The 144,179-nt window shown below is 35.5% G+C and overlaps 6 protein-coding genes across 12 annotated transcripts in view; 5 read left to right on the top strand and 1 right to left on the bottom strand.

The window, feature by feature from the left end:
* The window catches only part of LOC121410342 (coatomer subunit zeta-1-like), a 21,610-nt gene extending 19,853 nt beyond the window's left edge, over positions 1–1,757 (top strand). Inside the window, exon 4 of the mRNA XM_041602362.1 lies at positions 1,569–1,757. Within this exon, the coding sequence (XP_041458296.1) occupies positions 1,569–1,726 (158 nt within the window). The 3' untranslated portion in view covers positions 1,727–1,757. The remainder of the gene's footprint in view (positions 1–1,568) is intronic.
* Positions 1,758–34,475: 32,718 nt separating this feature from the next.
* LOC121411972 (coatomer subunit zeta-1-like) lies at positions 34,476–44,667 on the top strand (the record flags this gene model as incomplete). The annotated part of the gene is made up of 4 exons (XM_041604883.1): positions 34,476–34,657; positions 37,599–37,689; positions 39,854–39,874; positions 42,795–44,667. Coding segments are annotated over 4 exons (342 nt in total), but the record flags the coding sequence as incomplete, so codon positions are not given.
* Positions 44,668–46,601: 1,934 nt separating this feature from the next.
* LOC121410341 (metaxin-2-like) lies at positions 46,602–59,783 on the top strand. The gene is made up of 7 exons (XM_041602361.1): positions 46,602–46,746; positions 51,226–51,288; positions 51,666–51,785; positions 52,197–52,273; positions 55,727–55,987; positions 56,647–56,723; positions 58,448–59,783. Exons 1-7 carry the CDS (start codon positions 46,698–46,700, stop codon positions 58,611–58,613), a joined length of 813 nt encoding a protein of 270 aa, XP_041458295.1. The 5' UTR covers positions 46,602–46,697; the 3' UTR covers positions 58,614–59,783.
* A 542-nt stretch (positions 59,784–60,325) lies between these two features.
* On the bottom strand, positions 60,326–76,813 carry LOC121410340 (39S ribosomal protein L9, mitochondrial-like). Of its 3 annotated transcripts, none has more exons than XM_041602357.1 (8): positions 76,652–76,813; positions 74,535–74,637; positions 72,557–72,716; positions 67,856–67,980; positions 67,412–67,465; positions 66,819–66,923; positions 65,707–65,790; positions 60,326–63,016 (listed from the first exon to the last, which is right to left on the bottom strand). In XM_041602357.1, the coding sequence occupies exons 2-8, from the start codon at positions 74,631–74,633 to the stop codon at positions 62,915–62,917; spliced, it is 729 nt and encodes a 242-aa protein (XP_041458291.1). In that variant the 5' UTR covers positions 74,634–74,637; positions 76,652–76,813; the 3' UTR covers positions 60,326–62,914. The 3 variants fall into 3 exon arrangements, with proteins under 3 accessions (XP_041458291.1, XP_041458292.1, XP_041458294.1); XM_041602358.1 differs by lacking the exon at positions 76,652–76,813 and adding an exon at positions 76,511–76,587; XM_041602360.1 differs by lacking the exon at positions 76,652–76,813 and adding an exon at positions 76,225–76,246.
* A 4,656-nt stretch (positions 76,814–81,469) lies between these two features.
* On the top strand, positions 81,470–99,412 carry LOC121410339 (COMM domain-containing protein 4-like). Its single transcript, XM_041602356.1, has 8 exons — positions 81,470–81,746; positions 91,919–91,990; positions 92,967–93,032; positions 93,681–93,720; positions 95,807–95,926; positions 97,876–97,956; positions 98,477–98,653; positions 99,046–99,412. Exons 1-8 carry the CDS (start codon positions 81,744–81,746, stop codon positions 99,084–99,086), a joined length of 600 nt encoding a protein of 199 aa, XP_041458290.1. The 5' UTR covers positions 81,470–81,743; the 3' UTR covers positions 99,087–99,412.
* Positions 99,413–106,452: 7,040 nt separating this feature from the next.
* Positions 106,453–143,881, top strand: LOC121410337. 5 transcript variants are annotated; one of them, XM_041602352.1, is made up of 30 exons: positions 106,453–106,767; positions 116,144–116,446; positions 119,191–119,236; positions 120,783–120,864; positions 121,931–122,089; positions 122,692–122,853; positions 123,188–123,325; positions 123,615–123,797; positions 124,404–124,567; positions 125,044–125,181; positions 125,558–125,656; positions 126,414–126,597; positions 127,036–127,219; positions 127,481–127,611; positions 128,220–128,438; positions 128,853–129,052; positions 130,006–130,087; positions 130,412–130,552; positions 130,745–130,931; positions 131,447–131,714; positions 132,090–132,189; positions 132,904–133,092; positions 133,506–133,586; positions 134,171–134,353; positions 136,414–136,536; positions 136,822–136,971; positions 138,138–138,280; positions 138,923–140,693; positions 142,612–142,744; positions 143,292–143,881. In XM_041602352.1, exons 3-30 carry the CDS (start codon positions 119,196–119,198, stop codon positions 143,597–143,599), a joined length of 5,943 nt encoding a protein of 1,980 aa, XP_041458286.1. In that variant the 5' UTR covers positions 106,453–106,767; positions 116,144–116,446; positions 119,191–119,195; the 3' UTR covers positions 143,600–143,881. The 5 variants fall into 5 exon arrangements, with proteins under 5 accessions (XP_041458286.1, XP_041458285.1, XP_041458288.1 ...); XM_041602351.1 differs by having other exon boundaries at positions 115,439–116,446; XM_041602355.1 differs by lacking the exon at positions 106,453–106,767 and having other exon boundaries at positions 115,018–116,446; positions 138,923–140,044; positions 140,291–140,693.
* The last annotated feature ends 298 nt before the right edge of the window (positions 143,882–144,179 follow it).

The following is a 144,179-nucleotide window of genomic DNA, read 5'->3' as shown; positions in this document are numbered from 1 at the left end:
AATAAATATCCTTTGGGCAGAACAGGATGGGAGTTTGTGATAAGAACAAACCATGTAAAAGGTCTCTCAGTCTCTTGGTAGCCTAAGAAAACCCAAGACATTGTTTGAAGATGATTAGTGTCCTCCTGAGTTTAGAAGCAACCTTCTCATGACCATCTACTTGATGAGAATCTAGGGAGTATATTTCATTAAAAAGAAGGAACAGCACAAGAGAATCTTTTTTGGGTTCAAGGTATATTGAATGTTGTTGTCATGGCTGTGTCTGAACCCATTATAAATGAAGAGCTTTATTCACTTAATTTCAGCCATTCTCCAATGAGTTTTCCAGTCTTTGTATAATAGTGTTTAGTGCCTGTTGCACACCACAAAAATGGAGCCAATTCTTCTTGTCTGTGAGCTGACAGGGTTATTTCTTTCAGTAATTTAGCTTATTTAAGGCTCAGCAGCAAAGTTTAGGGGTTGACCAATATTGGCATGGTATTGAAACCTATGCTTCAACCATCATTGTAACTTAAAAAAAAGAAAATAAAAATATGGTTGATTGTTATTATGACAAGTGAAATGTAGGAATTCTGGGAATTCATTAGTCCCGCTGGAGACCTCAATATCTGCCACAGGCTTGATAGTAAATCCATGCCTGTCATGGGCATGGGTAGTGACATTTGTGATTGTTTTGTCACCTGGGCACCGTCGTACAAAGAGTTCCGATTGATCCGATCAATTGCAACTATGGACGGCCAGCATCGTTAACATCTATCGTGCATGTTTGTTAAAAATATTTTCTAGCTGTGATGTATATTCATGCATTCATTGTTTCTTGAAAATTCACCGCACTTCTCTTTGCATACAAAGGACATTGTGCAAATTTTTTGTAGAAAAAAAGTATGACACAGATGGATTTCCATAGAGTTACGATTGATCTTTAAGACGGAGCCTAGATGGGATTTGGGTCTCAATTAGATTATGTACCCTTCTGACATTCAATAACTGGATCAAAGGAATTTACTAACTACTCACTGAGATATACTCTTAATGATATTTGGGTAAATTTCATTCAGGTTATATCAAAGAATCAGTGGACTGTAATTTTCAGGGAATTGATCCTTGTTCTAACCTGTCCGAACCGAACTACTATTCTTTGGCCATTTCTCACATGTTTTTATTCACGCTTATTTTAGAGACCAAGCCAGAGCTAAAAGTAATATTGAGAAATAGAAAACCTACAAAAGCATAACAGTGCAAACTCTTGTTGAAAATAACATTGAGTACTCTCTGTGAAACATTTTTATGCAGAGGGCTCTGATGTAGATGAGTCCTGGTCTAAGAGATAATGCTGTTAATCATGTAGGTTCTTATCTGATACTTTGCCAAGTGTTAGCAGCACACCAATTTATCTTTACCACGTAAGAAATATGATTACAAATTCTTCCAAAGCAATTGAGAGGGAAAAAAATGTAGACTGGAATGACAGAGAATTTTTCTTACAAATACATATAAGTGTAGTGTAATACCCTTGTTAACAGTAAAGAAGTAATTTGCCTTATGATATTCCTTTTTTTCTCTTCCAGCTGAAATCATCATGCTTGAGGGAATGACAATAGTCTACAGGAGTAATGTTGATCTGCTCTTCTATGTGGTTGGAAGTGCCTCTGAAAATGAACTGATTCTTGTCAGTGTATTGAATTGCCTCTATGATTCTGTCAGTCAAATCCTTAGGTATGTATGAGAGGGACAAGCTATGTAAGAAGGCCAAGACATTAAATGGTACAGAGCCTGTGATTGGACAAAGATATCTGTAATCATGTTTTTTTTATTGAACATAGCCAATGAGCAGTGGAAGTTGTGGGATGCTTTAGAATGGACTCTGATTGGTTATTGGCCTGAAATTTAAAATTGCCTATGACCTTTTTGGTTTTGTAGTTATTCTGCCCTTGGGGACATTCAAGTTGACCTTCATGGAATATTGATATAAATTTCACCATTTCTTCAATTTAGACAGGTATACAAATTATTGTTTATATTGTTTTTGTAGTACTTTGCAGGATGGCATCACATAGAACCGGATTGCATCAAACTCTTCTTACCAGAGAGATAAAGGTTTGCTTAACTGTGACAGTTTTTGTCTTGCCTGCATTGCAGAGCGAGATTATAGGTGCCACTTTTCCCGGCTTCGTCAACATTGATATCTTAACCAAGGCTAAATTTTTGGAATGTCATCATAACTTAGAAAGTATATGGACCTAGTTCATGAAACTTGGACATAAGGGTAATCAAGTATTACTGAATATCCTGCCTGAGTTTCAGGTCACACGACGAAGGTCAAAGGTCAATGAGGGTCCATGAACTCAGACCATGTTGGGGACTCAATGTCCAGTTTTTGTCTTGCCTGCATAGCAGAACGAAACTATAGGTGCTGTTTTTCTGACGGCGTCGGCTTCGTCAACATTGAAATCTTAACCAAGGTTAAGTTTTTGAAAAGTCATCATCACTTAAAAAGTATATGGACCTAGTTCATATTACCTAAGGGTAATAGTGTATCACTGAAGATCCTGCCAGAGTTTCAGGTTACATGATTAAGGTCAAAGGTCAGAGTCAACAAACTTTGGCCATCTTGGGGTAATTTGAGGAATTGTCATCATAACTTTCAAAGTTTATGGATCTAGTTCATGAAACTTGGTCATAAGAGCAACCATGTATCCCTGAGTATCATGTACGAGTTTCAGGTCACATGACCGAGGTGAAAGGTCACTTAGAGTCAACAAACTTTGGTAATGTTTGGGGTATTTGTAGAATTGTCATCATACATGTAATCTTTATGAGTTTATGGATCTAATTCATGATCTTGGACAAAAGAGCAGCAACGTATCCTTGAATAACCTGTGCGCGTTTCAGGAACATGGCCAAGATCAATTCTTCTGTGAATAACTATTCATTAGCTGTTTCAAAGGTAGCACTGCTGCTATATCGAATTACGTAATGCAGGCGAGACTGCCAGAGGCGTTCCACTTGTTTTTTATTAATGGACATGAATTATAATTATCCAATCATCTGGTATCCTAGGAACAAGACAAATAAGAAATATAAAGTTAAAAATGGATTAGATTGGATGCTCAAGAGCTTGATTGTATACTCAATTGTCATGGGGTAGTAGTTTTGACTTTCATCTTGCAACCAGAGAGTTGTGCGTTCGAATCCCACCACGGCCTAGCATCCTTTGGTGAGGCATCAATCCACATGTTGCCACTCTCTACCCAGGTGTTAAATGGGTACACAGTTGTATGCCAAGCAATTTGAGTCTTGGAACTATTGGAAAAAATGATCCCCAGGGAGTGGAGAAAGTGCATACATTGTGCGTGGGCATGTCAGGATCAGATGACCAGGGTAATAGTATATTCGTAACGCGCCTATATATGTAGAGGTCGTTCTGATGTATTAAGCGCTGTATTAGATGGGAATAATTATTCTTATTATTATTAATTTTATCATCGTCATCATCAACATCATTATTTCTACTACGACTACTACATTACTTAAATTATTTTGCCTTTGCTTTTTCATGTATGATAAAAACAAATACAAAACTTGTATTTATCTCTTCACTCATTCTTTGCCAAATTCGTACTCGAAGGAAAAGAAATGACTCACTGTTCAAATAACAAAAGAAAAAGAAGCTTAGAATTACTTGATGGTATCTTAGTCCCAGCTCTGCAGCATGCATTCCGTGATTCCTCATTCTTTTCCTGCATCATTTTCCCCACCATTGCCTGACTTGTTCCCAAGTGTTCATAGGACGTTCCCCCTCGTGGGACCTCACTTTCTTTTTATAGGCAGCAGACAGGTAATGAGTGAGAGGTTTGGTTTCACAGGTGAGTTACTACGCACATGGTTCCACTTCCAACCAACATGGCAGTGCTAATTGGGCATCCTTCTTCAACAAGATGAAGATCAACTTTTCAGCCATTTTTATTTTCCTTCCTTATAAAAAGTAGATAACATATGAAGCCCAGGTGTAAGAAGGGGCATCCCCTCACCATTTCTCTTTCTTATCTTCAATCACAATAATTGTTTAGTTTATGATTCATGATAAATATAGCAATAAGAGTAATGATTGTTCTGTATAATATAATCAGTTACTCATTCACTGAACAATTTTTTTTTTATTCAGAAAAAAATTATTCTCTCCCCCTCAACCCCCAAGCCTGCAACCCTTGTAATTCACTTTGTCTCTTAAACTAATCTCACTTATCTCAAATCGAGTTATCCATTGTTCCATTACAGAGGAAATATTGCGGTTCTCTGTTGTCCTGCTATCTCCCTCTTTTTATTGAATGCTTCCCAGGTACTGTAGCTTATTCATCCCTGGGATTGACTCCTCACAAATTCAACTAGAAAAAGTATTCAATATTTTAAGCTTGTCTTACCAAATGCTTCAGTGAAGTTTCGAAGTGCCATCTATTTTTGAATGATTTCTAGCAATGGAGGCTTTATGTAAGATTTTATTGGTTTGCTTCTTGAGAAAGATGTTTCTTCAGATTTTATCTCATCATTCATGAAATCTTGAGCCTTTGGTTTGATCGATGCAATCTTGTTTGCAGAGGTAATGGTTTGCAGATTTTCTAAGGCGATTTAATATTATGTTGACTTTGAAAAGTATAAAGAGATAATGTTGTCAGGTAATCTTATTCATTTTCAGATCATTGGTCACGACTCTTGTCTGTCAATCAAAGGGACGTGGGTTCAAATCCTAGCCATGGGGTGTTTTCTTTCTGCAAGAAATTTACCCACATTTGCTGCACTCGTCCCAGTTGAGATGAATTGGCAGATTAATTCCTTGAATGCACCAAGCACCTTTTTAGCAGCTGGAGCTATGGCTGGGGTAATATACATGTACATATATAGTGCGCCATTGAATAGGTAACTAGATAATCGGCACCTTATCAATGCTATAAATTACATGTATAAACACAAAATTTGGTGATATGACCACTTTTTAACTTGCAGAGTATACTAGTCGAAATCCTATGAAATAGAACTATCGGTATTTTAATGAATTTCAGTTTAGGAGAGCAATCCTTATTTGTTAATAGTACTAGCCAAGTCACCTAAAATTTTCTCTCAAGTAAATTAAAAATTAAAGTTGTTATCCTCTTAGTATACCTGGGATCTAACCAAATGTAGGGTGAAGTTGAACGAATGTTATAACTTACACAGATGTGCACTAATCTATTTTGTATGACCTTGTGTTTGGCAGGTCCCTGAAAATGAGAGTTCATACTGTATAAACTAAGATGTTGCAAACTTCAGTTAAACTAATTTTTTTAACTGACCTTTATATCAAGTGGATAAGGATTATTTCCAACTGTTCAAAGACTTTTTTCCCCCAAGAGATAGAACCTATGATTTCGTAAATAATTTTTTTCTTTATGTTTGCAACTAGATAATACATATGATTTGTGTTTTTTATGAAAATGTATCCAGTTCAAAGTTTCAAGCAGTATTTCTTTATCAACATTACTAAAGTTGGATGCATAAAATTGAGGATAAGAACCTACATGGACATGAAATGTCATCTTAACAAAAAGCTTTGCTTACAGATTATGTTACTCTACTTTCCAATTTGGAAAAAAAAGCCAAGATTTTGTGACATTATGATTGATAGCAACAGGAAAACATTGTGACGTGGAAACAGTATACTGTATGTACCCTCTACATGATATTACCCATAAAGAATGTTTCAAAACATTATGACCAGGGTCTAGTAACACAATGATTAAAATTGATCATAGGTTTAATATGGCAATTGATTGTGTGGATGATTGTTCACGTTCAGACATATGATCAATTGCTATGCATTATGTTTAATAAGAGCCCTTTATTTTCCCTGGATCTTCACTATTTGTATTACATGTAAGCTTAAGTTTGGTTTTTAGGTATACGTTGTCTTTAATGCTGAAATTTTTTTTGTGTAAACACAGCTTCTTTCTAACCTCATTCTTTGCTTGCTGGTTTGCTGGCACAAACTTGACATTGACTTGTGGGATTCCCAGGTAGCTCATTTCCTGCTAGCATGGGCTTGCCAACTCTAGTGTTTACTAAAACCATCAACCACACATGCTCACCATGCTGCTGAAGTATTTCAAACTGAAATGGAATGAATCAGGAAGTCATTTGGAGTGATTTACATTAGCAGATATGTATTCCTCTGATTATACACTGAATGGTGAATGACCAGATTTAAATGGTTTATATTCACATGGTCTACAAACAGTTGGTGTACTTCTTAGATAGTCTAATACCACATGGGCTAAACCCATGTGGTATTATTGCTGTTTTGGATACGCTGTACTTGGTCTAATACCCACTTTGTCTAAAGTCTAATTCTCATGACATTTATTCACATGCCCAATCGGTCTAATTTCTATTTTGTCTACTTATATACTTTTTATTGATATGAACAAAATGGTTTAAAATCAGTACATCTAACCATATAGACTATAAAATACCATAGGGTTATGGATGCAGCCTAATTGGAAATTGAATAAAGTTGTAAAATGGGCTAAAATGCACTTAGATTTAATGTTTAGTAGATGAACTAGGATTAGACCATTTAGTGTGAGACCAGACAGAAACTATACAAAATGGGTGTATACCAGTCATCAATGAACCACTTAAACTGTTAGAGACCAGGAATGAAAAAAGCTGTGGAGAAAGTGGCATTGAAAAAGAACCATTCTTCTTTAGATGTTCTATCTCAGAATAAAAAAAATCTCATAAATATTCATTAATCTAAATAATTAAGTATGGTACTATAAATTGCTGCAGATTGTTACTTGTGAAATGCAACTGAATTCTAGAATATTCCTCTTTGAAGAAGAGCATATTTTCAACCTTTGAATTTTTAAAATTACACTTTAACCTCTTAATTTTGTCAAATGAAATAAATGAATGTAATAAAAAAACTGAAGACAATTTAAGAAATATTATTTGAATGATTAGTATGTGTCATGCTTGGTGTATGGAGCATATCAGCAATCATTCTTCAGCACCCCTTGTTAGAGGAAATTGTTAATTATGTTTCCAAACCAATTGATTCTGAGAGCCAACTATAGCTCCTTCATGTTTCCAATCAAGACTTCTCTTTTGAAGTAGTGAGAAAAAGAGGCAAGACTAATTAAGGCATTTGTCACCAAGGCCTAGATAGTGCTCAGAATGAGGAGGTATAGGTAATATGGAGTTTCGGGTAATTTGGGTTAGGGGAAATGAGTCTATCGTCTTATTTTTAATTTCTTTGGTCCAGAAAGTGAGTCAGCAAGAACTGTCTCAATATATATTTACCCTTATTTGTCCTGGAACTCATAAGGTTTGTATAAATTTCATGTACACAATTGGTGAACAAGAAAATGATGATCATTTAATAGCTTCATTGAAACAAACAGTCCATGTCAAGGTACATTTATGACACTGATCATGTGATCATACACATGTGCTCTATAACAATTCAAATGATAATAATCAAATGTGTATGTGTATACTGCCCTATGAAGATATAAAAAAAAGAAATCACTTTAATGTCCTTTCAAAACTTAATAGAAATTGAATATTTTCTTTATAGTCATTACCATGTCAAGAATCTGCTTATTTAATCTAAATGAAGAATGAAATATATATTACCGGTAGATACTGCATGTTTACACATACTTTCATTTTCTGAAATGTAATGAATGTTGATCCAAAGTTATTTTGTTGATATTCATCCTAATGGATTCATTCTAGTTTGTGAATAGGATTGTCAGAAGACTACAAGTTTAATAGCAGACACACAGTAGTAGCAATCCAAATAGATTGGATAAGTTCAATTTAGAGCTTTCCTTCTACTTTCTATTCTCTCACAGGAAGTACTGTGCAAATTTGCTTTTGTTCTCAGGAAGCAATCGTCAAGATGCCAGGTTCCATAGTCAATCTAGGAGGATTCTGATGAGGAGGAGTTCAGGATACATCAAATCTTTGTTTCGTTCCCCTCCTCTCCCACTATATTCACTCCCTTTAGATGTCTTCTGAATGGGTTGTGGGCGAGAGAAATGGTTAATTTGTCCTAGGAAATTTGGAGAAATTGCTCAGGAACCTCTTCCTCTTGTGTGAGATGGCAGAAGAGAGGGAGAGAGAGTTAGAAGAGAGGGGGTACAATATAGCATCTCTTAGGCTCCTGATTTGAAAACTGTTTGGGGATTTAGTGCTTTAGTGATTTAGGTCTTTCAAACATCTTCATTACTTCAGGTGTTAATATATGCCAAGGCTTGCATAGAAAAGTAATTATTTAAAAAAATAGAAATCATTCTGCTTTAAGTTTCAAATTTTAATATGATGGGGCGAAGAATAGAATATTGAAAGAGAGAATATAAAATAAATACATAGGAGTATGAAGAAAATAAGAAAATTTTGTTATAAAGATGTAAGATATTATAGAAGAGGAGAGAGTGGACAATATATGAATGGGAAAGTTGAAAGCAGTAGACATCGATGAGATATTGGAGACACAGCCTAATTACTTTAAGTGAAATTTAATGGATTTATCTGAATTGAAATGAATAACCAAATTTAAAGTGTCTGATGGTTTGGGTGGAGGTAATGAAGAGGGGGAAGTGGTCAGGATTATTGTGGCGCTCTACCTGCGAAACTAGGATAATGACCAGACTGGACAGGGGGCATTGGAAGTGTCATCTAACCTTAAAATAAATCATTTTCTAGAACAAGGGATTATACATCTATTGACTTGACTCCATTTAGAATGTTCTTATCTCTAAATTGTTGCTGGCAACAAGATATTTCTTTGTTTTTTGTTGATGAAAACCCAGTTTTAATTTTTTTTTAGTGAATGGCACCTGTAACCTGGGATAAAGGATAGAACTAGATTTGTGCAAATATGTCAAGTCAGTGAGAGGAGGCTTGACCTCAGAGTGGAATGAAGATATTTTTGAAATTGAGAGTGGAACTATTTGGGTAGTTTTCATATCTTGTTTATCAGGCTTTAGATTAACATTAGCAGCCTGAATAAATATTGCCCTTTTTACATGTAAATTGTAAATAAATTTGTTTCCAATAATTGAAGAATATGTAGAACGATTAGAGATATGTCAGATTGATTATTACTTTTATAACAATAGTCATGTAACACAATCCATTTATTACCATTGTGAGGCATTTAACTATTTCATCGCCAGAGTCAGAACCACTGGATGCTTTCACAACTATGATGTATGGAGTGGGGGGGGGGGTCAAAACACTTTTTCCATTGAGAAAAATGGACTATGTGATGTAAGCCAGAGAAATGAACTATTTCATGTCAAACGTTTTTTCCTAGTAAACTTCTCATTTTTCTCCTTGTGTACACTCTCAAGGGGTATAGATTACAGGGGCCGCGGAACGGTTTTCAAAGTGGGGGGGGGCTGACCATGCTAAAAATCACAATCGTATGGTCATTTTTGCGTTTTTGTACACGGTTTTGGAAAAAAGTGGGGGGCTGAAGCCCCCCCCCCCCCCCCCCCCGGTTCCGCCGCCCCTGGATTATACTAACCTGACTTGGTTATCAATCTAGTTGGCCTTTTGTGTAGGTTTAAGATAGTGTTAATAGTTGATCTTTGGCTTATAGCAATATTTCAGCTCTTGTGGCTTACTGACAATTGTGTCATTGTCGCACTATACATGTATCTTCCAGTTTTATGATAGTTTGTGTAGAATTGAAATGAATCCAGTTTTATCACAAGTCTGAATATTATACAGATATTGCCTACCTAGAGTTTGAATATAACATTTCCTCTCCCCGACAGAGTTATATTTTTCCCAAGGGATTATATTTTGCCCGAAGCGCGCAGCGCTGAGGGAAAATATTATCCAGAGGGAAAAATATAGCTTCGGAGGGGAGTTGAAATGTTATTTATTAAAACGATAGACCAGGCAATATCTGTTATATTATATAGTATGTGGATTCGCCATCAGAAATTGCATTCATCATCTGGCTCCAACCCGAAATTCTTGATACAGCCTTGATCCATCTACGTCATAATAGATTTTTTTTTAAAGTACATCAAGCACATTGCAATCGATGCGTTAACATTACCTTGTTACGCAACTTTTATGCAGCGAGTGACCTCACATTAGTGAATATAATGCCGCAATTGACAATACAATTCAGTATATTCCCTGAGGTGACGTCAAAACCTAGAATATAACAAATGCGATTTTCGCAGCAATGGTCACGTGATGGCGTATTGACCTATCACTGATTCGAATCTGCATAACCTATGAAATAAATGAATAATATCTTTAAGTTGAGCATCTTCACGACGAATTCAAAATCTTTTCTACTAATTGAATGATTTTTGCCATTTTCCCAAGCGATCAGAAATATCACCAGTTAGTATAATGAAGCAATTATTCATTATGTCTTTACTTTTCAAAGGTCACTCATTTTATTGGTCCTTTGTGCATTAGCTGCAGATTAGTAATGTAGGTCAGATTAGTGATGTCGGTCAGGCATGTTGAGGTGTGGCTGTATTGGTCATGACAAATTGACCACTAATTAAAAGTTTTGATTGCAATAGACTGATTTTAACTTTTATTCATGTCATGACCTTGTGATGGGTGTCATATGGAAGAATTGTGATTTGTTGCTATGCAACTTTCAGAAAATCAAATTATTTCTTATATTTATATGTAACCTTTTTCAATTATCTCTTAATCCTGTAAAAATTGTTGTTCCCAATTCACTTCCTAGTAGAGCAGTGTGTGTCTTTCTCACATTTCCCCCTTTAGCGTCTCTCTCTCTCACTTTTTCTGCTAATATATGAACTCGTGCGTAACCCACTTCCTCTCACTCAATTTTGCACTCATTTCAAAGTTTGGATTCTCATTTCACCGGCTATATTTATTTCCTTTGTGTACCATCTTTTCAATGAAAATGATGAATATTATTTTCTTCGCTCCTCAATCTCTCAATGTCTCCCAGTTTTATCTGTTTAAATATTTATTTAAAAAAAATCCTTGAAATCCATATTTTATTGGTCGAAATAGACACCAGAAATGAAATACTCTGAAAATTTGTTTCACCCAATTGATCGTGGGCCCGGCAGCCGCTGTGCAGCGCCAGATCGATGAGGCTCTATCCCTTTAATTGTTGAAATCCAAACAGGGTAGCAGCAACTCCCATCTTTTAACGTCTTTTGGTCTGACGCGGCCGGGGTTTGAACCCCCAACCTCCCGGTTGTGAGACGGACGCTCTTTTATATGTATTTATATGTTTTTAGTCTTTTTTCACTCTCAATTTTGTTTCTCTATTCTTTATCTTTAAAACTCTCTCTATTTGTTTCTGACTCTATGTCCACTTCTCTTTTTTGTGAAACTCTTATGTGTGTATCTTTCTATCTCTGCTTCTCCATATACTTATTTGGTTTTGTATTGGATTGTTTGTCTCCTAAGGCAATGCTGCATGTTGTATGACACATCAGCAGGCTTAAGTCTTGTCTGATCCCAGTAGCCTGATTTTATCCACTAATATCACCATTCACCCTCATCCTTGATCCTTTCAGCTTTGTGAAACTTTCCTCTCTTTGTCTTACTGCAATTAATCAGTCAAGTTATTGCCCCTCTCTTCACCTCATCATAATTGCTTATTGTCATCCAAATGGATACAGACACAATTGAGAATGACAAGTGTCAGTGTCCGAGGAAGCATTATGCTGACTGCCCTTTCTTGCTGCATGTGTCACACCTCATAAAATCCATGGGGTGCTATTTTCAGTCTTTAAATCTATCTCTCTTGTCTTTGAATTATGACTGGAATCAAAACTACCATTCCATCTTGATTTGATTTTTGATTGAATTTGAAATAATTGATATTCCTGCCCAAATGTGTTAGAATTTATATGCTTTTTAAATCCCCCCAAAATATATAAATTGCCATATATCCTGATGGAGAAAGAAACCTTACATTGTTGTCTTGGAAGAACATTTATATTTTTTGAAGAATTATTACATTGAAAAAGTGCTGTGTTAAATCATTTAGGATATCTTATTCTATTGACTTTTTTAATGAATTATTTATTAACATTATTATTTTATTCTATTTATTCATCTTTTTTTTACTGATTTGATTTTTATTTGTTTTATAGAAATTTCTTAAGTTCTCATTGTTATTCCCTTATTTATTTATGTATTCATTTGTTTAGTTTATTTGATGTCATTTTTTATTCATTCATTAATTCATTCGTAAATTAATTTGTAAATTTCCATTTTAGAATTTATTAATAGTTTTATTTTATTATTATTATTTTTTTTTTTGGGGGGGGGCATCTATTTCGTCTACTGTATTTCAGGGCTGACACTATCACTGTACTATACAGTGCGTCCCAGGAAAAAAGAAAACCGGGATTCCCACATCCTTTTTTCTTCAAAGACAAATCAATTGTGATATTTTATTTACAATATCTTGAAATTCAATTATTCCTCTACATTTTGATACCTAATATGTGATGAACACTTCTCGCATGAATGAGCAAGATGACTTTGAAATTTTAATGTAAAAATCAGGTTGCACAGAAAAATTGAACAAGATTGGCTCTTGATACGACAACCATTCTTATTCAATTATTGGCTCATTAGCATTTATTGTGTCTTCTTTGTTAAATCTCTCTCACTGATCTTTGAAATGAGAGTGGATTCAGATTTACACACGTTTTTCTGTGCAAATCATTCTGATAGGCCTCAATATTTATTGTTTTAATCTGCCATGCCTGAATGATTTGCTAAGCTGTTGGTCTAAAAATAAAAGATGAGATTCCACTCTTATGATAAGTATTGAATTCAGCGTAAAATATTATGAAATATGTGTCTGAAAATGGGTTTCTTTTTTTTGTGGGACACACTGTATGTTTTGACATATGATTATGGACATCAACTTCAGGAAAACTATAGGTTACTTATCTTGCCCTCAGTATATATGCAGAACACTTTAAGAAAATGTAAAACACAAATTAGGCAAACTTTTTTAATTTTCTGGAAGCAAACAACAAACTCTTACACAATTAACAAGTGAGGCAAAGGCTCAACTTGTTTACCATCATACTAGTATTTAGATGGGTCTAAAGTCTGATAATAGATGAGTTTACAAATCCATGAGAGCAAATCTAATGATTTATGTTTTGAAATTAGAAGTAAAGTGTGAAATAAAAAAGTGCATTTGGGGTCCTTGACTGAGTATTGGATGGTTTTAGCTGATAAGACGTCAACAGTATGGCAGAAGTCATTTGGATTTAGTCTAACACTTCTCAAATCCTGAAGACAGAAGCGTTGAAATGACGCCCAGGCGGCTATGGGAAGCCAGGTGAGAATTATGAGTAATACAGGTGTGCAGAGGCAAGGGATGACTAGGGGGGAATGGTGAGGGATGTAGACTGCTCTGAGACGGCAGGTGAGGAAATCAAAAAGGAAAGTTTCAAAGATCTTCTCAACTGATGCAGTGAAAGTATCTGTCAGGTTTATTAGAGATTCAGAAAGGAAAGAGTTTGATAGTGTAATAGAGATAGAGAGGGGGGGGGGGGAGGGTGAGGGAGTAGGGAGGGATGTAGAAAGAATCCCATGAAGAAAAAATTAACAGATGGTAAATGTATGGAGGAGCAATAGATAGAGTGAGCAAAGTAAGCAAAATCTTCAAATGGAGCAGCAGATTGTACATGTTAATAGAAACTTGGAACATTAAATGTTTATTATCGATTAATTATTCACATGGATCTATCACTTTTTGCCGTTTTGTAGCTGAAGGGTGAAACAGACAGAAATTCAGATCCGATAGTGTTTCCATTTTATGCCACCTTTGAATCTAATAAACTCTCAACACACTATCACACGTTGGAGAGTCAGACATGGGAACAAAATATGGGCAAGCTCCAAGAAAATGTCAGGGGGAAATCGGATAATAGAACTTCTCATGGTTCCAGCACTTGTTAACATGAGGTGAAAATGTGTTATTTGGACTTGAGTTGAATGTTGTGGGAGAAATCAAACCTTGTGACTTTTCATTCATTTGAACGTTTAGTCCCTTGGTGTACCCCAAGCTGTCTACAGTAGCTCACAGGTGTACTGATGAAGACTGTTACCTGAAGAGATGAGATAAGCTTTAACCTCCACACGTTTACTGATATTCTCTATGAAGCAATGTCACTGCCAAGTTATACTGTTTTATGCAGGTGAGAGAAAGGAGAGAAAAACTAGAGAGTATGGTAAGATAGAAAGAAAGATTTAATATTGTAGAATAAGTTAAGGACACAAATAAGGGAGAGACAGTGAGAGAGAAAGAATAGAGGTAAGAGAAACAGTAAAGATAATAAATACCGGTATACATTTATTGGAAATAACATTGAAAAAAAAAATTAATGTAAAACACCATGTTTGCTGACATTAATGTATACTGACTTAAAATCATGAGCAATAGCTTGAGATCTTTTTCCAATTATAAAATTTGTACCTCATGAAGGATGAACAAAATAACCTTTTAATTAATTGTGAATTAGTCTTTTATCCTTTTCAAGTGGATTTTTTATTTTGTGCGTGAATTCAGTGTATCATGGTTCATTCCCTAGCTTGTATTTGATATAAATAGCATAATTTTGAGCAGTTACCCACTCTTACTGCAAATAGATATACGCTCATCCTGAGAATTGGTATCTTGTTAAATCTTTCTTCATTTAAATTGGTGGATTAAGAGATCAGTAAAGCTCTTTGATCATTTTGAAGTAGTGAGCAATCATTAAAGTGACCCTCAAATTAGATTTTGTCCCCCTGGCCCAGAAGCAAGGGTGTGGCATCAAATCCAGGGTCTTAAATCACCTGGACACGTCATGTGACCCACAGACATTTAAGTTGATTGGCTGCGGGCTGCAAGTGTATTGGATGTGGCATGAGGGTAAAGGACAAGGTTTCTTGATTAATGGCCTGTTCCAAATGGGACCAGGGGAGAAACTAGTTAAAAGAAATGAGGTAATGGAAATTTGAAGGCTCAACTATGACTTGGCAAGAAAGGGAACTGAAAAGTACATTTGAAGAGGCAATGAGTATGTGGTTACCTGGTAATCTCTGAGGTTTCCAGATTTTTTGTCAGGTTCATTTAAATTCCAGTGAAGTCGTGTACATTATAAAGCTTCATATATCACTGTATACAGGTATGCCTACAAGTAATGATGTATTGTAAAGCAATTTTCATTTTCCTAATAGAAAACATACAACTAAATTATGTTCAGATTAAAACAAAAAAAGGGAGGCAAAAAACTCCCCAGAAATCTGTGCGGTTGTCATCATCCTATAAAGCAAATATCCAGTAATTCACCTTTCCTCTGTACTATTGTCTAAATACATTGTTCTCTTCATCAGGATAAATAGACAGATTTCAATAATCTTTTTATTTGAGTAATTTGATGTCAGTATGCTCTTCTGTTTCTGCAGTCAGTAGCATTTAATGCTGAGTGACCTCTGCTGATTACTATATTAAACAAATTTCATTTAAATCAAACATTGCTATGATTTACAATTTTTTTCCTGCAACACTGGTGGAATAATTGGTACGAAGGTATTCTGAATGGACAATATGTATACACAGGGAGGGTTAAGAAAAATGACAGTAGATCTTGGGTCGAAGCAGACTGTTCAATTAGCGAATAGCCTTGTTGTCAATTTGAGTGATTAGTCGACCAGACAATCAAAGTTTGATGAGTTGACATCTGGTTGGTTTGATGACTAGGAAAGCCTGCCCCCTACCTGTGCTTGTCTGTACAGGAAGGCATTTGTGGAGGTTTCTCAAAGATTACAGAGGTGATTTAGAAACAGGTTCCTATTAAAGGGTCATTCTTGGTACGGCAGTGGTGTGTGCTTCAGATAATGAGCTGCAATTTGTTACGTCTGTGTAGGAATTTATATATTACCCTGTATTAATTTGTCTTGTTGATGTGAGAATGCCCTTAGTTCTATATATTCAGGTGTTCAAGGTCATTTCTACTTGGATACAATGCATGAAAATGTTGGTCTTGAGCCTTCCTAAACAGATGCAGCAAAATTCCTTCCTGAAGAATAGATCATTAACTGTATTACAGTCAATGTGTTTTTAGTCAAATATTCCTTTATACTAAAATTAATAATTCATTTCATTTTATATCCAAAACAAAGAAGTTCAAGAAGATCATTTAGAAGTATTCATTTGGTAAACCATTTTTTAGAGGAGTCTTGAAAAGATGCACTATTTAAGAAACTTTAATAAACTAATGAATTTCCACCAGTAGGCTATTAAGTCAGCCAGTAAATTTGCCAGTAAACTTATAATAGGGTGCTGAGCGTAGTCATACAATATTAGTTTTGCCAGGTCCATGTTCATCTAGAGATACCTAGAGTTGAAGACCTCTGTCAAGGTCTAACTAATTATGCTGACTCATGTCAGGGCATGCTAGTTAATTACAATAGAAGAGAGAAACAAACATGTTAATGTTTCAATTTAGGTGAGGATCTCACAGAACACAGAAACATCTCCCTAGTGGCTTACAGGTGTTTGGTTATCTTCCAACACATCTGAATTACAGAATAAAAAAAAACAACTGAATATTTTTGCTACTCTTGTTAGATCTGGACATTCAGACTGATGGAGATTAATCTTTAAATATGGAGAAATTTATTTCATTGTGATTTGATGTTTTGTTTTTAGATATTGACTGGCTGACAGGATTGTCAACCATTTTTTCAATTGTGGTAGGTGTCAGAGATGATAAATCCCAGATCTTGATGTAGATGTTACCTTGCCTGAGAGTAATATCCTTTGCCATCTTGTCTCATCTCAAGAGCGATTACTTTCTATGCCTTGCAGATAGAATAGATGTGACAATTGTCACAAGTATATGTTGTTAAGGATAACTCTAGATGAAAGAAAGGAAATATGTCTTCAAGGTTGGCTCTGTAGAGCTGATGAGAAATTTGCCATTAAATATATTCAGCGAGTTCACCATGTGGTGATTGTTAAAATGATTTAATGCAAGTTTTAAGTCCAATTTAAGGTTTCAATGATAACTCAATCATGTGAATAATAAGTATTCTAACTTTCAAATCTTACAAACTTGTAATGATCAAAGGTTATTTTTTCATTGATTGATTTCATGTGGGAATTGAATTTGGTTATATTTTTTAAGCACCTGTTTTCAGCTGTGTTATTAATTTTCTCAACATATGTAGTTATTGTACATTAGAAAGCTTTATACATAGATATTTTACTGAAACTTTAGTACCATTCCATCGTTTTATATTCACCCCAAATAGTTTTAATCACATTTTGATATTATATTTCATTTTATCTGACAATATATTCAAACTTTGAAAATGAATTCTTTCAAAAATTATCAAAACCTTATGTGCTGTTAACTTAAATTGTTATTAATCACCTTATTTTAGGCAAGTCATTTGAGGTCATGATGTTGTATGATTCGTGAGGAAATACATGTCTTGCCCCAAATTAGTATCTTATCAGGAGAAGCTGGCTATTGGAGAGTGTATGACACTATTTAAAATTTGTATGAAAGTCTTTCAGATTGGCAAGTATGTTACAAGATTCATTCATTGCGGCAAAGTTCCCTTGAGGTGTTGTGGGCAGTGTATTTGTCGGAGAAACGATGGGAAATAGAAATTTCCTCTTGCTGTTATGAGGTGATGATGAGGACTATCCCTAATGTTGACAACTAGGTATCATTCATGATGTCACAATGAAGGGGGGGGGGGTGTGGTTCCATTTAGAATGAAGAGAGAGAGAGAGGGAAGAGAAGTTTGAGGATGAAGAGTGTGCATGATACACTCTACATGTAGATGAAGCTGTACAGAATAGACAGGCAGAAAAAAAAACAGGGAAGGCATTATCGGATGGCTTGCTCTTGTATGAATGCTAATATTTCAAAATATCACTCAGATAGTAACTGTGTCAGGGGGAGGGAAATGAATACTGTAAATGGATAAGACATACTGATTTATGAACTTGATTAATGATATTTGTGCATTATGTAGCCCTGAAAGTAACATGAATGGGATGATGCTCAAATACAAATTTAGATTAAATTTTCCTGAAAACTTTCAAATTGATTTTAGATTGATGAAAATTACAGCAGAATCTGAAATCTTTTATCAGCCATTACCTAACTCATTGTCAAACTCAAAGAAACCATTATCATGGAGCGGGAAACTATTCCCACTTTATTGTAACTTATTCCTCAACTCTGAATAGGTCAATATCATTCACAAATTTGTTCATAGACTACATATGTATCAGTATGCTTGATATGACTGGCTGGATCTTGATCTCCATTTCAATTCCATTGACACACTCTTATGAGTAACAAAAAAGGTATTTTTCAATAAAAGTACAGAATCCCATTTGATTTTGTTAGGATTCATTATCAGCTGTTTTTTGCTCACATATCTGGTCTGTGCACTCGCCAGCCAGGGACCCAAGATGTCAGATTGGTCCGTGCGAGGTGTCACGCCTCCTGAAGGAAGTGAAGCACATGTCAGTTCATCAGTGGGAGTTAGTACACGTTTCCATGACGATATGACTCTAATCATCTGATGACTCGAATGATAGCCCAACACTCAGAAGGGAAACGCTGTGTTGATACATGTACATTTTACTCTCTTACAACAGTTCTAGGTCTTATATACAAGTAAGAGGAAGAATGATGGTCTACTTTATTATTAATGCTAAATGGAGGATATTTTTATGTTTGACTCACTGAGTATTGCATTACTGTATGATAATTACTGTAGTGTAATTCTGAATATACAAATAGATTTAAGTATGAAAAAGGAATCCCAATGATAATATCTGTACAATCTTTTAGCACAGAATGGTTGTTAATTTCAATGAGAAATAGTGGGTAACAGACAGTATTTTGAAATGCTCTGTATTTGAAAACAAATAGAATATCAAATTGGCAGTATCACTCTTATTGGGTTGTTTATTCTTTATAGTGCACGTAAATGTAAACATTGGTGTATTTCGGTCCTTTATATTAATGAGAAATTCCTCCAAGATAGCAAAAACTCAAGCACATGGACCCATGTTAATTTTTGCATATTAGGAATATTCAGGTGCTAAAGTATCTACGTGCAAAGTTTGGTGAAAATGACATGTAGATTTCACTTTAACTGTGGAATGCCCTTAAAAAAGAAAAAGAGAAGGAAACTCATGTTCCACCTGTTTTGTTATCGGGGCTTACATATGCCTCCATTAAATGTTGCAAAATGGATGATGCTAACGTCTCTCATAACAAAGATGTGGGAGTGTTGAGGGTGCACGTTGATGAAGAACACTGACAACTTGACATATATCGATCTCATGGAAGGATCAACGCCCACCTGTGCAAAACTTGGATGTAGACACACCTCTTACTAAATTAACCTGTTCTTGCCCAAAGTCATTATCGACAAGGTGGGAGCAAAGCAAAAACAGCCTTTAAAACGATCTCGGCAAATTGCTTCATGTAGGCACCTTTTGGAAACGTGTCAAGATTATTACAGAACATCCCTGATAATGATAACGTGGGCTTTGCTGTAATCACAAGTGTTTATAGACCTATTTTTAAGGTGTGATGCCTGTAACTTCATGAAGTTTGATGTTATTTTTTAATACATGAAGAATATGTTTCATTGTTTCTTAACTATGCGCTATTCTAAAATCAATGAAATATTAGTAATTATGAATTTGTTGTGGTGGAATAATAATCAAGTACATCAATTTATCCTTACAGAATTTTATTTAATTCTGAATTTTGCCAGCTGTGAAATTGTTTTTATTTCTGAAGGATCATTGAGCAATTTGGGTGACTAGTGAAAAAGATTTCAAGAAAGTTGTGTTGAGTCCTTTTGCGAAAAACCTGCTCGAAAATAATGTGTAGCAAATTATTATTTTTTAAATGCAAATAATTTTGGTTTAATGCCTGTTGGAGTTATATTAGAATTATTTATTGATATTTCATGTAGTTTGTAATGAGTGGGAAAAATGAAGTGAACTCTCAGGTTTGGTTGGATTTCAAGGTGTGAAAGCAGGTATTTAGAATGACTTAGCTGAAACACAGACCTTAACTTTTTAAATTTGTAATATATTGTACCTGCAAGATAGGATAAACTAGTTTGTATGAGGCAGGTGAGATTCAAAGGTGAAGATTCTGGACTTAATTGTAATGAAACACCTAGGTCATGTGCAAAGAAATTATCTTTCAGAACTGAAGATTGGTGATAACAGGCAGTCCATCCCACTTTGACGCCTAATGTGCCACAACTATCATTGGGGCGTCACTGATACACTAGAAAAAAAAATACTCCAAAAAGAATAGGTGGGACTGCAACACCTGTTTGGGATTTCTAATCTTTCTTGTAGTCCCATGTTGTTGTGTGCTGTGGGCATTACGACTACCACGTGCTGTCTAGACAACTCGGCCACTGTTGTCACTCCTGCATTTGTTTCTTGGGCAAAATTCTCTAACATGGAAGCCATGGTGTGATTTCACTCAGGCATAATGTATATGACAAAACTTATGAAGACTAACCAAGATATTTCTTTTCAATTTGTTTTCATTCAGATTGATGAACATGGCTGCAGTGGTTGAAATACTGTGGAACACTTCAGGTTCATGTACCAATAGCATGAGATGATGAATGAGAAATAAAGTACCTCTCCAAAAAGTAGAAAAATTAAATTAAAATAAAGTAATCATAGGAAACCTACAAACATTTACACACACAATGAAAATGCAATCAATCTTTATTTTATCTCTTGGGTGTTGTTGAATGTTGTCATTGATTGTCTTTTGAGAATATATATGCTTCAATCTTAATGACACAGAGAAACATTGTTTAATCCACCAATGATGAGCCTATCATTCCCATAGGCGGAACTCTACATCTTTCATCGACGAATAGCATGTTGCAGTATTCTTTACAATGTACCTTGTAGTCATGGAGGTCTTTGATTATTAAATCATCTGTCTCAGAAGAGAATATATTTGCCCTTCAGGACATTAAGAATGAACTTCACATTGTCAAATGTGTCTATAGTGATCAACCAAGTGAATGTATAAAGAGATGGTCATGAAGAGACTTGTCTTCTTAAATGCCTCTCATTTCAACACAATCATTTAAATCAAGTTGACAAGTTAAAATCCTATCAGATGGCCATGATTAGAGTTGGATAAGTGAATGAGATGATACCCAGTACCTTGAGACTAACAAGTAAGATATTGTCATAGATGCTCATTCAATTATGAATTAGCTCTGGAGAAATCTCATCCTAAACTGACCCATCCTAGTTTAGATATTATTTGAATCATTATATTCATATTACAACTTTTTATCCCAATCACATTAATCACTGATTTTATTTGCATCTCTTATGTATCTGTCAGCAATAAACTAGAATACAATAATGTGAAAAACATTTGGCAGACATTTTTCATTTTTTTAGTTCAAGGGAAATTCACATGGTTATCAAATAATTCTTCTATGAAGTGAAAAAAAAATATTCAGTTTCTAAATGGAGTTTTCACTTAAAGAGATCAACTTATTTTCCTTTCTTTTTTTAGAGTTTGAATACATTGCACAGTACTTCTGAAGGGGGTTCTGAATACTTGGAAAAGTAGGTGTTGTGTTGTTGGGTAAGATTATAGCTGAAGATGTCAGAGCATATTTGTATGATTAATAAGGGCCATATGCAAGGCTTGTTAGTTGATGGTGTAATATTACAGGGATTACACTATCATAACTGTAGGCCTACTACTAATCCCATAATTATTTCAATATTCAACCCATTTTCACTTAAGTTCATACAGACAGTAATGGTATGATGGTTCTTGAACTCAAAATTTCCATCTAACACTGTTATAAAGAGTTCAATTGAATGAAAAGAGACAAGGGAAAGGGAGTGGCTTTTTGTTTATCTTGAGAAGACAGTTGTCATGCCTCAAACATTATCAGATGCACCTAGGACATTGCATACAATTTATTGATATGGTATTTCAGTTGACAATGACCTTGGTGACAATGCTAATAGCCAATTAAAATCCATGGAATTTACTGTTTACTGTTTGATGGTAAACTTACCATCGTAACATGCAATAGGGTGCAGGCGTATTTTTATAAGAAGTGATTGTTTCACTTTGTTCTGATTAAAAAAATTCTCATTTTAGTTCTTCAAAATGGGCTAAACATTAAGCTTATAGTGTAAAAATACCATCCCAGAAGTTTCAAAGTATCATATCTAAAGGAAATATTCTAAAACTTTGGAGATGTGAACAAAGGTTTGAAAATGATTTGGGGTTAGTTTCAGTGACTGTGTTTTCAACACACAAACTCTAGATGAAACCATTTGACCTACATACAGTTTGCACAAGATACGCTGAATGTTCAGTGAAGCTTGGGCATAAGTCACGAATACAATGCATTGATGCATTGTATGGTGTGGCGCTGTGAATAAATAATCTTGAGTGTGTCTGCACCTGCGATTTAGCTTTAGCGGGATAATTTGTAAATAGCATGCTATTTCGCAAATAATTCTAAGTTGACTTGGGATTGCAATCTAGAACTATCCCGATTAGGATTGCAATCCAGCGAACTATCCCGATGAGTGCGTCTGCATTACAAATAATCTCGAGATTTTTCAGATTGGGATAATTTGCTGGATCAGAAATAGCGCACTAATTTGAAAACTCAGGCTGGTACAGACAGCCCTATTGCCTTCATCATTTCAGAGGTGTTATTCCCTCACACCTGGGTATGAGTAAGGTGATAGTGAGGTTTACATGACAAATTATCAGCATAAGATTTGGACATATTCAACTTCTACGCACAGTATATTTCTAGGAATGAATGGACCCAAGTCTTAAAAAGGAAGTAACCTTGTTGTCTTTAGTTTGAGCAATCAATTCTATCAAGAAAGTGCAGGCGGACACAGTAGTAATTCAGTCATGTATGTATTGCTTTAGCACATCTAGTTTGGAAATGACCACTAAAACATCTTCTTTATTTTAGTGTTATAGATTGTAATACTGCTTTTGATGTTTAGAACTTCCAGGTTTCAAGAACCTAATGTTTCAAACTCTGTTGTATGTAGTGAGAACCTAGCCATTGACACTTCTTAGTTTCAAGATCCTGAGAGGTTTGTTATCTGACCAGCCCACTAGTTATCTCTCCAGAGAGTAGCTGGTTTACTGGTTACTCAGTAAACACAACGCCTGTCTACCATCCTAGGTATCGGCAAGTGGCCAAAGTGTTTCGCAAGACTTTGGATCAGACGTACGTGTTGCAATATCTCACCTTTATTTCTTGTCAGAATTTGCATTTTTACTACTACAACAAAAAAGATTGCATGAAACAATGATCTAAAGCCAAATTCATTTGCAAAGGTCATAAAATGCAGAGATAAACTAATTTATTATCTATGAATAGTAATCGTCCTAAAGGGATGCTCCATTCTTAAAATATTAATATCTGAATAAATAGAGTAAAATTCATCGAGCCAAATGCCAAAAATTTCATCAAAATCAGATAACAAATAACAAAGTAATTGAATCTTAAATTTTAGCAATATATTGTGATAACACTTATACGCACATTATCATGAATATGCATTAGGTGGACTGATGATGTCACATCCCTACTTTCCTTTTTCTTATGTTATTACATGAAATCATTATCGTTTCATTGTAATAATAATTAACATTATTTGTATAGTGCTTATCACAAAACATGTCTCTAAGTGTAGAAAAAATAGAAAGAGATAAAGAATTTTAGTAAAAAACTAAAGTAATTGTATCATTAACAGTAGACTGTAGACAGTTGAGAGGCTTCACATGCAAAGGGAAAGGCTATTTAAAAAAAAAAAGTAGGTTTTTTATAATGAACTGTATTTGACACAGGCTAGTCTTCATGTACTGATTCTGATGGTAAGAAGGTGGGTATTAACATTTGTGACAGGGTGTTGAGGAAAGAGGTGTTCCTCTTCGTACCAGAGGGGGGCTACTATACCTCTCTAGAGGTGAACTGGTCATAAGAGGCTGATAGATGCACCCTACGGCTACCCACTGGGTTGTTCTCTCCCACATCAATGTAAGCAGTTGGATTGATGGATTGAAAGATGACTTGATTAGCACCAGGTTTCTAAACCAGAGCTGCTGAATGATTAATGTAGCAGTGTGAAATCAAAGGTCTCCCTCTGATCACCATCAGAGGATGTTACCAGTTGTCTCAAATGTAGTTGTAAGAAAGATGGATGATTTCTATTTGTTACTGAAAGCGTATTCAGCATGACTTAGAAAAGATTTCAATTTCCTTTAATATGCAAACTATACACTTAAATAAATTGAATACGATCTCTATTATTTTTTAGTCGCAGGCTCTCTCACTCTTTCTTTTTTCCTAGTCTGTTTAGTATTATAAAATACACAAGAAACCTGTTATAACATAATCTTTCACAATGCCTACCAGACATTGGCTGTTCATAAATTCATTGTGAGTTACAAAATCTTGAATAGAATTGTGTAGTTTTGAAGCCAAAATTTGTATCCCACAAAAGAAATGAATCACCTTTACCAAATTGATAATGAGGTTTATCACAAATGTTAGTGTAGAGATTAGATGAGGTAATGGTGACAAATTGAGAACTGATGACTCTTTAGGGGTTTGGATAATGTGTCTATACAGGGAGTTGAAAATACAGGTGCTGACTTTGACTTTTATTGAAGTGTCTGTAGGTGATGTTGCAGCATGGTTATCTCTCGGGAGAGCGATTGGTCACGTTTTGCTACCTGGCTTTAAGTCATTCCTTCTAATAGTGTCGTTGGAGGAAAACCAATAGGGAGGAGGCAAAGGAGAAGTTTATTTGAGGTCAAGGCATATTCTAAGAGTCATAGTCACTTGTGCAGTGTACTATGGTTTTTAGTGTTCTTAGTATGTTTGTGCCTTAGAGAATGGGTTGATGAACTCATGAGCCATGTAAGATATTGTTCTTCGAAAGATTTATCTAAAATTAGGATAGGCTTATTTACTGGAACTACTATGGTTTCGTTTATGGTACAGCGCTGTAGTTAAGTTTAGCAGAGAGTTTATGGTGACCATTATATACTGCACCAAAATTTGCCTGCCTTATATATGATTAATGGGGCGTTGCAAGAAACTTGTGTTCAATTTCTTTCTAATTAGAAGTCCCCAAATTAAGGGTAAGTCCTTTGATTGAATGCAAGTTGATTTGTATGAAATTGCAACTCCTTCTCGCAACTCCCTATTCTGCTTGATTTTGGATTTACACTCAATTTGAGGTTAAATGTAAGTTTCTTGCAACACCCCAAGTTTAACATAAATATTTCTTGCAATTTCATTGAGTTTCAAAGGCTTCATGTTTTAAATTAGTACATACACTTTCCCATCTGAATGGTACTGCTTCTTTAAAATTTGAGGAAGTATTGTCTTCTGAAGCAGTTTGTGATGTAATTAATTTATTCACAAGGTGCTCCATCTAGTAATTATATTTTAGTGTTATTTTGTGCTTTCATAAATGTACTGTTTGATTCATGCCAGAATTTGAATAAGGGCTCCCTCTGTTGCATTGAAACCATTATTACCTATTGAAGACTAATACCTCGGTCACATTTGCTCTACGGCAAGTTGGAAACAGCTGTTATACCATTTTTTGTACCAGCTACATATAGATGGTTTGAATAAAAATGAATAAATCTAGAGGTATAAGCCTATTTAGCTTGCATATATATGTGGGCTGGAGTTCTATGGAATGTTATAGTAAAATCATTCAGTCTTCAATGTGTTCAACTTCCTTTAATGATTGGTCATTAACTGACCTATCCTATTATAATGCTTATTTAGTACCAGTGTCATTCAATGTATACTATCTCTCCCTTAAATCATGGACCCTACCATGCTTAAATACGTGCCAAGGATTTATCTAAACCAAGGTGCTTCCTTGTCTCAACCTACATTCAGTATCATCTTTCCTATCTGACCATATCATTTAGAAGTCAATAAGGAGACACTAAATGCACCTCTCATTTGACCTCCATGTGGAATTATTGGCATTGGTCATGATCATCCTGATATTGTGTTAAATTTCAATATGTTAATGCCCTTTACAAAGCCACTAGTTACTGTTTATTGTTCTCTTTCATTAAATGTGTATCTTCCTATATCATACAGAATTAACTGAAATCCATTGAAAATAATTCCATCTCCTTTTTTGTTATGTAAGTCCACTGCACTCTTTAAAGAGATATTCCTTTTCTTTCGGTGAATCATACATCAGATTATGCTCTCATCAATGAATTTGTCAGAAAATTTATTTCTTTTTTCCCTTCTTTATTTTCAGTAATTCAGTCATGATGTTTGTGAGTCATTGCCATGTGATCATTGACCTTGTTCAGCAGAGAAGTTCCCCAAAGAGAACATTCGCTCGTAGAAAACCCTTTCTGCTTCTACTGATAACAGATCGGGAAAATTTCACAACAAAAATTGCTAAGGGCAGAAAAGTGTTGGAGACTGATAGCTTTTGATTCTACCGTTGGAAGTTACCAGGTACTTAAAAAAGAAGTTGCAATGCCTGATTAAGTTTATTTAAAATAAAGATGAAAGCAAACCGTTCAATACGCCTTGTTGGAATAATAATTGCCAATTCATGGTCCTACTAATTTGTTTTCATCATTTGAAAAATATAAGGAGTAATGAGATGATGATGGAGAGTAGAAAGGCCTTTCATGAGCTTGAGGCTGACTCTTTTGGACTTGCTTACAGAGCATCATAATCAAAGTTTCCTGGGAAGTTTGTATTGGTATTCCCTTTCCTGTTGGCCAACGTTTCATGATTTTTCTTTCCTTCACTCTTGGGGATCACTTGTGCTCTTCAGGCAAATGATTTGGAGATGGGTGTGTGAACTCATGCAGTGAACCTGAGTGACCCCAGATAGGCTCGTCAGAACCAATTAACAAACTGTTTGAATGATAACTGACTCAAGCGTTCTTTAGGTCTTTACAGGTCGATGCAGCACAAGTTTTCTTCTCTCAACAAGATTTATTTGGGTTTCTAATATAATGGATGATTGACAAAATGAAGTATTAAGCACCCCCCAGTGGAATGAGAGGGAGTTGTGTTTCATATTGGAGTTGTTTCGGTTGTGGTCTGTCGTCAGACTGACACTGGATACTTCCAGGGGAAACAATAAAATACATTATGAAAGAAAACTTTGTTGCAGTTGAGTTGCTGTGTTATTGCAGAAATATTTTATGGTTTGGCTTTATCCTGAATCTAGAAAATGACAACTTTATAGTGAGATACAAAAAAAGAAATTTGTTGTAACATGATCTTTTATGCTTTTCCTGAATCTTGGAAATGGCAACTTTCTTGAATGTGTAATACAAAAACCAAATTTGTTTTGACATGATCTCTCATTTTTTCCTAAAATTAAAATAGTTTCTTTTCAAGACTTTGTAAATAAATTAATAGTCTGAAAATGGAAACTGTACAATGGGTACCTGAAAATAAACATTCTAAATATCATTACATTTTCAGTGTTTACACTTATATTGCCCCCTTCCTTTCACCTCGCAAAACATTCTTTTTCCCAGGATGGGGGATGGGTCAAAATAAACTTAATTATTTAATTGATGTATTTTTTGTCATAGAGTCACTTAGTAAGTGAATATATAAATGTTGTGTTGTTTATGGAATGACTGCTTACAAATTTGAATAGAATCATGCTTACTGGGGAATATTAGTTCACATCTATATTGAGAGAAAGTTGTATAAGATTTCTGATGAAATTTCGTCAGCTATCCTTTTTTCATTTTCATGTTTTGTATTTTGCTTTTGTCTAATTTTGATTCTTAAAATAAAACAAGGAAAATGATTAAGAGAAAGAAATTGAAGCAGTTCTCACAAAACATTATTGGCTAAAATTATATTTGTCTTTATAACAATAAATACATTATTGGCTTATGTTGTTATATATGTTTTTTCTTTGTATTAAAAATGTTAATAAACACATTTTCCCTAGATTGGCCATTGACCTTTGACACCAGATAACCCCTCTCAGCTCCTTTCTATATCCATTGTTTTTATGTTAACCTGGTTGCATGATTCAGCAAACCTCCATCTCATGTCAATCACCCTTTGTGGTGTCATCAGAATAATCTTCTCCCTTCCTTTTATCTTGTCTTACCCTCTCTCCAGGGATTCCCATCCCCCAAACTCACATAAAATAAATCATATCCTCCTCAATCAACCACCGACCCATCAGTTTATAGATTTTTGTCCGGTAGCCATGATGCATGACACTGGGCGACTCTTCTCCTTTCTTAGCCCCTTGAGATGCTACAGGTCACCCATGATGGGTATTTAAAATGGAGGAAATGGATCGTCCTGGATGAAATAGGGTGACCTTTTACTTTTCTAACTCCATGATTGAATATCGAATTATATTGAAGACAAACAAACTGCATTATAGTTACACTCTAGCTTCATCCTAGAGTGTGACTACAATGCAGTTATATCTAATTGTAATTTTTATTTTTCCCCCACATATCCTTGCCAATCTGGCACCTAGCATACAGCTATACCCATCTTGTTTTGTGCTAATGGAATGAGTTAAAGAAAACTTTTATTTCCAAAAGCAAAGATTTGTTGAGACATGGTGTGACATTTCTCAGCTCCTAATTTCAGCAACATTTCTGACTAGAGCAACTAGAATATGAGGGGGGGGGGGGAATGACTTGGATGCAGGAGCAGTTCAAACATCACAGATCAAGCAAAATATGATGTCACAAGTTTGTCCACAAAACTAGGACAAAAGTCTTATTTCATAGTTGATGTTCGTGTGAAGTAAGTGGGAGTGGTCCATTTATGCATATTGGAAATGTTGCTGAACTTTTTTCACATGGGCAATGACTCCATAATAACCTCTCATTCTCCAGTGTACATCAGCCTATATAATTTATTTAACTACATTTTTCTTATACTATTTGGTACCATGTTATAGAGAATGCACATGTGCAGTCTCCACATAGTTACTTTACACAAATGTTGCTGTCATCGTTTGGTTTTCATTTTGGGTGAAATAAAAACGAAATTAAAGATGGGTTAATTGGTATTTGGGTCAGTCGCACCCAGGTTTTAATCCACAGAGATGCTGACAAATAATTTTGACCTTTTTTCTTCTAGCCCAAACAGGATGTACCATATTTGAAATTGTTTGGCATGTCCAACATGAAATGTCATCTATGTATAATATTTGTCACTTTAATATGAATAGCTCTAGAGTTCACCTGTGTAAGGTGTATATTTATCTTGACACATCTCTTAGATCCCTTGATGACGAGGTTTTCACAGGTTGTATCTTTGAAAAAGAACAATAGCTGACCTTTGTCTTAACATCTTATACAGGATATGCTCTGTTTTATGACCAATTATAACAAAGATCTGAGTAAAAGTAAAGAATGTCTTGTCATCCTCCTTCTTTTCTTTCATTGTATCCTTCTGCTGCCCTTTCCTGTTGGTAAATCAGAAGAGATAGTAGATGATGGTCTTTCATTGTGTAACTCTATGACTCACTTGCTTGTGCACAGTTACATCTAGGATGATGATATCCAGGAACATTGACCTCTCACCTTGTACATTCGAGCTGTGATAGATTTTTTTTAAGAAGCATTGGAGTATCCAGGCTGAATTATCTTTTGATTTGTTCATAATTCACAACATTTGGATTTCATTATTCAAACCATGATGATGATTTGCTCCTGTTGTATTAAGTCTTGGATGATGCTGTCCAGGTTTTTGGTTAATTTACCCTTAGATCCATTTTCTGGTGTTCTAGAAGACAATATCTTGTGATGAGTAGCTGGGGAAACATGTAAGAAGGCTGAGAGTCATTTGACACTGTGAAGATTTTGGTCATAATCAGAAGAGCTTGGAAATATTTTAAGGTACATGGCAAGTCATAATGTGGTATAACCCGCATTACTCATTTACTGCCCCTTTACATTATGATTTTCACTTTTTTTAACTAAAAAAGGTTGAGGAGAGCAGCTTTGATTGGCATGATAGTTGTTTTGATATTCAAATTTTCCCTTTCCCATTTCTTATACTTGAAGAAAGAATTAACATTTTATCAGAAGAATTGGATATTTATTTTAATTTTGATTCAGAAATGTGTATGTGATATATATAATGATGGGGAAAGTTTGATGACATGATTTTTCTCTTTGGATATGGTGTATTATCAAGTTTTCTACCTTAAGCTGATCAACCTACCCACACACCCTTGGCTCATCCTTCATCAGTAGATATAGATGCCAACTACCAGTCACATTATGTCACCTTGTCATCACTTAGTATCTCTAGAGACAAACGGGAGGAGGAAAACTTACATCATGCTTCACCTGGATACAACTCCTCTTGGAACCAATCTCCAGCTAGAGGCACCCTTGGTGATATAGTCCTGATCACAGTCTGTTTGGTGTTCTAGTTGCATGGTTACTATAGACATGCAAATCATTAAATGGAAATGGTTAAAGGTGGGCAAATTACAGGAAAATTGAAAACAAAATAGCAGATGCTCTGAATTTTGAGAAAGATGATAGAAAAATTACCAATCATATTTAATCATTTGTTTATTTGATCGTTCGTTCTTTCATTCGTTTGTTCATTCATTCATTCATGATTTTTAGACAGGGTGACTAATCTCCAATGATGGGGGTCTTACAGGAGGCCCTTTTAACCATTGAAAAATATTAATAAATGAATAAAATATATAATGCAGCAAAGAATAATAACATGTATAAACATATTTACAAAGTATATATGCCTCATGTTATAACTGAAATAAAAGAATAATGTCTTCTTTTGCATCTATCCATGCTAATCTTCAAATATTTGCATCTTTGCCAAACTCTAATTATGAACACGTATCTCCCTCCCTTTATTTAAAGATTGACATTTTGATAGTAATCAGCAGATTGAGTTTGTCCCTAGAAAGAATTTTATGTTACTTGAAATCAGCTTTCTTGAATTTAAGTTTGTGAAAAGTGATTGGTCACTGTGAAATATTTTAGAATCAAGTCAAGATGCTGATTTTTTTTTTATCTGGTCCAGGTCTGCTTAATTGTTTCTTGTCCTGTAGGAGTAAGGCCTTGAATTGAGTGATTGATGTGTTCATTGAATAGGGCACAGTTGGTCTTCAAACGAAGGAAGTTGATGTACATGTTCATGAATCCACCGCCTCTCCTGTTTGTTCTCTTCCTTTCTCTGTCTTGATCTCTCTATCCCGTTTTCGCTGCTTTGGTCTGGTCCCAAATCGGATGACGGATGTTGTCATCCTACCCTTCATTTCCAAGGCAGATCTTATTCGCATCTAGTGATAGTGGAATATGAATATCTTCTTCCTTCCCCCTTTCTCCCCCTCCCATCCCCCTTCTCCCTAGGGAATGGACTACCATCCCCTTTTGATTGACTTGTATGTCACTTCCCTTTCTTTCATCACCCTTTCAGAGCAGACTAATATTTCCTAGGTAGTGTTCATATTTCAAAGTTATTTCTTTCATGCTTTAAGATATTTTTTCCAGCTTTAGACAAACTGTTTGATATGTGAGTGCTGACCTAAAAAATGTTTGAATTTTGTGATTTTGATAACCATGGTCTTTGAATCTTCGGGAAAATAATCTGTAGTAAGTTGATCAAATGTCATTTTGAAACATTTGCAGTAAAATGACTCTCAACGTATTTTAACAATAGTCATAGATGATGTTTGATGTTCACAGATTCACACATTTATGTTCATATTTACCTTCATTCTGAGGATTTTACCATAAACATTATTTTGTTTAAAAGTGATTCACCTCAAATAAACTAATAAACTCATATTATGAAGAGCTCTACTTTATTTTTCTGCAGGAACGTACCCTTCAAATTCTATGTCTATGCTTTGATTTGTTTGCCTGTTTATTATGTTACCCAATCACATAGATGATAGCTATGATACATTGAGATGTGTGGAAGCATCTGCACCATGGAAACCTACACCATGCAGTTTGCATGCATCCATCTCCTGCTTCCAATTCCCTTTCCCCCTTAGGATGGTAATATTTAGTCACAAAGTCAATTGCACAGATCCTGTTTTCTGAAGGAAGAGTCGAGATGCCTCACAAATATAATGTGCTGATTGATCAGTCTTATTCTTCTTCATATTGCATCCCTAAGCCAGGGATGATGTCAAGATTTGACAAGGCCCTCTCATGATGCCGTAGTATCATCCAAGCGAAGCACAAGAGAGGCACATTCAGTTGGACCAATGTTTCCTGCCCTAGATTTAACTTGTGTTTGGAATGTAATAAATATGAGCAAATGTTTAATCATTGAGTCTTCACTTCCAGGAGATAAACTTAGTATTCAAAACTTTCTCACCTTTGTTCTTAAACATACTTTATATACTTATATTCTGATCAAGAATAGGTTTACATTTAACCCTAAAAAGACTGGGGGAGGGGGCTGATTCAGCCCCCCCTCGACATTTTTCGCGATAAATCTGCTGTGCAAAATTTTTTGACCGCGTCGCTCGCTGACTTTTTACTTTCAAGTCTCGCGCAACTTTTGAGACAAAAATTGTGACCCCCGGGTACGCGGTTCAGAAATTACGCAACATTTCGTAAGTGCATGCAGACCCAAAATTACTCAAAAACGTGAATTTGTGTACAAATCCAATGCAAATTGTGTTTTTGTCTCACCTGCGAAGCAGAGTGAGACTATAGGCGCCGCTTTTCCGACGGCGGCGGCGGCGGCGTCAACATCAAATCTTAACCTGAGGTTAAGTTTTTGAAATGACGTCATAACTTAGAAAGTATATGGACCTAGTTAATAAAACTTGGCCATAAGGTTAATCAAGTATTACTGAACATCCTATTAGAGTTTCATGTCACATGACCAAGGTCAAAGGTCATTTAGGGTCAATGAACTTAGACCATGTTGGAGGAATCAACATCAAAATCTTAACCTGAGGTTAAGTTTTTGAAATGTCATCATAACTTAGAAAATATATGGACCTAGTTCATGAAACTTGGACATAAGGTTAATCAAGTATCACTGAACATCCTGCACGAGTTTCACGTCACATGACCAAGGTCAAAGGTCATTTAGGGTCAATGAACTTTGGCCGAATTGGGGATATCTGTTGAATTCCCATCATAACTTTGAAAGTTTATGGATCTGATTCATGAAACTTGGACATAATAGTAATCAAGCATCACTGAACATTTTGTGCAAGTTTCAGGTCTCATGATTAAGGTCAAAGGTCATTTAGGGTCAATGAACTTTGGCCGAATCGGGGGTATCTGTTGAATTACCATAATAACTATGAAAGTTTATTGGTCTAGTTCATTAAACTTGGACATTAGAGTAATCAAGTATCACTGAACATCCTGTGCACGTTTCAGGTCACATGACCATGATCAAAGGTCAATGAACTTTGGCCGAATTGGGGATATCTGTTGAATTACCATCATAACTTTGAAAGTTTATGGATCTGATTCATGAAACTTGTACATAAGAGTAATCAAGTATCACTGAACATCCTGTTCGAGTTTCAGGTCACATGATCAAGGTCAAAGGTCATGTAAGGTCAATGAACTTTGGCCATGTTGGGGTTTTTGTTGAATAACCATCATATCTCTGTAAGTTTATTGGTCTAGTTCATAAAAAGTGGACATAAGAGTAACCATGTATCACTGAACATCTTGTGCGAGTTAGAGTAGTATTCAAAGTCAGCACTGCTGCTATATTGAACCGCGTGATGCAGGTGAGACGGCCAGAGGCATTCCACTTGTTAGCCAAAATTCATAAATGTATCATTATTTTTCCTTTTACTGCTTAAAATCTATTAATTTTATCTTTTTATGGTCAAAATGAAGTCCCCGACAATTTCCATTGAAAAAACAGTAAAGAAACAAAAAGTCGAAAAACAAAGAAATATATAAGAAATTTAAAAAACAATAGAATACATAAGAAAATAAATGTGATGTTGAAATTTTTTAAAGATAAATTTGATCAGGTGCCTATCTAGAGTATGTGAAACAAAAATTAGCATTTCAGGGGCATTATTTTATTAATTAGAGCAAACTTATGATTTTACGCATAAATTAGCATAATTAATGAAACATGAGATTTTTTGCAGAATTTGATGTTACAGTTTTGTAGATAATGCCATGGGTAACGCCTGTGCCAATTTTCGCTGCGATCTCGCGATCGACGGCCGAGATCATAAGGGGGGGGGCTGAATCAGCCCCCCCCCCGTCTTCTTAGGCGTCGAAATAGCCCAGTCTATTTAGGGTTAAATGATTTTTTTTTCTTATTTTCAGTTTTCAGGCAGGTAAAATATCTTTTATCTCACTAAGCTTTATGATATTTTTTCAAGCAATATTTGCAATAGCTATTCGCATCATTTGTCTAATCTTGTCTTTTTTCATTTTATTTTCTGCAGGAAAAATGTGGAAAAGAAAGCTCTATTTGATCATCTGGATTCAATTTTTCTTGCTCTAGATGAAATCATTGACGACGGGTAGGTAACTTAGTGTATTGATATTTTATGAAAAAGAACAGTAGGTAACATGGAGTATAAGACATTTTCATTTGGTAGCTATTTTTCATCATTACTTCATCCTGTACTGGCAGCACAGAAACAGCAATATTAGGGAGGATTTGACCGCACAGAAGCATAATATGAGCAGAATCACTAGCTATCACTGTTAGACTAACATTACAAGGGTGCACAGAAGCTAAAATTTGTGCTAATTTTTTTGTCAGCGCTATGTAAATCTTCTCTTCTTATATTGTATCAAGTGCTTTATAATAGACCTAGATCTCTTTAAAAGGGTACTCCAGCCACAGTATAAGAGTAAAATGAGGGAAATTAGACGAATAGAGGACTAAAACAACAATACTGCTCTCTGATTGGTCAAAGAGACCACACACTTAACAGTTCCAGTGCTGGGTTCACGGCAAGGTCACACACACTCCCACAGTGGTAATCTCATCAAAATACCCGCGCTTATTGTTTTGAAGCCTTATCCAGCCAATCAGAACTCTAGATTGAGTGCTATTCCAAAATTTTAGAAATCTTGTCTTGTACCTTGTTTGGAAAAATGTGTGTTTGACCTGATTAAAAAGTGCCATATGTCAATAGTGACATTGTGCGAAAATACAGAAATTCAGCTTTGTGGTGATACAGATATCTTTGAGGCTCAAAATAAGAAGTTTTGCACAATTTGCAAATGAAAACAGAGGAAGAAAATGCACTGAAATTCACTTACTTATCAAAATATTTTATACATAATAAATGACCAATAAGAAAGAGTAACATTTACTCTATCTGATGGTGAAATGATATTTGATTTAACTTGAGAATTTTTAGAGAAAGAAAATTTCATGATTCACAAGATTTTGCAGGGAGGAGGATTCAGCCACGAGATGATTTGGATGAATCTGGCCTTTTTGCTCATTAGCATAGGGACCTGCTGTCGGACTGTACCATTCCCTTTTTACTTGTTTTCCAATGAGCTCGAAAATTTTTCAACATGACATGTATCTATGCAAAGCATGTTGATTGTTGATGAAACTTGGACATAATAAGGTTAATCAAGTATTACTGAGCATCCTGCCTGAGTTTTGGCCACATGACCAAGGTCAAAGATCATTTTGGGTCAATGAAATTAGACCATGTTGGGGGAATCAACATCAAAATCTTAACCGAGGTTAAGTTTGTGATATGTCATCATAACTTTGACTGTTTATGGATTTATTTTATGAAACTTGGACATAAATATAATGGTTAAACACCAATTATCTGGTGTGAGTTTCAAGTCACATTACCAAGATCAAAGGTCATCTGGCCATGCTGGAGAATTTGTTTCATTGCCATCATAACTTTGAAAGTTCATAGATCTTGTTTATGAAACTTGAATATAAGAGCAATGAAGTATCAGCAAACATCCTGTGCAAGTTTCAGGTCACATGACCAAGGTCAAAGTTTATTTTACATGGATAAGTCTATGAATTATCTTGAAATTATCAGAATTCAGTCAATAACACTGGTACAATTTCATCACAAAGTAAGAATCAATGTAGCCGATCCCTGGTTTAATAGGAATAATGCATTGAGCCTATGGGATAAAGGTCCCTCACACTATATCAGTCCAAACATCGATCAGTACAGTATGTCATAGACTTTTCCTAACTCTATGGCTCAAACCCACTAACAACACTTGTGCTTAACAGCACTATCTATGCGGCCATTCTGCTTATGGTGTTAGTGGCTGATTTGTTAGTGACTTGTTAGCGCTAACAACACCGCCACTAAAAGAATTTCTGTGCGGTCGCTACTGGCCTTTTCCTGCCTCTTTCGAGACCAAGGCCAAGGACTTCAGACTCAAAGGCCAAGGACTATATGTCAAAAGCCAAGGACAAGGTCGAGGATACATAAACATCCTTGAGGTCGGCCTTGGAATTGAGGAGCACAACACCATTCTGTACATTCAGCATTGTTTCTTCCTATCCATTTTAACACAATTTGTTTTTTTAGGTTTTTAAGATTATTTTTCCTAAACATGGCCACAATAAGGCCAAAATCAGTTTAAAACAAAATCTGATGAACTATCCAATCAGACATAGAGATATAAAGATAAAAAAGAAGCAAACAGAAAGCTAATGAAATTCAAACCATTGATGGAAATGAGGGGATTGTCTAGGCAGGATGTGATTAAATAAAAGAGTTTCCTTCCATGCAACAAAAAATAAAAGATTTGTTTGGTATTTGTGATATATTTGAGATTGGAATCAATTTGTGTCTGAATGCTGTACAAGTATCGGGTTACAAATTTTGCTGTTCCAATTCTCAGAGACAATTGATGTCAACTCGTCTACATCTGTTTTAGATTACTCCTAAAACAAAGGATATGTGACATTTAATTCCTTTTCCCTTTAATGACAAGGGATGTTGTTACCTTTTATTGTTGGTCTGAAGCTTAAGCTGATTATCTCAAATTCACAAGAAAAACTTAAGAATTTGAGCGTATCTATTTATCTGTATGTGAATGTGCCATTTTTTAAAACTGTGAATAAAGATGATACAACAACAGTTGAATGCCCCCAACCCTTTTAATATAAAATGACAAAATAGCTTCCTAATTATATATTGCAATTAATTCATTTCAATCCACTGTTAAAATAATTTTGTACTGCCTGTATTTCTTTACGTTGACTAGAAACAAATAGTGCAAAAAGATGAAGAGCTCTGGTCAGTAAATAACAGTAAACCTAGATCTTGTACCACGCACTTACATCCAAATATGAAGATATTTAATAACTTTCTGAAAGTGAATCTGAGCTCTCCTGTTCTTAGTTCTAAGGAGTGCAAATAAAAAAGCCTTTTTTTAGGTCTCTACTAAGCACTGTACATAATGTATATGCGCCAATTCTCTTTGCTGATTGTTCTCATTTCTCAGGATTGTTCTTGAAGCAGACCCAAATGCTGTTGCACAAAGAGTTTCACTGAGAGGGGATGATGTACCAATTACTGAACAGACCATGTCACAGGTATTAATAAACATAATAATGAATAATGTAATATGTATCACCCAATCTGTTAAATTTGTCTTTTGTTTCTATATATCAGTCTGTTTGTAATCAGTGCATGTATATGACTTGTGTATCATACTGTATGACATTAATAAAAGTAAGAGATAATACATTTATAATTGGAACACTGTTATCAGCAGTCAGTGTTCCAATTCTTTTAATCACACATCAATAATATATCATCAGACAGGGGATATTTTACTCTTAAGTTATTGTTTATTCCTGGGAGATGTGAAAATGTTTTAGTTATAGATGGTTAAATTATTAATAAATTTCACAATTCAGTGAAAACATCTCTCCTTTAAATGTTTTAACTTTAAATTTAATTATTATTCAATATTGTAATGTGTATGATACTGATTCCAGACACATCTAGAAATATGAAATTGAAACACAATGTGCTTGAATGTAGTAGCTTGATGTACCAATGAAAGTTTTGTTTAGACTTCTATAAAATCTTAAAATCTCAAATTTAGTCAATCACTCGGATTTTATCATTTATAAATCATGAAAATTTTATTCGTTTTCATTGCATGAAGGGGGAAAATAAAAGCCTTAAATCAAATGAAGAAAACTTTATAGCTGCAATATCAATAGAGGATTTGATCATATAGCCTACCTTATTTGACTTATTTGCAATTTATGGATTTTTGCATGGCCCATACCACCAGGGGCAGATCCAGGATTTTCAAAGGAGGGGGGGGGGCACATGTTCCTGATGAAAATTTGACAAGTCCCCCCCCAAAAAAAACCAAGCTTTTCATGTAAAATTTTAGGTCATTTTGTCCATGGAAAATTTGACAAGCAAAAAACATACAAAAAAGGCCTTAACTAAGGGGGGGGGGTCTGACTTGTGTAAAAACAGTACATTTACATTACAAATTTTTATTATGGCTCTCAAAGGGGGGGGGGCACGGTCCAGCTGTGCCCCCCTCCCCCCTGGATCCACCAGTTCATACCACCATGATGTGCATGATATCACTCTATTTTATATGCCCGTCCTAGATGGGACGTACTATGGTATCACGCACAGTGTCCGTCTGTCTGTCCGTCCGTTCACTTTTCCTTGTAAACGTGATAACTTCAGTTTTACTTAACCTAGGCTCATATAATTTGGTGTGTATGATAATAGCATGGATCTCAGGAAGCCTATTGATTTTGAGGTCAAAAGGTCAAATGTCAAGGTCACAATGACATATTTTCATCTTACCCTTCTGCAGTCCTTGTAAACGTGTTAATTTCAGTTAGTTAATTTCAGTTAAACTTAACCCAGGCTAAATATAATGTGGTGTGTATGATAATAGCATGGATCTCAGGAAGCCTATTGATTTTGAGGTCAAAAGGTCAAATGTCAAGGTCACAGTGACATATTTTCATCTTACCCTTCTGCAGTCGTTGTAAACATGATAAGTCCAGTTTAACTTAACCTAAGCTCATATAATTTGGTGCATATGATACTAGTGTGGATCCCATTTAGCCCATTGATTTTGAGGTCAAAATGTTGAAGGTCAAGGTCACACAGACATGTTTTTATCTTACCCATCTGAAGTCCGTGTAAATGCGATAACTTTAGTTTAACTTAACCTAGGCTCATATAATTTGGTGTGTATAATACTAGTATGGATCCCAGGAAGCCTATTGACTTTGAGGTTAAAAGCTCAAAGGTCAAGATCACTGTGACATGTTTTCATCTTACCTTTCTTCAGTCCTTGAAAACGCAATAATTTCAGTTAACTTAAACTAGGCTCATATAATTTGGTGCATGTGATACTAGCATAGATCCCAGCAGTTCTATTGATTTTGAGGTCAGAAGGTCAAAGGTGAAGTCACCACTTTCCACTTTCTTGCTTGACCAACAGCTTCATTTTTTGTGTTACAGACAGGCATATTATGTGCGCGCTTTAGTGACACTCTTGTTTGGGAATATATTCATTATTTTGAAGAAAAGGAAAGAAGTACTCTTTAGATTGAAAATCAGTGCTACTATATTTCTCAAGTCAATAGTATCTTGTGAATTTTATTTTCATGCTGATTTTTTTTCTTGTGCTTTGTCATATCCCTTTGCCTTTATTTCATTTATTTTTGTTTATGTTTTGTGCCTCCCTCTGTTGTGGTATAAAAGGTCATCAGCAGCAAGTTGGATGTAAGTCATTGGTCCATTCTGATTGGTTGCTCGCTATATTTTGCTTGCTGAGATGGTTTCTTGAACTCATGCCGATGTTGCATAATACTTCTAACATGCCAAGAACTTACACTTCTCATACACCATTTCCCCCTTTTTAACATTTTGCATGGTTGCCTTATTTCATTGGGTTTTGCCCTGCTGCTGAGTATAATTTTTTATTTAGATCCATCCTAGTGTAGTTATAAGATCACTTGTATTATTGAATTTGTGAGAGAAAGAGAGAAGAAAAAGAAGAGGAAGAAGAAGAAGGCAAAGAAGAAGGAGAAGAAGGAGGAGGAGGAGGAGAAGAAGAAGAAGGAGGAGGGGAGGAGGAGGAGGAGAAGGAAGAAATGAGGAAGGAAAGAGGAGGGAGGAGATATGACCTTGCTTCTACATGACCAGAAACAATTGAACGGTGTCACAATTGATATGTCAAATGTAGCATGATGATATATAGACAAATGAAATTAACAATACATTTTATTGGGTCCATAGGTTTTTATTGCATTTATTTGTTTTGAATGTTGAAGGAAAAAACAAAGTAGAATAAAAAAAAACTATATTTAATGAAACAAATTCCATCAAAATTGTTTTATTCAATGGAACCAATTACTTGCATTGTTTTCTAGAAATTTAGTGATAGAGCAAGATTGTTGAACACCTAACGACATCCATATATATTTTTTCTTAATATTGTATCTTTGTACAGCATTGCACTTGTAAATAACAGTTGCTAACTAGAATTATTATCTTTGGTCTGTTTGCATTATGAACTAACTTGTTATTGTGAAAATCTTTTATGGATTTTTTTATATTATTGGGATCACAAAGCAAACTCATTTAGCAATTTCTAGCTTCAAAATTCATGTGTGTATTGTGCCAACAGGTTATATTTATTTATTTATTCGACTTATTCATTTATTGATGCATTTATTTATTTTGATTATTAATTGAGGTATGTTTTATTCATTTATATATCTAGTCATTCAGTTGTAAAATTATGCATTCATCTACATTATTTTTTTAGTTATTCATTTATTCACTTGTCTTTTTATGATTTTTTTTTAAATTTCTATTTGGAATGGTTCAAACTATTTAGTCCCACTTGTCTAATGAAAAAAAAAGTAAAAAAAAATAGAAATGTCTCCCGGATGCTATGTAAAAGCATCATATATGTTAGGTTATTTCTAATTGGATTTCAGTAGGCTAATAATTGATTACCTACAATTCAAGATTTAACAAAAACAACTAGAAACTATCCAAAATTGACTAAAATATTCTTTTTATCCTTATTTAGTCTAGGATATAAGCATGGGGTTTCACGGGCCTAATCACTAGTGGCAGGCCATAAATATTCATTCGAGCCAACCCATTGCTATTTTTTTTATTTTGATATGGCTGATAGACAAAGTGTATGCATATGATTGTCCATCTAACACTGATTCTATTTTTGGTAATTACTGAACTTCCTTTTCCCAAATTGGGAAGAAATATCACCAATTTTGGACTATATTTTCACTGGCGGAAGGATTAGGGCTATTTTGCTGTTTGAGGTGATGAATCTGCTCCCCCCGAAGGTGTCTTCAAACACGCCAATTTATTTTAAAATGAGCCGGTCGAGGGACCCTTTTCTGGTCAGATATGGATTGCCAGATATAAATCCTATCCACTGGTAGTAAATATTCAACCCCCGAATTTCATCCTTATTTTTTATGAATTTTTTAAAGTGCCAATTTAACACATGAGTCTAAGGGGAATGAATTAAGCCTGTGAAACCATGGGAAGCTGATACGTGTGGGTTGATTGTATCATTTGACACTAGATGGCGCTCTTACACATGCTATTTTGCATGGTGTTTAAATATTCCTTTCCCATGCTATGCGCATTTATGCTGAGTCAGAAGCCCCATATGCAAGCAGCCGATCTACTTAGAATTTGCATGGAATGTAGTATTAAAAGAAAACCCAATTTCCACTTAATTTCTTTCCCAAACCTTTTGCTTAACTCCTGGAAATTTATCCTAAGTGAAATATTAACTTGATATTATCTATAAAAAAGTATCTATATCGATAATCTATCCTGAAATCTTAAGTTTAATACACAAGCAAAGTGTACTTGTATTTTGTATACTCATTCTAAGAAATAAACCTCTGGTTATAGAAGTACAGTGTTTTTTGTAATTTGTATAAATTTAGTCTGGAAAACAATATTTTTTAGGGGATGTATTAATAAATTTTCTTTTTCAATATGTACATGTAGATAGATGGTTCTTTTCTTTCTTGGCATTGCAACATCCCTTCTTTCGTCACTTTTTTACATTTAATTTTTCTCATCTTTCTAAATGATGGATGACAGAATTATATGTAAATGGCAATCTTACTGCCCTTTGTAAAATCAGATTAATTGAATGATTACCACATTTATCATGATGTATCAATATGCTAACAAAGAGACAGGATGTAAATGGGTGTATATCTTCTTTTGTTAGTTTATAATTCAAGACAATTATCTTATTTTGTGATAAATGATGATAAAAATGCTTCAAATGAGAATATTAAAATAGAAATACCTTAAAAACAGCACCCAAGTCCAATTTGTCTATAACCAGATATAAACGTAAGAAATTTATCATTTAAAAGAAATAATGGAGCAAAAATAAACAATATTGATGATATCTTCTCCATTTTGAAATATCAGTTGACAGTATGTTTTAATTATTATAAAATTATGTGAGCAAAAGTTATGATTTCAAGTTGTGAAACCTTGTAACAGAGTAAATGTATGTGTCCTAATTGTTCAATAGATTTACTTCTTTTTTATTGTTTCACAAATAATTTATTCATGAAGGTACCATATTGTTTTAATTCTGTCCCCTTTCTCTTTGTTTCACTTTTCTCAGGTGCTACAGTCAGCCAAGGATCAACTGAAGTGGTCATTACTAAAGTAACATAAAACCATCTTCTCGCCATCTCTTGTAAAAATGTATCATCATGAGAAATTCATGATGTTAGTCTAATATTCATAATGTAAATATAGATAGGATGATGTTAACCCAAGTCAAGTTTACTCTGACATGATGCTGATTGAACAAAGATATTCAAATATGAACTAGCAGAACAGTATGAATTCCATCATTTTGGCCAAATTTTAGTGTCAAGCATTATTTCATTGAACAGAAATGATATACAGAGCCTACATTAGGCTGTATGGAAATGAGTGAGATGGTGATGTCATATATTCATTTTTTTTCATTAGGTATTTTATAATTTGAAATCCCAAATATTCACTTTCATCAGAGATGTTAACAAAAATTGTTCATTGTTTCATATGAGCACTTAATGCATCCAGCGAGAATTTAAAAGTATGTTTCACATTCTGTGATCAGAGGGTTCAAAATTTGATGGAAAACATAAGGAAAACCAGGTTTGTAACATAGGTTTACGAATTAACATACATCATTTACTGTTGCATGAAAATTGCAAACTTAGAACTCCGTATTTTGTTATTTATTAAATATCATTTTAATGGAATTTGTACTGCTTCGCTTGATGAGTTTTAACCTATTAAAACCGGCATGATATCAGAGTATATTTGGTCTGTAATAATTGATGCATGTATGTAGGTGTGGAATGTTTATACACTCTGCCATCTTTGTATACTGGAGTTAATATTGTATATCAAAGCCTTAGATAAACAAACCAGGATGAATAGTCATTCCATTACCTCTTTAGAATGTAAATTGTCAATATATATTTATCTTCAGTTTGGAGCTGTATACAATGACTGTATGTAGATACAACATTTATTCCAGTTAGTATCCAACAAAAGTAGTAAAAGACAGACACAGTTTTACTTTATTTTCTTTGCCATTTTGTTGTTGAAATCTTCACAAATTTTTATTAATTTAGTATAATTTCATTCTCTCGTTTTAGATATTGTAATATTGTATGTGAGTTATGCTTGTTACCCAAAATTATCTGTGAATATTTGTGTCAAAAGAGATAAAAGAAAACATAGATAAATCATTTGCTAAATTTATGTAACTATGTATGTTTATTTTTTAAATGATTTGTCAAAATAATATCAGATCTTCAACCATATTGGTCTGTTCTGTTTTTAATGTAGTAAAAGCCATTTCCCCACATTTGTTGTTCTTGTAGAAGCTTGGTGATGAGATCCAGCAGTACACCATACTGGCCTTGATGATAGAATATCATAGCCATTGGATTTGCAATATTCGTGGTAATTTCTGTATTGTGAATAGTTCAGATAATTTATTTTCAAGCATCATTATGTGAATGTCTGCACCAGCAGTTGTGTCCGAACAAGCATGAATGTATTTTGTGTATGTTACACAGTGCTGCAGACAGAACAGATTTCAGACATGATTGTAAATGACTGAAGGAGTCATGCTTGCTAGTTAAGCTTAATCAGTTTTGAGAAGTTATCACAATATGTTGTGTCAACATAAAGAGTACTATGGACAAACTTTCTGATCTTATACACATCCTGAAGCCATGGATAAATGAAGTAATTTATTATACTTGAGATCATCTGAGAATTTTGATTTGTTGCTATATGAAACAAATTATGCATGATTTCATGTATTTATTAGTTGATTTAATGTCCATAAAGTGAATATTTGAAGTATTTTTATATAGATTTTTTTGGGTATGATCCATTATGTTATGTTCGTTCTGTCAGAATTATGAAACCATTGATATTTCTCAAAGATATCTCTCATTAAAGTACATGCATTTTGAATGTATAGCATATTAATTGCATTTGCAAGACTTTTTTATGAGAAAAAAAATGTGTTTAAGGATGTGAGGAAATATGTGTGCCATTTAATATGAATCCCTCATAGGATCTTTTACATCAGCATTATGCATTTCCTTTTTTTTAAGTGGAATGAAAGGAATAAAAAGTAAAGGTTGCAAATTAATGAAACTTCATTTTAAAAATCATCAATGCATTAGTACTCTGTGTATCATTGAATTTATTTTTTGTGGGATAAATCACAATAAATTTAGAATTGATTTGATATGAAATTCTCATATGCTGAGGAGCAATAACATACACATCAATAGCATATTTTGTTCTCACAAAGAAAGGTTGCACTAAATATTCTGAGTGAATTTTTTGAAAAAAGAGGCATTTCACTTAATTATCAGAGCATATTGGATCCTATATCATAATGGCATCACAGAGGTTAACAATTCAAAATAACCATGGGCTCAGTGCTATGAACTTTTTTCAACTTTCATATTGTTCAGAAGAATATGTTCAAACTCTTTTCTATCTGCTCCTCTTTTTAAAGAGAATATTTTTATATTTGGGTTGGATTTCTCTGAAAATTAGTGAGGCCTAGGCCAGTTAAGTTTCCCAATGTTTTTGTGGTCACTCATGTGCATATAGATTTTTTTTTTGGGGGGACTCTTGCCCAACCCCACCCCCCCCCTCAAAAAAAAAAGAAAAGGAAAGGGATAAGGGTAAAATATATGAAAATAATATATATATATCAAAATCAATCACAAACTTGGATTTTTGCAATAAAAATCTCAAAATTTTGGCTTGCTCGCTTTACTGGTAACTTTTTAGTAATTTTACGCTATAACGCCATATCGTATATCTCACAATTTTTTCTCATTATGCCACGTGGTCACTTGTCAATGAGTCTCAAAAATTATTCCCCCCCCCTCCAAACAATATTGAAGGCTTAGGGACCACATAACTAAACTCTATGGCCCGTATTCTGATAGCAGGTTTAACTTAAACTCAGGTTTAAAGTTGTGGTTTAAGTATGGGAAGCCAAAAGAATCAAAATTTTTATTATGTTGTATGTTTCTCATGTTTACTGTGCTCCTTCCTGATTCATCGATGGTGAAGGCAATCATCTATTTATACTTCCTAGACAATTATGAATGATTTGAGAGCTAAATTAGCTGAAGTATGACATCTCTACCCCGGGGAGGGGGGGGGCACTCGACCAAAAAGTGGTTGGGGTGTGCTGCGGGCGAGACAAAAAATGGGGGCCTTGGAGCGGGCTAATTGTATAAAGGAGGGTCCTGGAACGGGCTACGGAACTACAAATGTTTGTGAAAACGGGGGTCCTAAGCTTAGCGTGTGAGTGCGTATGCATCCCTATTGAACGGGTATGCGTGTATGATGCAGCTTTTCTTGATAAGAAGAAAATGCTATGCCTTGGAGCGGCATTCTTTGTGTTTTTTCTCAATAAGAAAAAATGCTATTCCCTGGAACGGAAATTTGAGTGTAATGGGGGTCCCCTCCGCGGCACATACCCACTATGCATTATATACTGAGTGCCCCCCCCCCAGATCTCTACTGTTACTGATTTATGTGACAATTGGCTATCCATACTGAAACCACTAAATGCAATTTCCTACCGTCTCCAGCAGAAGGGTAATGTGGTGCTAAAAATGAAAAGGGGCTTGACTTTCCAACTTAATATTTCTAATATCTTCTGTTTTCTCCTCTAGCTCTTACTGGCCTCCTGGAAATTGAACGAAAAACAAAGTACCGGTACTGATTCAAAAGAAATCAGCCTAGTTTTTTAGATTTTTTACTTTTAAGAGAAAAAATATAAAAAAAGGAGCAACCCTGGAAATTAAACACGTCACGGTGGTTTTGTCGCTCGTTGACCCATGATTCATTTGCACTTTTTTAGCTTTGAAGTTATTTGAATAGCTATATCATCAATTGTCGGATACCGATAATCAGGCCGGCTTCGGCCCCGTAATAATAATGCTCCATCGATCGATCTCGCACAAATTCTGGTAAAATGTCCACTCTCGTACAGCAGGCAACCGAAATCCACAACATTGGAAGTGGTAAGTTTTAGGGAAAGTGTATATTACTCTGAGTCTGACAACATTGTGTTTTTTTTTTAATGACTTATTATGTGTCGTGTGTCTTTCGTTCTTCTGTGCTCTGCAGCCTCAGTCCCATTGCTAGGATTTCTCGTCGTGTGAGGCTGTATGGGTGCACGGCCGATATCATAATTCATATGGGAGAGCTCCCATGTATGGTATGATGGGGTGACCATAAGTTGCGCACGTTTTAAAAATTATCATGAAGTTGATTTTCAATAAAATATTTCTCACAATTTACACAAAATTAATCATAAATACCAGACAGAAGGCAAGATCCTGGCTAAAGTCAAATGTGCTTGATCTTGATGGAATCAAGGGTTTTGCTCGTAAAAAGACGTAAGTCGTCATGTTTGTACCGCGGTCCATGGCGATTGACTGCCGATTTCGAAATATCGCATGCGTGACGGTCATGCATGCAATGTTTTGAAATCTATTTTTCCGCAAAACTGCTCAAGTATCCTTCACTTTGGTCTGTTAATGTTATCGATAACGTCTTTATCGATAGTCTTGACTTTTGTCGATAATCGCTTGTTTTTGCCACCTAGCGATAACGATAACGTTTCTCTCGTTGATAATACCTGCTATTATGTTGAGACAGTGATTTTCCGCTATTTCATGGAAACTGCCTTTTGAAAGTGGCTTTTCAAACGGAAAATCATGGAAAACATATTTTTCCTCAAACTGCACTGAACAGCAACAGAAATTGCTCCAAAATCTTCACAAAATATGAATACTCACAAGCCACAAAACACGATCTCGCCTCACTTCGCTATAATCATGACAATCTAAACATGACTGCACTCCACTCGTTGGTACAGTGGCAGATACAAATTTTTGACCAACGCGAGTATGTGACATCGCTTTAATGCATAAAAAAAATGCACATTCTGTTCTTTTGTCGATATGTCAATATTTTAGCGCGATATCAACAATTTTTTTAACGAATACAGCCCTACATTGACTCTTCAACCATGGCTTAGCGTAATACAAAACTCTACCATGGCAGCCAGATTTTTCATCACCACCCTGAGATATCGCTTTTACAGACTGTTTCGGACGAGCCTGGTTGTGCCAGATTCTGTTGATTTCCTAAATGACTTGACAAAGACGGTTACTTCTTCACCGAAAAACCCTTGTTGAGTTTCACAAAATGATGCTGATGATATCTCAGCCAAGTGGACAAGTGCATGGAGACCACTGAAAAAGTTACATAACTTTCCAAAAGACAACTTCTCATTCTCAGAAAGCAAGTCATAATTTTCAACAGTCTGTGGGAGAATTTCCTTGCAATATTCTTCTAACAAATTGAATTTCTGCTGGGTACTTGCTCTGTCTGTCATGGTAGAAGATATATTCAGCAAAATCTTCTTAGTTGTGTCATTTGCACTCAGGGAAACTTCTTCAATATCTTCAAGTATGTCTTTAAATGTATTGAGGACATCTGTTTTAACAACAGATTATCTTGTTTTCGATGTGAATATAGGGTATTGTCTTTGGTAATGTTCTGGACCTTGTCTATATTGTGGGTAACACTACTTCTCTTTGCACTGCTGTTGATGTTGGCACTGCTGGGGATGTTTGCACAGTGTGATCCGTTTGACAGGCTATCATGGGAAGTAAAATATTCCCTTCTTAAAGTTTGTTGACTTGTGCACCTCCATCACATTTCTTGCTCTTTTGAAACTTATATGTTTTCTTAAAGTTCTGTAACTTTTTCTTGTATGCAGTTTTTGAGGGTTTTTGGTGAGCTGGGATAGCATGTGATGCCATTAGTATTTCCAATGATTTAGTTTGACCTTTGGAAGTTATGAGTTCTAGTAATTCTTAAAAATTCTCATTTTGTTTCAAGTTTTCTTCATTCATCTTAATTCATCTAGTTACATACTACTGGTAGGTCAGCATGATGTCTCAAAATGCCTGGTATTCGGGTGTCGCAGGTTGTCAGAGAATCTTTTAAGTAGCATTTTGATTGCAAAAGAATAACCTTTATGTTATAGCCAATCTTCTACTGCCATGTCTTTGTATTCAAATGTTGGATCAGACAATGCTGTGTCTAGTGGGAATAAAAATTATCTCATAATATACCTTTCATCTATTTGTGCAGTCTTTGTGAAGCAACTGCACTGACAAGTGCTGTTTTCCCTTGAGAATCCTTGAAAGATTGTGAAACAACATACCGTACATGTAGTACAGTCTATCCGTTCTGATTTAATGGAATTTTGGATTTATCAAGGATTTAAAAGTGGAACACATGATGGCAGACTCAACACTTATTTGTGTTCCAATAGAAGTTTTATCAAAGCAAAGTTAGGGGTAAAAGGGTAGAGAGAGAATAAGTTTGAAACATAATGGTGAAATCTACAAAAAGCATACTTTGAATTAAAAATCAAGTTGCAGGCAATAAAGATGAAACTAAATACGGCATACAAGCTAAAAGGTGTGACCCCTTTCAAATGTTAGGATAGTATCTCATTTTCATAATGATCATAGTAATACTTCCAATGACAGTAATAACAATAATTATCATAATAATGATAGAATAATAATAATAATCATGATTATAGATGCAATTATTTCTATTAAAGTAACAAAGAAAAAAAAATGGACTCAATAAGCTTGAATAACATTGAAGTGTACGATACGATATAAATAATATATATCTATATATGTATTTGAATATGATTTTTGTATTAATTGCACCCACTCCCAGACACATCACAAATTCACAATAAATGTCAACAATAGCAATATCACAAGGCAACATATTTCCTAAGTAAAAGACAAACTACAAAATCTGTAATTACAGAATGTTATGAGTTAAACGAGATCCAATAATTCTCATCAATGTTGACAAGATTACTAATTTTCCATGTGTTTTTAATTTTCAAGCATATGCGATTCCATGGGATTGCATGAATGCATTAACATTGTATACCATTACATTTAGAAAGCCTCAAACTTTCTGAACATATGGGTTTAACTAGGTTTCTCCTTCATTCTTTATGTTTTTTTTAAGAAAAAAATAAGAAAATGTATGCAAAGATTAAGACATACTTTTCTCTGACTTTGAACACCAGGAAAAATGCTCTAAACCTTGGCAATCTTGGTATCAAATGAAAGCTTAGAATCTCCCGTAGGTTATGTTCATTGTCGTCAATGGCCTTCGGCAAGTTTGATGCCCTGGAAGTAGTATCAGCGTGCAGAGGTCAGTCAAAAATTTGTCAAATTGGCGGCCTCCAGTAAATACACGATAGCGTAAATGTTATATTTTTCCAGAGATTACAGTCAAATAAATGGTATCAAAAGAACAAGAGACTTCTCCTCTACACTCAGATGTATTTAGGAAGGTAAAAGATCAATTTGAAAAAGTTTGATCGATGAGTTTGCAACATTAGTTTTCGTGTACAAACAGATTTAAAATTCATCGAACTCACTATATCTATGCACCCCTACTAACATTGGAAATAAAATCATGGAGAAGGTTCTAAATAATTTAGGGCCTAAATAAAATTAGCCCTTATATAGAACATATATATGATGGGTGAGTGGATTTATACATACATGTAGGCCTACCAAAATATTATTTTATTCCATAAAATTTTCGAGCAGGATCGATTATGTTTGTTAATTGTCCATAGACATCAGTTTATTTAGTCAGTAAAGGGTCTGTGAGTCTAGACTAGTCGGAACTATGGGCTTATATTGCTAGAAAAACCTCTTCCGGTATCAGTGCTTCTTGCTAATCTTGACAGTCTTTTGTTATTTTGGGTAGGGTGCATTTGGAACTCTTTCCAATCAGTCTATTTCGGTTAGGATATATGCTCTGCTGAGTGAGATTTTGTCTGTCTTTGGGGTCAATACATAGAGTCCGTTGATGGCTATAGCCTAACGTTAGGCCTAGTGACCATTGTAAGCTGGTTTGCCCAACACTAATTACAGCAAACTATGGCTATGGGAAAAGGGTGAGCTACCTCAGCCTTCTTGATTACTATTCCCCCTTTCATGCTTTAGATGGGTGAAAAGAGGCGCAATAATAGAAAGAAAATAGATCTTTAGGTCTTATTTACATATATTATCAACTTTAATACGAACACCCCCGAATGATTGATTATTATGCATCCACCGCAATTCAATGGATATTCCTTTTCTCGTTCCGTAGAATAGAATTATAATTTAAGCTGATTTACCCTGAAAAAAAAGATGAATGGATCGGCATTTGATCCCTTCAGTGCATAAAATGGCCAAACAGGTACCAATGAACATGTGTGTTGCTCAGTGGAGCTAAAAAAAGGGGGGGAATTCCCCATCACAACGTCCCACCCCCCCCCCCTCTGCGCAAGCATAATACACAAGCACTTGTGATCCCTGAGCATGCACATTGCATGTCCCTTCATTAGTTTTGCTTAAAATGACATTTTTTATTGTTTATATGTACAGGTACTGGAGCTGGAGGCCAGCCACAGATTCCTGACAGTGTGGAGTTATATCAGCCATATGAAGGTAATCTTCAAAAAGTGTCTTGTCTTTCCCAGGCCCAATATCATGAACTGTCCAACCCTTCTCTATATTCCCATTTATCTATTTATTTTCCCCTTTATCTATTTATCCTTTTATTCAAGTGTCTTTTTTTGCAAGGGTCATTGATCAATATATTAAAAATAAAGTGTACCGTGAATGGAATATACTTTTCAAATATTAGTTTCAAGTTTAATGAAAACAAATTGTTGGAGACTTGTTAACTTAGTGAAATTTAGTGAAGATTAAGTGAAAATTGAACTTGTTAGATTGAACTATGCATCACTCACTTTGGCGAAACAAGAAATAATAATATACTTAACCATTCACTCACTTGTATTGTTCATCTATGATTTTGTCAGGTGACCAAATCACTCTTCCAGAGAGGGCCCAATGCCTTGCAGTAAAAGCATTTCTGAAGATGTGTGATATCCCATTCCGCATCAAGCTCCGAAGCAATGCAGAGCAAATGTCTCCTTCAGGTGAAGATAAACTATGATGGAATATATCATTTCTGTCCTCTTTTGTTCAATAGTTAAACCAGTGTTACATACCTGTGATTCTATCTTATGTGACCATTAATATGTCAAATTTGATAGATTGATTGGACTTTTATTTAGCATGTCATGTACTGGTACATGTAATTATTTTCCCTTGATGAACAAATATGCAGTTTATTCTGAGACTCAATGCTTATGCAGTAAAATATGCATTAAATTGGCACAACGGTATCTTTGCATTCTCTTAAAAAGTGTCTTATGTTCATCTATAGCATTCACAATATATGCATAAATGAAATTGTGACATTATCATGCTACATGTACATTATTTTTTAAATCCCTGGTCATGTTGATGTAATTTTTAAACTTTTTTTGTCCTGTTCATAAACTCAGGTGCTGTTCCTTTCATCAAGGCTGGGGCCGATATTGTATCAGAGTTTGACCCTATTGTGGAATACATTTCAAAAAAGGTAAACAGTAGCTTTATAGGTCAATGAATTATTGACTTCATAAAACATATAAATCAGCCTGAAAGATTATATTTTTATTTTCCTTCAATAGTAAAGTGTATTACTTGGCAGCTCTGCACATGACACCGGTGCCATCAAGTTAGCATGCTGGTAGTACCATGTTTGATATACTACACTGTCAATGTGTTATAATACCTTGGATGTAGGCTTTTAAACTTAATAACTTATTTGCCTCTCGATGACTTCTTATGAAGAATTCAGAACACTTTTCAACGGTGCTGTACAGCAATCGAAAATGGACTGGCAAAACTTTCATAAGGGTCAAATTTGTCTCTTCTGAGTTCCAATATTTCATCAAATTGGATTTGAAGCTGTTTACAGATGGGCTTCCTACTACATTTTTGGGAGGTTGTTCCATTCGTTGATGCATCTCTGTGAAAAAGAGCCATGTCTAAGCCTAGAGGAGACTTGCTTCTTCGCAATTTTGTATTTATGGCAACAAGTTTTACAGCCAGGTAGATGGTCAAAAAAGTGTGAGGTATCAAGGTCATTATGGCCATGCATTATTTTATACACCTGAATCATGTCTGCTCTCTGACGTCTGTAGGCAAGAGATGGCAAGTTTAATTCTTATAACAAAGTCTCTTCTTATAACAAAGATTTTGAATGGAATGTACATGTATTTGACGTTGCTCTATGTTGTACATTTTCTATTTTGGAAATATCCTTTTTTAAAACTGGATGCTACACCGTAGAGCAGTACTCAAGACTAGGTCTTATGAATCCAGCTCTGTCTAAAGTGGAGAAATTATGCTATATGATTCAGGTGGAGAAATTCCGCTTGATAATTCCAAGCTTGCGATTTGCAGTGACACATACACCTTTCACATGTTGCGAAAAAGTTGTCTGCTGGTCAATGGTTACACCTAGAACTGATTCTACTTCAACAGAAGGGTTAGGTTTGCTCATGTCCGACATTTATTATTTGAAGCAAGGATTTTTTTTTACTATAATGAATGACCTTGCACATTCTTTGTTGAATGGTAAATGCCATTTATGAGACCATTCTATAAGTCTTATCAAGTTGGTCTGCAGGTCATTTACATGACTGTTTAAAAATAGATATCATGTAGTAATTGTATCACTAGTTAAATGCACAAGAGTGTTTTTATTTGTTTTTTTATATTAAAATAGTAAATCTAAATGAATGAAATTTGAGGATAGCAAAGTTGTCTATTGTCATTTTATAAACTGCTGGGTGACTATCTATTTTGTAATATTGCAATATTACAGCTTTGGCTTTAGAGATTCATCATGGAAACTAATAATTATTGATGATGATAATGGAAATCAAAAGGAAAGGATATTTGTTACCAGGCATGGCAAAACCAACAAGAAAGTCACACTGGTGTTTAGTTGGAGGACATTAAGAGTTTTTAAACAAGAAGAGTGTGTTGACACTTTAAAATCGTACCCATAAATACTTTGTTGTGATGTTGAAATTTGTTCATCATCCTGAAAAAATCCCTTAATTTTAAACTCCAATAAACTATGAACTCAATAAAACTTATGATAATACTACTTTGTAATCATGAGCAGGATGTGATTAACTAGTATGTCAACTTTGGAGCTTATCAAAGGACTCTAGTAAAACTTAAATGTATTTTAATCCTTTTGTCAGCTTTACACAAAAGTATTAGGGTAAGTGTGCTCCAATACACTTTAATCCATCTTTTCTTAATGGTAGTGTTCTATTGTAGTGAACTTTTCTTCTCTTTGTAATGAGGGTTAAAGGGATTGTCCGGGGATGAAAATATTAATAGCTTAATACATAGAGTAGAATTCACTGAGCAAAATGCTGAAAATTTCATCGAAATCAGATAACAAATAATAAAGTTATTGAAGTTTAAAGTTCAGCAATATTTTGTGAAAGCAGTCGTTATGAATATTCATTAGTGGGTCTGATGATGTCACATCTCCACTTTCCGTTTTCTTATGCTATTAAATAAAATCATAATTTTTTCATTATTTCATACTTGTGTGAATAATATGTCTCCCTTATAATAAAATAATTTGCAGCAATAAATATTAGATATTAAAATACTAAATTGATTGTCAATACAATTTTTCTAGTTCTTGGAGGGAGAAATTTGAATAAACCTAATTTCATATATTAAAATACAAAAGAACAAGTGGAGATGTGACATCATCAGCCCACCTAATGAATATTCATGAAGACTGTTTTCACAAAATATTGCCAAAATTTAAAATTCAATAACTTTGTCATTATGTTATCCGATTTTGACGAAATTTTCAGCATTTTGCTCAGTGAATTCTACTCTATTCATTAAGCTATAAATACTTTCAGCCCGGACCATCCCTTTAAGATACTGCCTTCACACTGGCCTGTAACACTGCTACGGTCTGGGACTGTCCGGAGACAGTAAAAGATAATAAAAAGTAGTTTTGATCGAGGATCTTGTGAGCAGACATCTGGCACTGATCTGTATACCTAGATAATTCCACGGTTTCCAGTCATATTGGGATTGACAGCCTGATGTGAATGGATACATGAATGTAATCCGAGACTGTGTCAGGATAACTCTTCTAATATGAATGCATATATAGTAGGATTATAGTGGTGTTGCCCGTGAGAGCACTGGGATAAATTTGATAATTTTATGTCAGTATAAGAGAGCTGCATACCATTTTAAGTGAGTTATATACCATTTTAATTTAAAGATGAGAACATCCTCTTTCAGTAGGGATATTTAACATAAAATTCATTTCTGGCTATATGAAATGTATAAATGTGGCCATGTCTGGTCACATTTATGAATGACCAATAGAATAATAGGCTTGTTATTCAAAGAAATCATCAGCATTAGCTAGAAACATGGCTAATCACTTTGAGAATGATATTCTATTAATTCATTAGTTAGACAGTAAAGTCTGACTCACGGCCTTTGCGTTTTGGGCAGTCAAACGCAACATAGCGCAATAAAAAGAGCTAATGGGAGGTCAATTTGTAGACTCGGAGGCTTTGCATTTTAGCTTAGCAGTTTTATCTTTTTTTAAACATTGATCTGCAACTGAATGCAATAAAAATCCTTAAAAGCAAACTTAAGATGAGTTGCAGTTAGCAAATGTGAGCAAGGACAAGCAACAGCGAGCAGCTTATGTATAAGCCAATGCACTGTTACTGCTCGATATACATGTAGCTTGATTTACCTCCCTTTAGCTTGAATCACTTAGCCTTACTGCATGCAACTCTATATAAATGCTGATGAGCTTGTAGGCATAATAGCAACTGAATATTATTGCTCAATGCTGCGTACAATGCTGTGTTAGGCTGTGTATTGCCTTTCCAGCAAATTTAGCAATACGCAATAAAACACAGGTTTGTAAATGTTAGCATTATCTGTCATGAAGTTTTTTTTGTTTTTTTTAAAGGGACTGTCTCTTTCAGAGGAATTGAGTGGAGGTCAAAAATCAGAGATGAAGGCATACATGGCTCTTTCTATCAACAGATTGTATCTCGCAGAGATGTACTTGGCCTGGAATGTTAAGAAGACTGCTGATGAGATAACCAAGCAGAGGTATGGGTCTCCATTCCCATGGCCTCTTTCTTTTATTCTACCATTCTTGAAACAGAGAGAAGCTATCTCATATCTCAAGGCACATAACAGCTGGCATGACTTCTTACCGGATCAGGTACATCATCAAAATCATTTACTTCAGATTTCTACTGATACATGTAGTTAAAATTTGCAAACAAAGTTTTATTTCTCACTGAACATGTGGAATTACCATTGTTTTTATGGTTCAAAAAAGAGAGTCATTGATTTTCCAATCGGTAAAATTTGAAGTAGCCTATTGTCTAATTCAAACAATAAAAAACAAAAGAAATAGTGAGTTATATCATCAGCTCTCTCAGTTCCATATCACTGAGCTGTGCATGTAACTGTTTTGTAAAAAAATAAGAAAAACTTTGAAATATCATCTATACTTTCTTGTTTTACATCCACTTTTGATGAAATGTTCAGGGTTGTTTGTTTCTTATTGTTCTTTTTATTAAAATCAACTTTTTGATGGGGTGACTTGCACTTTGATTAACATTGCCTTAGCCTCCCTTGCAGTTTTCCTCCTATTTTACTGGAAGCAAAAAGAAAATTATAAATGCTGATATTACAGATCTAGAATCAAAGCTATTGTCAATGGATGAACCTCTCTCTTTGTACTTAAGAATTGTTTTTCAAAGGTGGATCGTATTGACTGCCTTACAACATTCATGTAGAATGTAACTTTCTTGTCTGGTGTCCAAAATATGAATTGTTTTTGTCAAATTTGATCTTGTCCCTATTGATTCTTAGGTTTATGATGAAGTGAACCTCTGTTGCAAAGCTTTGTCAGACAAACTTGGTGAACAACAATATTTCTTCCTAGACAGGTATGTATAAAGTACCCAACACATTTATCCCTATTCGAGCAGAATTAGATGGAATGGAAAGACTGTTGGTGGTGTAGTCCCCCATTATTCAGCTCACAATGCTTTCAGTATGTTTCAAGTGGGTTAGAATACCTTCAGAATGCATTAAGAATATACTTTGAACAATGTTCAAAATTATTTCCACTTTGAATGCACCTCAGATATGTTGAACATGACCAAAAACCTTTGGGATGGCCATAAACATTTGACCCTAATTACGGTCAGAATTTTTAGGGCCAGCTCGAATATCCATGAAAAAACTCAACTGGGTAAATTTGACCCCCCCCTTTTCCCTGATTTTTAAAATTACTTCCAGCTTATTCTGAATAAGTGTGACAAGCCCTTATGAACCATTTGCTTTTCTTTTATATTTCCATTTTAAAACTTGTTCTTTGTCAGATGTCATTGAAATAGGTGATCTATGTTAAAAAGGAGGAAAGAGAGTGAAAAATCATTTATTTACATCAGGGTTTTCATTTAGTATTGCTGAATTTGCACTTTTTATGAAAGCTATTTACTTCATGAAAATGTTAAATTCAATTTGAAAGTTTAACCAGCAATATATTATATACATATTATTTTCATCAGGTATGAATGTGTTTCATAGTTGGGGAAGAGTTAACAAAGTAATTGTGATCCTTTTTTCGGAACTAGGTCAACAAAAGTCATTATCTGGTGTGAGTCATTTATCACAAGGAGGAATCACCAGTCATGCATAAGTCACTTGAACTTACATAAGCAATCGGGCAGCAGTTTAAGTCTGTGGCAAACTATGTACAGAAACTTACAATCACTAGTAAATAATCATAGTGTATCATGTTCTACTCAGACAAAAAAAAACAATGTCTGGGACGTGGATCATTTCCCTCTCCATTATTCTTAAATAATTGCACTCTGTTAACCCTAAATAGACTGGGCTATTTCGATGCCTAAGAAGACGGGGGGGGGGGCTGATTCGGCCCCCCTTATGATCTCGGCCGTCGATCGCGCGATCGTGAGGAAACTTGGCACGCGTGTTACCCATGGCATAGTCTACAAAACTACTAGATCAAATTCTGTGAAAAATCCCATTGCTAATTAATTTTGCTTATTTATGCGTAAAATCAAAATTTTGCTTTAATCAACTAAATAATGCCCCTAAAATGCTAATTTTTGGTACACAGACACTTTATATGAATCTGATCAAATGTACGAAAAAAAAATCAAAATCACATTTATTTACATGTATTTCGTTGTTTTTCGACTTTCTGTTTTTTATTGTTTTTTCAATGGAAATTGTCGGGGACTTTATTTGGAGCATAAATAAGATGGAATTAATTGATTTCAATCAGTAAAAGGAAAAATAATGATACATTTGTGAATTTTGGCTAAAAACTTTATTTGCATTGGATTTGTACACAAATTCCCGTTATTGTGCAATTTTGGGTCTGCATGCAGTTGCAAAATGTTGCGTAATTTCGGAACCGCGTACCCGGGGGTCGCAAATTTGGTCTCAAAATTTGCGCGAGACTTAAATGTAAAAATTCAGTGAGCGACGCGGTCAAAAAATTTCGCGCGGCGGATTTATCACGAAAAATGTCGAGGGGGGGCTGAATCAGCCCCCCAGTCTTTTTAGGGTTAAGCATAAATTTATACTGCCAATACCATTTGAATTGAGACTTTCATTCCATGTATTTATCCTTTAGACCAACTGAGCTGGATGCATTGGTGTATGGACATCTCAAAACCCTTCAGATAATGGAAGCAGAAGATCAACGTCTAGCAGACATGGTTAACAAGTATCCCACCCTGGTGCGTTTCTGTGATCGTATTAGAGAAAGATACTTCATTGAAAGGGAGAGAAGCAGATGATACAAGCAATGAATGACCTTTGACCCCATCAAGCTACAGTGGTGATTCGATTCATCACTCTATTAGAAGGACTTATTATAAATCAAGAGTTTATTGCATGCTTAACAATTATATGTAATGTATTGCACATTGATCCTCCAAGTCAGTGTTAACTACAAAATATGATTGGAAATTCATGATTTGCAAAGTTTGAAAAGTGTGTTGCTGTGTAACTAAATGTACTCATACTTTTGGGTTTAACATTTCAGAAATATTTTTAACATTAAATTCAAATTATTGTGATTTTTGGAAACTGTCTACATCATTCACCAAAGCATGTCCATTTCATTTTGCTACACAAAGATTTTGATATATAAAAAAAATGGAATCGCAAAACCACTTGGAATGTTGGACATACATCTAGTATTGTATTCCATGCTCATATCATAATTTTTAAACTTGAATACTCTCAAATTATTTTAATTGAACTAAACTGAAGCTTGTCACAAAATGTCATTATCCTCCAGACAGAATCCATATATAACCGCTTATCAGTTCTTGGTTGAATTCATAATCATGAGTGAGGATTGTAACTGTAAAGGATACCATGAAGCGCATTATTTTACCCATTCACATTGTTTCAGAAAAAATGAAATGAATTTTAATTATTTAACCCATGGTGGAGGTATAATAACTGAAGACCTGTTGGAGAGTTCATATTAATCTTGTAGTTTTATTGAGATAGCATGCAGATATAAATCTTTAATCCTATATTCATGTGCAAATGTTACAAAATGTACCACTTGATGCATCTTATAATTCTATAACTAAGCAAGACCAAATTCCCATTTTGACATAGCATACAAGTGTATAGGATTTTTTTTTTGGTTTCTCCTTATTTTGAATTTGGCAATTGAAAAATTGTGCAATAGTTGCTTGTTGAGATTTTCATATTGAGATTACAGATGACTCGGCCTAAGTCAAATCTTTTAGGATAACTGAAATCTGTTCAACTTCAAAGGGCAAATTTGAAATAACACATTCTGTGAAATCTCATCTGAAAAACTACTTTGACTTATGCAGACCTCAGAATCTCAATGCATCACACAGTAGAGGTCTGAAAAATTTTCTATATTCTCTCAATTGAATTTATGACTTGGCTTGAGTGAATAAACTCTTTTGTCATTAAGACTTCTGTCTCATCTAGGCTTGCTGAGTTACAAGAAATTAATACACACTTAAGTTTAAGTCATACATTACAGGTCATTATTCTGTAAACTAGTTATCACTACCTGGGTTTAAGCCATAGTTTTAAGACGTGAATTTGAACCACATAAATAAATCATTAATGTAGAAAATGCAATATGCAAATTGCATGTTTTTATCAAATGACTTGTGCAAAGTTGATTTTTTTTAGATATATACAAAAATTCATTTAATATGAAACTTTGTTGATTGCACTTGTAGTGGAATTCTCCAAGCTAAGAAGAATCAGAGAAAGATAGAGGGATTGGGGGGAGAAGTTGGCTGGCTCAACCTAACCCAATCTGAACTTAATGTGATATTTCCCCATCAACACATTTCTTATGCATCCATCATGTAAAAGACTGACAAGAATGAAGATCCATACCTGGACTAACAATATTGGTCTTATGCCTTTATTATATTCAAAGTAAAATGTGCTTATCTATTTCACACCTTTTTTCACTGAATTTTATATTTTTCCCTCTGAAAAATTATTATTTCTTTCAACGTTGAAAACGTCTGACTCATTCATTATTCTGGGGTGGCTCAACTTAAATCGCCTTCCCCTAATTATAGACCAAGATTTACACATGGCAGGGATCTGGGCAGACCTAGACATTTTGTAATATTTTAAGTGATTTTAAGCATAATTAATTCACATTAAGAAAACCTATACAGCCTTGTAGATTACATCCCACACTACTATCGTGCCAATTTCCACGGCGTTCGCGCCATCGGCAGCCAAGATCTTGGGGGGGGGAGGGTTGATTCATCCCCACTCCCGGACTCTTAAATTTCCCTTCAAACTTCTCTTCAATTTCAAAGAATTACTACTTGCCCATTCACTAATATCATGAACACAAGCCACAAGTTTTTAACAGTATCCCAATTAGATATGAATGAAGTGTACACATAGATATCTTTTGTCTGGTCACTTTTCCTACTCTCAGTCTTCATTCAGTCTCTCATCCAGACCCTTCTGTGTCTGTCTCTCTTGTCTTTTTTTTGTTATAAGGGTGTCTGTCTCACTTGCCTTTCTTTTATTCCCTTTCATTAATTTTTATTAATTTTTTGAAAGAAATTCACATACACTGTACAACTTCAATGAAATAAATGTGCTGCTTTGAAGAATGTATCGATTGAGAGCATCCCAGAAAAATGAACCAAGAAGTTTTGAAGATCTTTGATCAGAACTTAACAGTTAACCAGTTATAATCAATTCATTGCACATATATGAGCAAGAGTGAGGAAGAGAAGGTACAGTGGTATCTTAATTTCAAAGAGAAAAATATAATACCCAGATAGTTCATTCTCTGCCTGAAAGAGTTAAGTAATGCCATAGCATCAAACATTGTCAAAAAATACCTTTTTAAACAAAGGAAGCTATGTTATTCCTCCAGGAATTTTAGTACATGTCGTATTAAATGTCCCGAGAAAAATATCCATCTGATATTTAGGTATCCTCTCTATCATGTAGAAAGTATGCTGCCCTACTTTGACAAAAAGAAAGTGATAAATTAACCTAAATTTTGTTTTAATGTGCTTGTAATATACATTGATTTTTTTTCCTTCCTGGCAAAATTTCATAGATAAAACACTGATAATGTTTCAGTGTCTATTTAAATAAGAGACAATTTTTGCACTTTTCCAGGAAATTACACTTTTGATACTTTTCCTTTGTCCAATTAGGAAGTATCTATATTGTAATTTGAATTTGTATGCAGCCTGTCTTAAGTGTTCCTGTGACAATCGTGCAGTGCTTTCTACGATAGTCCATGGCTACAAACTATTTTTCACCGCCAAACCTCATTCTTAACAAAATCCTAATGGCCACATGTCAAAAGAGAGCGTGTGAAATTATATGATAATCTTACATTCAAAGTTCATCTCCTTAGGGAGAACATGGAAGATACAAAGGCATTAATCTTGTACATAACAATAATCATGTGTAATGCATCATACTCTAATTTCATAAGTGTGATTGTGAGTAAAAATACCAAGACCTGATTTCAATTTCGGTTGATGGAAATCAAAGTGGTTGAGAACTCATCAGTCCTGGTTAAAATTGACAAATTCTAAACAGCTTAATAAAAGACTTCAAGGACCATATGATTACTGCCTCAACTTTCTCCATACATCTTTCAATATTAGGAGACAATACACACATTTTGTAAGTCTTGAATCTCTTTCCACATTTACATGGAAGATGTAATTTATGCCAAGAAGACCATCAATTGAATTCCTGATGCTCTCACAAGTACAGGGGAAACATGATAAATACATCAAATAATGCTTCTATAGAAACCCATGCCATCAAACTCAAATCTCTGTTATAATTATTCCCTATTTAAAAACTTGCGACGTAAGAGAATAAGAAGTCTCAACTTCCTATTGCTGCATGGCCAGCCTCAGGATCAAGCCTAGGGGCCATTTCATAAAGCTGTTCGTAAGTTAAGAGCGACTTTAAGAACGACTGGTGATCCTTTCTTGTGGTAAATGATGTTCACCATTATGTACTCATTAGTGATTATTTAGCACATAAGGTTCACTAGTCATTCTTAAAGTCACTCTTAACTTACGAACAGCTTTATGAAACACCTACCAGAGCTTAATGACAACAATAACTGTTATGTATGGTAAGAGCATGTCACAGATTTCTGGCTGTGCTAGATAATTCTGAGTGAATTCAATTCTAGTTTTAACAAGAATTTAAGAAACATTTGTATTAAGCATTTCAATGCTTACCCGTTTGTAATTTCAAGCAAAAAAGTAATCTACTTTGGAAAAAAGGAAAATAGGGGAATAGAAATGAGAGCATACATGTACAAGCTGGCAGAGGAGCCTCTCTAGTTTCTCATGTGTGGCCCCTAGCTGTGGTTGAGGGTGTGTGTTGCTCAGGGTCATTTAACAGGTATTTTATAGCTTGCTTGAAGGCTATTTGGTCATATCCCTGACCAAGAAAGAAGCAAGGGATATAAAGGATATGGCTTTCCCAAACAAGGATCTTTGTCAGGTATAATGATTGCATATGGTTAACACAGATTTAAGGGCAATGTTTTTTTTTTCTTGATTCAATATCATTCATCTTCTCGACTCCCTTCTGATTCTTGAGTTCTTCTCCTCTTTGGCAAGAAGTTGATAACCTCCATCTCCACATGAACTGTTTCAATGCCATTGATCTGTGAGGAAATGATACATGATAATACAATGTTGTCAGCAGAATAACAGCATCCATTTTAACATCTAATACCCCCATTACACCAGACGAAGTTCCCGCTACGTTCTTGAAGTTCAGAAGAAACCCTGGGACGTGGTGTCAACTTTGTTTGAATTTCTCGATAGATGTGAAATTGTCACGTGCGTGCTACGTCCGCATCACGTTACTGTGACGTTTATGCTGCGTGTGTGGTGTAGGCCCGTTTCGGGTACACGTGTACACGCACGGTCAAGTCAGTGCACGTGTACTAAATTCCATCACCGTGTACACGGTAACATCTGCATAAAGCTTGCGTGGGACTGCAAAGTCAGTGAACAAACTCACAGTCCACATTAATTCTTAGTTCAAAGACACTGCACATGTTTTAATCACTAATATGTCAATATATTTAAATTAACCTAGAGTGAGTTTACTTCCAAAATCGCCGATTTAATCCACATTTATTCTGGAGACTCAAGTTTTTGTACCACACGAAATTGGTATGCTCCGGTCAGTGCAGGGCCCTAGTTAGCGCCGACGTTCGTTGGATGCGCAATTTGCATACTGTACCGTACACTCAGTGTTTACGACGTGTACACGACCGAAAAACACGCCGTGTACACGTGCATCAAAAATGGACTTTCAAACCGGGCCTAGTGTGGTGTGCCCACTAAGTTCATTCTGCGCGCAGAGCCGGTTCAATCGGTTGCGTCAAAACGGTTCCCGCTACGTTCCGACTACATCCAGCAGATTGCGCGACTTTTTGTACCTTCGTTTATTTGGACGTAGAGCCAACCGAGTTTACGTGGTGGCCGCGTAGTGGCAGTACAGTAGACATGGACAGAGTTGTTGCCACTTTCGTGTGGTGTCCGCTACGTCTATAAAGCTGTTGGTAGGTCTTTACTGCGTCATTACTACGCTTGGTTCAGACGGCGCTTCCACTACGCGGACTTTGGACATGTTCAAAGTCCACGTGGTGGAAAATTTGTCTCCGGAGATCATGAAGGCTATGCCACGTCAATAACAGTTCTCGCTACGCTCTCAGTACGCTGCAGCAGTTCCCACTGCGTCATGGTCATTTTTCTTTGACGTAGCGAGAGCTGCATGGACGTAGCGTTGGTGTAATGGGGGTATAAGAGAAGCTAGGCTGTCAAAATTTTCATGTAACATTTCTAGTACTGCTTAAGAATAACATTTCTAGTACTGCTTTCTGATTATCATATTTACCATTTTTTATGTCTACATATATTCCTTAGTTTTGAAAGACATCCATGGTAAATCTTGTGACACTTTATTGTTTTTTTGTTTTCCTTCAGTAAGTACATGTATTGTTTCCATATCTAGCTCTGGAAATGAAACTGAAAACATGTCTTTTCACAATGATATCAAAGATAAAATATTGATTTTGAATAATAACTTGAACTATCACTGAAGGTGATACCTGCGCCCTATGCCATTACAATAAATATGTCTTGCCATCTTTACCCCAAAACCTGTGTGAGCAAACAGAATATCATGAGAATTGGTTGAAAACGGATCAAGTAGTTTGAACCAATAGATTTTCACCTAATGTGGGGCATATGTTGTTACCATGGCAACACTATTTCCGACACACAAAATATGTGTCTCGCACCCTTTACATCAAAATCAACATGAAAATTAGTTGAAAAATGATGATGCAAATAAAACTGAAAGTTTTTTACCCAATTTTTGCAATATCATACATTGTTACAATGTCAACACAATTTCTAGTACACACAAAAAATATGTCTTTACATCAATACCAATGTGTGAGCCAAATTTCATGAGAATTGGTTAAAAACAGAGGAAGTAGTTTTAACTGCAATATTTCTACCTCATTTTTGCCAAAATATACCGTTACCATGGCAAGAAAATTGTCGACACATACAAAAAATGTATCTTACAATATGTGTTCCAAGTAGCATGAGAATTGGTTACAAACTAAGGAAGTGATTCAATGTGCACAATTTGCAACAGATTCCTATATACCCCCTTCAAACTTTGTTTGGCAGGGGCATAAATATTGCTATTAAATCTAGAAGAACGGGGGGGGGGGGTAATTTCACAAAGATTGAGGTATGCCTTAAGCCGAAATTAATTGTTGACACGCACATGATATGCAGGGCACAATCTGACTGATGGAGTGCGCGTCCTGTGCGCATTATCTGACCAATGTGGTGATGTCTGCTAACCGGTACGCAACTGGGAATTTAATTGCGACTCTAAAGCCCGTCTCACACTATGCAATTCGTTGCGATCCGAATTTTAAATTAATCGTGATAACATTTGATATGGATGTTCCAACTAATAAAATATTACAGATCAGAGTTCAGAACTATTGAAATAAAAAATTCAATCCATTAGACACTCCCTGAATGAATAAAAACAAATTCAATTCAAAAGTGTAATGACGTCATCAGCTGCGACTTGAAGCCGGACTTTACTCTGACCATATAGCTTGCAACAAAGTAAAAAATATGATTTTAGTTTTCCTAACAATATGCCAAACTTTAAATGAAATAATTTTACTTCTTGGAACTTTCATACTTGCAAAATGTGATTTATTGAAAAATTGTATCGCATAGTGTGAGAAGGGCCTAATTCACACTTTTGTGAAACACCCTCCAGAACTCATGTGTTTAGAGTACTTACAGTAACTTCCAATGGATATGTGCCACATTTGGTAATGGTTTCATCTGGTAGTTTCAGAGCATGTTCAGCCACAACAACACCAAGCTATAAGGATAACAAGACAATTACATGTTTTCCTAGATAGCTGTAAATGATAAAACCTACAAAGCTCAAATTAAAATCCAAATATAATTTTTTTCTCTTATCTGGCACATTGGCCCAATCCTTAGATCACATAAAAAACATTATCACCCGTATCAGACATCTGAGCTGGTCATTTACAAAACCGTATTGCCCTACATTTTCTGAATATCGGGAAGGGTAGGTATATTGTTTGTATTTTCCTCGGTCTCAATGCGCGTATTTACTTTGCATGCAGAGACGAAGCAAAATATACCTTTGTATTTTCCCTGGTCTCACATCCGGGCATTTGTGGATGCTTCATAATGATCCGCCCACCAACAATATACGTCATAATAAAGACAACGCTGAATCCGAGCGCTTGCAAGTACGTAATAATGGTTAAGTGCAGAACTCTATTTTTAAAAGAAATATCCCCATTATCATGATTTTTGCTCTAGATATCTGATTTGGATGACAATATAAAATATTGACTGGCTCTTCTTTCAGGGAACATCAAATATATTGCTCTTAAATGACCCATATTGCCCTCGTCTAAAGACTCGGGCCAATATGATTCATTTGCTGGCAATATATTTGATGTTCCCCTCAAGGCCAGTCAATATTATATAATTATTTTATATTTTAAATATTTGACATAAGAATATCACTTGTGTATGACCCGTCAACAGCAAATTATCATTAATATTAGGTAATGTTACAAGGAACTGTTCACCGAACTCTTCAAAATCATGTGTGAAATATACATTTTCCTAGTTGGCAAAATCTGGGTATGCTTGCCTAGATGCATCTGCTGTGTCTACCCTCTGGCATGGTATTTTGCTGGTGATAAACACAGTAGGCATATACAAGTTTTTTTTTATCACTTGTCCTGTCAGGCAAGTGAATTTGAGAAATGCTTGCACATCCTTTTCACTGCCCTGGGCAAGTGATTTTGTGAAGCCCTACATGTGTCTGACATGTTTATTCAAGGGAGTAGGATGGATGCTTACTCTATGTCTGAAGGCATGAATCACATGATCCTTAGTAACTTCTGTCCATTCAGAGTCTGCATGCATTCTGACTTCTAACATGTTCTTCTGTAGGTGCTTGATTGTCTTTAAATGAGAAATACACAACACATACAAAAATACATGTACTGAATAAACACAGAATGTCAGTCATCTTTTATGCATTAACCCTTGATATACTAGATTATTTATTGCATGTCAATATGGAATGAATACATTCATTAATTTTGCCAATTTTGTGCATAGTTATCTATTCTTTTCTTTCAAAAACCACTTTGTCTAGTATTTCAAATTATTTGAATCTCCACTCACACCAAAGCAATCACATTTGTAATTGTAAAGTCTTGTACCAACTTGACCAACATGCATCTAGAACATCCAACACCACCTTAGTCCACAAGACAAAGCACTCGTTTTACCTGAATCAATTTTGTGGGAGACTTGCAATGAAGCAAACTAACTGATCACATAAAGGAATTAATTTTTGCTCCATATTGCATCTTCATGTATGAAAGGGTCTGCTTATCTCTAACATTAGCAAATGGGGATATGAATGCTTTATATGTTCTAATTACCTTCATTGCCATTGGAGATAATCTTCCTTCATCTGTTGACTCTTCCTTCTCTTTCTGTATCAAATTTACAATGCAAAAACAAGATTACTTGATGTTATATCAAACTTCATCATTCTCATTTTCACCAAAATAAATGTCCCTGCTTTTATTTCAATACTGCAACAGCTTTGTTACCACTATAAGATGAAAGACAATTCAATGAAGTAACATATAAATTGATAACCTTAAAACCCCACAAGTAACAAAGTTTTTAATCACCCAACTATTACTGCTAATATTGTTTATGTATAAAGTTCTTTAATCTCTTAGTATAACCTATTTCATACATGTAATCCAAACATGTGCTAATACATAATTAGAATATATTACTTGTATCACAACATAACAACAAGAATTGAAAAACATTTATTCCTTGGTGAGGTTTTGTTTTTGTATTCAACTTGCCTTCATTGTCATTGCAAATTCTTGAATGTTTTCTGGGGAAGCATAGACTGCAGCACCTGATGGTATTAGTTTGTTTCTACCTATTCTCTTGTCAACCATTACCACTTCTCCTCGGTTACCTATCTCTGCAATGGGAAGATGGAATTAGAAAGCAATCAGGTTACAACAAAGGGTAGTGAATATCAAAATGAGACAACAGATTTATAAGTTCTTTACTGAAGAAAAACCAATTAAATTTAATCATTAATTTCTCCTTTGTTCATTATAACAGAATTCGGCAACCTCTGAGAGGCACTCTGTAGAAATTTAAACAGAAGCAATTCTGGAAATGTAAACCTGTCTTATCATTCTAGCAACAAGAACAAGAGTGTCGCTAAGGCGAGCACATAATACGCTCACCTGTAACACAGAAAATGGAGTTATTGGTCAAGCAAGAAAATTGGAAGGTGGCAACTTCACCTTTGACCTTCTGACCTCAAAATTAATAGAATTCCTGTGATCTATGCAAGTATCATACACACCAAATTATATGAGCCTAGGTTAAGTTCAACTAAAGTTATCGCAGTGCAATAGGTTTCATGGTACACCATGTACTTGCTCATATGCACGATCACTGGATCCTTTGGGATGAGAGTAGACTGGTCACCCGTGTCCCCTACTGGTATCAGCAGAGAGTCAGAGAAGCGTTGGAGATTGAGGAACATAACACTGTTCCTCAAGACAGCAGCCTCCAACTTAGCAACATCTGGCTTACCGTTCTAGACAAAGAGGCTAATTTGCCTAATTAGCCTACCGAAACTTTCTACACATGTGTGAGCATTGCAGTGCACGACGAAAGTGGTGACTTTTGTCATTCATGCTAATCCTAGCGGGAATGACAACTGACGGCAATTCCGGTCGTCGCTGGTTTTGCGCGCCCAATTTTGTGTGTTGTCACCCACGTCCGCACATGTGGATGTCATGTGACTTTTCTAGCCAATCAGACACATGTACATTGCGAGATACCGTGCAGACGGCACTTCGACAGAGTATATAGATAAGGCCTGCTTTTACAAACTTTGCTTATTCTCCTGAGGACGACAAGAACACACTTGTCGAAACGTTGAGATTGGGTGGTCCTTTTCAGGACCAACACTTGCCCAAGAAAGATACATGGTGTACCGTGAAACCTACTATACTATTCTTCTTCGCCATGGAAACTTTCAGAAGTTATATCGTTCCAGAAGACTACAGCGGAACAAGATCAAAGAAGCCAGATTTGTCAACCACCTCACCTTTCTCAAAAGGTGCAGGTATTCAGGGGTTATCCCCCGCGGATTGGTACTCCATGCACCTGTCCGTTCCAGACGAGCGGAGCAGGTTCGTAGACATGCTTCTGAGATTCTCATCAGAGAGAGGATCAGATACGTCCATAACCAGCTCAGACAACTTCAACCTTGTGTTGAAACATCAGAAGAATACCTTAAGTCAAAGCCCTCGAGCAATGATTGGGGTAAAATCAATCGTCTCATCAAATCTTCTAGCCACTTTGTTTTCTAGACAACTCAGTCCAAACAAGTGAGGAAGTTTGAGAAACTGATCCGTCCTTCCCGTTTCAACAAACACCAGCCGAAACACTACCGCCAGCCGAGACACAACCGCCAGCCTAGACGCAACTTGCATCCTAGCAAAACTGTTGTCAACCTCAGTCAATGTCAGTTGTATGAGAACGAACATAAGGTTAAGCAAGTTCACCGAAAAGAAATCATCCAGAAGATTGAACCTAGCCTCAGAAATCTTACTTGGTCTCAATCAAACACATTTCGTATCCAAATCTCACAAGTACTGACTTCGGTTAACCAACCTCGGCCCAACCTCACCAAAGCCGAGAAGTCAGGCCTTGCTAGTCTCCGAGAAGATAATTCCATTCATATTCTCAAGGCAGACAAGGGTAATGCTACTGTTGTGATGGACAGATTGGATTATGAGACCAAGGTTCAAAGACTACTGGATTCGGGGACCTATAGGAAACTTCCTAGAGACCCCACACCGGCCATCGAACGTAGGGTTAACGATAAGCTCCTCTCTCTCCAGAGGAAGGATGTCTTATCTAGACCCCTTTACCAACAACTCCGGAGCTCGTCTGGTCTATGTCCAATAATCTCTGGGCAACCGAAGATTAATAAACCAGACACTCCACTCAGACCTATTGTGTCTACTAGAGGATCTCCCACGTACGCCCTGGCTCAACATTTGACTAGCATCTTACAGCTTCTTGTTGGTCACGGCGTACATCACGTGAGAAACTCTAAACATTTCGTTGAGCAGATCTGTCAGACGACCATCTCTAACAATGACCTCCTCATCAGAGATCAGCTTTGATGTTGAGCCACTTTTCACAAGTGTACCAGTGTACAAGGATGCTTGCGCCATCATCCTTGAGAGATTGAAATTTGACAGAACTCTCCGACAGGACACAGTTGTCTCCTCTAGAGATCCATGACCTGCTTGAGATGTGCCTCAAATCCACCTCTTTCAGATGGAGAGACACATTCTACAGGCAAACGGAGGGGGCTGCCATGGGGGTCTCCCCTGTCCCCAGTAGTAGCAAACATGTTCATGGAACACTTCGAGGCAACGGCTCTCCAGTCAGCAACCCACAAACCCAAAGTGTGTCTTAGATATGTGGACGACACTTTCATGGTTTGGCAACACGGAGCTGAGGAAACTAGCAATTTCTTACAGCACCTAAACTCTCAACACGAGTGAATCAAGTTCACCATGAAAATGGAGAATGAGGGGTCTATCCCCTTTCTTGATACAAAGATTACGAGGACAGCACAGGGAGATATTTCATATGTTGTTTTATAAGAATAAAATTAAGAAGTGACTGATATAGGTTTATATAATTCGGGCCCCGTCCCCTACGCCACTGGATGTCATGTGACTTTTCTAGCCAATCAGACACATGTACCCTGCGAGATACCATGCAGACGGCACTTCGACAGAGTATACAAGGCCTGATTTTACAAACCTTTGCTCATTCTCCTGAGGACGACAAGAACACACTTGTCGAAATATCGAGATTGGGTGGTCCTTTTCAGGACCAACACTTGCCAAAGAAAGATACATGGTGTACCGTGAAACCTACTATACTATTCTTCTTCGCCACGTAACCCTTCAGAAGTTATATTAAGTTATCGCATTAACAAGGACTTCAGAAAGGTAAGATGAAAACATGTCAGTGTGACCTTGACCTATGGACCTCAAAATCAATACGCCTCCTGGGAACCATGCTGGTATCATACACACCAAATTACATTTGCCGAGGCTAAGTTAAACTGAAGTTATCGCGTTTACAAGGAAAAGTTAACGGACAGACACCAAGCGTGATACCATAATACATCCTTAGGACGGGTGTATAAAAATTCCAACAAATTTTTTTTTGTTAATTCAATAACAATGAAAGATGCCGCAATAACAAAAATACCTGCTACTTGCTATGCAGACCCCACTGTCAAACCTGTGAAATATTCAATTTGGAAATGTTGGTTAGTAAAGGCCTGGTCCCACTGGCCGACGGACACAAAACGTATTCATAATGGATACAGTGGCCAAGCAAAATTTCGTGGTTGCTCCATCCGCTCCAGACAATGGACAAAATGGGTGAACAATTTAATCACAGTGGACGGATGCTCAGTGGATATTATATCTGGAGCGTATGAAACATGTATGCAAAGAGTACACGACGGATACATAACATTTTCAAATGGATGGCAAGATTGTTTTCCCTATTCCATCTTCTCTGCATCCATACGTGCAGTGGGACCTAGCCTTAAGACTTTAATGAAATTCCTCAAAATTTCCTCTGATAGCACAAACCCCATATCACAAGCATACAATGTGGATAGTATGAAGTGTATCTGAGGAAGCACATCAAATCTATTCAATGATACCATTCTCCTTAAAGAAAGAATATTTCATGGCAACTCGGTTTCAAGTGCACAGTAAGAGGTGAAAATGATGCATCCATAATGCACAGCTGGAACATGACTTGCATCACACATACCAGTATTTGCTAATAGATTAGTTGCATCCTTGAACCTGTTTTTATATTTTTCAAAAAACTTCATATTCTTAATGTCAAAATGTATATAACTCCACAACTACAATTTGGGTATTTTCATGTATTTGATTCTAGCTTTGTAAGACACAAAAGCATTCATATTCATGATACATGAATCAGATAAGATTATCAAGTCAATCATGGTCATACCTCCTTTTTAGATCGATTGAAACATGTAGAGGGCCACTTCTCTGAAATAACATACCAGGTAACATTAAAAACAATAGAACTCATTAAACTCTCTTAAATTTATGGAAGTTGAGGACTATTTACTGCTAAACAAAATACAGATACATAATTTTTGTTTTCTTCTTTTCCCAATTCTTTTAAAATCAATCTCTAACCAATTCTAAAAATCTCTGAATGTATTTATTATGTTAAGTCTTATCTTAATGTTAATTGGGATCATGTGAATTATTTTCAAATTTTTTCATGATCTCTTCTCATTTCCATTGTATGTTTTTTTTTATAAAATTGTTTGTTTTCTTGATAATGTTCTTTGTTATGCTTTGTATATTTTTATCTTTGTAATATGTAAACTATTCAATTCAATTGAATATATATATAAAAAAAAATCATTATTTCCTTTAACTTACTTGGTACATCATCTTTGAGAATAAGTTTAAGCTTTTGCCTTGGTCGATGCGTTGTATCCTCTTCTAAGATATAAACCTTATGGCTCTTCTTCGGTCTAGTGTATTTCTTTCCAAGTTTAGGAATAGGTGGTGGAAAAAGACGGCGCACTATAACTACAGTCTGAAAAAAATCCATACAAGTCACATGAATAACATATATACAATAAACCTAGTTGCATTGAACACCCTGGGAGATCAAAATAATGTGTAAATATAACAATTTGGTTAATCAAAAATACAAGCATTTCAACCGCATTAATCCAGACAACTCTATTAATCTCCCAACGAAAATACAGCTATACAGAAAAGGCCATCATTGTTTATTTCACTACATAGAGATATTACAATTATCCAAAATAATCTACAGCTCCAAAGAAATAAATACTTTACATCACTAGACCCCTCTATCCAATAATTTGCCATTGAAATGGCTCCTGCTTCTGTAGGCAGTACATGTAGGTCAAATCATTTACAAGAATCTTATTCTAACAAGATGCGAGCACATAAAATTCCCGCCTTTAACACAGAAAATGACTTATTGGTCAAGCAAGAAAAGTGGAAAGTGGCAACTTTTCCTTTGACCTTCTGACCCCAAAATCAATAGAATACCTGGGGCCCGTTTCTCAACACCTGGACAAGTTAGTCATATCTTTATCCACAAACCACAGAGTTAGTTCCAATCTTACTAAACCTGTTTCACGAAAGGCTTCCTAACTAAAATACCTTGATATTGATATTATCGGTAAAAAGAGCAGACGAGATGTAGCCTTAGTTACAAAATAGCATAATTTTCAAAAATAAAAATTATGACAAAATTACAAATATTGTGATGAATTGGGAATTACATCTTTTAAAAATAATAGCACGGGTAAATTATGCATCATACATACTTAGACCATGAAGACTGGGGCATTCAACTGCTGAAAAATAGAATTATGAATAATTTATTTCATGACTAAAAAATCACATGTGGACGTTGAGATGGGTACCCCGGGATATCCAATTTTAATAGTTTACGAAAGTAAACCATAACGGTTTTATTTGTAAAATTATGATAATCATACCATGTTTTACAATTCCAAACATCATCAAAATATAGTTTAACATTTTTTTTTATAAATCTTTGATACCAATCTTACGATTTGACAAATTCTATGCATAAATTAGAGATTAGAATTTATCCAAATGTCAATAGGGTCTGAAAACTACAAATACAAGTCCAGTTATGGATGGCCTGACATGGTAGAATTTTCATCGATTAAATTATTTTACTATTTCAAAATGAATGGTTTTGTGGCGTTTTACCAACAGTTTTCATAGTTACTTTGTATTACAGTGATCATTGAATGCATTATCCCACTTGTTTTGGGATGTAATTTCAACCTCTATGATTGATTACGTAAGATTATAATTTTCAAATTTATCGGCACTTTTGCATGTCATACATGTAGTCTACCTACGTGATGCCACTACGTCATTAAGAAGTTATGACAGGTTCGGAGGTGTCATAAATATTTAGTGAGGTTGTTGTACCCGATGAAAACATTTCGTGAAACAGTTAGCAGACAAGTAGCCCACTATCTCCGATTTAGTCAAGAAGTTAGACTTATGACGGTGTTGAGAAACGGGCCCCTGGGATCTAAGCTAGTTATGATACACCCAAAATTATATGAGCCTAGGTAAAGTTAAACTAAAGTTATCGCGTTAACAAGGACTTCAGAAGGTAAGATGAAAACATGTCACTGTAATCTTGACCTCTGACCTTTTGACCTCAAAATCAATAGGCTTCCTGGAATCCATGCTAGAATCATACACACCAAATTATATGAGCCTAGGTTGAGTTAAACTGAAGTTATCGCATTTACAAAGTTGACGGACAGACGGACATGGAGTGTGATACCATAATACGTCCCATATAAAATTTATTTAAAAAACTTACTCTTAGTTGCTGCCATTGTATTGCTGCTGTGCCCCTAAAACCAGAAACCATAAACTGACTGGATCGAGTCAATAATGACTGACAGATTGAAGAAAACATGACACTGGGAGGAAGGAAAAGAAAGGCAATATAAAATTATATAAACATTGACAGGTTTTGCTATTTCATTTCAAATACTATTACCGGTACATGTATATCTATTCCAGTTGCTGGCTCTAAACCTGGAATTCCTCTTCTAGTATTATAAGAAACTCTCCCATTCTTATAGGTCATTGAAAATACACCTTTTCTAAAAAAATTTCTTACGCTATTCCTTTGTGTGCAGGGTTGGCGTGTTTTAAACAGTGTGTTAACAAGGACTTCAGAAGGTAAGATGAAAACATGTCACTGTAATCTTGACCTGTGACCTTTTGACCTCAAAATCAATAGGCTTCCTGGAATCCATGCTAGAATCATACACACCAAATTATTAAACAGTGCGTTTTAAAACATGTTTAAACACACGTTTTAAAACACCTGTTTTTTTTTTAAACGTGCTTTAAAAACACAACATAGATTAAGTCTGGTGAATTCACATGGATGCAATTTCAGATGAACATTTTTTTGTATAATTTAGAAGTGTAATATTTTCTTGTAACTAACTAAAACTCTTTCTCAACATCACTCCTGTTCTCCTCTTTATCTTTCCCCCTTTATTCTCTCCTTCTCCATCGCTTCGTCATATTCCTAACCTCCCTTTTCAATAAATGTACATCTACATGTATCCATAGGCATAGGAATATCATTTTAACAAACATATCTAAGTGTTGTGCTCACTTTTCGGAGAGGGAAAGAAACACTAATATTTAAAATATTGTATTTGCATTGCATACATTTGGATCGAGCGATCTACACATTGGTCTGGTAAGGAACAGTTATTTTTTAACATTTTAATTGACTAATTTTTTTAAACCTACCTACGCATTAGGCATAGGAAGGTATAGAGATTAATAAAATCATGACCATTTACGTGATTTTTAATAAAAATGGTGGATTTCCTAGGGAAATCCATCAGTTTTTACATGTGTCTCATATGCATATGGAGGGGATTCAAGACTCCAAATCCAATGAAGTAGGATGGGGGTGTGTGTATTTGAGTTTTGTCAGACGTGTATCAATCAGATATGATTATTTACGTCTGGGACCGACCTCTAACGTCACCATCCGAAAGACGTGACCAGGGCTCGAACCTCTGCATCAATTTGTAACTTCCCAACAGCTTGGATTACAGCAATACAGGTGCACACCACAACGCCCAGTTAGGATGGGGGGTCGGGTGTCCGGACACTTTTATTTTTTAAGCCTTTTTTGTCTTTGGATTACACTAAAAATACGAATTCACTAGTCATTTTGTTCTCTATTATTTCCTAACACATACTAAAAATTGATGAAACTTTGCTTGTAATTTTTTCCAAATGACTTTCTAATAAAACATTGATCGTCCGGACACACAACCTGTCCAGACACAACAACTGGGTATAGGCCCTAGGCCTATGTCAAAGTTTTTTAAAAAAGACATCATCAATCATTCATGGTCATGGAGTCCTCAAGTCCCCTATCATGCCTAGGCTATAGCTATCGACTCCGAGGTCCATACATGTTAATGTTTAGAAATTGGACCTCATTCTTGAAGTAAAAAAATGGTACCTACTTTTTTTAGGAGTGATCTCGACACCCCGGCCTCAGCCCTCTCCTCTCAGTCTCACTAGGCCTAATTTTAATCATAATTCAATTATTATCACTGATCAGTACACTTTTTCTTTCCCCGCCCCCCCCCCCCCCCTCTCTCCCCACATACATGACATAGGTCATAGCTCCTCCTTCTCTCTCTTATCTCGCCTAGCTAGTAATACTAGTACTGGGCCAAGTTTTTGCATAGGGCCTGCCCTAACCTGGGCTTGCCTTATCTGAATACCCAACATCACTCCATTCCTTACGTGCATCGCTATACGTGGGCCTCAGCAAACAATCATGACAATGTGGCCTTTGTGGGTATTTTTATTATGGTAGACAAAAAATAACCAGTTTGGACTGAAATTGTGAACAAAATAAGTGACAAAAATATTCTGAAACCGTACCGTATTATTCCCGATATATCATAAACGGAAAAAACATCCACCGCTGATTAATAGAATCTCTGGGAAAGATTTGACAAAGGTTTTTATCAAAAAATGGTGATCAACGGGAAGAGTGTAATGATCAATGGCGATCGAGCGTTAGCCGCCGTCACAGCGAATATTTTTTCCGTACATGGAAACGCTATGGCACATGAATTATTCATAAGTTGAGCTAAAAACTGGGGGGGGGGGGCTTACATTAACGAGTGGATACCATGCGCGACCAAAAAAAAACCACGTAAAAAGGATGTCTTTTTCACGATAGGGCACGTTACGTACGAAACGTGATTAGGGTATCAAAAACACAAAAATAATGAAAAAAGGGTATCTATATTTCGCTAGGAAAGTTACGTGTTTTGGGTCAAATTTGTGGGGATGATAAAACAATAGAGGATGTCCTTTTTACCCCATAGGCATAGCAACACTACGTGTTTAGAGTCCGATTTGCGCGAGGCTTAAAAGGTGGCGTCGTACTAAACCAAATGGGCAATTCCTTAGGTTGGTGGACATGAGCTTAAAAATTAAAATTCAATATTTTCTTGAATTTTTTAATATTTTAAGTCCTTCATGCATGATAGTTTCAGGAATAAGAAATAAAAAGTTTATTTTCATATGTATACTTTGGAAAAAATGGTCAAAAGCCTTGTCTCTTCCATTCTGTACCAATTAAAATACAAGAAAAATAGTGAAAAAGGAAATATGCCTTATTACTATTTTGTTATTGCAACAACATACCACTTTATATATTTCTGAAGTTTAGAAGAGTCAAATTACTTAAAATACACAACAGCTTTTCAAGTAAATTTGTAGTACTCATTCAAAAATGAATATTGCAACCTGCTCAGGTGATGTAACGTGAGTAACCGAAAAAAAATGACTTTGTTTTCTGAGAGAAAAATTCTTCACAGTTAAATGGTGGGATTTTTAATTCTCTTCCTTCAAACAATGTTTGACACAGTGATGACTTTCAAAATCATTAAAAAGTACAATTTTTGATAAAAATGATGAAGAAAAACTGTAACGTGAGTAACTTTGTAACGTGAGTAACCATCATGTAATGTGAGTAACCAGTAAAAATTATGCAGTTAGGTAACATTTTCTGTGGGATGTCAAGTTTTAAGTCTCATGGTGAGTTGTAAAGTTATTTTTAATTAATTAAAAGCAAAATGAGGGTACACCTCTTTGATGTGACTCTTTGTTCATCAAAATATCCGTGGTCATACAATCACACAAAAAATTGAATATTAGTAGAAGTATTCACAATGCGAGAGTGCATTAGTAAGACTTGGTTTTCATTAACCAAACTTTAAAGAGTGTTCGAACAACACCCTATCTAGGCTGGGGTATTTTGGGAGTTAATATGGCCCGGGGGGGGGGGGGGCTCCCAGGCCCCTCTTGAGATCTCGGCCATTGGCCGCACGATCATGCCGAAAATTTGCACGCAGGTTGTCTTGGACATAATCTACAATACTATACAGTAATTTATTTCATGCAAATTGGTATTAAGCGATTATGCTAATTTATGCATAATTAGTAAGCAAAATCATACTTTTCCCTCTTACTCCCTAATAAAGCTCCAATTGTTCAAATTTTTGGTATAAAATCTCTTTTTGATGTTCCTAGCAATGAATTTTACACACATTATTGAATTTTTGATGACATATGTGTTGTTAACCATACATGGACAAAATGTAACGTGAGTAACCGTAACGTGAGTAACCATATTATCTGCACCCCAACTAAAAACCATGTGTTCTTTATTTTTGTAATTATGTACAAAGTTTGTCTCACTAATGTACTTCTTTGAAATGGATATAATCAACTTTCATAGAAGCCTTGTATGAGGAGACTTTTCACTTATGTCGACTTTTCATTTTATGCATGTCCAAATCATGTAACGTGAGTAACCGAAACATTCCAAAGATTTGCCAGGAGCATAATAAAATTTCCCAAGTTTTGTTTTTATACAAAGGATAGTCAGACTGAGTACTTTGTTGGGATAAGGAGATGTTTAGTTCCTATCAATAATGATGGAGTTACAGCTCCAAGCAGGCGCGTACGCAAGGGGGGGGGGTTGGGGGTTCAAACCCCCCAAGGTGTCTCCAAATGTAACGTGAGTAACAGTGGAATAGCCCAAAAGAAGTTTATATAAAGGTAAAACCGACTACCGAGGCGAAGGACCCATGCCCGGGGTCCCGCCATGACATAATGTAATATTCCTGTACTTGTTTAGGGGTTCATTTCAGTGAATATTTGCCAAGAGCATCGTTTTGTTTCCAATACTTGTTAATTCACACACCAACTTGTTAAGGGGTGCATTTTCAAAATATGGAAATTACGTGCTTTTCGAGACCCCATGATCGCGCATGGTATCCACTCGTCAATGGAAGTGCCCCCCCCCCCCGGGCGAATATTTTTTTTCCGTACATGTGAACGTTATTCATAAGTTGATCTAAAAACTGAAGCGCGCACTCTATCTTGCACTCTCTGAAACATGAATGAACGAACTCGCATGATGTCCTCGCCACCCCCCCCCCCCGGCCCCTCTCCATCTAAATTTCTGTTTCTTTCTCTATGATGACCAAGTTCTTGCCCCCCCCCCCGTCTCTCTCTCCTACCCAGCTTCTCTTGCAACATCTCTGTTTCTTTATAAAACTTAAATAAATGGACTCGCATATTGTCCTCGATCGATCGCCACCCGCCCCCCCCCCTCCATCTCAATCTCTGTTCCTTTCTTTAGTTTCTCGTTCTCTCCCCCTCACTGGCTTTCTCTGTTTATTTATGAAACATGAACGAATGCTCGATCCATTTCAATCTCTGTTTCTTTCTTTAATTCACACTCTCTCTCTCTCTTCCCTGAATCCCCTCTCACTACTCTTATTTCTCACCTCCCTCTCGAGGGGGAGAGCAAAGAGAAAGTTGCAGTGGCGTAGCTACGGGGGGCTGGGATGGGGGGGCACGTGCCCCCCCCCCCCCCAGAAAAAATTGGCAGAGCAAAAAAAAGGGAGAAAGAAGAAAAGAAAAAAGGAAAAAAAGAAAAGAAAAAAGGAAAAGAAGAAAGACAGAAGAAAAAAAGAAGAGGAAAATAAGAGGAAGGAGATGAGTGAATGAAAGAATGTGAGGGGAAGACTTCCAATTAAAAAACAAATCTTTTCATGTTACTTCATAAAATTTTTGCTGGCGCTTCGCGCCAGAATTGCCTGTTCGATAAGATTCATATCTTGCTCGATAAGCTGATATGGAGCAAGTTTTGAAGTCAATATGCAAAACACATTTTAGCTCGAACATCGAGCTTTCATTATTTTTTTTTCATTTACAAATTTAAGCGCTCTGTAAAATGTCCGTTTTATGGTCTACATATCAGCATTTTAAGCTCACGCTTCGTGGTCACATTGTTTGATTTGCCAAGTTCATATTGTCTACGTGTATTCCATAATGTTCCATTAAACAAATGTATTTAGAATGCCCAGATTCTAGGTCTAAATCTAAAACATGCGTGATAGCCTGCATGTTCTTTATTTGAAATAATAATGATAATAATATAATATAATAATATAGGGTATTATATTGCGCACATATCCACCTTATTAGATGCTCAAGGCGCTCCTATAATCCTATATTACCAGGCTAAGCTCAGCGTTCACAGCGCAAATGTACTTAAATTATCCAGTTTCACATGAGAATATCAATAATTGTCTGCCCAGGTTTCATGATCGCATTATTAATGATACCCCAATGACTATATCCTATTTATGATTTACAAATTATGAATAGAGTGTCACGCTTTTAGGTCTAAAATCTCAATTAGTCCTCTCGCGCTCGCATCAATTGTTTAGTTACACACCTATCCCATTTATTAATACAAAAAGTGCTTAGAATGACAATTTTTTAGGTCGGAATGTCAAAAAATTTGCTCGCGCTTCGCGCTCACATTATTAAAATATACCGTCTTCGTGGGTAACTGTACGCAGTCCTTAACAGGTCCCTTTTCGATAATGCTAGAACAGTTGATAAAAAATTCTGTTCGCGCTTGGTGTTCGCAGTAACCATTTAGTTACATACGAATCTTGTTCAGGATCACACATAACATTGCCCAGAAAATTAAATTTTCAGGAAAAATACATGAAAAGTAAAAAAAAAAATCGCTTGCGCTTCGCGCTCGCACTTTGTATAAGGCTATGAGATTATTTCATATTTATGTTGTTTTATAAGAATAAAACTAAGAAGTGACTGATATAGGTAAATATAATTCGGGCCCCGTCTCCTGTTGGCAAAAGTCGGATCCGCCCTTGTGACACATACACACACATCGGAAAAATGGCCGGTGCCCCCCCCCCCTGAAAAAAGCAAGGACCCACCAGTGCCCCCCCCCCGATAAAAAAATCCTCGCTACGCCACTGGAAACTGCATTACAGAAAGAAACACCGAGATTTGGATGGGGGGGGGGTTACGAGGACGTATTACGCGAGTCAAATCATTCATGATTCAGAGGAGTGGTGTGCTAAGGCAGAGAGAGGGGAAGAGAAATCGAAACTTGAGAAAGAGGGGCGAATGGGATTGAGTCCATTCATTCATGTACAAGAGTGTGCTCGTCCATAATACCATGGTCACATTTGCTCTAAGGCGCTCTACGGCGGCCGTACGGCGAGTCGAAAACAGCCGTTTCAACACTTTTTGTACCAACTATATATACGTATACATGTAGGTGGTTTGAATTGTAATAAAGCGGCTGTTGTCGACTCGCCGTACGGCCGCCGCGCCGTAGATCAAATGTGACCAAGGTATAAGCTCCTTGATTCGTTCATGAAGCTATTTTTATGTCCATGCGCCTGCGCATTTCATTTTTTAGCTCAACTTATGAATAATTCATGCACCATAGCGTTCCCATGTACGGAAAAAATATTCGCATCCGGCCGGCCGCGCCGGCCAGCTGTGTAGATTGCCGGGACTGTTAGTTAAAATCGGTTGACTCCAACGTTTCTCACACCATTCACACCGTTTCTCCCATTCTTCAAAGTGATTTTCACCACGATTCCTGGGTCTAACAAGCAACATGGTAAATTGAATCATATTTAAGTAATACTGGAACAGTTTTGTTATTTGATTCGGTATTTTCATTTTGTGTAATGTAACAAAATCTCTTCCAAAAGGGGGCGTTGACCTCGTAGTCTGAATATCTAGACAGTCCCATGCATAGTAATAAATGTTGGTGCTGACCACTCATTTATAAATTATACCCATTTGTTGTTTGTCCGGACAGGTTCTGTATCCGGAAAGTCATTTGGAAAAATTTAGAAGTGAATTTTACTTTAAAGTTTAGGATCTTGACTTTCGTTTGGTATTCATGATTTTGATTAATTTTGTGTGAGCTGTTAGTGTTACTTGTTAGTCAGTGTTACAAAATTTTGATCAGTTAAGACAGTAGAGGCGCACGACCAATATGGGAGACTCTCTCCAATAGGGGAGACAATCTCCCACATTGGAGACTTGCTTTGCAAAAGGACAAAAGAAACAACACCAACAAAAGCATAACTTTTTCCACACAAAATTTTGTCTCGCTGAGGTCAGAAGCCCATTTGTTTTGTGTGTGGATGACAACAAAACTCCTTATCAAAACAAAAGTAGACGGTGAAAAGGTGTAATTTTTCATGAGGAATCTGCTTATCACATTTTATTTGCCGCCAAGGTAATCCTTTTGCCGCAAATGTAAACAAAGGAAATTAGCCTCCAAAACTAGAGACTGTCTCTGAAATTGGATACCCAAATTCTTTACAAAAGTCTCTGATAATTGGAGATAATCTCCCACATTGGAGACAGTCTCCAATATTGGCCGTGCTCCTCTACTGTTGATCAAAAATCAACTTCATGATGATTTTTAAAATGTGCGCAAATTATGGTCACCCCATCATAAGTTTCCGGACACCGAGACTCGACTTTCCATCCTACCACTCATTCAATGAACAAGGTTAGATACATCTCTATCACCCATGGCTGCATCTCTGCCGCCGACTACAGGAAAATTGAGGGCACGGCACATTCAACAAATTTAATAAGAGGACTTACAGAATGAAGTCCTACGAAACTTATTAACCGATAAGAAGCCAATTCCCCTAATATGATGAATATCCCTCAAAAAGCATCATTTGAGCATTGATTTTTCTTCTCGTTGACAAAAAAAAACTGTCTTACACATGAATATTGGTGATGAGGTGTGCTGGTAATCGGGTGGTGCACAACTGAATTAGCGCCAATTTTTTTTTTACACTGTCAGTTTCCATTACAGCTTTTCATTATATAACTTGGCTCTTAAGACTAAGTAAATTTGATGCTTTAAATTATTTTTTCGCTATTAAAATAGAGCTTGAAAAATGGAAATTTTCTTGCCATATTACTTTCCGCCAATAGAGAGCGTACACAAAAATATGCCAAAAATTCAAGTTTTTGAGCGCTCTGGTCAATACAAAAATTATTCTAAGATACTGTAGCGTGGCCGAGTGTTCTAGCATGTCTACCTCACAAAATCAGTCAGAAACAAGCAAACTCATATTAAATTGAACTAAACTCAAAAGCTGCTAGAAATGTCCGTTATTCAAAACGGTTGTGATCCTAATTAGAGAGCTGGCTGAAAAGGAGCAATCTATCGAGATCTATCAATACGTATGCATAGGGACAGTGATTTTCCGTTTCAAAAAATTGCCCTTTCCGTTTCAGAAAATCTCAAATTCCGTTTCAGCATGTCAGAAAACGGAAATTCCGTTTCCCCATAGACTTTGTAGTACACATGGAAAAGTGACAGTTCCGTTTCCACATTGAATAGCAAAATTAGATCTACACTCGCACTGGTCAAAATTGATCTGCTACTGTACCAACAACACAATAGAATCCGTTCTAATCGGATCTATGCGGGTGTATATAATATTTTTACAAAAATATTTAGCATGCATACATCGTCACCTTTCACATTATTAGCATTATTTCATGGTGAAATGATATTTCATCGATAATTTTGTGGGTTTTTTACATTGTTATCATCAGTCAACAGCATTTGCCAATCCGCCATCTTGGATTTTAAGACCACGATATCGTGCTGTTACATCTTCAAACGTAGAGGGCAGCAAAACACGACCGTGTAGTTGGAACGATATGATTGATATGTGTACAGTGCAGTGAAGCCTAACCCGGCCGGCTGGGTACGGGCGGCGGGTACAATCGAGTGTGCTGATGTCGAGTGCAGTCACGATGTGTGAATTATCATGATTGTAGCGAAGTGAGATAGTGTTTTCTGGTGTTTTGTGGCCACTTAATATTCTCATTTTGTTGTGATTTTGAAGTTATTTGTGTTGCTATTCTGTGTATTTTGAGGGAAAATACGTTTTCCGTGATTTTCCGTTTAAAATGCCACTTTCCGTTTCAAAAGGCCCTTTCCGTGAATTCCGTCCGTTTTCCGCGATCGCAGAAAATCACTGTCCCTATATGCATATATATATATATATGCATATATGCATATAGGCCTATATGTGTGTGTGGGTCAGTTTGTTCGTTTTGTGTGATCGAGCGCCTTTGGAACGTTGATTCATGATTTTGCCCCCCCCCTGTCTGAAAAATGGATCAACGCCCTTGGATACTGACTAGCGCATCCAAGATTTTCTAAAGTAAGGGGGTACAATTTCTCATGTAAAATTTGACAACCACCCCACCCCCCCTAAAAAAAAGGGTTCTCACGAAAAAAATGAAGGTAATTTTTTCTGGCATAAAATTTGACGAGTAAAAAAAATAGTCACTGAAGAAAAGAAGGTTATTTTGTCCCGTTTTTGGCAAGCCCCTAATCCCCATAAAAAGGTTGTCACTAAAAATCGATAGTCGTTTTGTTTCCCGTATAATTTTACAGATAAAAAAAAGAAAGATTATCACTGAAAAAAGGTAATTTTTTCCTGCGTAATATTTGGAATGCCACCGACCAAGGGGGCATGGACCGGAAATGTTCACCCCTGGATTCGCCACTGATTCCATCCTAAAATGACTTAATACTGATGCTCTGAAATCAAGATAATACGGAAGATTCATATTCTGTAATATAAATTAGGAACATCTGACAAAAAGATAACCAACTGATCATCTAACCTGTACGCGTATCACTTCGGAGTTGATCAGTCGTCGCAATGTGTGGAATGCTGACCGAAAAATCAACAAAAAGGGCCTGAAATGTAATTTTAACAGTAATCCATTTTAATTTGAAATGTTATTAATATTATTGTTTATTCGACCTTATGAAAGTCATATCTCATGCATCCAACTTGTATTAAGGTGTACAGTTATCAAAGTCCCTTGCAAATCAAAACAGCATTGACCAACCCATAATTTGGGTATTGTCGCTTATGAGTTGCATACATATTAAAGTTTGGACCTCATTGGTACTAGGAGGGGTTCGATCCACCAACACTTGTGAGAGGTTAGTATGCTATTCTTACACCGAACCGTGTTTGGCCCTGGATTTCTATGTAGTCAGCAAACATCGCTTTATTACAGAAGTAATATTTGCCGAAACTCCTTCTTGCTACTCACCGGGGCTTTTTCTGGTGAGTAGCCAACTAGCCATACATGTACAATTGTATTTCTTGAAAATTCATAATAAATCAAAATCATACAAAAAAGAGCAAATCTGCTTGTCTTGGCCTACAAAGTGACTTGCGTGTCTCTTCTACGGAAATAAAAGGAAGCCAGATGGTGGCACTAATAAATTTCACAGCCTTGATTCAGCTCCTCTGTAATTTTAGAACTGTGTTAGTAGATTTAGCTAAATTATTAGAATGCGCAATTCTTTAGTATATTTACTTGATTGAATATGGGCACCAATAAATGAAATAGGCCTACCTTAATAATCATAATTTCAGATTATTATTGGCGATGGTAACAATTTCTTGCAAATAATTTAAAACAATGACTAATTGAAAAAATAGAAAGAAAACTACATACCTTGAATGAAACCAGCAATACAAGCTTTGTTCATTTGTCAATAATACGGTCTACCAAAGTCGATACTATAGTATTAGTAGGTTGGACACTTCACGGACTTCGCACAATTTTTTGCGTCGATTTGCGTTTAAAATAGTTTATGTGCCTAGTCTTTCCCTTGTAGTGTCTTTGATATGAATATAAATCCTGTGCCCTCTCTAGGCCAAAAATTGCTGTTGTGGTTCTACAGGCAGCAACATCAAGAGCAAGAAAAGATGAAGAACAGGGTTCTAAAATAGTCACCAAAGTGAAATGGAACAATTTGATTAGATTTTAGATTTCGTAGAAATAATTTACTTCATGCAATCGCATGGAAGTGTTTCATCTGGACTCCAGGAGTCTCCAAAGAAGTGGAAGGATCAGCTCAGAGAGAGAGTTGCATCTGTCGTGCCTTGATTTTTCCTGTGCATGATGGCATGTAATGAACCCTTGAATTGGTCTAAGCCTTAGGCTTAGATTTATATGATTTTTGGTATTACACTCTATTTGCATTCCACACCTACCATGAAAAAAATAATCTACATTATATGTATGTGGGAATCAACATGCGATCGAGCACTCAATGAAATGAAATACTTAAATAAATGAAATCATTATTTGGTGGCCCTTTGACTTTTGTAAAATAATTGATTTTATTATTGAAATATTACTTTGGTCTACACTTGTAATGTAAATGTAAATGTAAAAAATGAATTAGATCTAGACCTAGAGTCTACCCATTATATTGGTTTTAAATCTTTGTTAAGAACAAAAAGAAGTAGAATATTATCTAGCAACGAAGAAAAATAAGCTCTCCTTTCATTATAAAAATGAAGACTGGATTTGTGACGTCAAGGGCTTACAGTGGCAGTTGGTGCAAATTACATGATATACTCAGTTGTTGTGTGTCCGGAAATCGATTTTAAACAGTCATTTGGAAATAAATAAAAAGCAAAGTTTCATCAGTTTGCATAAAATGTAAAGCAATATTTAGAGAACAAAATAGAAGATGATTATAACTATTGAATTCATATTTTAAGTGTAATCGAACGAAGAAAGGTTTCAAAATTATAAAACGTTTGAACACCCGACCCCCCCCCCTCATCCTACTCTAATCGTGTTTTGGGCCATTGTGATTTAGGGGGCTTTTTTTTCTCATTTTGGGTGTTATCTTTGTCACGGATGCTGTCCACTCCCGGGGGGGGGGGGGCACTCGACCAAAAAAGTGGTAGGGGTGTGCCGCGGGAGAGACAAAAAACGGGGGCTTTGGAGCGGGCTTATTGTAAAAAGGAGGGTCCTCGGAATGGGTTTCGGAACCACAATTTTGTGAAAACGGGGGTCCTTGGAACGGATCACCAGCATGTGAGTACGTGGCGTATGCATCCCTATGGAAAGGGCATCCGTGCATGATGCAACTAGCACGGCCTCCGCCGGGTGCGCTCGCGCAGAGACGATGCACAGTGGGCCAGGAGAGAGCAAAAGTGCGCCAAAACTGGTTTTTGGTCATGAAACAAATTTTGTTTTTTTCATGTTCTAAGCAAAGATAAGAACCTGTAGGATGTCTCCATACAATATTTCTCCATGAAATTGATTATTAGTTGCCCATTTTATTCTATATTATCGGAAAAATGACCCTTTACGGCTACCGCATGTGAAAATGACAAGTTTTATATATTTCACTGTTTTAACAAAACGGATAGCTTAATTTATTTCTAATTCACGGTACTTTTTGATGAATGATTGTTTTAAGTGATCAAAAATTTTCAAGATAAAATGATGATCCCTTCAGAGGTAATTTTGGACGAAACCATTTGACAATGGGGGGTTTTAGCAAATTTTTTATTCATGAGCATTTCTTTTACAAATTGCTGCCGATTGCTGCGCTGTAAGTACCATGACAGTCTTTGTTATAGTCCATGCTTTACAATGATACCAAATTTAGCTGCAGATACGTGCATTTTCTGGAGATATAACCAATTTTCCAACCACATGTTCGCCGTATTTATCACAAAAATCGTTCCAAGTTAGTGTCCCATTATGCGCGTGCCGAACGTTGCGGGTGACATTAAACAAACTCCCCGCTCCGTTCGGAAACTCACCGTCGCGTGGTGGGAGAGGGAGAGAGAGAGAGAGAGAGAGGGGGGGTGGGGTGTCTGGCTCAGGTGTCTGGTTCTTTAGACTGGTATCTTCCTAAAATATTTTCGTTAAACATACGCTAAGACAAGCTTTCATTTCCACTTCCACTAACTATATAGTAATACATGTAAAACAACTTCATTTTGATGTCAAACTGTTCCATCCCGTGTTGCATATATGCTGTCATTCTGAGAAGATTAATTCTTAAGGTAAGATTCCCGGGTAAGATTATTAATTTGTTTTGTTGTTCATAAACCAAGTCCTACTGTATATCGCTATCATAAGGCAAGTCCTACTGTATATCGCTATAACACACATGACTAGGGATGTGATTGGTCTCACTCAGTTTTCTGCCAGAATATGAAAATGACAGATACGTGGGATCTATACATGTATATGTTGCATTATCATTATCAGTATTTATCCCCCCCCCAAAAAAAAAAGAAGAAAGAAATGAAGGGTATGTAACTTCACATACACGTATGAATTCGTTTATCTCTTGGCTCATTCTAAATTTGCTATAAATTATTGTTAAAATCAATCAAGAAGGAAGTGCATATTATCATTTCAAGGATTGATTGGTTTATGAATCTTATTGACTTTATATGTATTCCACAGACTAATGGTAACAAGTGACATTGTGATTAGTAGCAAATTTTTAAGAGTACAACAAGCACAGCCTCTTTCTCCTGATGTTCAAAGTATGCTAAAAGATCCTCTCACCAAAGATATAATTGTTGTTGAGATAACAGAGAGAGAGACTCTGTTTCGGAAAAACTTTGTATACGCTGTTCTTTGTTAAATATATAGGTAGGCCTTGTACCGATTAACCTGCAGAGGACCCGGCCTCTATCATTTATCATTGGGATAATTATTTTAAAGATTTCACTGTCCACTACTGGCATCAATCCATTTTAATTCATGTAGGTGTGGTTAATAATTGTACCCATTGAACGAAAATACTCCTTTGCATTTTTTTTTACAATTTCACTTTGAATTTTACAATTCCGGATTCATGGTAGGGCGCCCTCTTTAACCCTAAATAGACTGGGCTATTTCGACACCTAAGAAGACGGGGGGGGGCTGATTCAGCCCACCCTTATGATCTCGGCCGTCGATCGCGCGATCGCGACGAACATTGGCACACGCATTACCCATGGGATTACCTATAAAACTATAACATCAAATTCTGCAAAAAATCTCATGTCTCATAAATTATGCTAATTTATGCGTAAAACCATAAGTTTGCTCTAATTAATAAAATAATGCCCCTGAATTGCTTATTTTTGTTTCACATACTCTAGATATGCATCTGATAAAATTTATTTTAAAAAATTTCAACATCACATTTATTTTTTTTATGTTTTCTATTGTTTTCTAAATTTCTTATGTATTTCTCTGTTTTTCGAATTTATGTTTTTTTTTATTGTTTTTTTTAATGGAAATTGTCAGGGGCTTTATTTTGACCATTTTAAAGATAATATTAATTGATTTTAAGCAGTAAAAGGAAAAATAATGATACATTTATGAATTTTGACTGAAAACACTATTTGCATTGGATTTGTACACAAATTCACGTTTTTGAGTAATTTGGGGTCTGCATGCACTTACAAAATGTTGCGTAATTTCGGAACCGAGTACCCAGGGGTCACAATTTTGGTCTCAACAGTTGCCCGAGACTTGAAAGTAAAAAGTCAGTGAGCGACGCGGTCAAAAAAATTTGCGCGGCGGATTTAACGCGAAAAATGTCAAGGGGGGGGCTGAATCAGCCCCCAGTCTTTTTAGGGTTAAGCGATACTCAAGTCACAAATTGAATTGTTTGTACCCCGAGCACAGACTTTTTTTGTTTGTTTGCCTGTTTGTGTGTTTGCTGTTTGCTAATATGCTTCCTTATTGCTGAAATTTCTCTAAAACTAGTTTCTGAAAATTTGAAAATTATTGTAGAATTAGAAACATGTAATTTCTTCTCAAATGTTAACAGCCAATCAGAAAACAGTATTTTAACGACGTCATCAATATTTTAAAATACTTTTATTGAATTCTACGGGTGAAATTACCCCTATTTACCAAATTTAATCGTACAAATATGTGAATAAAGGGTTTTGTCGCACTTTGGGTTCATTCTGGCCCACTGTGCGATGGTTGCACAGCGCTCTGCGGCCGCTTTTCACCAAAATTGCAGCTCCTTGTAGCAGATCAATGCGACCGAAATGGCGTAACGAAAAATATGCAAAGCTTTGGAGCGGATTTCTTTCTTCTTTTTTCTCAATAAGAACAAAATGCTATGCCTTGGAGCGGCTTTCTGGCTTTCTTTGTTTTTTTGTCTCACCTGCGAAGCAAAGTGAGACTATAGGCGCCGCTTTTCCGACGGCGGCGTCAACATCAAATCTTAACCTGAGGTTAAGTTTTTGAAATGACGTCATAACTTAGAAAGTATATGGACCTAGTTCATAAAACTTGGCCATAAGGTTAATCAAGTATTACTGAACATCCTATTAGAGTTTCATGTCACATGACCAAGGTCAAAGGTCATTTAGGGTCAATGAACTTAGGCCATGTTGGAGGAATCAACATCGAAATCTTAACCTGAGGTTGAGTTTTTGAAATGTCATCATAACTTAGAAGATATATGGACCTAGTTCATGAAACTTGGACATAAGGTTAATCAAGTATCACTGAACATCCTGCATGAGTTTCACGTCACATGACCAAGGTCAAAGGTCATTTAGGGTCAATGAATTTTGGCCGAATTGGGGATATCTGTTGAATTCCCATCATAACTTTGAAAGTTTATGGATCTGATTCATGAAACTTGGACATAATAGTAATCAAGCATCACTGAACATTTTGTGCAAGTTTCAGGTCTCATGATTAAGGTCAAAGGTCATTTAGGGTCAATGAACTTTGGCCAAATCGGGGGTATCTGTTGAATTACCATCATAACTTTAAAAGTTTATTGGTCTAGTTCATTAAACTTGGACATTAGAGTAATCAAGTATCACTGAACATCCTGTGCGCGTTTCAGGTCACATGACCAAGGTCAAAGGTCAATGAACTTTGCCCGAATTGGGTGTATCTGTTGAATCACCATCATAACTTTGAAAGTTTATGGATCTGATTCATGAAACTTGTATATAAGAGTAATCAAGTATCACTGAACATCCTGTGTGAGTTTCAGGTCACATGATCAAGGTCAAAGGTCATGTAAGGTCAATGAACTTTGGCCATGTTGGGTTTTTTTTGTTGAATAACCATCATATCTCTGTAAGTTTATTGGTCTAGTTCATAAAAAGTGGACATAAGAGTAACCATGTATCACTGAAAATCTTGTGCGAGTTAGAGTAGTATTCAAAGTCAGCACTGCTGCTATATTGAACCGTGTGATGCAGGTGAGACGGCCAGAGGCATTCCACTTGTTTTTCAATAAGACAAAAATGCTATGCCTTGGAACGGAAATTTGGGTGTAAAAATGGGGGTCCCCTCCGCGGCACATACCCATTATTCATTATATACTGAGTGCCCCCCCCCCCCCCCCGGGTCCACTTCCCGGGCAATCCAATAGACTACAGTACTTAAGATGAAAATAATGTCAGACTTATGTGCTTGTTCATCGATTGTAGCACATTCACTCAAAATATAACTGACTAAATTTGTTAATATGTTTAATTTTCACTCATTAATCTACCAGACCAAATGAATATTTAGATTTAGGGCCAGGCCCTAGTCAAGTTTGTTTTTTTGTCAAAATTTGGCACAATGATCTTTGATAGTGCCAAAGACACCCCCTTAATGATGAGTACTCTTTCAAGTACTCACCATTGAGGCAAAGGAAATCACAGAAATTTACACAAAATACACATTTACCTGACATTTTTCATTTGTGATTACGTGGTATCTAACTCTCAGTCAAACTCAAAATCATAAAAATGGCACATGTAAATTATGATTAAGACAAGAAATTTTGTTTGCCATACATGTAGTTCGGAAGAAGATTAAGAAGAGAAAATTTGCAAATTTTGTCATTGATTGAGCTTTTCGTTTTGTTTTTGTTCAACTACATGTATCTAATTATGTCTTTTTCAAAACCATGGCATATAACAGAGATTCAGATTTTGTGGAGATTTGGACTGCCCCGATTGGGTGCTTGCAGAGATCAGCATTCTGAGTAAAATAGTGAGTTTTGCATTAAAGTAGTTATTCTTTTTTATTATTATTTTGGTTCTGGCCTATCATCAATAGGCTACTTTGCTAATGATTTATGGCTTAATCCTTGAAGATGTTAATTACTTTTGTTAGTATTTCATAATTGCTATACTTAGTTCTGATAATCATAATGATATTAATATACTTAGTTCTGATAATCATAATGATATTAATATACTTAGTTCTGATAATCATAATGATATTAATACCAATGATGATGATGATAATGGAAATAATTATATTCAGTTAAGGTAAGGAAAATGTTGTGTCACAGTGAATGTTGCTGATGACAATGATTTCTTTTGCTGTTTAATCATATTAATCAACAATGCATGTAGCAATGACTTGCCATAAAAATGTAATTTATTGGTAGATCAAGTAAGTGCAGTAATAAGGAATTATTTACTAACTTGTATGACCCTTGTAAGGTACCTGAGGACATTTGATAATGACATTGTATTTTAAATGATAGCAATAATAATAATACTAGTATGCTTGAATGAGTACAACTATGACTCTTACCACTTCTAATGGTGATTGTTTTAAAGAGCAATATTGTAATGAATTAGAAGTACACATAGTAGGAGTATTGAAGTATTAGTATGTAGTACTGGTAGTACATGGACATGTAGTAGTAGAGATGAGAGGATAAAGAAGAAAGGTGGAAGTAGGAGGATAAGAAGGATTCAGACTAGTAGATGGAGAATGAGAAGGAAAATGAAAAGAATGAATGGCATTAAGTTGAAATTCTTGATTGACTGATCTACTATCCCTTCCATTTGATTAAGCCTATTGAAATAACTGCGAAGATAATATCAATTCAATTTCTTCTATGTATTTACATATTGGTAAAGTTTGAAGTTGTGTCATTTTCTGCACAATACGTGATTGTAAAATATTCAAGCTGTTTAATGAATCTTGTGATAATTTTTTATTTTCACTACAGACGTCGGTTAAAATGAAGCTTCTATGCATCCAAGTTATCAAAGATCTTCTTGGGGATAGCATTGATGTGAGTAATTTTCATGTTATAAAATGTTATTCATATTTACGTATTTTGATATTGTAATTTGTGTTCAATAGATAATTTGGTCACAGAGAACTTTGCCATATATAATATATGCATAAATTGTAGTGATCATCAACATGGTTGGAGCAGTAAAGTTTAGGTACCTTGTCAAAGGTCTGCATGGCATCTTTTTTTAATAGGAATTCAGCTTTCATGCATCTTTTCATTGTGACTTTTTAACAAGTTACCTTATTTTGAAATGCCTGATTTTCTTTTCATGACATTTTTGTAGTGCAACTGACCAATTCTTATGTTGTCATGTTGTTCAAAGTATAACCTTCCCAAAGAATTAATTTAAAGCTTTGATTGTCAAGTTAAATTCCCATGAGAAACTTTGCAGAAAGACTCATACTTATAAAATTGACAAAACTAAGTAATAGAATGGACACATAAAAGTGTAATGTGACTGAGCTTGGAATTCCCCTATAGATTTTCAAATTCCTCTTGAAAGTATACAAGTACAAACAATTTTTTCATTGTTGACTATTCATGTAATCAAAACATATTGCTTATGATTTTCACATATTTCAGTGTTTAACAAAAATATTGATGATGCTTGCCTCTTTAATTTCATTGAATTTGTTATTGCAGTTTGAAAAAGTTTACAAGTTAACAGCAGATGCAAAGTATGGTAAGTGCTGAGAGACAACATCATTTAGAATGTAGCACGATTTAAATATACATATTTTAAAAATATTTCAAAGCTCAAATTCAGTATGTTTCATTATTTCAATTATAGCCATCAATAAGAAATCCTGAACAAAATAACAATAGACCAAATGGAAATTACCTCATAATCTCCTAGTGTCCTCCCTCAGAGGATATAGAAATATGCATAAACAGAGTTGTCATAGATTGGCCAGCTGAAGATCAGCAATGCATGTCGAATGGACTGATTACCATCAAAGAAATTTGTCATTTGCAACAGTGAACAATAAATCACTGACCCCAGAATCATCAGAAATTTTGGAGACTGTTTTTGTCTCACCTGCATAGCAGTGTGAGACTATAGGCGCCGCTTTTCCGACAGTGGCGGCGGCGGCGGCGTCAATGTCAAATCTTAACTTGAGGTTAAGTTTTTGAAATGACATCATAACTTAGAAAGTATATGGACCTAGTTCATGAAACTTGGCCATAAGGTTAATCAAGTATTACTGAACATCCTATTAGAGTGAGTGTCATGTCACATGACCAATAATAATGATTATACTTGCTTATATAGCGCTTAATACTTACTTTGTCAGAAGTGTCTAAGCGCTCTACAGTATATGCAGCAAGGTCAAAGGTCATTTAGTGTCAATGAACTTAGACCATGTTGGGGGAATCAACATCAAAATCTTAACCTGAGGTTAAGTTTTTGAAATGTCATCATAACTTAGAAAATATATGGACCTAGTTCATTTAACTTGGACATAAGGTTAATCATGTATCACCAAACATCCTGCATGAGTTTCATGTCACATGACCAAGGTCAAAGGTCATTTCGGGTCAATGAACTTTGGCCAATTTTGGGGGTATTTCTTGAATTACAATCAAAACTTTAAAAGTTTTTTTTATCTGATTCATGAAACTTGGACATAATAGTAATCAAGTATCACTGAACATCCTGTGCAAGTTTCAGGTCACATGATCAAGGTCAAAGGTTATTTAGGGTCAATGAACTTTGGCCGAATTGGGGGTATTTGTTGAATTACCATCATAACTTGAAAGTATGTTGGTCTAGTTCATAAAACTTGGACATAAGAGTAATCAAGTATCACTGAACATCCTGTGCGCATTTTAGGTCACATGACCAAGGTCAAAGGTCAATGAACTTTGGCCATAATGGGGGTATCTGTTGAAATACCATCATAACTTTGCAAGTTTATTGATCTGACTTTTGAAACGTGGACATAAGAGTAATCAAGTATCACTGAATATCCTGTGCAAGTTTTAGGTCACATGATCAAGAACAAAGGTCATGTGAGGTCAATGAATTTTGGCCACATTGGGGGTATTCGGTGAATTACCATCCTATCTCTGTAAGTTTTTGGTCTAGTTCATAAAACGTGGAAATAAGAGAAACCAAGTATCACTTAACATCTTGTGCGAGTTACAGTAGTTTTCAAAGTCAGCAATGCTGCTATGTTGAATCGCGTGATGCAAGTGAGACGGCCAGAGGCATTCCACTTGTTTTAGATTTTAAAACACCAGATGTGCAGCACAAACAAATTTTTCTGTAGGCCTATTTTTAGTATTGCATGTATTTTCATTTAGTGGCATCATCAATAGTTGCCTATTTGGGATGGCAATATTTGCTTAATTATTCAAACTGGCTGCAATACCAGCAGAATTTGTACTTTCCAAATTGAAATATTTGAAAGGGCTGAATTAGGTTTTATACAAATATAGAATTGCTAATTGGCCCCTAACATAATCGGGATGAACAAGAAGGATGTCTAGCACTCACCTACACTTGCTTTAGCCATAAACTAGAGGTAAATATTTCTAGGTTGCCTTGTGCATCATTTTTTTTTTAATTACAAGAAAATTGACTCCTTTGAATGCGATATATTGTTCTGTGAGAATTCACATGTAAAAGAATTGAAAATTTATTATAAAGATTTTTATCTGTGGGTCACATATGATTCCAAGCAAGATTAAATGTACCGTACCTTGGACATGAAATGGATTAAAGATTATTGTTTCTTTCTCTTTTACATCTTTTATTACTACAGAATCAAGTGATGTGAAAGCCAGTATTGCTGCTCTATCATTCATCTTGTCAAGTGCTGCTAAATACAATGTTGATGGAGAATCCCTCTCAAATGAATTACAACAGTTAGGCTTACCAAAAGGTATAAATTTTCATTTTAATTTAACATCACTGATCCAAATGAACAAAATGAATCATACCAATGAGGTAATAAGAGGGGCAAATAAGTTGTGTATAACTTTATGCCTACCTCCAATGTAAATTCCAAGACTAAGATTGTAGATTTTTATCATTTCCCAAACCCAGTGTAATGAGATATTAGTTTGTTCTAAATTGCTTTTAGTGCCAAAATTATTATTGGAAGTAAAGATTTAAAATTTATTGACTGATTCAGAATTGTTTTTTGTAATTTGATATGGTTTTAAGGACGTTCCACAGTTAAAGTGAAATCCATGTAATTTCTCTAAACTTTGCACATAGATACTTAAGCACCTGAATATTCCAAATATGCAAAAATTAACATGGATCCATGTGCTTGATTCTTTGCTATAGAGCTTCAGAATTCACCCAAATTGCTCTTCAACAGAATTTCGCATTTTTAGACCTGACAAGATCACTAAAATGAGTTTTAACCTCTATTACTCAGTCAAAATCCATGAGAAATGTGTCCTAACGATGGGGAAATCTGTCTGTATTACCATTTGTTTGCTCTTTTGTCTCTTAAACAGCACTGCCAGTTCTGAAAAAAAATTGTATGAAAGATAACAAAAACCCAATCTAAAAAAATAGGAAATTTCAATAACAAACTTGAGAATGCTGCACTTTATTTAAAATCTATTTCTTTTTCACTAATTTTTGAAAAGTTGTAGAGGAAAGTATATCTAAGAGGTGCAAAAATTTGAAAATAAGGGTTCATGTGCTTTTTTTCAAACTATCGGCACTTTTTTTATTGAGCAAGTGTGCTATTAAAATCAAAACATCAAAACGCGCCAGATTCTTTGTATCTTTGTAATGAAAAATTCCAAACCACTCAACCATTTATTCAATCTGGGGTCATATTCGTCATACTTTGCAACACTGCAGAGTAAAGTATTTTGAAATTGTAGAGGTAATTAAGAAAATGGTCTATGGACTAATTATGGTTTATTAGCTTCATCAAATAACAACAGAACTTCAGTGAGAGTGCAGGTAATAAGAAAAATCAGCTCATTCCTACAGCTGATCAATCACCTGTTCATCAATTTTGACATCAGCGAGCAGAGTGTAAAATATGCGCAGATCATTATGTGCAGAAAGATAACTGTGTTAAGTCTTTCAATTAAGGAGATAAAACCTGTAGTACATGATTTGGTAATTTTATAAACTAAGGATCAGTTGAGAAGAGAATGTAAAGAACTACACATGCACCAAAATACATGTAGCTATTGATATTGAGCTTTTGCTGAACTTGGAAAAGAGAACAAGATAGATATTTAAACAATAGACTATCATATAGACCAAGCACAACTTTCATTCAAATGCATGAAATAAATCAATTGATACAAAAAGAAAAGGATTATTTTTCTATGCTTTTGGTATTATAATTTCATGATATGTCATTTTGAATTACCAGTTTGCATTGTAAGTTCTTGTGTGACCTGCCAAATAGATTACGTCATCAAGTACTTGTTAGTACTTTTGTTGGGCATAAATCATCATATGTAGACTGTCTATTCTGTCTATTTTTGAAATATACTGTCAAGCAGATAAAGATGTTTTCTTTTTAAAGATTTATTGGTGTTTCTAAAGATGCAAGTACTTGGAGATAAAATAGACATTTTTAACTTCAGATTTATTACCACAAACTGAGTTAAATGAATTATAATTCCAAATATTATTTTTGACTGCTAAGAAACTATACATAATTGAGGTACCCCATCATTTACCTCCCACTGAAAGAAATAACAGCAAAAAACATGCAATTTTTTTGCGAGTTGTCTTGCAAGATTCATGTGCATGTTACACGACTTGCCTATACTTCACACCATATAGTGCTTATCTTTGCACTAATGTGAATGTCATTGGGTTGATTTCTCTTTTAATTACATGCAGAACATTCAGCGGCTCTGAGTAGGTCATATGGAGACAAAAGAGAGAAGATGCAAGAGACTTTTAGATCAAGAAGCTTGAGATGTAAGTTGAGTGTTTGTATAGTGTAGGAAGCTGAAGCCAATATAATTTTGAAGAAAAATTCCAAGTTACCCTTGAACAATGCAGTTGAATATTTTTTGATATATTCAATGGGGAATCTACAATAAATATAGGAAGGGGTAACTGAAATAAAAGGTCATGAGTACAGATATTGTAAGGAAACTTAAGGATATGTGTAGGTAAGAAAGTGGATCTCTGGATCATCATATTTTATGTTTCTTGGGTTGAAACCCCATGAATGCATTTTCAAGCTCAGAAATTATCAAATGAAAGCAAAGCATATTTAAAGAAATAAAGAACCAAAATTGTTTCTCAAACTCAATTCATGATATCACCATTTAAAAATAAATAATGTAATATTTGATTTAAACGACTTTTCAGATTTTAAAGCACTGTTTATTCAAATTGCCATACAATCTTTAGAGCCCACTGCTCTTGTGAGATTGTTGCAGGTTTAATACAATGAACTATGTATTCATATTTGTCTTTCTTTCTCTTTCAGTATCCAAGTTCGATTCTGTAGACTGGAGAGTAGATTATATCCTCGGTTCAAGCGAGATTGAGACAATCAATGAGCCTAATTTACAACTCAGACTTAATCTAAGAGATACAGATACAAATTCTATCAATGCCACTTCTTTCTCCATTTCTTCTGAAAAATTTAGAACCCTACTAAGTGGTGAGTTTTATTTGCAGTTGGTTGTGTTCAGTGTGATACTTGATATCAGTGTTCAAGATGTTTAAAATTGTGTTTATTATACTAAAGAATCAACCAAAAGTTGATTCTTTAGTTTATTCTTACAATGCTTAAAGAACCATAAACTATGTAAGTTTTTTATTACCTCGCTTTTTTTTAAGATTAGAATGAATTTCACTCACATCTCTGGCATTGAAATATGTTTGTACATTTTTTCAAATTGTCAATGAAATTTTTTTTGTGCAATATGTATCATTCAGCTTAATTATTTTTTTGTTTGTAACAGAATGATTCCTGCTTTGTAGTGTCTTTGTCTTTATTGAATATCATAATTTTTTTCTCTGCTCATATTTTTTTTCTTTATTTAATTGCAGAACTTCAGCAAACTTTAAAACTCATGGATGGCTTATCATAGCTGAGATGAAGTTACTCACCGGCTACACTCTATTTTATTATAAAGCATTATAAATTACTAGATGACAAGTGGAATCTAATCAAATGATTGGTTTTGCTCATGTGTGTCCAGGTAATTGTTTTGCCTAGCAAGTACATTAACCTATGACTGGTGGTGAGCGGTCATAATGAAAGTCTGATGACCGGTTATTGTTTTGAGATGAGGATGGTTTATCAAACAACAAGGATATCCTTAAATCAGTATCTTGTAAAGGCCACTGCACACCTTACGACTGCTCGCCTTCCGATTTTGGAACAAATCTCATTTTGCTCATTTTCTGAAAATGTGAATGGAACATATCATTTTATTTGAGGTTGAAATTTATTGAAAGAATACTAATATAACCATTTTGAAAGATTGCAAGCCTTTATTTTGGAGTAAAGGCCAAATTAGTTTCAAATCGTAGCCAATCGTACGACTGCTATGACGTCATTACGACTAGATATTAAATTTGCTTTTATTCTAAGAAGGATGATAGCATAGTCACAGATTTTAACAGAGGTATTTGTACGATGATTTCAAACAATACACAGTAAGATATTCCAAGTCTCAAGATTAGTATCAAATTCTAATACGTTTTATTCCAAAATGGAGTCGTAGACCAATCGTAAGGTGTTCGGTCGCCTTAAAACATATGTCATCTTGTTGAGCATTTGTATAATACTCACCCTTTGTTTCCTTTGAAACAGTGCTGATATATTAGAATTGTTGTAGAACTCTTTCATTAGTACATCGTGCATTACTTGTATAACTATTGCATTTAGATTACTTGATATACAGGTAGAGATGAATTTTAACTTCGAATCTGTTTAAATAATATGCATTCACATTATCATAAGAGAAACCAGATGTTGATTGATGTGTATAAGCTGCCCTGATCCCAGTGTATGTTTTGCATCAAAGTTTTATAAATATTAATGCTCATGTACTTCGTAAAAGGAATCAAGGGGGAACAAAGGTGATATATCCTCATTTTTAATGATGCTGATATATAATGAATTACCTTAGTGTATCTATAAGTAGGATGATTGATCATTCATATAATTCGCCGAGGAGTCAAAAACTTTTGCTAAGATATGTCAGTTACTATTAAGTGCAGAGTTCACTTGCTCTCCTTTGCTGTAGTAAGATTGAAAATAGTAAAGGGTATTTGTATATTCCACATTTCCACCTTGTTAGGTGCTGAAAGTGCTCCTTTATTACCCCAGCTAAGCTAGTCTATTAATGAGATATATGTAGTCTGTTAAGTTTTGTGAAAGAGTTCTTTGCTAGGCATATCTTTATCCTGATTTCTACTTCACTTTTGCCATCCCCAGTTATTTGCTGGCCCAAATATACAAAACTGTAGACATGTCCCACCGTTTTCCCCTCTATAACAATATCCACTTTCAGTATTTCAGTTTTGATAGCCATGGTAGCCATGATAGCCTCAGCCATGATAGCCATCGTGTTAAGATAAGATAGTGAATAATATTGTAAGCATTGGTAAGTTAGAAGTAATATCCCGTATTGAATACAAGATTTTATAGGAAGCAGGTGTAATTTTTGTAGTATACGTGTTATATTCTCACTGTTGAGTTTTTGATCCATTGAAGTTTATGAATGGACCAGTTCGTAGTTACTTCATGGACAATTTTGTTCAAATGACCTTTCATTTCTTTCATTATGATAGGCAGATTTCAAAGCAAGATATTACGTAAGCTTGCCTTACATAGCAGGATGAAGAAATTGAATAGACCAGGTGACTAGAATAGCACACCAATGAACACTTTATGAAGGTATTTGTTGCATTCCTACTTTGAATGCATATCATAGCATGTTGCACAATGTACTTGGCAAACTGTGAAATACCATTTGTTCGTGGACGCATTGTTGTTTTTTGTGGATGTAAATGAAAACCACAATTCAACAGAATATATGAATAATCAAGACATCAAAGTTGGTGCTTATCTCATGAGACATTAAACCACCATATCACTTTAGTACAAATGACCTTCCCCTGATCATGCGTAGAATCTTTTGATCATGCGCAGAAAGGAACTACGAACTCGCTTATTTGATTATCATGGAGGCCGTACATAAGGCATTAATAATAATCAATCATGAAACATTTAGGTATTTATTTGTTTTATTTTATTTTTTTTTATTTATTTATTTATTTTTTTTTTTTTTTTTTTTTTTTTTTTTTTTTTTGGGGGGGGGGGTACGGTTCTGATAGAAATTAGCAAATTTTGCCAATGTTATATAGGGCAAATGTACTACATACCATTACATTGTTTTTTTTAGCTGTCATACTTAGTTTTCTATCCAGTTGTATACAAAGATACACATTTAACAAAGGTGATAACAAGTTCTATTCCATCTGTTTTCTGCTTCTAAATTCTATAGTGAGATGAAATATTGCAGTTTTGCAACAATTAACTTTTAGCATTGGGTGATGTCTTAAGTTTTTGTCATAGAAAGCTGGGTATATGAAACAATATCATGGTATGTCGTTATAATGCTTATATAATTTTTACCTAAAACTGTTAAAAACAACATTTATCATGTGATGAATCTATATCTACATGGTATATAACTGCTTCGAAATCTGCAGTACATACTTAATACCATCTTGTCTTTTATTGATAATTACAGATGGATTTTTGTAAGTTTTCAATGAGGCCTATTATGAACTGAGAAAGGGTATGCCTTATTAATATAAAAATATTTCTGTTTATTATGTTATGAGCAAGGCGAGTGGATTGATATCCGCGTGGTCATCAATTTATCATTTATCCTGGTATGATACACTTTCAAGTCATTGAATGCTATTTTCTTGGTACTTGTCCAGCTTTTCTTTCTGGACATAATAAATCAGAAGGTATGATGTATCAAAACTTATATTGCAACTGGATTTCTGGGTGTTTTGCTCTTAATATTATTAATTTGAACATAAAACCAATGAGAGCAAAGCAAAAGTAAAGGTTATTTTATTTGACACACAGCCAAAACTAGTGTTGACATATTGCAGAATAGTGAGAATGGTATCTCATACTCTGTTATTTCCAAAGAGTAAAAACTAAAATGTATCATTATTTGCTTTTATAATGGCATATTATTGTGTTAAAGATCTTTACAAAGGATCTGTATTACATTTGAAATATTGTATATGTACCTATATTTGTATGGAATAAATCAGGAAATATAAATTAAATTATAATACTTATCACTTTAGAGAGAATAATTTTTTTTGTCTCACCTGCATGGCAGAGTGAAACTATAGGCACCGCTTTTCCGACGGCGGCGGCGGCGTCAACATCAAATCTTAATCTGAGGTTAAGTTTTTGAAATGACATCATAACTTAGAAATTATATGGACCTAGTTCATAAAACTTAGCCATTAAGTTAATCAAGTATTACTGAACACCCTATTAGAGTTTCATGTCACATGACCAAGGTCAAAGGTCATTTAGGGTCAATTAACTTAGACCATGTTGGGGGAATCAACATCAAAATCTTAACCTGAGGTTAAGTTTTTGAAATTTCATCATAATTTAGAAAATATATGGACATCCTGCATGAGTTTCATGTCACATGACCAAGGTCAAAGGTCATTTAGGGTCAATGAACTTTGGCCGATTTAGGGGTATCTGTTGAATTACAATCAAAACTTTAAAAGTTTTTTTTATCTGATTCATGAAACTTGGACATAATAGTAATCAAGTATCACTGAACATCCTGTGCAAGTTTCAGGTCACATGATCAAGGTCAAAGGTCATTTAGGGTCAATGAACTTTGGCCGAATTGGGGGTATTTGTTGAATTACCATCATAACTTTAAAAGTATGTTGGTCTAGTTCATAAATCTTGGACATAAGAGTAATCAGGTATCACTAAACATCCTGTGCGCATTTTAGGTCACATGACCAAGTTCAAAGGTCAATGAACTTTGGCCATAATGGGGGTATCTGTTGAATTATTCAAAATTCAATAACTTTGTTATTTGTTATCAGAATTTGATCAAATTTTCTGCATTTTGCTTTGTGAATTTTACTCTTTTTAATGAGATATGAATATTTCCAACCTGGACCATCTCTTTCAAGTGAAAGTGAAGGAGAATGTTTTGAGCAAGTCCTGTCAATCAAGTGTGAGGTCGGGGTCGGCCTAAGAAGAGATCGAAGGGCTGACATTGAATTGTAGAAAATCAAATCACATTCATTGAGCCAACATCCATTATTCTGTATTTTTGTCAATGTGAAATATGTGAATGATTATCCTTGGGGAAAAGCACAAATCTAAAGAGTATGACCTCAAGTTTGGCAAGATCTGTGTGGAACAGTGGCGTACCGTGGGTTATGGCATGGGGGGGGGGCACCAGCAAAAATTTTGAGTCACTAGTGAGCGCGCGAAGCGTGCCCAGTTGCCAGGTATACTGACCTAATAGAGTCACTTTAAGGACAGTGCCATTAAACGGATATGTATTTCATTGATCAAATAATGCGAGCGCGAAGCGCGAGCTTAAAATTTTTATATTCAGACCTAAAAAGGGACACTATAATTAATCTTTTGTAATCATAATACGTACCTGTTTCACTAAATAATGCGAGCGGGAAGCGCGAGCTGAAATTTTTGTAAATATTGACCCCAAACAGGAAGATTTTAAGGACTATATTTTAGGAATCCATTAAGAGTATACACATCTCACCATATTCATCTAATGCGAGTGCCAATAAGCACTTGCTGATTTTGTTAGAATTACATCTAAACATGCACATAATGCACTTGTAATCATGATTAACATACCCTTCTCAATAATCAAATCTTGCGAGCTGAAAATTTAGGAAATTCAGACCCGAAGAGGGGCATTGTTTGTAGGAATTCACGAAGACCATACGTAGTTCACTTACCATATGATGCGAGCGCGAAGCACGAGCTGAAAATTTTTGATATTCAGATCAGAAAAAAGGGACATTTTAAGGACTGATTGTAGGAATTCATGGAGAGCAGACATATTTCACCAATCCACTACTGCGAAGGAAATGTTTTATATTAAGACATTAAAATGGGGCAATCACTTTAAGTAGTCATGAAAAAGAAGCATACTATTGTACATAAAACAATAATAACTCGAAGTGCGAGAAATATATTTGGCAGTATGTTGTATATTGACTTGAAAACGGGAGGATTTAGTATAACAGGGTTATATATCTCGTTAAACAGACATTGCGAGCACCAGGAACAATCTAGGCCCTGAGCAAATTATGTTTCGTACAGTTATGAAAAAAAATGTTTCTTATGTAATATAACATAATTACGAACATAATTACGATATAATATAACATTATAATGAACAGTAATATATTTTTTTTGGGGGGGGGGGGTCAGCCAATTGGGGGGCACGTGCCCCCCGTAGTTACGCCACTGGTGTGGATGATGTGATAAACTCTTGGAAGGGATGGCGGAACGTTGGAAATTAAAAGTTGCCGTTGAAGCAGTAGCCGTCATTTTCCTGAAAACATTTCATTGCAAGCAACAACGACAAACAAATGCAAATCAAAACAAACGTGAAAATTAAACAGAAACACAATCCCCCCCCCCCCCCATCTCTCAGACACGCACACTTCTTTACGTATTAACACAAGATTGAGAGTTGTCATTTTCACTTGCGTTACTGAGGGGACCGGGGATGCCTTCTCCCTTGTTGAAAGGCGATCAAAAATACAGAAAGATTTTGAAAAGCTCTATAACCAAAAATAGCAATGTACCCACTCAGTTCATACGAATCCTCGCATTCATGAACTGTCAAATGCCTGGATCACCTGTTCTAGGTTTAATATAAAAAACGAAATTAACTTGGTGAACACGATATTTCCTTTAAAAATTTTCCATCAGAATGTTAAAATATTGGGGGAAAATCTGTTGTAAGAGGTACTAATTACCTCTTCAATATCCTTTTCTTCGGTCAAATGCTTTGGTCCCTTGTCCCCCCCCCGAAAATTCCTGGCTAAGTCGATGTCTTGTTTTCCCATTCTTACTGTTTGTAAGAATTGGAAAACAAGTTTATTTCAACCAGTACACAGATACAAGTGCAAAACATAATATTTGATGTTCGATTTTAACAACATTTAGAGTTATGTGAATGCCAACGTCTGTTTATATTTTCATTTGCAATAACCCCCATCCATATACATCCAAGAGACGTTACTGCTAATTATTATCTGATTCAACAAAATAATTTTGTTAATATATCATAGGACCCGGCATAGGACGTAAAGTATGGACGAGATACATATAGACATGTATAGACTTACTTAAATAACACAGATAACTCCTTGAAAAAGAAAGTGCATAATGCCTATGCATGGCAATGTAATACAATATGCAAAATTATAGGTTCTGCTGAACGATTTGTCAGAAGAATCTATTGCTATTGCCGGTGTTGAAATTGATAAGGCTGTTGTTTCGACCAGCGCCAAAAGCATGCCATTGAACCATGACATGTAGACATATAACTCCATTACTTCATGGACCTACGTAGGCATATGATTACCCCAAACCCGACTGAACTTTATCATAGCGCCATACAAAGTATTAAATGTCTGGAAAATTTCATAAAAACACCGCATGAAATCCAAGCAAGGTATGTCAAGGTTGTTTTCTGCGTGCATTGTTAAATCGATATGATTAATGCCAATATGCTGGTAGGTCTATAAAGAAATTGCAATTCTGCGTGACGTGTTTTGTGCTTAAATGACTTTCGATATCTCTATAGCCATCAGGCCAGGACGGGATATTCCTACTTCCCGCCAAATTAATTGCCCACATTGTCCAACAACAGTTTAAGTCCTTTTTTAATGCATTCTAACAAAATATCACTTTCGTGTGGTGAGGGAATGGTGAAAATGATTTGAATATTGTAAAAACAATAAGAAATTAACGTGTACACACACACACACCATGGACAGTCCGTGGTTCGATCGAGGGTGTCCTCAATTCTATTGTGGTGTTTCAGATTAGGGTACACGATTGTAGGTATTAAGCTCATGCTAATACAATACGAAATGCATCAGTGCAAACGCATTTATGTTGATCAGAATCAATATAGCACGTAAAAGTCGAAAGGGAAAATACTCTCGTGCAAAAACAACACCCCAACCCACCCCCCCCCCAAAAAAAAAAACTGAACAAATATTTCAACATTAAATTCAAGTTGGTCTACAACGTGACTGGAACTCTTTGCATGAAAATAATGAGCTCCAAATATATGAGCAGAAATTCTTATTGACATAAATGTGTTGTTTATTGGCAATTAAGCGTAATATAATTGATGGAAAAGTTGCACTTTTGATGTTTTTTAATACGGTAGCAAATCAGGATTCAGGTGTATGTGCTAATTAATGCTTAACTGATCACCGGTATCACGTGCGGATATACACATCGTGTAAACTGACTTCCTGGAGATTGAGATGGCTATAAGGCTACAATAAATTTACATGACAGATTGTCGTTTGCACTTGTCACTCTCAACTGGGTTAGTGTTTGTGTCGTGGCATCAGTTAAGAATTTACTCGACGGTTGGATTATACAAGTTTGGAAATTGCGTGTGATATATAAACTTCATGAATAAATATGTACCCGTCGTACTGTTGATCCTATGAAAGGTAAGTTATCATTCTTTTGTTTACGTTTAAACTAAAAATCACAGTGTAAATTAAAGGAAGCTATCTAATATTATTTGTCATGTTATATGATTTTTTTTGCAGTTATACCATCAAAATTAGGAATATTGACGTAAGCATTCAGAACATGAATATATGAATATGTAATTACCCAGAATTATCGATAAGAGCAAGTATCAGTGATGATTCAGTTTTTCTTGCCAATGCGGCTGTGGCTAATCCAATTCAGTCATCGTGGTTTTAAGTGGATTTTCTCGTTCATTCATGGAGTGTCAAATATAATTCTGATTTTATGTTAAACCTGTAATTGATTTCCACTTGACTGATATATTATCTTGCGGTAATCACTCAAAATATTAATTGTTTTGGCATTGTTATCATATTGTACACTATAATTTTGGTGGCCAATTTTTAAGCAACCACATGAATTTGTTTAAGCCTATATGAAATACAATTCGAATCCCCTTTCATACTTTAAGCTTGCTTAATTTTGTTTAACATCTCTATTTCTAGAGGATATATCATGGCCAGTCCATCAAAAACATGGAATGTATGAACCATATTAACATTCAAACCATGCATTAGGCCTTAACCTCTTTTCTGAATAATTTTGTTAATCTATAGTATGAAACAGTCTGAGAGGAAATAGTCTGGAAAATAAATGGAAATTATTTTCATGGTCCTTTCACGTTTATGATTTATTCAATTAAAATCGAAAAACTTGAAGTTTGGATTATATTGATAAAGCATATAGACGTACACAATCTGATATCAGGAATGCTTAACATGTGCATGCTCTGATTAGCCTAAATTACATCATGTCATTGTAGATTATGATACAGTGGACGTTGGCATTGACTTTTGCTATTCAATGTAAACCATACAGCGTGCCCCACAAAAATGGTAATGATATTTTAGATGAGTATAATATTTAAATTACAATATAATATTCTTCACATCTTTACGCCCGTAAACTACAATTTATTTTCTACAACTGGATGAAAATTTATGTATTATGGTCCATTAATCACAAAGATATGAGCATTTTTTCATTGCACGTCACGAAACCTCTCCATCCAGGATTTGTATTAAAAAGTAGTATATAATTATAGTCATGTTAAAATTGTCCGTCGAGCTTTCCTCCACATGCCTGCGCATTGACGGGCAAATCAGTAAATGAGTACAGAAAAAGAATCTTTCATCATTTAAATGCTTATAAAAAAAATGAATGTAAAAAAATGCAAACGCGTGTGCTAACCAAAAAAAAAAAAACACGCTATAAATGTGAGATCATGAAATATGTTTGATTAAAGATGCCAATTTTCTTAAGCCTTTATTCTGAAAGTAAATAATGTAAGCATGCACCCGCAAGATGTGAGCATAAATTACTCTCAAAAAGGAAATAAAGTAAGTTAGAGTGAATGAGAACATAATTGGAGTACGTAATATCGAAACTTTGATTGAGAGGTGATCAGTGCTGAAAGAACGCTCATATTATCTTTGTGTTCTATGGACCATATCGCATGAAATTTATGCCAGTTTATAATTATGAAACAAATGCTAGTTTTTCGATTATAAAATTATGTACAATATGATTTGGTAACTTTCACATTTCACACATCTAAAATGTCATTAACACTTTTTTGTGAGACACGCTGTATGTGCATCTGGTTGGCAGAGTGCGAGCTTTTGATTGATTTAACACAATGTACCAGATATTGAACTCCAGTATAACTTGAATCATTATGGTTAAACTATATGGGCGGCCAAATGTGCAAAGATACACTTGATTTATCATCATTATTGATTCAAAGTTCAAATTTGTCTGGGCCCGCTCGGGGTTACAACATCACAGTTTTCCTGAGCACTAACACATAAGATGAAACAATTCTCAACCTATCTTTATAATCCGCAAATTCAACCACTGTTTTCATTCATAGAGTGTTGAAAATGCATGCATGCAAGTCTTGCTCTAATCAATTTTTTTCACAGATGTCGATATTTCATAGCGGATAAGCACACATGATATTTATTTGAAGGAGGGGGGGGGGGGGGGGGGAGGGGTCTCAGCTGACCATCAGTGGATTAATTTTTCAATAAGAATTGAAGATGGATCAAAATGGATCAAATAGACTATGCTCAAATCAAAATTGACTTAGTGCAATGTTTACTATTACGGTGCGCTTTTTGTATAAAACATTATTTACTAATATAAACTTAATTGCAATCATTTCTTCATTTCGAAAAAAAGTAGTTTACAAAATGAACAAAGTAAAACCTTGTAAAAGTTACAAACAAAACTAGGTCCATGAACCTATACTGGTTCATGGCAGGTTGAAATGTACATAAACAGTGACGTTACAAAGACATTGACAACAAAAGAAGGCAATCACACAATAAGATTGAAAAGGTAAATTTGCATTAACGTTATAAAAGAATTTAAATTAACTTGCTTACATGAGCAGAGGCCAAGTACAGCAAGCATTCAGTACGTCCGTTATGGTAACAAAATTATATGTAATAAGGTAGTATTATACATTACAGGAAGGCAGGAAAGAGACTCAAACAAAAATATAATGTGGAACGTAGTGTGGATATTGGTTTTTAAAGCAAAATATTGAATATTGGGGAAAAAAGAATTATAACTTCAGATTTTGTGCTTTATTGCAATGTTGGCCCTACTTTAAAAAAATAAAATAAAGCAAGATGATAAAAGCAAGGGCATAATTATTTTTCTAGACATATGTCAAATTCCTTGGTCTAATGTCACAATTCACATCCGAATCACTGACTTAAAGGTCAAGTCCACCCCTGAAAATGTTGATTTGAATCGATAGAGAAAAATCTAACAAGCATAATGCTGAAAGTTTCATCAAAATCGGATGTAGTATAAGAAAGTTTTGACTTTTCAAAGTTTCGCTTATTTTTCTCAAAACTTATGCACAACTCAGTGATATGCAAATGAGAGAGTCGATGATGTCCATTACTCACTTTTTTCTTTTGTTTTTTTTTATTTTTTGAGTTATGAAATATTTCATTTTTATTTAGAATTGACAATGTAAAACTTGACTCAACCACATAATGTTATTATCATGTTAAACAATCATGTTAAGTCCATATGTTCAACGAGGAATAAAACTCGATTTAACATGGCAAGGGGGAGAAAATCAGAATATTTCATATAGTAGAATAATACAAAATAAATAGTGAGTGGGTGACGTCATCAGTTTCCTCATTTGCATACCGACCATAATGTGCATACGTATAACTGTTTTGTGAAATTATATACGCGAAACTTTAAAAACCCATAACTCTCTTATTTTACATCAGATTTTGAAGAAAATTTCAGTATTATGCTTGTTGGATTTTTCTCCTGTTATTGAAATAAACTTTTTGCTGGGTTGGACTTGTCCCTTAAGTCTTGCTTTATTCTCATTGGATGACCTCTCTCGACAGCTTCAAAAGATGGTTTCATTAAGATCCGATAACAAACCTTTGTATCGTTCGCACTTTCTTTCAAGACAGTGCGTATTCAACAGAACATTAGTCTCGAACCGGACATGTTAGCTCTACCAAGATCATTTTCTTTGTATCCATCGGCGGATCCAGGGGGGTGCGCAGGGTGCGCGCGCCCCCCCTAATATTTGAGCGGCGCCGAAGGCGCCGCTCAAAATAAAGAAAATAAAAAAAAGTAAAAGAAAGAAAAGGCGCCGCTTGAAAAATTAAAAATAAAGGAAAGAGAGGGAAAAGGCGCTGCTTAAAAAAAATTATACACTGATATAACATTAGCAACAGTAAAGGAAAGACTATCCCCAGCAAAGCGTAATCATCATCTTCCTTATTTTTTCTTTTAACTACCCTTTTCCCAACAACTTCGCCGGTAGCAGTGCGCTGCCTGCATATAACTGGCGCCAATCAAGAATAATCAGCGCCACCTTAATCTAAATCGACGCCGGACAAGAATAATCAGCGCTATTTAGTTATAAATCGGCGCCAGTCAAGAAAAATCGGCACTGCCAGAGTCTTAACCGGCGCCGATCAAGGATAATTAGCGCCACCTAAACCTAAATCGACGCTGGACAAGAACAATCGGCGTCATCTGGTTATAAATCGGCGCCGGTAAAGAAAAATCGGCGCTGCCTGAGTTCTTAACCGGCGCCGATCAAGGATAATCAGCGCTACCTATATCTAAATCGGGGCTGGTCAAGAATAATCAGTACCACCTGGTTAAAAATCGGCGCCAGTCAAGAATAATCGGCGCCTCCTGGTTCTAGATCGGCGCCAGTCGATTATGGATTGCCGCTGCCTGAATCTTACGTAACGTCGGTAAAAATAATCAGTACTACTTGTTTAAATCGGCGCCGGTCAAGACAAATCGGCGCTGCCTTTGTCTTAACCGGCGCCACCTAAATTGAAATCGGCGCCGGTCAAGAATGATCAGCGTCGCCTGATTTCAATAAATAAGCGCTGGTAGAATAATGAAGAAGGGCCTATTGCTAAACAAATCTAGATCGGCGCCGCGGTCAAGAATGATCGTTTTGCCCTCCCCCAATAATTCCGCATGTGCAAAAACAATAAGATGGTAATGTTACATAGAAATCAGCAAACGAGATTGAGCTACACAACTCGTTCTTTATTAAAAATCGTGCTCAAATTATCAGATTGGAACATAAAAATTTTCAGCTCGCGCTTCGCACTCGCCTCATTTCTGTAGCAAAACCCCATACTTTTCATGATTAAATAGGTGAATAGAATGTCCCGTTTTTAGTTCTGAACCTCAAAAGAACACCCGCTTCGATTTGCAATAATCTTTTGTTGGATATAATCTTGTTCTTTATTAAAACGTACATTAAACTGTAATGTTTTCAGATCGAAATATCAAAATTTTAAGCTCGCGCTTCGCGCTCGCATTTCTTTTAGATACCCGTCTTAATCATTGGTACCAAGAATGCTTAGAATATCAAGCTTTCTGGTCAGAATATAAGTAAATTTCAGCTCGCCCTCGGCACTCGCATTATCTGTGTAGCGAGATATGTATCCTCCTCATGAGTTACTACAAACAGTCCTAAACAGGCACCTTTTTCCTGTTTTCAGGTCAGTATACTTTAAAAATTTCAGCTCGCGCTTCGCGCTCGCATTAATTTGTCGGTGAAATATGTGTCTCTATCTCATGAGTCATGTATATCTATATGATATGAGTCATATATATATATATATGCATGTGTGTGTGTGTGTGTGCGTGCGTGTTTTGACAGGGTCAGGCATTACCCCTTTTCTTTTTCAACATTTTCTTTTATGGCGCCGGTGAAGTGCAAAAATATGTGCGCCGCTCGGCAGTGCCCCCCCCCCCCTTCGCCAAAAGCTGGATCCGCCTATGGTATCGTTTGCTTTTTCCAATGATCTCGTCATGATAATACTAATAACGTTTTCCGGGTAGCCACTTCAGTTAGGAAACTGTCTACCAGCGGGCCCTGCATGACATAATGTTGTTATTACCCTTCTTCAATCTAAATGCTGAGCGCCTAGCAAGAAGGCAGAAGGTCCCAATTTTTATAAGTCTTGGTATGACTCGACCAAGGATCGAACCCACGAGTCCACGACCTCCCGTTCATGCCGGCGGACGCTCTGCCACGCTCTACCACTGAGCCACCATGCCCAGTCATGAAGCGCTCTTACAGGCCGATAAGATTGTTAACTTTGTTCGAAATAACGTGCATGTTTTGTGTATTATCTGCTTCGTAGTCCTACTTTTACCCAAGGCTTTTACCTCAGGGGCCGCGGAACCGGGTGGGGGGGGGGGCTTCAGCCCCCCCACTTATTTCCAAAACCGTGTACAAAAACGTAAAAATGACCATATGATTGTGATTTTAGCATGGTCAGCCCCCCCCCCACTTTGAAAACGTTCCGCGGCCCCAGATCTACCACCATCTGAGTAGGGTTATTTCGGTGTCATTTTCTCTAATCATGTCCAGGCTCATCAAATCATTAACTTGGACATGTTCAGAAGGACAAGAAACATTAAAACGAAATAAGTTTGATGATTGATAAGGGGAATCAGTGCACCAACTTGAAAGAAAATGTGAATGATGGATGAGTGAAATAAGCTGAAAAATAAAGGGGAATCCACAAGGATTCTCCCTTTGCAAAAAAAATTACCAGAGAAAAAAATTGTCTTTTTTCTTTTAAAAAGTTACATTAAAATAACTTGACATCAGTAGCTTATCAACTAATAAAATAATGAAAACAAAAATGCAGTATTGTTGGAATAATGCACGAAACAGACATGTCCCGTTGTCTCAATCATTGAGCATCTTCCGTTATCAAACATGAAATGATCTGCCAAATACTGTTATGCTCTCTGAAAATGCTTGTGCTTATGAGCCTTGATAGGTCATGGAGATTTCCATAATCAGATCCGGGAATTCCTTGGTCAGAATGGTCAAAGCGGGTTGATATGCTAGAAAGTGGGCGCATCGTGGTCTATTGGTTCTGACTCTTGCCTTTAAAACTGAGGGTTGTAGGTTCGAATCCTAACTGTGGCGTTTTTTCCTTCAGCATGCAAGAAATTTATCTACACTGTGCTGCACTAGACCCAGGTGAGGTGAATGGGTATACGGGAGGATTAATTCCCTGAATGCTTTAGCGCCAGGCAGCCCAGCTAAAGCCGAGGTAATAATAACAGGGCCCACTGTGGGGGGGGGGGGGTTTGTAGGGGAGCGCTGTATTTTACCCATGCGAGAAGTATACTGTCCAGTAAGGTTAACAAATAAGCAGCAATTACTTTAGAATGGGCAACATTTTGCACTGGATAAATAAAAATGCCCCAAAGTAATGTCCAATGTTGGTTGGACACATAATTACCCTCATGGAGAATTTTTACCCAATTTTTTTTAGAGTGTATTATTATTATTATTATAATCATAAAATCAGTAATAATTATGATCATTATCAAGATGATTATCAAGGTGTTAGTGATGGTAATCTTATTTACACATAATCGCTATTGATATCGTTTTGTTCATAAGTTTCTTACATATATTGCTGTTGCATGAAAGTATTTCTTTCGGAAACTGTATAGAGATGCATGGAGAAAATAAAAAAAATCTAGAATGAAATAGAATAACATAAGATATATATCTTAAAATATCATATCAAAATCTATCACAATATTAAATTTGTACCAAACTTTTTTTTTATCGCTCGCAGCTTTTCTTAATTTATATATTTTGCCTCATATGCCATGTCTGACACCCTAACAAATATTATAACCATAATAATACTGACCCCATCCCCTTCAAACTAAATGAAAGAAATCCCTAACAGAGAACAATCCCCCCAACCATAAACACAAATTGACACCCATGCTCGTCGACTTGGTTTTGACCACTTATGTGATTGACTATTGGAAGGACATAATACCTCTAGCCAGCGATTGATTTGATTTGATTGATTTATTTATTGACGGTAAAAGCCCTGTTCAGCTACTAGGCTGGTTTACAAAGGGGCCGTGCAAAATAACAAATACATAAAACATGCATGACAATAGAGATACATATTATACAGAACTCAATGAAAATAGGAATTACCGATGACACAATGATAAAGGAAAAATGAAAAGTAAAATCAAATTGTGTATATGTAAAATGAAAACATACAATATAAATTTCGTTAAGCTACAAAATTGCAACGTAGTTAAGATTATCTAAGGAAATACGAATAAATAAAAAGCATAGAACTAAAATTTATGTCATGAATAAAATAAATATATAAGGCTTACTTAAATATGCCTAATACCATGATAACATGTAAGTTATAAAAACAAATTAATGCAGTAAAGTGAGATGCACAAACTTATTAAATTATTAAAATAGAGGAGGTATAATACGGACTAAAATGTATGAAAAACTCAAAAATAATATAACACAAAATTGCAAGTAATGTAAAACAGAATAAAAGAATTCTTATAAAAAATAACAAAAACAGACGGTTTGACTGATGAACGTATATATGAGAAGAATAATATAATACGAATAAATAGAAAGTAATGTAAAACAGAATAAAATAAAAATCTTTATGAAATAACAAAAACAAACGATTTGACTGGTGAAAATATATATGAGAGGAATAATATAATATTATAAGGATATTAAATATTTTTAATGAATAGTAAATAGTAAAAAGTTAGTGCACATATTCCATCCCATTCTCACAATACACAGAGTTTTTGTTTTCATCTGAATTACAATCAATAGAATGTTCAATGTTATCTGAAAGGCCATTCAAATGATTTTACTGCAACAAAATGCCACCATATCATTTTTATTTAAACAGTTTCATAAACTTTCTTTGACATGATACAGTTCAAAACATATTCTATATTACTAATTAGCTAATTTAGACTTGAAAATACCAATACTTGAAGACTTCTGAGTATCCTCAGTAAGTGAATTCCATATCTGAGCACCTCTATACAAAAACCTACGTTTACCAGATTCAGTTTTGGGGCGAGGTACATCAACACACATGTTACTTTGTCTCGTGTTGTAAATAGTTGTTCGAAATTTAAACTTTTCACTGATGTACGGAGGCACTTGTTTTGTCATAACTTTATACATAATTATTGCAGTATCATTTTCTAACTTTTTAACAATAGGTTCCCAGTTAAGTAGGTCAAGGTTCTCCTTTCCTGATGAAAACCAAGGAGTGTTGTTTATTAAGCGGGCACATCGGTTTTGAATTCTTTGTTAGATGTTTAACAGCGTTTTTCCACAGTTTGCCCATATTACGTTACAGTAGTTTAGGTGAGAAAATACCAATGCATTGTAAACCATTTTTAGTGACTCTTTGTCTACTATATTTCTTATACTTCTTAACATATGTAATCCTGAATTAGTTTTTTTCTGCAATAGTTCAATATGACCTCGCCATGTGAGATTTTCGTCAATTATAACTCCGAGATGTTTACATGATTGCACTCGTTTCAAAGAATTTCCACTTATATTGATATCAATATTCTCATCTTCAATTTTTTGTAATCTTTGTCTTGTACCGAGTACAATATATTCGGTTTTGTTTACATTTAAACTTAATTTATTAAGGACGAGCCATTGCCTTACATATTCCAGATCTTTATTAATTTGATTTATCATGACAGAAACATTACTATACCAGACAGATACAAGACGGTATCGTCAGCATACATGCTCACCTTACAATATCTGAGTCCTTCGGGTAGGCTGTTAATATAAAGTACAAACATTAGGGGGCCTAGTATTGACCCTTGAGGGATACCGCATTTTAAAGCTGAAAACTCAGATACTTTGCCATTTATACACGTTGCTTGTGATCTATTTTCCAGATAACTGGCAAACCATCGTAGAGGGCGATCTTGAATGCCATAGTTTTTCAGTTTTTGAAGGAGGAGATCGTGATCTACTGTGTCGAAAGCTTTTCTAAAATCTAGCATTACAGCAATCACGATATGTCCATCTTCGATGCTTTTAAGCCAGTCATCAGTTACATTTAAAAGTGCCGTGGTTGTAGAGTGAAGAGGCCTAAAGAGACGACTCGTAGTTCAAAGCTACAAGCGAAAGACCTCTCGAATCGTATCAAAGAAGAACTGAGTAAAGCCATCGGGAGTGATACTTTCATGAGAAAATTGGTGAGTGAATTTAAAATAGTTTTTTTCATAATGAGATTACATCTTTGATCACTGAGAAAGTTACAGATAGTCTACACGAGTACATTGACTTTGACATGGAGGCAATAGACACTCACACCAAAGCCTTAGAATAAAAGATTCAGTCGTTGTTAGACCAACATGATGAGTCTAAACAGTACTCGCGCAGAAATTGTCTGATTTTCAAAGAAATAGAACAAAAACACTGATGAAACCATCATCAAACTCTGTGCAGATGAGCTTAATGTCGAGTTATAGAATCAAGAGAAATAGTTAGAAGCTGTTGGGTCAGAGTAAAGAAAATAGAGAGAGAGGGTAATAATTGTGAAGTTCACGAACTATCATGTACAAGACAAAATCAACAAAAGTAAAATTGCATAATCTACAGGATAAGGTAACTTATATTCATGAGAGTCTCACAAAGAAACGGACTGATCTGTTCTGGAAGGTGAAATCCCATTACAAGGATTGTACGGAGGCGATATGAATCCAAGATGGCCGCATACTTGCCATATCCAATCACGCGAAAAAGTGAGTCACCATTGCCATGGACCACTAGTAGGTCCATGTCATTACAAAGGAAAGCGATTTGCAGAAATAGGGATAACCTTGAATTCTTCACAATTGATGTGATTATTTTAATCTTACAAGAAAGACCCAGTCTTGTCCATTGAATTCCTCATTATCGATCAATCTAAAAAGAAAGACCCAGTCTCTTATATTAACCCTAATTTGAGAAATACAGAGCTGTTCTATTGTGGAATCTCACCCCTCCTAGTTGTTTTCGAGGAAAGCATTTCAATTGGCCCAAAGTACGCTTAAAGCCACTCCCTGTAAAGACGTAATCCCTTTATTGACAGCTCAACTACCGATGCATGCATCAACGAAGGGGGAAAGCTCGACCTTTCGCAGATTAAGCAAGCACTGCGTTATTCAACCTTTTGTCGCGGCTCTCTATTTATAAGCAGGATTAGCACTTGAACTATATAGAAACCAATAATGGATTATCATCAACCGTGAATTGCAAAATAGTTACAGACACGGTCGCCCGTATGGCAAGCCATTTTAACATTTAATCCTACTTTTTGGTATCAAGAAATCGACTTCTTGATATCAAGAATTTGATTTCTTGATATCAAGAAATGAATTCTTCATATCAAGAAACCAAATTCTTGATATTAAAAAAAGAATTCTTGATTTCGAAAGTAAGTCTATTGCACTCATTCAATGAACAAGGTTATGGTTTAACCTTGTTCTCAGTTACATCCCTATATGTGTGGCAAAATAAGGTTGACAATGTTTGGATTATTTTCTCTTTTTCTTTTGGACAAACTGTCAATTTCCATTACAGCTTTGCATAATATAACTTGGCTCTTAAGTAAATTTGATTCTTTTAATTATTTTTTCTTTATGAAAAATAGAGCTTGAAAAATGAAAATTTTCTAGCCATATTATTTTCCACCAGGGGGCGTACACAAAAATATGCCCAAAATTCAAGTTTTTGAGCGCTGTGCATGGTCAATACAAACATTATTCAAATTATTCTAGAGTAACAAAATTATTCTAGTAATAAAAGTTACTAGTGAAAATTGAATTGCAACAGTATGGGAATTAATAATTTTGGTCACAAAAGTGACATTTTAATGATTTTTTTTGAAGTGTGTGCTCTGTATAGCATTGGCATACCATCCTATCTGTAGATTCCCCACAGGCAGTGTGGTAGCAGTGGACCAGTGGTCTATTGCAAGAATTGTTTTGGATATCGAGCACAAAAGTATTGCACAAATGTTTAATTTATTTCCAGCTCAAAAGTTATGTAGAATTGAAATTCATAGTTGATTTCCAGCGCACAAAACAGTAATGCAGAAAATTTTATTCTGATTTCGAACTCAAATTTGTGCACGAATTCATTCTGTACCAAGCGGCCATCTAAGTTTGCGTAAGCATTTTTTGGGGGTCCGAAATCAAATTGCCAGCTTGCAGTTCACTGTCTTTGTGATATTTCTTGTACAATATTTTAATTCCATACTGCTTAAACATAAACCCTAGACTTGTCACTACTATTGCTAAAATGATTTTAACGTGATTTTGTCCCATCAAACTTACTTGTAAGATATGACAAGATGTGGTTAAAAAAACGCGAAACGGCAAAATATCAAGAATAAATTTCATTATGTTGCCAAACGACAATGCACACACCTGTATCAAAGAATACCCCGTGTTTTATATCATAGCCACTTTTTTACTGTACAATTCATTTTAGAAAATTGTGACTACGTCAAATGAAATTATATTGGTAGATTTGATTATTTGTTGACTCAGTTGGTAGAGCGTCCGTATCACAACCGGGAGGTCGGGGGTTCAAACCCCGGCCGCGTCGCGTCAGACCAAAAGACGTTAAAAGATGGGAGTTGCTGCTACCCTGTTTGTATAGAGCCTCGTCGATCTGGCGCTGCACAGCGGATGCCGGGCCCACGATCAATTGGGCAAAGCAAGTTTTCGGAGTGTTTCATTTCATGGCTATTTCGAACAATAAAATATGGATTGGATTGGATTTTAGCAAGAAAAAAAAATAATTTACAAAGCACCCATTGGAAAAATAATGATTTGGCCTCATATCACGAACTCATGTGGAAATAATGAATTTGTGATATGTTGCCAAAACGTGCATTTACAATGCGTAATTTGTAAGTATTTTTTTCTATTATTTGCTTTTAAAATATCAGATCTGATGTCATTATTCAAAGTAGACGTAAAGACAGAGTTCGACAGGTTGGTGAAGTAGCCATTTATCGTAATCAAATCATTTAATTTTGAAAAAAAAAACAATTGTTGAAATCCTTGATGATTTAGAAGCACTTGTTATTAAGTTTTCTCAAGTTTTCAAAACCTATTATCATATCAATTTGGTATAGACCACCATCTTCAGATAGTGGAATCTTTAATTTTTCTGAAAGATTTCTTGGCGTTATTGACACAATGAACATGATTATATCAGGTGACGTTAACTGTGATATCCTAGCTAAACCATTATCAAGCCTGACCAAGAAATACGTTGATCCTTTAATTATAAAAGCGACATGGTTTATAATTTCCTTCCTCCTCACATTAAATTATCCCCTAGTATTAATGTTTTCGAATATAAAATTGTTGATATGTAGCTTATGGACTCTGGAACCCCCCCCCCATTCCCTATTAGGTTTACACCCTTCATTTTCGTTTCATGATTGCAGATTTTTTTAAAATCTAAATATGTTTTCTGTTGATAACTTATATTTTTTAATCATTTATGTTCGTGTTCGTTATTGTTTCCATTTTCTGTTTCTCCTTTTTTTTTAAATCTGTTATTTTGATGTGGTTTTATTGTGTTCACCTTAGACATGTATATGCAATCCTGGAAATTAATAATTTTTCGGGGACCTCGCTGAAGACCAGCATGACTGTACCAGTAAAGCTGAATGTGGGCAAATCCGACGTATTTTATCGTATACATATTTTTAATACGGAAATGACTACTACTACTACTACTATTACTACTACTACTACTACTACTACTACTACTACTACTACTACTACTACTACTACTACTACTACTACTACTACTACTACTACTACTACTACTACTACTACTACTACTACTACTACTACTACTACTACTACTACTACTACTACTACTGCCAGTAGCGGATCGTGACCCGGACGAGACAAAGCATGGGGGGGGGGCACTGCATTGTCTGTGAACAATTAATGCTGTGCCCCCCCAATGCTTTGTCTCCTCTGGGTCACGGTCCGCCACTGACTACTTCTTCTTCTTTGTATCCTCCCAAACCGCGACCATGTCAAGCCGTTGGCATGTAACTAGGATTTGGGGAGGGATGTGCCCCTTTATATCTCCAAAATATCATTACTTTGATAGCACAATCACTTGTTTTGTTTTACTGCGAGTTGAGTGGCTTTATAGCGATGTATTAAACAATTTCCAGGATGACTGAATATTCGAGGCATATTTTTTAGTTTGTGAATAGTGTATAACATATTGCTGCTCTTTTGATATAGTGTGCATTCTCTCCTATTTTCAAAGAACAGGAAACATGTAAAGACAAGGGATATAGATTGAATAGAAGACTGTGTATTAAATGAATATTTTACTTTATCCATTTATCCACCCATTGTGCTATCTCTCTCTCTCTCTCTAGATTTTATGATCTTTCTCCGAATCGTTTTTTATGCATGTCTGTCCGTCTATCTGCTTATAATGTGTTAACCTTCTTTCTGTCTCCCTTATATATTCCACCCCTTTTTATTTATCTCTTCATAGGTTCAAGATGAGCGAAACAGATGGTGATATTGATCATTTCGATGAAAGCCAATGCGAATTGGTAAAATATGTGATTTTACAAGTGAGTATTATCAACAATATCCACATTATACATATCTCTTAAAATAGTTGGGCATAAAATGCCCAACTTTTAACCAATAAATGGGTAACATGCTGTCCACACTGAATAAAATCTGCCCAAAGAGGGTAATAAAAACTTATAATTCGGTCATAAATTTGCTAAATTGGATAAAAACTGAAAGAGTATACTCTCGCAATTAATATATATGTGTTAACGCCTGGATTATCATGTTTTTTTTTTTGCTACTGCGATGTAAAGTTCGATTGCGCCAATTATAGACAAGGCTGCAATTAACTAATCCAGATACTGATTATTTCATAATTCTATATAATTAGTTAATAAAAAATATTTGAAAATCCCTTTCCAATGAAATTAACCCGAGAATTGATACTAAAAAGTGTTTATTAAACAAATCTAGTGCTAATTATTGAAAAGATGTTTTGCAGTGGATTTTAATGAAACCCTTGTAAGATTATGACATCATTGACATTCATTAATTGGGGTCATGCCTTACTTTGATGCTAGTCAACATTTAAATCACCATAAAGAATACCTACTAAGTATCTAAGCATTAGAATATACCACATATATATGGTATCAAATTATTTGGGAGAAGATAATCTTTCCGGTCATACATCTATTGAAAAACAGAAAATGACAATTATGGACAATTAATGATTATGTGCTCACGTCATATATTTTCCTTGAAGTTAGGATTTGTGAGGTGTCAAGATTTTTTTTGGTACTCACACGGCATATTTTATCATACTACTGAAATGTTCATTCAATGACTTATAAGAACTTTTGGGGACAAATTGATAACAAGCAGAACTACTTGTAAGTTAAGGAAGAAATTTGCAGTATGTCTATTTATTTGTCTATCTGTCCATCATATTCGCAGTTTAAAGTATTTAAGAGATCGGAGGTGAGTTGTTTCGGCAAATAGTGAAGGACTGTTTCTGCTTCACTATTCGAGACAACTGTAAATACAAATAGAATCTTGGGTACATTATAATCATGTATTTCTACCAATCATTCAATATATTAATGGCATGCATACTTCCAGAAAGAGAAACCAGATGGAGATATACAATTTACATCTATTGAGTTGCATACAACAGTTGGGATTCCATTGGTTCTTCAGGGTCAATCAATCACAAGGTCAAAGGCCAGTCCTTATAAGTATAGAGTCTACACACATCAAGGCACCGTGTCTGACACAAAGGTACGTACATTCAGTGATACAGAATGGCGCCAATTTATTAGGGCGGGTATCTTTTACAATAAAACGTCACGAGATGATATTTCATTTGATATATGCATTTCCATTCGTCCATGCCAAGAATTGAAGTTATCAAATAAAAACCACCTGATACAAAAACCCCTACTATTCAAAAATTACGATAAACATCATACTATAGGCCTAATTATAATTATCATAATTATTAATTTCTTTCGCACAAGTTTACAGATCATTCGATCATCTCTTAAAAATTATTTTCTTTAAGCATATATGTAATCTGTGTTATTTAATGGCTCAAAGGGAATATTTCAAACCGCCATCGCCATTATTGTGATGAGAAAGAGGAAGGGAGACAGAGAGAGAGAGAGAGAGATGCAGGCAGATAGAAAAAAAGACAGAGACGATACGAACATGACAGTACGGAGGAGAGTGAAACGCTGGGTGAATGAATGGATTGATGGATGATGACATTTGCATAGAAGGATAAGACTACATGTATAAGAAATTTAAAAAAAGTGACATAAGCTTTCTCTTCACCTCTCTACAACTGTTAAAGATAATGCATCCCTATTTCTATTTGCCAGGATGAGAATTCAGGAATCAAGAATAGTTATTTAGCAAAGACTGGTCCAGAGGCTTTGAAGATCTTCCAAGAGCAACATGATATATGGACCTCTAAACCTCATAACATGACGAAAACTAAAGTAATGCTTTCTCGATGGCTGGGATCCAATGTTCTCACAAAGGTAAATCTTTTGTTTCTTCCAAAAAAAAAAATCTAATATGTATACACAAATTTATAAATAATGCTACAGGTAATTGGTTTGAGAGTCTCATCTGCAATCCATTGTAATTGCTCTACAAATTATACTATATTATAGAGTACTCGATAATAATGTTACATTTATTACATTACTGGATCCGAAGCTTCAACAAAATAATATGCTCCCTCAGTACCCCCTCGTTTTATCTTCTCCATTCATATCAATCACAAATTTCCTGATATCTTTTAACATTAGATTTTCCCTTTTACTTTATTTCAGTTGAAATATTAATTGTGTGAATATTTTCTTTAATCAGCGCCTACTTGAATCTCAAGCATCCAAAGGAGAGGTTTCTAATGAAGTAGCCCACCTTGCTGATAATCTATGGAAGGAATCGATGGGAGAGCTTTCTCAAGTTCTTACAATTCCTGTGAAATCTATTCCTCTAGGGAAGGTAATATTTCGCTTTCTAAAATTTTGAGCGAGTGGTGCCGAAACAACAAAATATTTATCGATTATCATACGGCTAATTTAATTCCTAGTAAGTATAATTGTGTTTTACATTTTAACTACACAAAATCTGGCTTATCACAAAAAACACATTTTGACTCGAATTCAGGTCAGAAACATCATGTTTTTTTATAACAGCTTGTATTCATTTAATTTCAATAAAAATCTCAATAAAATTTAACTTAGAAACAAACTAACTGAATTTTGTTTTTTCATTTCATCTCACTGTTTAGGTCGAGAAAGCCGAGTCTGTTCTTCTACAGATCAAGCGCGCCCTCCTCGACAAGGAAAGCAAGGATGAATCTGTAATCCGTGGACTGAGTGAGCAGTTTCATGAACTAATACCACACAAGGCTGAGTGCAGAAATGATCTTACTAATATGAAAATGGTTGCCATCAAACAGGACCTCTGCCAGGTAGAAACTCTTTCATATAACGTTTGAGTTTTTTTATGGAGACACTCTATTCTTTCCCCCAAAATGTACAGATAAATTCTAAAATGATTACTAACAAAAGAAATTCCATGTTAAAATAGTAAAGGAGAAATATAGACAAGGATCTAAAATTTCTGCCATCTACGATATTGGGAAATACTTTTTTAAACTAGTGTGATTATCACACTAGTCGACAAACGCCATTGATATGTTGATTTCTCATGTACATCCTCGTTCAATCATTTCCATTTTAAAATGTAATTAAAGATAATGTTTGTATTTCAAACTTTCAAACCATTTTGCATTTTGAACGTTGATGAGTAAAATATGAATGCATTAAAGTCAACAATATTATTACACGAAATATACATTTTATTCACAGTAATCTGGGATCTAATAAAATGCAATAAATTAATGAACATTTCATCGATAACTCTTGGTAGTTACGCAAAGGATTCAGTAATTAGCTTTTTTTAAAGTACTGGATTCATTTAATTTTAGAGGTAAGTTAAAATCGAACAGATTTTCGAAAAGTTTCTCCCATATATCTAATGATTTATATTTTGTGATAATTTGATCTTGTATTAGCTGATCCAAGACGTGATTAATGTGAATGAAGCACTAGGATGGAAGAAGCAACCATCATCTAAGTCTAAGTACCGGGCAATGAGGTGTTACATTGAGAGCTTAGACACAGATCATCCTGAATACAAGAAGGTTGAAGAACTCGTCATGAGCAGCTCACAACCAATGTAAGCATCCTCCTTTTTTTTCAAAGTTTGAACTTTGTAAAAGTGTTTATATAAACACGAAATACATACTGACGGTTTATACATAATTGCACGGTATTTATAAAGAATGTCATTTATTTTGTCATTCATGTTTGCGATGCCGTAGTTTTGATAAATAACTCACACAATGTCACCTGAAGCTTTGAACATCTAAATGAATTACGCAGGAATGTGTTTTCTGAGGGCTAAGATAACACAAGATGTTCGAAACTATATTTCGATTCGATAACATATATACTCACCACTTAAGAAACCTCTTTACACCATTTTTTAAAATTTCAATTGACAATGGATACAAAGTTTATATTCACTGCTATTATTTGGAAAAAAAATGGATTTAGCAGTAATAGTTCTTTTGACGTTTTGAAGTAAGCCGATGATATTTAGCCTTTCCAAGTATTATACCATCGCGATGACCATTATTTTTTTGCACTTAGCGATCACATGGTTTCGATTCAACGAATCTTTGCAATCAATCGAGCCCTTGATGAATTCAAATTCAATCGAACGATTGGGAATGAAAGACTGCTCTTCCATGCATCGAAAGCTTGCAACTTCCTCGGAATCCTCTCACGGTAAATAATATTAACTATTCCCTACTTGGAATAAAAAAAAATCATGTAAATGCATATGTAGTTGTTATAATCAAGAGATTTGGCTTAAAGGATGCCTGTGATTGCAGTTAGCGACGTGATCAGTATTAAAATAAAAACAACTCCATGAACATAAATATATGCTGCAACTTTGGAATAAACTTGACTTTTAATACGTCATATTCTTAAGTGTCGCGATAAATGTACCAGTTATTGACAATTTTAAAACATTTCTTGGTAGCAGTCCCTCAGCTTATGGTCCATCAATAAACTTTCTTAATCAGAGCTAAAATAGTTCCCAGCTTAATTCTTAAACACGTCAACAACGTCAATGCTGTCTTTGATTATCCTTTCACAGTGGTATTCTGCTACCAAAGATCGTGGTCGAGATGTTTGGTATCGATCGTTGGGATGCAGGGATGCTTGGGAGTGGAATCTATTTCGGAGATTGTATGAGGTAATGCTGACGTATCCATTTCACGATTATGATATTATACAGTCATGAACAGACACTCTACAAACTGTCCGGCAACCTTTAGACAGAAAGTGAAATACAATCGGCGACATATTCTTAATTTTGATTGATACATTGGCAGAATATTCATGAAAAAGCCCGAGTGAAAAAAATGACATTTTGATCAAAGCCTTTGGTATACAGTAGATCTATCGAAAATCTTATATATCGATGGATGGAAACTTAATATGTTATTCCGAAAATTATTATAGCAATTAACGTATTTTACTTGTTTATCCTTATGGGCTTTCAAATGAAATAATTATATTTGGTTATTATGAATGATTCTCCAACTACATTGAATAACCTGTATGATGATGATATTTCGTGTGAATATCTATGTTCGATTCATCCTACATTACCTTCTGTGCTATACGTAACGACACCTTCATGAATCACACAAAAACTTATACCTCAACTCCCCTCGTTTGTGGTGTCTTCCTGTTAACATGCTTAGAGAAGGCAAACTATTTCCTTTGGGATTGTGAAAAGGTTTAAATATTAGACCCTATATTTATTTTCATTACCGTTATTATTCTGAAATTGAAATATATATTGAAAATAACTCAACTGATACCTTAAATAATGACAAACTTTAGAAATTTGACATAAGAATTTTTTTGTTTGATTTAAAATTGTATATAGGAATCATTTTCAATCGAAAATATGTTCACCTTTTTTTTGTTTTATAAATTTTTAGTACTTGTTCAAAGTACTCCACACCAGGTAAGTTTACAGGAACTCGCTTCTTAGCAATCAACAACGTAGCCCTTGGGAAAATGAAGGATATCTATGAGAAGAGGACAGATATTGAATGTGCACCTGAAGGATTTGAAAGCGTTCATGGTGTTAGGAAGACTGAGCAAAATGAATCCTTCTTTATGGTATGATTTATTAAAATTCTTATTTTCACAAACGTTCCCTCACTCCCTCTCCGAGCGCACCACATATTCATACTCACATCCACCTACATACGTTCTCTTATACACACCATAAGGCATAAACCTCTCTCTCTCTCTATCTCACACATACCCCACACACACCCACACACAACACCCCCACACCCTCATCACCCACTCTCATTCTAACTTACACACACCCATTCGCTCTCGCACTCCAACAAATTACACACTATTTAGAAAAAAAGCTGAATTCCGTATATTTCAAGATAGTTCAGCCAATATATTTTATTCATTCTAAGTTCTCTGTAAAATATAAAATCCTATATATTTCACAAAATATGTTGCAGATTATGCATGTAAGTATTTTTATCTTACACAAAATTTTAACCAAAGTTAGGATATTTACATAAATGATTTCAGGACGATGAGTATGTGGTTTACCAAGCCAACCAGCACTGTCTTCGCTACCTCGTTGAGTTCAAGTTGATAGAAAGAAATTCAGATGATACAGACAATCAGTCAGCATCAGCATCCCAAGTCTCAATCAGTGATGACAGTAGCGGTGATGATACGGACTCTGATGATAACAATGATGACGAAATAGGTATACTAAGTATATACACTTTCACAGTTATTGAACATAATTGGATGACTTTCTATGGCTATTCATATTAGATCTAATTACAAAAGTCAAATTTAAGTGCGTCGTATATATAGAGCATTGTGTTATATTCCACAAAACCTACAGAGTCAGTTATTACACAAAGTAATGATTGCTCTTTTGCTATGTTTCTTTGTCCCGGTGTTATCTTCTTTGACAGCTGTCATTGCAAGATATTTATTTCAAATTGTTTTTCAATATTAGACACCCTTGATGTGCAAGGAATGGTGTATCCTGAAGCCAAGATCAAGGCAGGTCTTAATACAAGAGGTGAAGGTCAAGTTGAATTAGAAGCTGTTCATGTCAGGGCATCAATCATTGACCTGGCAGCAGAGGTAATTTTCAATCCATAATACTACACTTATGTCAACCCTCATCTAATACCAAAGGTGTTATTATGCATATCTGGTGTTATTGACAAAAATCATTGAAAACATACAAAAGTAAAAAATGAACTACTGCATTATGCGTTATCCAACCGTTCTTTGGTATGACAAGTTCCACTGGTTGTCTTCTATGACATATTGACTTAATGTTTATTTACATTTTTTTTTAAAGAGATGTATTATTTATAATGATGGAGACCGTATGTGAACTGTAAATCTACAACACAGTTCACATGATTGTCTACGTGTGATCAAATAATAAAATGTATTTCTATTTATGTGAATTCGGCTCATGAATAAAATTCTTTTAAAACGTTTGAACCGCAAACGTCTTAACGGAGTTAGATGACAGGATTTAAGAGCTACATGTATATATACATTGTATACTTCGGATAATCATTGAAGCTATGAAATAAATGACGTGGATATTTGAAATTTATTTTCTTTTGTCTATAATCCTATCACCATTGTCAATGACAATGAAGTGACTTTGGGTTCATTCGCTGTCAGTGACAATATGGAACATATTTTTATTTTATCAATTACATTTTTCCAAGGTTATTGTTCTGCAGAAGTACCGAAACATTGGTGAGCAGACTGCGGAAACTCGTTACGTCTTTCCTCTTGATGAGCGAGCAGCTGTTTGTGGATTCGATGCCTATATCAATGGCAAACACGTCATCGGAATAGTAGAGGAGAAAGAACAAGCGCGGAAGTCATATGACAAGGCTAAAGAACAAGGACATGGTGCTTACCTCATGGAAGAAGAGGCAGCGGTTAGTGATGAACAAAGTCCCATGATTTCAAAGAAAAAAAAACTAATAGTATTTACTTATTTACGTATTTTCAAAAGTGTACATGTACATTATTAAAGATACTGTGCATGATATATGAAGAGAGAGATAGTGAGAGAAACAAATGGAGGCATTTAATAAGTTTCATTTTCTTTTTATTTGACTCATGTTTTCAAAGTAATTCTCTCGATTTATTTGTTCTCGTTCTTCCATAGTCGGAATAAAAACATCATAGACATGGTGTTGCCTTGCAAATTTGCGAGATAAAAGGTTACATACTTGAGAAAGGGCTTGAAAGATAAGTTTCAACAAAGATTAGGAATTTCATAACCTATATAAGGTTTGTATTATATTAAATAATACTAAGTTTGAACTGTGATTACTTTTGTTCTAAAGAATGTCTTTACAATCACCGTTGGGAATCTACCTCCTGGCTCATGTGTTGTCATCTCGGTTCGATACGTTACTGAGCTGGTTGTCGAGGGTGACCGTATTGCATTCAATCTACTTGGAAGTGTAGCGCCATGGAAGAAGAAAGAAATTCTGATGGGTTCTGTTGACGCAGTCGATGGCGTCGTCGAAAACAAGCAAAATAGGTTAGATCGAGAAGAGATTTTTTTCTAAATTGATTTATTTTTAAACATTCACCTTTTCCTCTTTATTACTATTAGGAAATTCATAAGGGAAGTGGGTAGTCTCTTCCGACGTTTTTTTCCAATTAATACCCCTGGATGGAGAGTAGGACATTATTTTCATGTATATCCCCCAAGTGGATAATTTTGTACTAGTCAGTGGATGGCAATATGAGGTGCGATATGTACATTAAGAAGGTTAAAAATACAATGATGATCCTTCCTTTTGAGGAGTTCAATGTAAATCCGATATAAACCCGGCAGGGGGGGGGGGAGGTCTCCTCCCTTTTGACCTTTAGTGCAATACTTTTGCCTGAATGGGCATATGGGTTAGGCGATTTTTTTTTTGTTCTCGTGCATCTATTTAGATCAAAGTCGTGACGTCCACTTAGACATTCTTGAACCAGGTTTAAAACCATTTGTTTCCGCATTTCGGACCAAAATTGGCTAAAAAGCGTGATTTCGTGTACAAAACAATGTAGGCATTCTTGTGCATAGATGACATAAATAGTGAACTCTGTTCGAGTCGCCAAATGGATATAAAGCACTTGGTCCTGCGGACCTCGGTGCGGTATACCCATTCGCTCTTTGGGCCCGCGTACACGAGCTTATGTGCATTATTTGTATACTTTACCGTCTGACCGTTGCGCTCAAGTTAGTGAACCCCATCACAAAATGCATTCTTTCATGCTGTAGACAACACTACAATGTTTGGCGAGCCCAGAGAAACAAACCTATCACTCGACTTCACAATTAACATGATTAAGTATATATGTTCATTTTCTGGTGGAATTCACTAACTTATGAGCACCACTGTATATTTGTAATTGTTTGGGGTGATTTTTTTTGTGGAAAGACTGGTAGTTTTATTCGCTATCTTCAATGCTATTCAATGATGTAATTGAATTATTCTTCAGGAGTGAATCTTTCATGGCCAAGGTTGAAATGCCCTCTAGGATTAGAAGCATCCACTGTCCTACTCACTCAATTAAGGTTCAGGTAAGTATTTTCAGTGATGGTACAAACTTAGATACTCTCTTTTCTGAGAGAAATCACAAGTAGAGTTGGAAGAAGCTCTTTGTACAATTTTAATGTTGAAGTGAAAAACCTATCATGGTTTATAAAGACATTGAATTCCTTTAAGCGACTTTGCGCAGGTAAGGGCCCATGGTCAAGGTATTTATCTTTGGTCAGAAGCCGAATACTTCTTACTTACACATCGAGTCAAGTCACAACGAGGACAGATTGATTTGCAATCATGTATTATGCATGTACAACTAATTACTACCAAGTGACTTACATTTTATTTATTTTTTGGTAAAGAAAAAGGATGAGAAACTTCTGGAGATAGCTATGTGTGATGGTGATAAACTGGTGGATGGTTTGCAGCTATTGGTTGAGATGGATAACGCACATAAACCACGAATTTGGCGGGAAACACTTCCTGATGACGAAAGCAGACAGGTGAGTTGTGGGAGTGATTTTGAATTAAATATTTTATATTTCTAATACATTTACCATTAGTTTATATAAAACTTAAAATTGCATCAAAATGGGAGTATTGAAACTTGTTAATTATCAAGGGTAAGTTACGTTCTTCGTCATCAGAAAAATAATGTTCAAACTTTCCTCGGTTGTCTTTGAAATAAACTATAGGCGTGCATGGTGGTATTTTATCCGGAGTTTCCTGTGACAACTATAGAGAACCCTGAAGTAGTCATCATGTTAGATCGTTCGACATCAATGAAAGGACAACCAATGAATGATGCTAAGAAGTTGGTGCATATGGTATTAGAAAGCCTTCCTCCACAGAGCCGTTATAACCTGGTCGTTTTTGGAAATGGTATGTATTCGGAAGCAAACTGAATGAGTGATAACAAGTCAATTCAGCAAATATTAAAAACAGACTGATGGTTCAGCGGTCTTTATCAGTATCTAAAAATGAGATAAGAATATTCTAGAACAATCAGACATGGAGCTGGAATCAGATAAAAGGTGCGATCAATATATTACCATGCAAAGAATCCACCCAGAATACTCTATACTATAAGCCATTCTTCTCTAATAACTTTACCACTTGAAATGTTTTTAATAACAGGTATTCATGTGGTGGCTTTTTTAAATCAAGGACATTCCAAAAATAGTATTTTAATGTGGCTAATACCATACCAGATGGGGATTTGGGCTTGGTTTTATTGAATTCATAGGGTACGGTAATCGAGAACTATAGTTCAGTCTCTGTGCAAATCAGCGTGGAATAGTTGTAACCAAATCATGCGACGTGGTACAACCATTTAAGTTAAACAGCTACAGAATTTCATTTTCGTTATAGATATAATCGTTATCATTTTCACTTAGATTTCGAGGAATTATACCCAACTAGCGTCTTAGCAACTGATGAGAACATCAAACACACTGAATCGTTTTTGATGACGGTAACTTGGGAGCGTGGAGCTACAGAGGTTTGGAGACCATTGAGAGCTATGTCTTTACTCTCATCTAGCGATGTTCGTCTCACCAGCAACGGATTTCTTATCTCCGATGGCCACGTGACAAATGAACAAGATACGCTCTTAGAAGTAGCTAGTAATCGCCAAATCAATCGCCTCTTCACATTTGGTGTCAGGTAACTACGTAACTTTAGATTTGATTAGATTTGCTGTACTTATGAATTATATGATGCTGTGAAGTTTTGCAGTGTCTGTGTTACTGGCGTTAGCTAGTCAGTGACGTCATAATGCTAAATGCTTGGTTGGTCAGGTTTAGTGTTATGTGATGTTATGTATGTCTTTGATGGTGATATTTAGTGTGAGGTGATTTGCACTGGTTTTTAAGGTTTGGTTTGGCGTAGGTGTTTATTGTTGCTGAGATGTTACATGATGCAATAATTTTGATACATTCGAAATCGATGTTCATCCATTGTTATGCGGAAAGTATAGTGCGAAGTAATAACTTTTGAAATAAGTGGTTTGAACATAAAATTTATTTTGTATTATTTCAGTTCTGAATCAAACCGTCACGTTTTACGTACTCTAGCTGATACAGGAGGTGGAGCCTATGAACAATTCGATCCCAGGAGCAAATCTACTTGGGAAGCAAAGGTAACACTATTTGCAGTTGCGAGGGAGCGTCGTAATGGTCATGTCAAACTATTCTCGCAGAGGGTCATGCGTTCGTATATATCTGAGAAATTTCATTATGCAAGAAATTTATCAAAAATGTGCTGCACTCAACCATGCATGGGTTTCTGGCAAGAATATAAATTTCTTGAAAAGTACGTGTGCCTCGACGGTGTTCGGTTACAACCAGAATTATAATGACAATTGTAGCCTCTGGAGAGTGGACTTTACTGCGTTATAAGTCGAATAATTATCATCATTATAGTAGTGACTTTACGTGAGGACCACACCCACACGTGCTCAATCTCAAATATCCCCATTACCAAAAGACCATCATTCTCCCTCCAGACTAACATTCATACATATATATACCAACATAATCACACCCACAATATCCACCTCAAACACATCGTCCCGTGGGCCCATGTGTAGGGTTATGAATAACGTCATATTTGCATCCTCCACATTCTCGACTTGAGTCTAAGGAAAATATAGCTAATACAATTTGATCTGTTTGAAAAAAAACAATAATAACAGAAAGCACATCCTCAAACTTTTCAACAAAATGTTCAATCCAGTGTTTCCATCATTAAGTCAATTGTTCTAAAAACATAACCTCCTGCGTGTTACTGTAGCTATATCACATCGACCGATTTCAACCCTATAACTGAATATTCTACCATTTTATTAAACAAGGTTCAAGCACAAGTAAGGCGTTCTTGTCAGCCTGCAGCCACGTCAATCAAAGTCAACTGGATCTCAACAACGGGTGATGCACCAAAACATTTGACAAGGAAGGAGATAGTTCAAGCCCCTTCCCAGAATGCATCACTATTCACAGGAACGCGATTGGTCCTTTATGCCATGGGTCCAGAGGTTTCCAAGGTGTGTTTCCATTAAATGTCAATGTCATAAATATACTTTTCATAAGAGTAATGAACCCAATTATTTCAGGAAATCAGCGTTAGATATGAATAAAAACGAACATTCATATTTTCCGAACAAATTATAGGAGACCTTCGTCCACAGCTTTGGGTTTACACCATCATGTTAGGTCAATTATGACATAACTCCAAATAATGAGGTAATTGTTAATCACTATGAAGTTTTGATATATATTGTTAATTTGCTACTGTCTGTACAACATTACTGTTGAAATCAAGAAATATCTTTTGTTTCGTGTTATATTAAAATAAATAAAGGTGATCAATTATTTAGAAAAAAAATGCATGCTCACCCTGCAATCAATGAAAACTATATGATGTGTTCTGTAAACATTTCTGATATTTATGATTAAGGTGGAACTAGAAGCAGAGATTGAAGGAAGAACTGAATGTTTTAAAGTATCAGCCGACAAAACATCTTCATCGAAAGGGTTGGTAAGTGTAATGAATCTAATCCCTGTAGGCAAAGTATACACCCTGTACCATGTGTACTAGGTGCAGTAGCGTACCGTGAATCGCGCTCAATTGCCAGGTATGACCTAATAGAAACATTTTAAGGACAGTGCTTTAAACGGATATGTATCTCACTGATCAATTAATGCATACCTGTCTCGCTGAACAAACATTGCGATTAAAACATAACATTATAATGAATTATAATTTCTTCTTTCCCACTACGTTTCTCTTTCTTTCTCCCTCTTTTTCTCTTCCCCTTTTTTCCAGTCGATGGGGGGGGGGGCACGCGCCCACATGCCCCCCTCGTAGTTACGCCACTGACTACGTGAAATGCTGTATTTATCTCACACAAATGCGTGTTATATCAAATCAACCAGTTGTATTTTATTGTAACTCCGATATCAATTTTAACTGCATGTCAATAATGGTGACAATGAGGATCAAAACTGATATTTCTATACTTGCGATACATTTAGTATCGCGATCTCCGCGTAACGAGACACAAATAGAAACCTGGTATTCTAACTTATATGTGAATTCCTTTCTAATTTGGTTTAATCTAGACTCTACATCGTTTGGCCACTCGAGGAATCGTTAGAGACTGGGAGCTTGGTTCTGTTCATGCAAACAGACTGGAGAATGATGCCATGATGGATGATGTAAAAAGACATCTTGTTAAACTAGGAGTTGAGTTTAACATCGTATCTCCTCTCACCAGCTTTATCGCCATAGAAAAGAGAGATGAGGTAAGCTAAAATAGGTGTGAAAATGAAGTCTTGCTAGTCCAAAATGAGAAAGATGATGAATATCAGTTCACTTGCATTAAAAAATCTAGTGGCGATATCATATATCTTTCTTGCTTTGTGTTTAATATATCATGACATTTATTTCCCAAGTTTTGGATATCACAATGAAAAAAAACAGCATTTCACCACACAGCTTTGTTATATGCAGATGGCATTTTGAAAGTTGCGGATCAGGGGAGCATTTCATCAAGTTGAATCAACATTATATTCACCAAGTTGTTAGACTTGACAATTCTACTTGGTTTGATTTTACTGAGAGCTATTAATATGGTAACCGTTGGATAAAACGACACTTGTCAATAAAACCCAAGAATAGTCCTTTTCGTGTAAAACTCCCATAAAATCTTGTCGTTAACGAGCATCTTACTTGCACATTCTTTTCTCTTTTATTACAAAATGTGATCATAAATAAACTCTCATTTTGTAAGAAAAAACCTTGAATCATTTGCGTAGGCCTATCACTCTTATACCCTTTTAACACAGGCTAAAACCCGATATAGGTGGGGCTAAATTGCCATTTAGCCCCACCTATAGTACGGGGTTAAGCTTAGCCCACTTTCTTTTTACACAGCATTTTTGCAAAGTGGGCTAACCCCACCTTTAGTACGGGATTATTTGGCCCTGCAAAAAAGCAGGGTTATCCCAGCAATTGCGGTGCTAAGAGCGATAGTACGGGGTTAAGATCGCTAGTGTAAAACGAAAGTGGACTAAGCTTAACCCCGTACTATAGGTGGGGCTAAATGGCAATTTAGCCCCACCTATAGTAGGGGGTTAAGGAAATAAGCCAGTTCGTAGTTCCTTTCTGCGCATGATCAAAAGATTCTATGCATGATCAGAAGAAGGTCATTTGTACTGAAGTGACATGGTGCTTTAAAATCTAATGAGATAAGCACCAACTTTGATGTCTTGATTATTCATATATTCTTTTGAATTGTCGTTTTCATTTACATCCACAAAAAGCAACAATGCTTCCACGAACGACTGGTATTTCACAGTTTGTCAAGTACATTGTGCAACATGCTAAGATATGCATTCAAAGTAGGAATGCAACAAATACCTTCATTAAGTGTTCATTGGTGTGCTATTCTAGTCACCTGGTCTATTCAATTTCTTCATCCTGCTATGTAAGGCAAGCTTACGAAATATCTTGCTTTGAAATCTGCCTATCATGATGAAAGAAATGAAAGGTCATTTGACCAAAATTACCCATGAAGTAACTACGAAATGGTCTATTTTACCGTGTGTAAAAAAGTGTACGAGTGAAGTACTTGTACTACGAATGATCGACAAAAACCACTAGTCCGGGGTTAGCGAGTTTCGTGTGTGAAAAGCAATCATTCCTTATCCGGGGTTAGCAATAACAATTTGGCATGTGTGAAAAGGAAAAAAATAGTACGGGGTTAAGGATAGTCCGGGGTTAAGAAAATCCTGTGTAAAAAGGGTATTATACGGAGCCTATAAAGTGCCATCGACTTGACGACTTGGCGAGATTTTTTATCTTGCCATGTAGACATAATAACCTTATCATGTCGACTTATAAAACGTTATATGTCAACAAAGCGAGATATTTTATCTTGCCAAGTCGACTTATAAAACATGATATGTCGACATGACAAGATATAAATTGTCCGAGGCCCGTCGAGTGTCCAAATATCTCGCCAAGTTGACATAATAACGTTTTATATGTCAACTTTTCAAGATACCGTATATCGCCATGTCGACATGATAAGGTTATGTCGACATGGCAAGATAAAGTATCTCGCCAAGTCGTCAAGTCGATGGTACTTTAAAGGCTCTGTACTCTTAGCACAAGAACATGTACAATTTTTACCTAAAGTCATGTTACTAACAAATTTTTAGATCATCTGTGATGTTGCCTTGCCTCTTTAAAGAAATATAATCAGCAAACAGAGATACAGGGTACTCATTAAGTATATTGATATCTACCGCTGATTATAAAGTGTAAACTTCAATCTTTTCCTTATTCGTCTGTTTGAAAGGAGGACGAGAATATGGATACCGACGGACCGCCGCTGACTACTATCTTAGAAGAATTGTGGCCAACGTCTTACAACACGAGCTTACCTTGGATAATACAGGATGCATCAACAGGAATAGAAACGGTATGCTCACTACCATGATTTCCGCTCTTTCTAATACTCATACTACATTGTGATGGTAGCGGTAACAAAATGGATTATAATAATACGAAATTATAATGTTAATGATATTATTTTTAATAGATGAAATATTTGTTTTAACATGATGGTATAATATTAAATGATTTTAAATAACACGAAAGTATGATATAAATACATAATAATGATTTTTAAAATAATGTGCTTATTTAGTACCTCTTGCAGCCTATTGTAGTTTGTTACAGTTAAATTGGTATGTTGTATTTATAGAGCTGCAGTATGACCCAAGTGAATGAGACATTGACCCGTGCGAGCAGTGCGCAAAATTCATTCTCCTTTGTTACTGCTGAACATCAATACAAACAAGCTTGGAAACTTGCGATTGATTCATTTGAACCACTTCATCCAGCCGTTCAGAAGGTCAGTATAACTGTATTTTTCAAAATATCTATATTTGAAAGTTGAGTTCATCATTCCACATGTACGTCATTAGGAAGAAGAGTAGAAAGTTTGTGTTTTTATTGTCCTTACCAAGGCCATGCCAGTTCATCGTGCAGTGGCGTATGGATTTTTTGTTTTCAAGACCAAGAAAAAAAGAGGAAAGGATAGAAAAGGAAAGTGAGGGTGAATTATATTTTTTCTGAATATTATATCACAATCTATCACAAAATTTGATTTTTGTAATAACAATGTTGAAATGCTGGCTTCCTCGCTTCGCTCGCTCACAAATTTTTTATATTTTTTTCGCGATATCCCAGACCTAGACCCCTCAAAACTTATGGCTCATTATGCCTCTGTCATCGTCTGAATGATATTTTCCATACTGGAAATACTGAAATGTGATGATGCTAATCTATTTCGAAATTTCTTTTCTGATAATTGCAAACCACTCATTTTGTAAAAATGTGCATTTGTTAGGTAGACATGTAGACATTTGCATTTCATATGAGAAAACTGTCGACAATATTTTGTTAACGCTTTAAGCTATGTATTATATCAATTAGGAATTTAAACTTGGTATATTTCCAAGTTGTTGAATATACACTCCTGACTCATCAACAACTTTAACCTATTTAACATTGTTGAATTACACTGTTATCATTTATTTTTACAATGATCTAGTGTCATCTCTATTCTTTGCTATACTTTATCATTCTTTTTTGAAATATTTGTATTGAATTTGGAATATTAAAAATAGGATACATCAGAATGTTAATTGAAAAAGATCGACATGATTATGCGTATTTGTCAGAAATGAATTAAAACATCGTAAATATTCGTCAGATGCATACTAATAAGAGCTTCTTTACTGCAAGCAGATAAATGTTTGAGAATGTTCTAATTATCTTTTATACATTTTTACTCAATGCAATGTATTTCATAAATTTTCCTACAAACGTACACATCATATAATGAACACTTCATTACCGAACAGTCAAATAATTGATGGATTTTCACAGGTAAAACTAAGTTGATATTATTTTGTTTGCAATAAATTAATTAACATAATTATTTTATTGAAAAATTAATAGTAGTTGCAAGTTTTTGATCAAGTTGCTCCTTTTCCCGAATTGGTAATTTTCTAGGCGTGTCTTGCTTTGGCACAATTTCATCTTCGAGTAAAGGGTGAAGTACAAGAGGCACACAATGTGTTATTTGATTGTATGCATGAGAGCGATGGACTACACAAAACTGATCTCGACCGGAAACTAACTAACATGGCAAAGATGTAAGAGTGACTTCACTACATTTCCTGATGATTTTAATCTCTTTTGTCAAAAAAATATCGAAATACTCTGATGAAACATTTTGAATTAAGGCATTTTCTCACTCACTTTATTGATTTAAATTGCAATGATATGTTACATCATGCAATCTTATGTTATCTACTATAAATAGGACATGGTGCTGATATGACTTGAAATGCATTTCTTTATGACGATTTGTATTGTACATGCTTTATCATGTAAAATGATGAGAACGTGAACGTTTTTACTTCACTGTTGTCTTCATCTGATTACAAACATTTTGTTAAAATTGTAGGACAATCTGTTTCATTAAATGGTTCATAAATAGCAAATTTGCAGTTTCAGGAAAATTGTTCTTGACCAAACACAGCAGAGAAAATTAACGACAAAGTGTCCCTTCTACTTGATTTGACCATTGATAAGTAAATACATGATGCAAATGATAAAAGCACTGTCCATGTTGTTTTGTTCAACTAAATTGCTCAAAAAATATCTGAGTTTTATCACTTTGTATTTATGAAATAGGGTGAGCAAGTGCAGTGTCGTTTCTTGCTATATATCGATATACCGTGTTACTTTTCTTCATCAATGAACTATTTTCATGCTCATTGTTTATGTTGCAGATGCAAAAATCTACTAAACAAGGAAGACTTTAAGACGTGGAAAGACCAAAAGCAAGCGGTGGAAATGGGAACTTCTATCGGCACATGTGATGAATTAGAATCTGAATCTCTGGTTCTCGAAGAAGAAACAATTGTTCCTGAGGAAGAGACTGTTGTCATGAGTTCCCCTCCTATAGATGAAGGTTTAGAAGTCATAGCCGTGGAGGAAGTGGAATCTATCCCATTATTTCTCGAGGAAGAAGCATACCCCGAAGCTCCATGTGATATTTACGAGACGGTGGAGGAAAAAAAAGTTTATCATCCAGTATTATTGGGAGCAGCTCCAAAGCAGGCAGTCCAAGAGTTACCCATCATGCATGAACTTAAATCAGTCAGTAAAGAATCTGACATTGCAAAACATGCTGAGATAGTCGAATGTATCGAGCCATTAGAAATGGAGTTACGAGCTGAGTCACCCGTGATGTTGGAGGCAAGACGAGAGCCATCACCAGTGATGATGAAGGCAAGACGAGAACCATCACCAGTGATGTTACAGCGTGCTGAATCTCCCGTGCTCATGATGCGTGAATCAGCCAAACTTTCATACGCAGTGGCAGAAGAGAGAGTCCAATTACAGCGTATTGAGCGAGTAGAGATGGACGTTCGATCCGAGTCACACGTGATGTCTGAGGCAAGACGAGCTCCTTCACCCGTGATGATGGAGGCAAGACGAGTCCCTTCCCCAGTGATGATGGAGGCAAGACGAGCCCCTTCACCAGTGATGATGGAGGCAAGACGAGAACCATCACCAGTGATGTTACAGCGTGCTGAATCTCCCGTGCTCATGATGCGTGAATCAGCCAAACTTTCGTACGCAGTGGCAGAAGATGAAGAGAGAGTCCAATTACAGCGTATTGAGCGAGTAGAGATGGAGTTACGACCCGAGTCACGCGTGATGTCGGAGGCAAGACGAGAGCTGTCACCAGTGATGATGGAGGCAAGACGACCTCCTTCACTAGTGATGGCAGAGGCAATCCGAGAGCTATCACCAGTGACGTTACAGCGTGATGAATCTCCTGTGCTCATGATGCGTGAGGTTCAATCAGTCCAGCTCTCATACGCAAAAGCCGTGGCAGAATCTGTTGAGTCAGTCCAACTAGAGCTGGAACTACGAGCCAAATCACCCGTGATGTTGGAAGAAATACGAGCGCCGTCACCCGTGATGTTACAGCGTGCTGAATCTCCAGTGTTATTGATGCGTGATGCAGCCCAGCTTTCATATGAAATGGCAAAACCTGTTAAGACAGTCCAATTAGAGCCAATTGAGTCAGAAGAACTGGAACTACGAGCCGAATCACCCATGATTTTGGATGCGGTGCGACCTGTGTCATCGCTGTTGTTGGAGGCAAGACGAGCCCCTTCACCAGTGATGTTGGAAGCAGTCCAAGAAGTGAAAATGTCACTAGCAAGTGCTGTAGCGGAACCCATTGAACGACTACATGTTGGAAGCAGCGATGAGGAGTTAGAAGAGATTGAGGTCCGTGCTTCATTACTTGATCAGAGATCTGAGAAAGTTCGATCGACCAAGTTACATGATGACGTTCAAGATCATGTTGAGAAGCTACGACGGATGCCTGATGTCTGTGCTCCCTACAAATCGTATCTGGCGACTTCTCCCAAAGACAAGCAAGATGAGAGTGTGAAAGACGAGAAGAAAGTTGATAAGATTGTGAATGATCAAGATAAACCAGGAATTGAAACAATGAGGCGTTTGTTAAAGATATCACAAGAGGTGAGTTTGAAATGTACCTCTTATAAACATAAACAATTGATCGTCTTTTGGTCATTCATCGATTTGCTCAAAATGTTCTTCCTTTTTTATACTTCCCTTTACCTGTTGAAACATTTAACACATAAGTGAACTGCTTAATACATCTACTTTCTGACGTGTGCAGTTAAGTTTTAGTATATTTATTTTTGATACTGAACTATTTTGTAATACACGAATATTGGTCGATCGAACCTTCCCAAATATAATGGTAATGATATATACCAGCCTAAAGATAGGAATTCGGTAGCTAATAGGTCACAAGGAATGCACCGGCATATCACAATGCAACTTAATTTTGTAAAGTTATCCATATACTAATGATTCGGTGTACCTGGCTCATTCAATTCATTCATACTTTTTAACAATTTATATACATTTTTCTTTTGCACGGCCACTCTGTTTCATCATACATATAACCATAATAAATTTTATATTTTGATGAAAGATGTCCCCCCTTAACAGTTTCAGGACACTTGCCCTGTGATAATTGCTCCTAATGAAAATGTACACGTTAAGCCAAAAATAGACAAGGGCTTCAATTTTCACCTTAATCCTTATCCTCACTTGATTCTGAACTAAAAACTCCTATCACAACCCTAATCCTCCCATCTTCAGAAAAATCAACGAAGGGTGATTGTGTCGAGAGAGCGCAAATAGCAGGCTCTGATCCCAGGGGGAGGGGGCGAGTCGCCTCCCATTTTGTGGCAACCCCCAAAATGTCGTTTAACATGAGAGAAACGCTAAGAACAGAAAGAAAAGTGTGAAGGAAGCATACACATGTTTAATTTACGGCCTCGTAACTACTTGTCCGATCCCCACAGGCCTACTCTAGAGTACCTACATAGCCTACTCGCAGTGGCACCGCACTCTACGTTGGTTCACTTGTAGGCAAACCACGCTACCGCAACTACGCATCAAGACATTGTCCTGCACATTGGGTTTCCTGCACTCTATCAGCGGCCGATTAGCTCTGATCAGGACGATTATCTTAAGCGCATGTAGGCCGTAAAACATTAAAAAATGCCTACAATGTCCGGTTTCCAGGCCTTAATATCAGATTTCTAGCTCTCATATTATTAGATAATAAAAGAAATGTATGAAGAATGCCCAGATTCTATGGCCCGTATTCTGAAGTCAGATTTAAGTTAAACCCGACTTCAGAATACGGACCTATAGGTCTAAATCTCAAAAACACGTGCACACAATAGATACGCATTTTTTTTTTCAAAAGGTGCTTTAATTATCCAGTTTCATTTCAGAATATCACAAATTTTCTTCTCGCGCTTCGCGCTCGCATTATTAATGTAGGAAGATACCCAATTAGTCATCCTTTTCGGGATTTACGAAAAATTAATAGCGTGTCCCGTTTTTAGGTCAAAATATCAACAATTTTGAGCTCGCGGTTCACGCTCGCATTATTTGATTGTTGAAATATGCATCGTTTTCATGGGTAACTGCAAACAGTTTTGTTCTCCATCAAGCCAGATCGTATATTAAAAATATCTGCTCGCGATTCGCGCTTGCAGTAATTATTTAGTTACAAACACATCTTGTTCACAATCATTGCTCAATATGTTCAATTTTCAGGACATGAAAAGATAACATTTCCTTAAAAAAATTGCGCTTCGCGCTTCTACTATTCAATTAGGGCTTATATGAGATTATTATTCATTCATTTATGTTTTGTGAGAATAAAGCTAAGAAGTGATTACCCCTCCAAAGAAAAAAAATACAAATCAACTTAGAGCTGCCGATCGGGGAAAATATGGGTATTCTCTTTTTTCGGCGAAAGCTGGATCCACCCCTGACTAGCGAGGTAACTCTTTGACAATGGTACATCACCTAGTTTCATGACTTCAAATTATCATAATCAATATAGGATAATGACGGTTGGTGGACATGGAACCTCAACGATTTGGAGACAGAATTCGGAGTTGATTGCAGAGCTATTACTGCAGCTCTTCATAACCCTAAAGACAGCTTCTGCTTGGTTGAAAGATTAGTTGACAAATGTAAGTATTTGTTTTTATCACTTAAAATTTCACGTAAGGGAATGTTCTGCTCATTTACGTGATTACAGTAGATTTTTACGCGATACCATTCTGCATCTAGTAAATTGATGATGCACTTAATGTAAGATGACTTCATTAACAATCAAGGGATGGAAATGTAATATGATTCTGAAACTGGTTTCGTTATTAGGGTTACCGATATAACCGGTCATTTATACTTTGATCCCGTTACACCAACGATCAGTAGTACTGGATAAACCATAACCAGATACTTAGCAATACACATACTCCATGGCCAAATATCATTACGTGCGGAGTTGATATGTGGATTCTTTACCAATAATGGATAGCGGTCGTGATAATGTATTTCTTGAGTTAAAGATGATTTAAATGCAGATTGTTCATGTTTCAAATTTATTTTCCTTTTTATCATTGCTTTGCCTAATGTATTATATTTATCAACTTCTGCTATATAGCTGATAATCGATATTGGTATTGGTTTTGAGCGTAAAATAGAATGGTATACAATCATATCTCCTTATTACAGGGATGTCATCGATGGATGAAATCAAGAAGATTGTAGCATCGGCTCTAGTGCTGTTTATTTTTGATACATGGGTATCACGGGTAGAATTCATGATTTCTATACTGATGAAAGATGACCCTGAAATTCTCTTTATTCCTGCTCAAATACAAGAGTGGTTTAAGCATTGCTTACCCATTGATGTCATTCAGTTACACACTATGGCCTTTGGCGAATCATCCACCTGGTCTTCAATCCTGGAGCGATTTCCACCCGATGTCATCGAGGATGTTATACGCCCTATCAGGAATTGCATGATCAATACTCGTTAAAACGGCAAACTTGCATCATCTTCATTGTAAAAAAATATATTATTTTAAGGAAACAACGACTACCTCTCGCCGTTTTCGATACACAGTGGTAAAGTTTGACGTTATAGATATAACGTTATATGTGAATATGATCCCTTCATTCAATCAAATTAATCGTGGAATGAAAATGATCAACCAATTCCCCAACTATACTATGTACATGACTACATGAGAATATGTGAGCCCGAGGAAAGGGTTGTGTCAGAGTGTATTTTTTTTTCTGTTTGTGGGTAGCTCACGTTGCTCTCTAAAAAACCTTAGTTTGAAAATTTCACTCGATTCGATTGTACGTGTTTATTTTAAGATTCTGCAACATAGCTTGATGATTTCATGTATAAATATCTACAATCCAGAATGTGACATGCCATTATTCGTAAAAATATTACCAGTATTGATATAATGTACACGTTTATATTCATAATGTTCAACAAATGTAAATGAGATGGATCTTGTTTATATCTAATTTAAAACTTTGTAAGAGTTATATATCTTATTTCCAAGTAAAAATAAAAAGATATTGACAGGTTTTTTTTTAATTTCT

This window comes from Lytechinus variegatus, chromosome 3, assembly GCF_018143015.1.
Source record: "Lytechinus variegatus isolate NC3 chromosome 3, Lvar_3.0, whole genome shotgun sequence".
Classification (NCBI taxonomy): Eukaryota; Metazoa; Echinodermata; class Echinoidea; order Temnopleuroida; family Toxopneustidae; genus Lytechinus; species Lytechinus variegatus.
This window is presented reverse-complemented; position numbering and strand designations above follow the sequence as displayed.

What these genes read in the sequence shown, in the direction of transcription:
- LOC121410341 (XM_041602361.1), top strand. Translation starts at nt 46,698, where the DNA reads ATGTCCACTCTCGTACAGCAGGCAACCGAAATCCACAACATTGGAAGT. An exon ending in AATCCACAACATTGGAAGTG is followed by an intron (nt 46,747 to 51,225) that starts GTAAGTTTTAGG and finishes TTATATGTACAG; the next exon opens with GTACTGGAGCTGGAGGCCAG. An exon ending in TGGAATACATTTCAAAAAAG is followed by an intron (nt 52,274 to 55,726) that starts GTAAACAGTAGC and finishes TTTTTTTTAAAG; the next exon opens with GGACTGTCTCTTTCAGAGGA.
- LOC121410340 (XM_041602357.1), bottom strand. Translation starts at nt 74,633, where the DNA reads ATGTTTTCTTCAATCTGTCAGTCATTATTGACTCGATCCAGTCAGTTT. An exon ending in TCTCAAAGATGATGTACCAA is followed by an intron (nt 67,981 to 72,556) that starts GTAAGTTAAAGG and finishes TTCCCATTGCAG; the next exon opens with AGATAGGTAACCGAGGAGAA. An exon ending in TATCTCCAATGGCAATGAAG is followed by an intron (nt 66,924 to 67,411) that starts GTAATTAGAACA and finishes TCTCATTTAAAG; the next exon opens with ACAATCAAGCACCTACAGAA.
- LOC121410339 (XM_041602356.1), top strand. An exon ending in ACAGTTAGGCTTACCAAAAG is followed by an intron (nt 95,927 to 97,875) that starts GTATAAATTTTC and finishes AATTACATGCAG; the next exon opens with AACATTCAGCGGCTCTGAGT. An exon ending in TAGATCAAGAAGCTTGAGAT is followed by an intron (nt 97,957 to 98,476) that starts GTAAGTTGAGTG and finishes TTTCTCTTTCAG; the next exon opens with TATCCAAGTTCGATTCTGTA.
- LOC121410337 (XM_041602352.1), top strand. Translation starts at nt 119,196, where the DNA reads ATGTCATTATTCAAAGTAGACGTAAAGACAGAGTTCGACAG. An exon ending in TCATGGAAGAAGAGGCAGCG is followed by an intron (nt 128,439 to 128,852) that starts GTTAGTGATGAA and finishes TTTGTTCTAAAG; the next exon opens with AATGTCTTTACAATCACCGT. An exon ending in TGGGTCCAGAGGTTTCCAAG is followed by an intron (nt 133,093 to 133,505) that starts GTGTGTTTCCAT and finishes TTTATGATTAAG; the next exon opens with GTGGAACTAGAAGCAGAGAT.